The sequence below is a fragment of the Platichthys flesus genome, chromosome 2 (genome assembly GCF_949316205.1).
Source record: "Platichthys flesus chromosome 2, fPlaFle2.1, whole genome shotgun sequence".
NCBI classification, from domain to species: domain Eukaryota; kingdom Metazoa; phylum Chordata; class Actinopteri; order Pleuronectiformes; family Pleuronectidae; genus Platichthys; species Platichthys flesus.
In genome coordinates this window covers 4,232,098-4,357,134 of record NC_084946.1, presented here as the reverse complement: position 1 = coordinate 4,357,134, position 125,037 = coordinate 4,232,098, and the positions used below count along the sequence as shown (strand labels likewise).

The following is a 125,037-nucleotide window of genomic DNA, read 5'->3' as shown; positions in this document are numbered from 1 at the left end:
TGCTCGCCGTGTGTAAGTCTGCAGATGAGTCAAAAGATAATTTGCAAACATTTTAAGCAATTAGGAAGCACTTGCAATTTGAGCCCACATTCGCTATATGACATATATATATTAGAATGAATTATATTGTGATACACACTCAAACTAATTCATCATTCATAAAACATTCTCATAAATGCATTACTAAATCTTAGTTTATTTAGTATTATTTCTGTACCTAATGCGCCGTCATATTACTGAATAGACATAAAGACTAAAATATGCGGAAAGAGAGAACAATAAAGGTCCCTGTCCCTAGCTGGAGCCAAACCAGGACGTTGTGATCATATCTTAAGCTCCTTAACCACCAGGAAGCAAGCACCCCCCCCCCCCTTCGTATTTTGTAAACATTTTCATTTAATGGCCGAAGATGTATTTCTTAAAAAAAGATATTGAATTGGAAATCCCATTCAAAGACATGTAGCACTAAATCAACTATATTCAAAAAATATTTTTTCTAACATTAATAAAAAAATAATGAATGTGTAAAAGAAGAGCATTTTCACAAAATGTTTTTGTGGGTGTTAACTGTGTTTGGGATGTTGTGAGTAGAAATGTGAAATGGCTTTCTAGGTTTCCTCTAACTTCTTTATTGTTCTGTCATGAAATGAAACAGTAAAAAACTCATACTACATCTTGTTCTATTTCAACATCATTCTGCTTGTATACAGTTCAGCCCATGAAGACATGTTTTCTTCTCCAAACTTTGATTATAATGTAATCCCAGACACACGCATGTCAAAACAACAAAAAACAGATCTATACTGCAAGATCCTGCAATTTTTTTTATTGTTTTCAGTCCAGTTTGATGATTATGGGTAAAAGTGTGATTAAGTGATAGAGAAAATAATTGATATCAAATAGATAACCTATTAACTGACAAAATGATAGTGGTGAAAATGTAATTTCTCTTCTTTGCCTTGGTTTGGCAGTAGTCCGACTACAGGTCAATTACAAATATTACATGCTCACAGATGAGATAACTTTCAGTATGAATGAAGAGCTGGAAAATAAATTGTTGGAGGAACAGGTTACTGTTCACGTAAACATGCAGAGCTCCACTAACACATATACATACACACTGTGGCTGGGCTCTATATGTATATACAATGTACGAGCAGGAGCCAGGGCCGGCCATTTTGTTTTTGTTCATTGTTCATGTCTGCTATCATATTCATTCTGTGCAGAGAAACACACACAGCAAGGAATATTTCTAAATGGACGGATATACACCCCACTAACACCACTCACTCGCATTCCTACATGTGTGAATCTTTAATCCTATTTCGCATCATAACGCTAGTGTCCTTCAGACCCTGTCGAATGTGAGTGTATGTGAGTGTGTCTGTGTGTGAGTGTGTGCAGATATATGCGTAAGTGTATAATAAGGAGGGTCAGAGGTGGAGGAACAAAGAGGAAACTAGTCTTAATACGCCGACATCTCATAACATGTTTGCGTATTTTTTTTAATATGAGATGTGAGATATTGACTCTCGCAGTGAATCCTGTGAGACGTTGTAATTACTACAGAATCAGATAGCTGCTCTTTTTCTATCCAGGAAGAGGAAAAAAATGCAGGAGCTGGGATCAGTAAGAGACCAGACGAAGATAAACGCCTCCTCAGCTCAGTTTAGACACGTTTTATTTGCAGGGGCGTATTTTAGCACTGTACCAGCTGATTTAAAGCCTTTCTTTCTTTATGTAAATTTATGTTAAGAATCACAGGGAGCACTGAAGTACCAGGTGTTAACTTATTTAGATGAATTAAAATTAACCTTGTTATGATATAAAGATAGTGAAAGGACTTTAAGTACCATGCCGTTTGTAACCTGTGAAAATCATGTATCTCCACAACCTTTCATGAATTAACGAAAGCTTTTGGCTTTTTAACAGTGTATTTTTTATCCAAAAGAGTTTTTTTATTAGTTTATTTTTGTAAAATGGGAATTTCTCAGACTACAAAAGAAGTTTTCTTCACGTTAAATGAAAATAGCAAAACAGATTTCATACAATTCTTCAAAAAGCAGACATGGAAAAAAAATTGACGATGTAACACTTAATTAACCAATATGTTAGCTGGACAATTTGTAAATTTATGATGAAGATGAAATGTTCATAATGCTATTAATAAACAAGATATTTACAAAACTATTTATATACATCTATCTATATCTATACATATATACCATGAAATTATGAAATTTCATAAACGACTCTCAGCTCACGATGAAATGAGCTGAGACACGTTCGTCACAACATTTTCTGCATTTCCACAAGTTTTCGTCTGTCAGTAAAAACGAACAGTTTGGAGCCAGTTACGTGATTGACATTTTCAAGTAGAGTCTATCTTGAGTCAAAGTCAAACTAACCCAACGCTCGTAAACATGGGGACCATCTGACAGGTATTCTGAATATTACTGAATTATTACATGTGTAGTTAGTAGAATTTGATATATTATTACTTTACTGTAAAGTGTTTATGGGTCGGACCACACCTACGCTTGAACTCACCCTTTAATTTGATCTTAACCTGTTTTCTTACCGTATCACAATATCACAATGTCCACTGATACACAGACAGACACACATCTCTTAGTGTTAGTAAGTATATGTTCAGGCTGAAGTCCACACTAAGAATACACACCCTTTCACGCACAAGAACACGCAAAGTAAAATCAATGACAGCCATGCTACTGTGTGGAAGCTAAACACTGCAGTTATACTGTAAAATTACCTGCAAAATGTTTTTTTTTTATTGTAGGGTGACCCGATGGCGTAATGGATAGGGCTCACACCACACAGTCGCATTGAGTGGCAGGTCAACAGTGCGACTCCCAACCGGCCGTAGCGTTTACTGCTCATTACTCCCCTTTCACCCTGTTTCCTGTCTATCCTATTATCAAATACAGCCTAAAAAATTGTTGGGGTTGTGCTACTTACGTCTTCAATTATTAATGTGATTGTTATTATCATATTTCTATGAATTAATTGTTTTTGACCACATTAGGTCTCCATAGAGCAGTATGCTACAAAATTGAGAAACACACCGTCCTCCGCACTGATTATAAAGAACCAAGGAACATGACACACTCACCTTTGAACAGGAACCTTCTTTTTTAAGTTTAGGGATGCTATAAACTCACATCGGTAAAAACAGCACCTATTTTCTACAGAAATTATGTTTTCAAGGAAAAAATTCTGAGATAAAACACTGAGACTCTGATACTTTGTAGATTGAAAGTGACCACATTAAGGTTATTGGCATGAAATAGCGATCGTCAGAAAGATTACAAATGAGGACTTTTCTCGCCGTATTTCAAGCAGAGTCTGTGTGTGTGTGTGTGGGTGTGGGTGTTGGTGTGTGTGCGTGTGGTGAACTAAATCATTTGCCTGTATGGAGCTGGTGGTTTCCCTGAGCAGCTCCTCCTGTCTGTGGGCACCGTCTCTGCAGCAAGGAGAGAGAGCACTCCTTCTGGATGTTGTTAGTACTGAGGAACATGAAAAGATCCATGCAGAGAGCAGGACCCGCTGCTAATGAGCCAACTGTAGGTGGATGATTATTACCACATTACTCTGCTGCAGGAGGACTGACGGAACAGAGACAGACAGAGCCAGGAAACACTGAATTAGAAAACATTTTAACATGTCATTTTGAAGTTGTAGGGTCACAGAAAACAGGAAATAAATACAAGAGCCAGGCTGCTGGGAGCTGTCGTTTTTCTCCTTGTGCAAAAACAGGCAAACGCACATTTCTCTGACCGAAAAACTGAAAGAAAGAAAAACAACAAGAGAAAGAGACTTTTGGTTTTGATCAGTGCCATAGTGGGCTCAGGCGCTGCTGTTTGTATTGATCTCTCCACAGTCCACAGAGTATCTGCTGCACTTTTAGAAACATCACATGAGGAAAATGCATTAGAATTTGTCATCATTAATAACTCGGAGGGGAACGATTTCTACAACAAATAACAAGAACAAGAAAACATTGAAGTTACAGTATTTTACTAAACAGTTGCTCAAGGACACTTCGGCAGGTCAGCTGACAAGGAAAGATTATTTCCTCTGCCTGGTCTTATATTTCCTTTTATTGACTCTGGAAGCAGCTGGTTTCCTTCCTCCCCACCGCACACAGCGGCCAAACTATATCCCAAAGTCTCACGCATCAAAAATAGATCACCAGCCTCATCAATCAGTCTGTCGGTGTGTTTCCTTCACACGCAGCCTCGCTTCTTCTGTTTGCTTTGCTCAATCACTTAGAGCTGTCAGATCGCAGTCAATAATAGACAGAAGCGTGTTTGGAGATATGGGAAACGTCTGTAAGGGTGAGAGCTCTGCACTAGCTAAGCTCTGTTATAATTACTCAAGGTTTCACCTTGAATCTGTGAGACGATCTTTTAGATATTGTGTTTGTTAATTGTATAAAACAGAATGACTGAGAGCTACTTCTCTGTATCACTTTCACACTCCTAAGCAGTCATGTCCGCAATTGTTTAAATTGTATCGTCCCCTGCCTCATGACCCGTTCTCTCTTTCTGCTCAGCAGTTTCTTGTGAAGGGGAAAAGTCTGTATGTGCAGCCTTGTGGGAGCACATTCAAAAACTAGACAGGGCGCAAACCTTTCTCTTCCTCTGTCTGCTGGTTTGCCTTAACACCGGTTGCTGTCAGCTGACCAGCTGCTCCCCCTTCATCCCTAAGGCTGCGGTCTTTATTGAGACATCAGCCTTGTTAGCCAGCTGCCGACGGGAATATAGGAGCTACCTGATCAATACAGCTGCGTCTGCCAGTCCTCCTGAGCGCCGGCCAGAGGCGCACACGGCCTCACAAACCACGGGCCTCTCCTGAGTCCTTTCCACCCATTAGCAGGACCTGATGCTGGGCTGGCCAGAGATCGGCTGCCCCTGGGCCGGCTCCGCTACTCCCTGTGATTGCAGCCACATCGGTTGGTAATTTATGTGTCTATACTCTGCTAGCGTGTAGGGTAGGATGTCCCTCACCAAGAGGGCCGAGGAGAACGGAAAGAGCGGGACATGGGGAGAGAAGGTTGTAGGTGCCGCTTGACCGCTCTGTAATAGGCTGGTGTTGTGGTTATGTTAGGACATCCCTCCTGGAGAGAGATCGCTATGATGTTCCCTTCATTGGGACTGATGAATGACGGAGATCTGGGTCTGCCGCAGCAGCCTCCTCTCCTCTGTTATAGACAGATAGAGGAACACAGCATGTGTTAGAAACAAAAGAGAGGCTGTGTGATAGAGGGATAGTCGGGCAAAGAGAGAGAAAAAGGAGTGAAACAAGGAGAGTGTAAGACGGCCACGCCGAGAGAACAAAAGCGAGATGAAGAGGGGGAAAGAGGGGGAGGCTGCTGTCTCTGATGCGTCTCCTCAAGTTCCGTCGGTGGGTGTCTTTTACAACGCCGGTGCAGAGCATCTAGCTGATAATTTGCCGCTCTCAATTCCCTTCAATCCATTAAAGGATTTAAATGTTCATTAAGTTTAATAGAAGCCCAGCGTAGGTCTAATATGCTCTGATAAACGCTGGCAAACCTGCCAACCTGTTCCAATTGCTGCAGCAACAAAGCCCCGTCTAACTAATAAGGTCAAACTCAAAGTTTGTGCTCATTTCACGTTGTGAGATGTGTTTTCTCAGAGTCGCACAGCAGCTTGAGCAGCAACAAGCCGAGAGCGACGTGTGTAAATTCATTAACAACCCCTCCGAAATAAAAGACAGGTTGTCTGTCGTTAGCTGCCACAATGACTCATACGAAATGCCTCTGCTGCTACTCTTGTTCGGAGGAGCCCATTGTTTGTGTGCTCTCTTGTTCTTGTGGGTTTGGCTAATATTTGGTTGATTTAAGTACTTGGTTGAGATTCAGGAAAATAGTGGTCATGGTTAACTGAGACAAACATGTAAATTGTTAGAAGGTGGTATTTAAAAAGTTATCTTTCAGTTTCCATGCAGCGGCGTAGATCAGGACTTGTTTCGGTCGCAGACTAAAACCTTGTATTCAGTGTTTCTTATATGAACCCTGCACACTTGAGGAGGTTGAACTTTGTTGCTTTTCTGCAGTGACAATAGCATTTCTGCTTGGTGTTATCGGACATTGTTAAATTCATGAATACTGAAGTTCATCACTAGTTTTTAGGTATGTTCCCATGTAACTTTGAAGCCACATTTGTTGTTGTTTTGACTTGTGGTATGGTCAAAATTGAATATCTGTATACGCATTTCAATAGTATATACATTAAATAGAAGTAAAGTCGTTCGCAATGAAACATGTTTGATACAGTATATCCTGCTGGCTAAAGTAAATTTTAGGAAATGTAGGGATATTGAAATTCACTGTAGTCATTATTATGTAATTAGAACTAAAACTTATAGTGTCACTTAGATATCAGTGATGTTAAATTGATTATTAAAAACAAGCAGTATGGATATGAATCCGATTATTTGTAGGCGCAAGGTATAACAATGCGGCTTGTGCAAAAAAACTTTGAGCCTGACTGAGTCTAATGGTCAGAAAGCACTGGTCAGTCTAGACAGCCTCTATGAAAACAGAGTAATGTTCCGCCATGGCTACCTCGCTCATTTGAGTTGTTGCCAAACAAACTCCAACAACAAAGAGAAGAGTTTTGTGTTCTGCCCTATGAAGAGTCAGAAGAGGTTCTAAATCGAAACAGTGGCTGTTTTTGACACTTCAGAAACCAATGCCCTCATTTTTCCGGTGCGGACTGTCAAAACTTCATTCAGTCTCAGTTCAGATTCCCGCTCGGTATTCTGGATTGCTCAGTGTGATGTAGTGAGCCCCAAAGCGAGCGTGATGCGGGCTGATGGATCAGTCCCACAGCCAGTTTCCATAAGGAAATAATACGTTTTACACAAGCTAATCTGTCCATATATCACAGTCCTGATGTAATTAATATGTGGCAAAGGAGGGGTCCGGAGCAGGGGGTGCAAATAACTCATCTCTCATCTGATGAAACAACATATGCATACCAAATCCATACAGATGCACGTGTGCAAACAAGCATGTATATATGTGCTCGCTCACAAACGCACGTCACGCACACAGTCTAATATGGTGATGATATTAACGTATATGGGAAGTATGAGTCAAAAGGAGACTGAAGTGTTTATAACCTTTAAAAAGAAGAGGAGAAAATGAATATATCTGTTGAGAGTTTGGGGAAAAAGGTTTGTAAAAGTCGGTTTCAGTGTCTTGCATCAGCACACAGCCTGTGAGTTACCCCCTGCTGAAGTAACCGCAGCATTTACCGTAAAGAAAAAGCAGAACAAAAAAGCCACAGTAGTGTGGGAGATACTCTCTCTGTGTTTGGAGGACAGCACTGGTTGGGTGCTAAATGAAGCCTGAAAAGAACCTTTGCTCGTCCTCACCTCCTGACTCTTACAGCATTCTATCACCATTTCACTGCAAATTCATCATCACCTAAAGACACCTTCAGAGCACAGGCCAATACATATTTCTAGATGCTTATACAGTCTAAACACCTCAGAAAGGTTCAAGTGAAAGTTGGCGGTAATTTTTCATTTACAGCCCCAGCTCCCAGACTGCAGTCTGTGCCAGCTGCAAGTATTTTATTTTATTTATGGCTAATGGTAAAAATGTGTTTAATTGTTCCTTTACCTATTCTCTTTAAATGCCACTTGCTGTATGTTTTTTGAAGGTGTGAATGAATAATCAGGATCTTAGGTTGTGTTAAAAAAACAAAGAGCTAAATTAAAAATGGTTAATTAAAACAAAATAGTTACAGATGAAAAAACAAACTTATATGGGATGAGGTGAATATCGTCCAAACTGAGAGAGTTAAGCTCAGAAAGAGGAAGATGGCTTGGAGGTGAAGATCTTATAGGCATCTGTTCCAGTGATGTTTAATGGAACGATTCAGTGGCGGCGGCTTACCCGCTAACAGAGCCAAAGCAGGGAGTCCAAAAGCTCTTTCACTCTTCACTGTGTTCTCTCTCATCCTCTGTCTTCTGTTCATACCCAGCCCTTTTAAATGCATGAAGCTTAATTCATTCATCTACTCGCACTTGAACTAGATTTAACAACAAAGCTTGTGTCTCCCCGAGAGGCTTCTCCTCTTCGTGGTGATGATGGAAGAGAAAAAGCTTGAGTTAGCGCAACAGCATAAACTCTCCACACTGCGACGCACAAATTTGTGGGGGGGGGATAAACATGGCAGTGTGTTCGTCATGTTAAGTGTTAGAAATTATGCTTTGGCACCGAGTCCCACACCTCACGTTGTCTTGTCGATGTGTTTATCTTCGACCTATTTTAAATGTTGCTAATAACGCTGATATTCAGAGTGTGATATCAGGGTGTCACTGCACAGACATCTGCTGGCTGCGTAACGGCGCTCAGGATTTTACCCACACACATACACACACCCAGACACACATACACACACACACACACATTCATAGGAACATGTAGACAAAACAGTCCTCTGTGTTAATACTGTAAAAGGAATCTGCTGTTAATTAGAGAATGTAGTCATCGATCGCAATTATCATCTGTTATACCCTGAAGAGAGCCGGCTCTATGCTACATGCAAACGGGTTTTTATAATATATATAAATAAATGCGATAAAGGATAACCTGAGGTAAGGATCAATCTAAAGTGGCACAGAATTGGCATCCTGTTTTGTGTTATATGGGATTGACAGAAAAGATAACTCATTTAAAAGTGAGAAGAAATATGTAATATAATATAATATATGCTAATTTAATATTTTTTAAATTTATCATGGCCAAAAAGTCACTGCCTTAAGTTTGTGATCTATTGCTTTAACCAGTGTAGCAAAAGTAAGAATTCATGTGCAACTCAAGGTTTTTCCATAGAATGGATTCATGACCACATACAGAGCAGTACCCTCTGTTCTATTACATTATATATTATAGATATCATAGGGTAAAGGATTCGCACACTCCAGGGCGGAGATATTGATGTGACCATGGCGCGTTAGACTCACTGACTGACAGTAATTATCACCATTCATCATTAACCATAAGCCTGGGATGATAAGAGCTCTTTATGTAAAATGTCAGCTCACTGAAACGATGAAAATGATTAAAGGGCATCAGTGTGAAATAGAGACATAGCTGAAAGGAGCTGACAGTGCGGGCGGGGGCCCCCTGCGGGTGGAGTTGGGAAATAAAGAATATAAGTCGTTTTATTTATTAAAGAGGAAGGCCGAGTGAGAACTGGGCTGGTGTTGAAACATCCTCCCAAAAAATGTCTGGGCTGCAAGACAAGCAGTATTGATAAAATATCGCTGTCATCTCGACTAAATCATCTCTCTGCTCGCGCTCGGATCAGCTCGGCTAACCTCTGTGTGAACTCTCAAAGAAAAATCAATAGGTTGAGGCATATTCTGTTGGCTTTCACACCAGCAGGCCACGGACAGAGTCGGGAATCGCTCTGTTCAGCAGGTGCTGCGGACGACGTCAACCCACATCTCTGTAGACGCTATCGTGTGCAGGTATCACACTGTCATCCGCCTTTAGACGCCTCTGTCTCTCCTCATCTTGTTTTCAACGCCCCTCTCTCTTTCTTTCCTCACGTCTCTTTACCTGCTCTATAAATAGCCCTGCATACCTCTCCTCCACTGTCTATACCCCTCTGAATGTTGTCCCTGGGGAAGCCTGGGCAGCAGTAGCCTGCGATTCACTCCTTCTCCCGTTGGGAAATGATGAGCCTCGCTGGCCCTGAGCCTCTTCCACCCTCCATCATGCAGCAACAACACGCTGCGTTGCCGGGATGTTTGGAGGGTCCCATGCCCCAGCTCCGGAGCACCTGCTAAAATAAGATACAGGGGGGCTGCGCTCCGGCTGCAGTGGCCACTATTAACCGAGTCGCCTCGTCACCCAGGAGCCATCACTCCACTGCCCTCCCTCTCTGACCTAATCTTGGGATTTTGGAGAGGTGTAAACTGGGGAGCGTTTCTATCTATTTTTTATTTATCTGTAATATTTTTGGAGGAAAAGTGCTGTCTCCAGTGCATTTTGTGCTGATATTAGAGAAAAAGTTGCGCAGTGCACAGTTCCGTGCTTCATTACCATAAGAATTTTTGGGATGCTCTGCTGCTGATGATGATGTGTGCTGCTGTGTCTCCGGTGTAAAAATACTTGTAGGTTACAGACGCAGCAGATGGATGTTTGAATGCAATGGATTGCCCCATATTTTGGATTTGCTATTTACACCTTTCGTGAAATATCCTTTTAAATATAAATCCCTCATTGAAAAGTTTTTCATTTCAATGTAGCTGATCAGGCGATAAATTATATATGTAGATATATATATATTTATATATTTGTGTGTACCCCAAAATACTTTCCATTTGCCAAAAAGATTAGATAATTGATTAACTTTGTACATGGAAACATTTTGATATAAAATATGATGATAAATCTCTTAAGGCTGCCGCACACTAGAGAATAAAGGATTTTAAACCTGATTTGCCTCTTCAGACAATTGCAGAGGCGTTCCCGACTCTAGGTCACTAAAAAAATAATATTAATGCTACCAATTGAGTCTGAGCCTCCCCGATCTCCGACAGAAACCTGCACTAACGAGGGAGAGCGAGAGAGAGAGAGTGAGCTGACCGGGAAGCTTCACCGGATTCTGTGTAGGGTACTCGTAAAGCTGCAACTAAAAACAACAAAACATTTCGAAACTCAACTCCAGCTCGCGCAACAAAATGTATACGCCTTCTCAGCCATGACTTCACCAATAGTGGTTATTAAAAAAAAAATTGCTGTAAAACCGAACGCAGGGGGAGTCGGTCCTCTTCTATGTTTGTTTTTCTTTGGAAGTCCCGGTTAATCCTTCAAGTGCTCCGCTGTCCAGGTCAGAAGGTGGCGGTAATGCACCTAAAGGTTGTTTAACAACCACCAGAGCAAAAACGGAGAAAGAAGATAGTGTGTTTCTGCGATATTCCAAGTCTCTGGAATTGCGACCGTGAAATTGTTTCCTACAAATGGCAAGTGTGTTGTCTGATGTTCAAGCCATATCGTGAAGTTAAATATGTTATTATATCTGTGGTCTCCCACGTTTAAAAAAAACAACCATAACACTCATTACAAATCTGTGATGTGCTTGTTGTTTCCTGTAACACTGATCAGGCCAAAACCAACAAATCGAAAATGCATGAGACAGGTAATGATTTCATCAAAAAAGTATCAAGCATGTGACAGACTCCTATTGCTCAGGGATGATGATAGAAACAGTTTAGTACACCTCACATAAAAAGTCTTGAATTCCAGCTCTCAGTCCACTGCTGGCCCCCAGGGTCCCCGCTGTGCAGCATGGTCCCCTGTTATTGCCTGTGGTGTTTGTCTGTGGTCTTTTATTTTCTCGATAAATGTTAAGGTTTGATTTGTTAGACATGTTGAACTTTGTTTTTGTTTTTCCAAAGCAACTGGACAATGTAACATGTGTCATTCTATGACCAAGCAGCCGCTCAAGGATTCTCATTAGTTTATTTTGAGACTTTGCCAAGGTTAATCACAGACTTTCATTACTGAATGTGTTCTGATTGTGTGTATGGAAGTGTGCGTTCATATTTTCACATTTGCCTGGAAATGAAACAGCCAAGGTGCAAATCGTCCAGTCGTGTCCTCAATATTTGTTCCATGTCTGGTGTGAGAGCTCTTAAACAGGTGGTTCCTAACGCGGCTCTTCAGTCAGGTCAAAGATGGAGTGACTGGAGTTGAATAATGGTAGAGAACATAAGCAGAGAGCATATTTTCAGCTTTTCTCCAGGATAATTCTTTACCTTTTCAGCCTTTAAAAACTACTTATAACCATTTCACTAGTTTAGAAGGAAAACCTTTCTTAATTTATTTTTTAAAAAATGATACGAGACTCTCCCTCTACACAGTTTTTTTTTTCTCCAATTTGGGAATGTGCATTGATGTGTTAATTAAAATAGCTCTTAAGATTTTCGTGTGTGAACTTTGTTACTTTAACTCAAACCAGGCTCGCTCTTTACCCTGTTTCTCTTTTTCTTATGCTCACATCCTATTTAATGGACAGATATGAAAGTGCTTTTAACCGTCTCATCTAACTCCAGAAAGAAAATATGTAGATTTATGTAACTATTCCTTTTACAATGCTTGTGTATTTCAAACCTGCCAAAAATATTTGTTTCTATCCTGCAACTCCCAGATACGTACCTGCAGCATATGTTTACTACCTCCGCCGAGGAGATTATCTTTTGTCTGCATTTGTTTGTCTGTCTGTTAGTGAGCAGGATTACACAAAATTACTGGATGGTTTACGATGAAACTTGGTGGAATGATGCTGTAAAGGTCAGGGAGGAACCCAATAAATGTTGGTGCGGCTTCAGATCACCTGCTGGAACCAGTTATTTTTTTTTATTCACTTAAGTATTGTGAGATCGGGTGTTTTTCAAAGTTTTTATTGATTTTTCAGAGAATTATTCATGGTACTTGACTAAACAAAATTAGTCATGTTTGGGGGACTGATATTTATGAGTGTACAAATCCAAATTAAAATCAAGATCAAATTAATTAAAATGTGGTTTCATAAGGGGAACAGTGAGCCTTGGCCGAGGTATGCTCTCTGCTGAGTTTTTAAAGTACTGAAGATGTTGTTATATTTTACATATTGGTCGTGGCACAAACGTGTTGATACTAAATAAATAATTAAAATGTGAATGGAAATTTCTAGGAGACAAGGTTGTGTATTTTGAAAACTACTATTGTTATTTAGCAGGCTTATGGAAAAACTACTGGGTGGATTACGATGAAACCTGGATGTGATATTGGTCAGGAAAGAAGCCATTTAATTTTGCAGGATTAATTCAACCTATGATGGTGACATGAGCATGGGGAAAATAGTGCTGCAAATAACGCTGCACCCAATGTAGCACAGAGCAAAAAAACAGGGTTTATTTCGAGTGTAAAAAAATGTCTTTGGTTCAAAAGCCATTGCGAAGGTACCTTTTATATCTATGAAGAAATTACTGCAACAATAACTACAAGATAAATGTTTCAAATCTGAAATGGATTGAATTAGAAGATTCCAAAAAAAAAACAATAGTATGCCATTGGTTATGTTCTGCTCTTTATTTTGTTTTGGTCAAGTTTTCATATTGTTTTTTATACTGTATAGTTCTCATTCTTGTATCGACTGTTACCCTTTGACTGTTAATCGTATCATCACTGTGATTTAAAAAAAATGAATATGGGAAAACATATATACTTTGTTTTACCGTAAACGCATAAATGTGTGTATGTTAATGTGTCTCTCTGTGTGTACATGCTTCTGGCTGGTTAATGCTGTTTTCAGTTGTTGGCTCTGTTTACCACTTGAAAGCTCACAAATCTCATTCCCTGCGCTCACCATACAAACAAAGCCCAGTTCAGAAGGAGAAGATGAAAAGTGGAGAACAAAGTGCTTTTTCGGGGAAAGTGTCTGCGTCACTGTGTCATAATAAGTCTCAGCAGTCTTCTCCCTCCATCCGTCTGCGCTGCTTTTCTCTGCACCAAGGACAAAATGCTTACACCACAATGGAGGTGCGGAGAGAGAGGAAGGGCCTCTGGGGAGAAAAACTTTAGGGAGAGTTTGGAGAAAGATGAGAGGAGGAGGAGGAGGGAAGAAGGTGAGTGTAGGTGTAGTGGTAATGAGATGAAGCTTTAATGATCCCTACGGGGAAAATAGGACACTGCTGAGACAATACTTAGAGGATACCGCAAGACAAAAAGAAAGGAGGAAAGATTTTACCATACGTGTGCATCATCACTGACATGTAACCAAAATTTTAGCTTGACATTTTAAAGTGTAACGTCAATCCTATGTTATGGCTGAAAAAAAAGAGCCCCTTCCCAACTCGCACACATTCAACATAGCAATTTTTCTTGCTAAAGCTAATTTATCTTGGTTGTCTAGCGATGAGTGACAACTCCTTCCTGGCGGCCAATACCACAGTCTACCCGAGACATTTCAACTGCTGGCACAGCCACAGGTAAACCGTATCTGAAGAGCTGTGTGTGTCTGTTTTTTGTGAGACAGCAGAGGTACGTCTCTGGATGGTAGACGATGTGGTGGTTCAGGGTTTAAGTTTCAGCATAGATTTAAAAATGAGCACGACTTTCGGGATTCCCACTCATGAACGGTCGCTGGTGGCGTATATATATATATATTAGCTATGATGACAAAAGTCCCCTAATCCTATATCAAGGGCACAGACAAACTATATAATTAAAATTGACTTTTTTATAAAGCGCTTATAAGTCAAGTTCACAACGTTCACACACACATTCAGACAGTCCATTTATACACAGCCCTTTTGCTATCACAAACCCACACTATTCGTATACTGTCGCTACAACCATAAGGCAAATTTGGGGATCACTATTTTGCCTAAGGACATGCACTTTTAAGGTGATGGGGATCGAACCCTGCCCCAACCTTCTGGTTAGTGGAAGCCCCTCTCTATCTCCTGAGCCACAGCTGGCACCAACCTATTGTATTATGTCCTTTTAACTTGAAGAGGATGTTACTTGTCGCCTGTGATGGTGCAAAGATGTGCTGAAATGCAGGCTTTTAATTGGCTGTAGGTGTGAGTGTGAATGTGTTTAGCTGCTCATACGTGACACTGGTCTATCTTGCTGGACCATGAACAGCAGACTGATAAAGTTGATTAAAAAGTGTGACAGATGTATTATTCACATGAGCTATTTGTGGATAATTAATAACAGTCAGAATCATTACAAACAAGATAATTTGTTTGTGTGCATCCACCAAGTTGTACACTGATCAGCCTTTTTTAAAAACATTATTTTCGGCTGCCAGGAGACATAGACTCTTGACACTGCTGCATGTTTGTGTCTAGAAAACATGCGGTGTGGCCTAGGGGGTAGAGTGGTCGTTCTCCAACAAGAAGGTTGCTGGTTCAATACCCACTTTTCCCTGTCTACATGCCAAAGTGTCCTTGGCAAGATACGGAACCCCTAAATGGCCCCTCATTAATGTTGAGTATACCAATTGTAAGTCGCTTTGGACAAAAGCGTCAGCCAAATGACATGTAATGAAATGAAATGTAGAATGGTGCTCAGATGACTGCATACCTCTACTGAGCCCCAACAGTCCCTGTATGAAACCACCTTCAAATTAACAAGATTTGGATCAATATTTGCATCAAATTCTAAGCACTCATGTCAAACATGTCAAAAATATTCTGGATCAGACCCTGAATCAGGATACACACCAATTTTAATGGATTCTTTCCCCATCAGATTTGGGGGTAATCTGTCCAGTATTCTGTTTGTCGGTTAGTTAACAAGATGTCAGCCAAAACTAACCTTCTTGGCAGAGGTAAGAAAATACACATAGTTGATGGTGTTTTGTTGTACTGAGATCAGTGATGAGTAGAGCTGAGTAGTTTGTGAATAATTGTATCAGAGCTCTCTCTCTCTCTTTCACCAACACATACACACACTTAATGTGACTCTGAATAATAAACACTGAAGAGGAAATCTGTGACATTAGGGGAGCAGCGGGGAACCTAACTTTCCGTGTAAGAAATGTTGAACTGGGATTAAATTAGGCATAAAGAGTTTCTTTTTTAATTAACCTTGTTTACAGTAAAAGTATTTGCTATGAAGTGTAAGTAGCTGACATAGTGACATTTGTTAATACTATGTTACATATTTGGTTTGATCCCTGCTCCTAGTGTTGCTCTCATGTGTTGTGGTTTATTTACAACCCGTCCAGAAGCACACATAACTGTTCACCAGCCTGTGAAATGAAAGGGATTACTGAGTAAACTTTGCAAAAATCCATTCAGAGTCTGTTTTCACTCACGCACTGTTAATATCTTTATAAAGACAAACCAGGCTTTTAACTGTGTTTAGCTGCAATGGCAATCAAATTTCTTCTTACAAAGATATGCTGCTGGCGTTGGCTTATCTCCTCCAGGTTGGTGAATAAAAACACAGCAAAATCACGTTTGATAATTACGTACATATTAACGTTGATTTTTAAGTTCTATAATGATACACATGTATTCAAAGTTGCCGAGTGCTTTTATCCCAAATTAATCATGAAACATTTGCCAAATGTTTTCATTTTGGACAAGACTTACATTGATCTTTGCTTTCTGGCAAACTTCCTCTTCAGTGCCTTTTTGTGTGAATTGCACATCACCGCCACCAATTGTTTTGCATCGATAATAGTGGCTTCATGGCACTAGAATGGCTCACTAACCCCTCAGGGCAACACAAAGCAGAGAACATCATGTGTACCAGGATTAAAAAAACAATGATATAATTTAAAAGAAACTTAAATGAGTTGTGTCGAAACTCCCTTTGGGTCGTCAGGTTCTACTGGGGAATTTTGAATTGGATTTACCTGTTTCTAAAATCATAGCCAGAGATCTGTATATATTTTTTGAAGAGTCGGAACAAATTTATTTTCTTTCCAGAGTGATTGTATCTTCTAGAAAGGGACGTCCTTATTATCACTAAATAAAAATCATACTTTTCAAACATTGTGTCATACAGCACAGTCATGCCTGAGGAAGCGTGATCCCGCCTGTCCTACTTGATGGTTCAATCTGAAAGTGCTCGGAGAGACTTGCTTTAAGCCCCCGCCACGCTTGTGCACTTGAGTGTCCTTGTGTCCCTGCAACAACACATCCACTAACTCTGCCCCCCTTCCTCTGCTGTTTGCTCTCAGCCGCCAAATTAACAATTTGAGAATCAAAGGAGTAGTTGAACATCTTTCATTCTATTCTACTCCACCTTTCATTTCACATGCTCTAATGATTTCACCTCCCTTAAACCTGTCACTGGTCACCATCAGCATCACTGTTTAAAAGGAGAACGAGGAGTTGTGGGGGGTGTGGTGCCACTGGTGATGAAAACAATTATTTAGTCATTAGTCTGTTTCCACCTTAAATGATCATAGGCTGAGAACATTTTCCTTATTTCCTTCTCTTTTGTAAGCGGTAGTATGTGGATTTGTTCTAGTAAGTGGGGAGCGGGGAATTGGCCGTTAGAACTGTATAGCAAATGCAAAACAAAACCAGAAAGGATGGAAGATGACTGTGTGTGTGTGTGTGTGTGTGTGTGTGTGTGTGTGTGTGTGTGTGTGTGTGTGTGTGTGTGTGTCTGTGTCTGTGTCTGTGTGTGTCTGTGTGTGTGTGTGTGACAGAGAGAGTGAGAGGCTTTGGTGTTTCGGCGGAGCTCCTCTCATCTGTGTGAAGGCTTTTATTGTCTCCTCTGGTCGCAGCGCTGATGAGGAGCTTTACAGGCGGTGCAAGCGGAGGGACGAGAAGAAGAAGCTTGTTAGAGACGGGAAGTGTTGATGAGATAATTACACCACTGTCAGAGTCCCTGTCTCGCCCAAGAACTGTGCCATTAGTGTGTCTGTATGTTTGTATGCGAGTGTACAGATATGCAAGGTGCATTCGTGTCCATGAAACTTGCCTTTTCAGAAAACGCTACAATGCACATTGTGATTGCCATGACATGGGTGTATGTATGCATATAAACTATGTATGCGTGTGTTCCTGGGTGTGTGTTTAGAACCTTGGTGTAGAATAATGGCTGCACTTTGTTCCTCTCAAATGTATGGCCGTGTCTCTTCGTGTGGAAATGAGGTTTAGAGCATCTGCTCCGCTCTGCCATTTCCATATACTTCTCTCCGTCTGTGGGTGTGTTTTACTTTTTAAAAGCGATGTTGTTGTCGGCTGTATGGAGTCACTGCAGCTGCTGCAGACAAACTCCACTTCCTCCAAGACAGCCCATAATTCTTCAATGTTGACTTCCGACACATACACTCACCCACTCCCTCCGTCAGCCAGCCCAGACCACCGCTGGAGAAAGAGAGTGTGTATGTGCGCGCATCACTGATTTCCAAAAGAATTGGCTGATTTGACACATTGATGCCAGGCCGCAGGCGTTCACACACCTGCTCACCAACTGGCCAGATTGAGTCGCAGGGTGGGGGTGGGGGGGGGGGGGGGTTAGAAGTAATGGTGAAGGAAAGTTGACCACCGCCCTGGGAAATATGTAGCGAGTCTCTGAGCGAGCGAAAACAAGCCCTCAAGTTGGCGGGCAGCTTTTTCATTTGGCACACTCCGCAATGTGGAGGAGTGCGGGGCAGAGAGGGTGAGAGAGCAATTGGTGGAGGTGCTGGGGACAGGGGGAGGGCTGGTGTTGGTGGTTTGTGGTCCTGTTTTGAACAGAATGCTTTAAATCGGGAACAAACTCATTTTCAAGCCCAGTGTCCTCGAGGAGAAGCACATGGTCTCTCCACCTCCACTGCCAAATGATGACCCTTAACCTCTGCACGCTATTTTCGTTGCGTCCCTGTTGCCGCTCCCTGTCACTCCAGAGCCTTGTGTTTCAAGGTGTCCTGAAGGTCAGTAAGAACAGAGGAAAACCAGGCCTTGTTTCAGTCCATCTGTCTTGTGAGGTCAATGCAAAACACCTTTTTAGCCCTCCGTCATGACAAAACCTGAAAATGAGGCTGGAGAGGTCAGGTGCTAACACAAAGGCCTTGTCACGCAGGTGAACAGAGAGAGTGTTCCTGTATGTAAGAAGAGAAAAAGTGGAAAGTGTGAAAAGATGGTGGCTGAAGAGCTAATTACTCCCTGTCCTATGTTTTATTCACAGGTCCTGTGACAATAAAGCAGATCCCCAGGCATTCCACTATCGCTTGTATACAAGTCATAATTTAGACAACTAGAGCAAATTAGATAATTTCCACCACCTTCAGAGACAGGGGTTTCTCATTTGTGTGAAGATTAAATTAATACCGCTGGGAGTGGCTGGTGCATTGTCACATGGTTTAGGTTGGCAAGAACACACCACCTCACACGTCTTCAGATTCAGGGAGGAGATATATTTGTCCTTTTTTTCATCCTTTAATAATAACAGGATGGCAGAGCAACATTCCCTGGGTGTTTTGAAGAATTATTAAATCCACTTGCGCCAGTACACAGCTTTCATTATGTCACTTTGGTGGGCTGATGAAGAGCACTCAGAAGAGTTTAATTGGCGGCATCCATTTGTGACCTTGGCTATAGCGTGAGGGGCCACTGCATCATCAATACGAGACGGCGGGATGTCAGTGCCCTGAGGGAGGGAGAGGCAGAGAGAAGGCTGGTAGATAGGGGGAGGGATGAGAGGATGGTGGCACTACCATCTGTCTGTGTGTTCTGACCCACTGGCCTCCTCAGCGGCCCAATGCCTAAATTAGGGGAAGTTACACACCAGCTAATTGCAACACATGAGCGTTTGTGCGTGTGTGTTTGTGTGCGAAGCAACAGTCTCTGCACCGAGAAATTAGAAGATCACACGGCTCCACTTGGCAAGATTTTTATGGATAAAATACCCCTGTCTTATTAGCCTAAATCATGAAGTGGAGCTGCAGCAGAGAAGAGTACTCCATCCCCATTACAACGTTATACTAGGGCTGCTTCCTGAAAGTCGATGATTCAGATCATCAGTTGGGGCATTACTTCTGGGGACATTACAGTCCCCAAGAGTGGCTGCAGAGGGAGTACTTCCACGCTGCTCTCTGGGGTAAAATCCTTCCACTACGTCAAGTCGTCTTCTCTGTTTGTGAAAATGTCTGTGACAGGAACATGTTGCTGCAGACCTGGAGCCAGTTTGAGTCTGAGAAGGGCGGAGGCCTATTCAGACTGCAAAATACTAGCATGATCTCCTAAGAAGGAGTGAATTTAGAGTTCACAGCAACCTAATACATAGTAAGTATAGTTAGCATGCAGTTGCTTGGAGGGATACTTTGGCTTATTTAATATATTATGTGAACCTTCCTTTACCTGCTGAACAACATTCACCATCCTAGGAAATTAATAAAGCATTGCTTGATGGTCTATAAATATACAAATCTTCAGGTATTCACATTGAATGGCCGAGTCTGATGTGACTCACAACAGCCGTTAAATATACACACATCCTATTTGCATCAATGGGTTGTGTGTGTAGATACACTCCTGATCAAAATCTTAAGAACAGTTAAAAAATTGCATGAATTTGCATTTTGCACTGTTGAATCTTAGGAAGGTTCTAATTAGAGTTTCAAAATGCAAAAAAAAGAAATGGGAACAAGAGCCCAAAAGTTGTGAGCAGGCAATTTATTGAAAACACCAATTGAACTGAAGTAGGCTGTTCATCAGCTGATCAAAAGTTTAAGACCACAGCTTAAAAAAAAAAAAAAAAAATCCTAAAACAGAAATAAAAGTGTCAAAAACTGACTCAGTAATGAGTAGCTCCACCATTATTGTTGATCACTTCAAAAATTCATTTTGGCATGCTTGATGCAAGTGTTTCCAAAAGGCTAGTGCGAATATTGCGCCAAGTGGTGAGGATGGCTTCACGAAGGGCATCCACTGTCTGGAACTGAAGTCCATTTTTGTAAACTTCCCTTGCCATCCATCCCCAAATGTTCTCAATTGGATTAAGATCAGGGGAACACGCAGGAGGGTCCAAAAGAGTGATGTTATTCTCCTGGAAAAAAGTCTCGGTCAGACGGGCATTGTGAATTGGAACGTTGTCCTGCTGAAAAACCCAGTCGTTACCACACAGCTGAGGGCCCTCAGTCATGAGGGATGCCCGCTGCAACATCTCCAAATAGCCAGCTGCTGTTTGACGCCCCTGCACAACCTGGAGCTCCGTTGTTCCATTGAAGGAAAAAGCACCCCAGTTCATGATGGCGCCCCCTCCACTGTGCCGCGTAGAAAACATCTCAGGTGGCATCTCCTTGTCATGCCAGTAACGTTGGAAGCCATCAGGACCATTAAGGTTACATTTTTTCTCGTCAGAGAATAAAACTTTCTTCCACCTTTGAATGTCCCATGTTTGGTGCTCCCTTGCAAAGTCTAAACGGGCAATTTTGTGGCGTTGAAGGAGACTTTGAAGACGTTTCTTGTTTTTGAAGCTCTTCCTTCGCAGATGCCGTCTGATGGTTATTGGGCTGCAGTCAGCACCAGTAATGGACTTAATTTGGGACGAGGATCGTCCCGTGTCTTGACGGACAGCCATTCGGATCCTCCGGCTCAGCGCCGGTGAGATTTTTTGGGTCTACCACTTGATTTTTTTGTTCCATAACCCTGAGGATCTTTTAGGAAATGCAAAATGACTGTCTTACTGCGTCCAACCTCAGCAGCGATGGCACGTTGTGAGAGGCCTTGTTTAAGCAGTTCAACAATCCTACCACGTTCAAAGACGGTGAGCTTTTTTGCCTTTGCCATCAAGAGATCTTCACAGTGTGATTACTTGACAGGAAATTACATGGAATCCAAATTTTTGCACAGATTTTGGCTTTTAAAGGCTGTGGTCTTAAACTTTTGATCAGCTGATGAACAGCCTATTTGAGTTAAATTGTTGTTTTCAATAAATTGCCTGCTCACAACTTTTGGTCTCTTGTTCCCATTTCTTCTTTTTGCATTTTGAAGCTCTACTTAGAACCTTCCTAAGATCGCACAGTGCAAAATGCAAATTCTTTAACTGGTCTTACGATTTTGATCAGGAGTGTACTTCTTGACCTATAGGAAGTAAAACTTTAACAGCTAAGAGAAAAAGACAAAACAAACCAAAACAGCAGCAACCAAGCACAGTTTATTGTTGAACTAACCCAGATTAATCTTCACCCTTCTGTATGTTTCTGTGTATGTTGGTAGATACGAGCATGCTGTGTGCGGGTTATTTCACGTTACAAGAGCTCTTGCAGTTGGAGTTCATTATTTTCAGAACGTCTGACATCTGTCTCCGAAGAGATAAACTGTCTGGAATAGTTACAATGAAGTGATGTTCAAAATTAGTGAGTCAGCCCGCACAGGCATTTTTAATTACTGTGGCTAATTAGAGCTCTATGCAGGAGGACGATGGGCAGAGCTGAGCTTGTTAAAGTCGGCATTTCGAGCAGTTAAATCTATATCAATTTGAGTTTATTTCTATACATTAACATTGAATCAACATAGCAATATTTTTGGGGCGATTGGTCCAGAACTCTGCAATAACTGGCCTAATATTGAATGAATCCCTGACTTTTTATATATATCTTTATCAGGTAAAAAATTCAATATGCAGCTACAGTAAGTAGTTAACGACCAAATTGAATGGTATTCCTACTAGGCCAAGGTGTCCTTTGTAGTTTGGGCTATTATGCAATGCTACACTAATATAATTAACATGGTATGCATTAAAATTTTGCTTAGTTTACAACCAACAAGTCAATCTTAAGCAAAACTGAAAGAAATATGGTTATTACATGCAGCTCTAATTAGAGCACGCCTAAGTAAGATGTACAAGTAAAGACCGACTTGCTAATCCATCAGGGCAAACAATTTTCCACAATGATTTATAATAATAATGTATCGTTTGGTCTGTAGTTTTTCTACTCTGTGGTTGCAAAGAGGTATTACTTCAGCATTTAAGAATAACAAAGGTGTTTGCTGCCTATAGGGCACAATAACACTTAAATGAAAGGTCTGGCAGGAGTGAAAACTATTGTGGAAGAGTCCTCTGGTTGTGCAGAAACAGTTTTCATCTTCCAGATCCCAGAATTCACTTGTCAAAATGTGTGGGTGGTTCTTGTTAATGTTTGGTATTTGTTTTTTTTGAGCCGGGATAGTTATCAATAATTAAAATGATAAACTGTCATAATTTCCTTTATACCTGCGGACCAAGAAACATCTACCCAACAGTTCAGAACATCTAATGTCAACATTTCTTGAACTTCCAGTTTGCAACGTTGGCTAAGGTTCCACAGAGTGAGATTAAATCATGTCTGGGTGGTGATATGAAATCTCATCAGTATTAGTAAAATGTATCTGGGCATGAAGTTGGCCAGCTTAGAGGGAGGAGGCCAGGCTGTGCCGTTCACTTCCTGCTTCCAGGCAAAACACTGCAAACTGTTGCCTCAACATGCACAAGAAACAGGGAGATAGCAAGTGTCAGATAGAAAGATGAAGGATGAGGAGCTAAGAAGTGTGAAGTGTTTTGTTAAACTCATTCTAATGTGATGAACATCATTTGGCTGCCTGACAAGCAGCCCTGGGGCAGAGAGTATATTTAGTGTTGAAGGGAAGAGACATATTGAACACACACACACGCACACATACCTGTTTGAGTCCAGGATAGCGCCACTGCCAGTATGCAGAATTACTGGTTCTCTAAGTTTTTTCCTGATCTGTCCGTCTTTTCTTGTAATATCCTGTCACTCATTCCGACTATGTGAACTGAATGTCAGATGCCCTCATAGTTAATGGAAGGTAGCAAGTTGGTGCAGACAGATACAAAATAGCTCAAGGTGCTGTAGAAACATCTATATGAACCAAAATTGTTGCGACCTACATCGGCTCTTATCACAGATTATTACGGGTCTAAATACAAAGAGAAGTGATTACAAATGGGGGAATAGAGGAAAAATAATAAAATAACTTTAGTTTCAAGCTAAGTAGGGTTGTCTATATGTTGCTAGCTTACATCTTTGCTGTCCATATTTGAGATTTGGGTCAAATAATAACAGGACTGATTTTAGCTCACATTTACACAAAGTCTGTGTTTACCATCGACCTGGTCTGCAGTTCCTCCATGAACGGTGCTCCATCACAGTAAATGGCAGTAATGCACCTTCACATTTGTATCCATTCGCCAATAAACCAGACAAAGAAGAAGAAGAGTTTGACACTGCACATTTAACTGTAAATGTTTTTTTTCTTGTTCTATTCTGAGCCTGAGCCCTCAGCTCCGAGGGTCAAGGTGACATCACACGCTGTGACACCTAGCTCTGCGTTGCTGTGAATAAAGTCCTGCCTCAACAGTCACACCTGTCTGACTGTTGAGGCGGGACTTGTGTGTGTGTGTGTGTGTGTGTGTGTGTGTGTGTGTGTGTGTGTGTGTGTGTGTGTGTGTGTGCGCACACAGAGGATGGTGATGAGCGACTGGACGGATGGGAGTGAATGTAAAAACAATCATAACTTACCTCTGTTGTTGTTTTCTTCTTTCTCTACAGCGAATCTACTGGACACCACGACCATCACAGGAGACTGGGGGTGGCTGGCGTATCCCTCGCACGGGGTAAGGTTTCACGGCACAAACAGACAAGCAGCAAGACTGACCCATGACAGGTGCTGATCTCTGTGATGGCATCCACAGAATCACTTCCTGTTTAGCAAGTTGGTTTGAAAGTAAAAGCAGAACGTTTGTTTTGTTGCTGTAATGCTTTATATTGAGATGACTTACAGAGCTTTTATTTTGAAAAGTTATGAACTCAGGTCTGAAGATTAAGTTGGTTGCTAAGGCATGAAATAGCCGAAATGAAATGTAAGCAAAAATAAGAGCAGTTAAGTCAATAATCAACGTATATATAAACTGCACCCTTGAACGGTAATAAAGGAATTTTACAAAGTTTTATAAATTCACTCTGCACCATAGACTGTTCTTAAATGCTCTTCACGCAAACAATAAAAGTTGACCGTATATTGCAGAACTTCTTTAGGAGTATGACAAGAAATAATTCTAAAGTAACTAAAGCATTTGCACAGGCTAAGAGAAAAAGCTGTTTTGAACTAGTTGAACAAATTTAGATGTCAAATCACCACTGAATCAACGTCTAGTATGTTACCCGTCACGTCGCATCCCATCATCATCACACAGTTTCTTAAAGGAACCGTAACCACTATTTAGTAACATACAGCAAACCCATGTATCACAGTGTGACCATGTTATTAGAACATAACATAGTCAGCATCAGAGTGTTTGCCGGGTGATCCTCATTGTACCTCTGTGAAATCCCAACGGCACGAATTTCCACCACAAAGCCAAACCTGCCGCAAAGCTTCTCCTTTTTTTGTCTCATCTGAAGGAATGTGAGGCAGTGATTTTCCAGTTGAGGGGGAGCCTGTGCTTATTAAACGAGACCTGGCTCTAACACCGTCGACACAGGCTAATTACATGTTTGTCAGTTGCAGCCAAACAGCGACATGCAATGCTCGCCTAATTCCAACACGTTCTCCGACCACCACGTATTGGCAGCAAGGTGCGTCTCACAGGAGGGGGGACTTACAGCCCTCCCAGGGGGTGGGAGATGAGATGGGCGAGGGGGAGAGGAGGTGGCGAAAGATGAAAGCGGGAGAACGAGGTGACGGCGGGGGCACGGCGTCGCCACATTAACATATTGTAATGCCACATGATGATGCCTTGGGTGATGAATTAGGACTCCAGCCGTGATCTTTATAGGAGCAAGATTCCACAGCCATCTCAGACTCCCCCAGCTGTCAGTGCAGTGGTAGAAACATTTAACTCACCTCCAGCCTACACAACAGAAGGAGGCGTGATTGAACGGCGGCCAAGAGGAGCAGATGGATTGTCTTTCAAGTCCCGGGAAAAGGGGTGAAAGAATTGGATTAGAGTTTTGAGCGAAATGACTGCTTCCGCGTGAGAAGTGAATCTGCTCCATCCTGACTGTCCCGTGTTCTAACATCTAGATTACATACACTCAGCCTGTGGTGTTTCATTGAATTGGTTCAATATCCCAGAAATATTCACTACTAACTTGACAAGAGATAACAAAAATGATCTCAGAGCTGCAGCCGATTAAATGTTTGATTGGAGCTCAACTTTGTTCTTTTGTGGTTTTGCATCTTTTGCTGAATGGCAAGGGTCTGAAGAAGGTGAAACAAGCACTGTATGATATTTGTACTTGTTGTACACGTCTACAAGGAACAAATGTGAGCTACGTAGCTAGTGAAGCTGTGTCTGAAATCACTGTTTTCATCAGTGGTGTATAAAGTACTTGAAAGCCATACTTGAGTAAAAGTACAGATATCTTACTTGAAAGTGACTTCGGTAAAAGTAAAAGTCACTCGTCAGAAAATGACTTGAGTAAAAGTCTTAAATTAGCTCATATTAAATGTACTTAAGTATTAAAAGTATCTGGTGTTGAAACTTACTTAAGTATTTAAAGTAAAAGTACAAGTACCAAAATTAAAAATCTAAAGTGCTTTTTATAGTCTATACAGGCACAAAACTACCAAAAATGTTTCTCCTCAAGATTCATTGTAACTGACTGAAAAATTATAACAATATGCATATAATCTATAATTTTACAAATTTTGAAACCTAGATTCTGAGGTTCAAATAGAAATGGACCAGTGCATCTGAACTTCTAGAGACAACAAAGAATCAACACAACAGAATAAACAAGTGCCTCGTGTGTCTGCCTAAGAACATTAATAAACCACAGTATAACAACTAAAACATTCTGTAAATATCACTAAACCTGGACCTTTCATCAGTAGCAGGAGTGATACACAATGCCCCTTCTGATGACTCAGTAACCGGAAACAAGTTCTAGGCACACAAATTAAGATAGTTTCTCTTTTGTTAACAGCTGCACTTTGCTAGTACAAATAAGAAAAACTCACTGGACACAATCTTGTTTTGCTGCCAAATTTCAGACCGAATAATAAAAACTGAACTGAACCGAGCTCCTGCAGGAGAACCTGGATCATTATAAAGGGAATAAATGGATGGGGAATGTGCTGGTGTTTGTACACATCGCTACTCCCCATTGGATGGTTTAGTGAGGTCCTCGGATCGGCCCCGCCAGAGTCGGTCACGGCCCTGGCGGAGCGCCGAGAAGACGATCAAACTGGACTCTAGAGGAAGTCAAACTCGTAACAGTATTTCTGATGGTGAACCTGCGGAGGGGGGTCTTGCGCCCCCCCCTCACGCCGCCGGACCTGCACATCTCCCGAGGCAGCGGGCACGCGAGTGAGCGAGAGAGAGAGAGAGAGAGAGAGAGGTGCGCTGCGCGTACAGGCGCACGTTGCGCCAACCTCTGCTGCTGAAGTAACGAGACAGTTTTGAGAATGTAAGAAGTAGAAAGTACAGATATCTGTGTTCAAATGTAGCGAGTAAAAGTAAAAAGTCGTCAGGAAAATAAATACTCAAGTAAAGTACAGATATGTGAAAAATCTACTTAAGTACAGGAAAGAAGTATTTGTACTTCGTTACCTCCCACCACTGGTTTTCATTGCCCCCCCCCCCCCCACACCCTCAGTGCAGCCTGATTTTAGTTGTTTTAATTACCTCAGAGGACATTTCAGACTCTGTGGTGCATCAGCATTTCTTTGAACTCCATTTAAAATGACAAACCCCTCTATCGCCTACTGTGAAAGCTGCTACTTCTGTGTGCGACCGGAAAACTTAAACCAGACAATGCACTCTAGTACAATGACAAAAAGCTGTGATATCATTACAATTGTATTTATAGTTAGTGTCTTTTTGCAAATAGGGGGTTGGCTGCGGTTTGTTCAATCAAGTATTTATTAAGGTATCAATCAGCAAAGCAATGTGCATCCAACACACTGTCCTGCACTCTAGCAGCCCCGGACAGTCTCGAGTTGTATCAGAACACCTCAAACAGCCGGAGCCTGTCTATTTTATAACAGTAGGTCTTGGTTCTTCCTTCTCGAAAGTGCGTACACGTAGTCCCTCCCTCTTGGCATTTGAATCCAGGAAGTGACAAGGAGCTAAGTCTCAAAATGTTCATCTCTTGACCAGCCTTGACACAGCTGATGATATGTAGGCCAGTGGTGTTGACATTTGGAGAAAAGATTATTGTGTTCTTACTAAATCAAAAAAATGTTCTGTATGTACAGACATTCAAAAAAACTTAACCAAAACAATGAAACCAAAAATGTGATGCACATACATTCTGAATTCAAGATTAAACACTAGGAAGGAAAAGGTTATTATTAATCATTTGTATGAATTTATCTTGCCCAAACTGTTCTTTCTTTATTGTTAAGCATACAGCTATAATTTGAAATGCTTCTATCTTTATTGTTTAGAGTTCAGTCAGACACAGACTATAGCTAAAATATTGAAATCCTGACACCAAACAGTAGTGTACTGTGTATATAATCAAAAATTCACTGCACCTTGACAAAAACACATATTAAAAACATGGATAATATCTAATAATGTTATGGATTATGATTTTAATGCTATTGATAAATCAAGTACATACATTTTTTTAAATGCAGTTGCTTTTATTCAAACAACATTAACATTGCCATGGATATTTAACATATTGTACTTTTAAGTTAGGTGTAATTGGTTATCTAGATATTTACATTGTAATTACAACAATTCTAATAAATTGAAATTTAAGTTAAAATAAGAAAGATAAAAACATTTTAATTCTTTGAGTTATCCTTTAATTATATAATATCACTTAACCTATTATGAAAGAAATGGCAAAATATCCAGGAGATGTGAAAGCTTGTTCTATGGCTTAACACCACTGAATATATAATTTTAATACATTTTCCAACTTTTTGAGACAGGGGCTCTTAAAGTGGAAGGCGGCCTCCACAGGGGGATACAAACTGCTTCAGTGAATGAAAGTAAAAAAAAGTATTACTTTAGTATTTAAAAGGAGATCATGATGAAGAGCCAGGATCTGATGGCTCAAAGCTGAATTGTATGAGGGTCTATCTATGGGATCAAAGAACTTAATCATATAGGCATCTAGAAATTGAATAAAACTAAGGAAGCAAAAAAAGTCAAGTTAACAGAGTTTATTTACGTACATCAAATAAATTACATCTAAACTAAAGTGTGTCCCATGCTGCCTCTTAAAGGGAATTAACCCGAAATAATATTAATATTAATATCTCAAATTCTTAAATGATGAGCTTAGAACGTGATAGCCTGGATGCCAGACGAAGTAAGCCCCGCCCACAACATTTGAGGTCCGGAAGTTCGGTCTGGAGTCGCTCCGTTCGGGAGAAATGATGCTCGACCGGGCCAATCAGATTGTCAGGGCGGGCTTTATATGATGATGGACAGATGATCAACGGTAACGTAATCAACCACGTCATCAAAGTGCCCTTGGGTTGAATTCGAAATTTTATCTGTATCACTGCTTGTGTGGCTGTAGTGGACGGGCCGAGGGGAACATTTAATAATGTCATTGGTCAAATTAAAACTCCAGGACAACAGAAGGGGACTTCAAAGTATGGGATGCATATTTGATCATTTATATTATATAAATTATGTCATCAATATAGTTTAAAATCGTTTTTCAGTGTGTTTCCTGGTGTGATACACTCGCGTCAAGCGCAAAAAATAGACTCGACGCCGAAACGATCGCTGCACGGTGCGAGGCAGCCTTGGCGCAGCGCGGTGCTTCAGCCTCCGGTGTGACCCGCACAAGGTTTTAACATGGGAGTGGATGGGAGCCAGCTGTAATTTAAGGCTTGGCGCTGCGCTGAAGCGTCTGGTGTGAACCCGGCGTTAGTAAATAACTCACAATGCGGCGCATACTACGTTGCTCTGATTGGTTGTAGGTATATCCAATTGAGCAAAGAGGAATTTTATTTCCTGGTTCGGTTTAAACACGGCCCATAATCAAAGCCCAATGGAGCGGTCTCAGACTCACATTCTGACTAGAATTGTGAGTCTGGAAACGTCAGGCTTGGAAAGTGATGCAACGTGTTTGAATGTTTGAAGTGTTGATGTTTGAACTGTGAATAAGTTCAAGGATGTTTCAGGGGGAAATACTTAAGACATATAAGAAGTTGAACCGCACCAGACAGTTTTACGTAGGGTTTTTGTACATTAGGGCTTGAAAGAAAATACTTAATAGTGAAAGTTTGTCTGTGAATTGCCTGAGATCAGCAGCCTCCTCTGCCATGTCAAGACCAAAAAGTCACTGTATATTGTAGTATATTGTACGGTTCACTCACCAGTGCAGGGTACTGCTCACACACAGAATTAGGATTTCTTGCATTGTGGCCACTGACAGTCACAGAGTGTGTTTTGACATTCATTTGTGTGTGGTTGTGTATAGTGTGTTCGACAGAGGGAGCTTGTCCTACTTGGTGTGAGTAAGTCACAACACTGCTCTCCTCCCAGGTTTGATTTACTCACAGAACTAAGTGCCACTGTAGACTGGAAATGTTCTGCACTTGATAATGAAGCATTCATTATTCTTATTATTCTTCAGCAAAGCTATCAGAGCAGCTGCAGCAGTACTTTCCTGCTACAGGTCTGCTGCTGCTGATCCTCTCACTTCCTTTGAGCCACACTGACTAGAAACCAGAGAAGAACTGCTGAACCTAAATGTGTCCGTTAAAAACTATACAGTAAGTACATGACATAGTTGTTTACACAAAATATTTCATCGGGTTATGATGGGGATGTAACTCGGAAAAACCAACTCAGCCAAACATAATAGAAGGTTCAGTAATCTGAGTGAAACAAATTCACTCCTCTTTATAGTTCAAAGTCACTTGACAGGATTAAGTTTCCTAACTTTTTCACTTAATCGTTTAAATAGTTTTTTTTGGTCCTGATTGATACAATAGTAAATAATTGAATCATGGGATATGTTGGGCTGGGAAGGATTCTGCCAGTGGTCCGAATTGGGACAGTCTAGTCACACTGCTGTGACTAGAGAGTGTGTGTTTTCCTTAGACTTTTTTCTCATGACATTACTATTTAAAATAATCTCTCAAACTTATCACTTTATTCTGTCTTGTAAAAAATATATATTGTTGAGTGTACATTCAATTAAGGCTGACCCCTTCATTGCACTAAAAGGGGTAATGTTGAACAGTCAATGTTATCATTAACGGCTTGTGAGCATAGTATTGAGACAGACTTGTTTAATGTGAGTGTTTGTTAAGTGTGTGTGAGACATGGTCAGAAACAAAACATTGCTGGGACCTTGTGTGCTGTTTGATTAACGGACATTTTGACAGTTTCTCATTCTCTCTTTAGCTCTCACTTTACACATACCCATTCAGACACACAACACACATGCGTATAAGCTCATATTTTCTTGCGGTCCTGACAGTTTACAGTGTTTACAATGAATGTGTCATGCTAGCAGCATCAGTTTTCTAACCGCTGTCTGCTCTGGGCAGGAGCAGCTCTTTGATGGTCTTAGGATCGAGAAAATGCAACTGTTGTGGAAGATTTTTGCCAACGCATGATTATCTCACAAAAAGCCGTTATTGATGCTGAGATTGACGTCTGTGTGTGGCGTCACGTTGTGTTTGGTTCGCAAAGCGGCAGACGAGTTGATTCCACAACATCCTGCAAAATCTAGTGTTCCATAAATACTTATGTAACCTGGCTGTGCTGTTGTCCTGCACATCAGTTAATGTTATTTCCACACTGAGGTATTGTTGAGGAGGAGCCACACATGTCTATGTGAGCGAGCGAGTGAGGCAAAGGTGAGAGGGAGAGAGAGAGAAACAGATAGAGAGGTTGCCTACAGGGAATACAAGAGGAATAAGTGTCAAGTTGACGCTGGAGGAAGATGGATTAAAATTGTGAGAGTGTAGTTTCCTGAATGAGAAGTCATCTCCACACCCAAGGGACGCAGGGGTCGGGAACAGATATTTCCACCGGGGATGTGTGTCTCCATCACTGAGGCAGATACAATGCACATCACTATTCAGTGCCGACAATCTGACTTACAGATATGTTACAATGAATGTGTGATTAAACATGATACAATATGATCCTGAAGAATTCAGACAGTTTGATTTGATTTGTTTGGTTCTTCTTAAGCAGACAGCATCATCACAAGTTACCGATAACATGTGACAGTTTCACATCTCTTTCTGTAGTACTGCATCTTAGTAAACACTTCGCCTTTTCACAAACGGACCTCTCAACAAGTTCTTTGTTGTGCAAATTAAATAGTTTTTGATCAATTATAAAATGCATTCAAGCCCTGCCTTAACCCAGCCCTTTCCCCTCCTCTCTGTTTCCAGAAACACATTTACAATCTTACACGTTTATCAGTTTAACAATTTAAGTACGCTGAAGGTAACGACCGCCAATAGACGGATGTGCCCTGTCGGTGATTCAACTACCTACAGTGTGTGTCTATGTCCCTGTCTTATCTTAAAATACCCTGCATGGTGTAAAATAAAACACTTACAGTACATACAGTTATTGTTATAGTTTGTATCGCATTGAGTGTGGATGGCCCTTAAACTGTTACAGTCAGATTAAAGGGTTTCTAGGAGAATAGTTTAGGATTTTAAGCATGCATTTACTGTTGAATCAATTGAGTGTTTATGTGTTTGTGTCTGTGTGTCTGTGTGCGTGTGTGCATGTCGGTAAGGTCTTCATTACTACCATGACCTCTCCCTCTATGCAAGCCTCGTTTAGATGACATCATGACGGATCACGTCTTCGACTCGAGGGGCTTCTTTCCATCCAATTTATTCAGGCAATGGTTAGGCCGTGGGCTGTCCCAGGAGCATCTTTCTCTGTTTTTCTCTCACTTACTCTGTCTACACACACACACACACACACACACACACACACACACATATTCTCTCCTAGCTTGTCAGATGGGGAAGGAAGACTTCATTATCCACCAGTCCGATCTGTGTTGGCCATGACAGGTTCATCCACCGGCCACCCCAAAATCGATACAGCTGACAGTAAAGCGTGTGTGTGTGTATGTGTGTGATGATTAACGTTGTCCGTGGAAGCCATGATGTGGACGAGCAAGCAATGAGCTGAAGTGTCAAAAGCCCACAGTCTGTTGCCATTACTAACTATTTCTGCAACTCCTTGTTACCTTTCTCACACTCACACACAAACACACATATACGCACACACATTTTTTGGGCATACTGCTCTGTGACAGTAGCTTTCACTGCAGGTTCATAAAGATGAGTTTTATCTGACGGCTCAACATGCCACAAACTATGAGGCGGCAGCTCAAGCGTAGTAGAGCTGGATATAAAAACAATAATATTTATACTTACTACAAAGTACTGTACGGTAATATTCAAATGTTTTGACAGCTGCATCCCAGTGTATATGAACAGAAAGGCTGACCTACAGTAGCCTGAAACTTATAGAGCCAAAGTTCTGGTTTGTATCTTTGGTCCACTATCACACTTCCATCATATAATCATGACTTTAATAAACATAAATAAGTCTTCGTCCTCACCAATTATTTCACTATTCACATAAACATTAATGCCTGAAACAGCGCTAGACCCGCAGATGTAAGTAATAAAAGGATCTGAGCCGCAGGGTTGGCTACGGTGTTAATCTATGGGTGCTATCATGCTGACTTGTCACGCTCATGGCTAATTACATTATCAAATCAAACTAATTACATGTCTGAATTGGTTGACAGTATTGTGGGTTTCTGAAAATGTAAATTGAAGCAAGAAATCCAAAATAGCAGACTTCCTTTCCGGTGAAAAAAATTAAAAAGTTATATTCCAAAGAGAGGATCCCACTCAATCTCATGAATATACACGTAACACTTGAACGGACAGTAATAATGACTGAGACACATTGCTGAAGCCGAGTGTCATAACAAAGGAGAATAAAATGACACAAATCAATTTTGAAGTCCGATTTCCACATGGACATATATATTTAGTTAAAGAAAAACAGACAGCCATTGAATTAGTAAATGGATCATGGGTATTTTAATAATGATATTACAAAGCCTATCAATGTGCCTGTGCTTAATTCCATCTTGTAAAAACGTTAGCTGGCGCATCTCTGTCACATCTTGCTATCATCCATCGTTTTGTAATTATTTCTAATCATGTCTCGTTAGTTCACATGAGAAATAATCTGATCCAGACATTATCTTAGAGGGTATTTACTCTCCTTTAGCTCTGACTGTCAAAACTCTTTTCTTCTCTTTCCTAAAAAAAAACTCTCTGGTTCATGTTTTATAAGGAGGAGAAGATATATTTCAAGCTATTGGGGCGAAAGCGAAATCTTATATAATAAATTATACCACTGATTGCAAGCAGCTTATATAACCTGCAGTTTTAATTTGAAACTTTTTCACCTAAAGAGCTAATTTTAGGCTCATAGAGCTTTGAATTCTCAAGATGGCATTACATATCCAAACGTCTTTTTTTGAATGAGGCCAACAGCATTTGGTGACATGTCCTTCACCACTCTGTAGGCCTTTCTGTCGTTATCAGCAGCACCAACCCCTTCGTAACACGCCTTCAGCTCCTCTCTGAACTTCCTCAGTTGCCTTCTCCATGACTGTCCGGTGCAGTGTAATAGGCATTACAAGCTCCCACGAGACAGCGGCACGGCCGACACAGCACAGCTGCCACTTGCTGATGGTGGTGCTAATACATCTCAGCAGCTGCTCTTTGGAGGCAGCTCACTTCATAAACACGCCAGGTGAAAGGAAAGATGCTCTGCAGGTGTCTGGATAACCAGAGGGTCTCAGTGTTGCATCTGTAAGAGACATACCAGTGTGTGTGTGTGTGTGTGTGTAAAAGTGTGTTTGTGTGTGTGTGTTTGTGTGTGTGTGTGTGTGTAGAGATGGACCATCTTGATTTTGAAAGATCTGGTGCCAAATCTTCCCCGGAGGACACTGAAGCCTGCATGATCCAGGTTTCTTGATCATTGCTCGGTGAGGAAACTGCACGGGTGTTGAGAGATTTGAGGCCGACAGACCACCTCAGCCTCGCCTCTGTTTGACAGACAGCTCGATCTGCTGTCAGCTGTAACAGGCGCGGCAGGGGTGATCTGTTTGGAATGAAATGAACTGAAATAGGCATCAAGTTAGCAGCCGTCTCCCTTCTTTGTTCCTCCTCCGAGTCTTTCAGAGACCTGTGGACTGCAGGTACAGTTTGTGTATGTTGCCCTGTAATCAGATCTTTTTCCATCCTTTTTTAATGCTTTCCGCTTACAATTCAGTTTGTGGCACGAGTTTTGAGGCAAGACAAACAAACAGTGAATGCTCTGTCACAGTGAAGAGCTAATCTTGCTGCTCTGTTCAGTGTATAGATTTTCTTTCCGTTTCTTAGTAGAACTTAAACGACAGGAGGTCTGCTGCTCCTGATGTGACCGAACAAGTTACCAATCTGTCATTCATGAAAACAAGGTGGAACCTTAGCGGAACATTTCCTTGAGACTCTAAATCACTAGCTTAACATCCAGAAATGTGACGGAGGTAAGTACTGATAGTGAAGTTCTGATAGATTAGTGTAAAATGATAAGTGACCTGAAGGGGATATCAGGTATTTATCAACCTGGGCCCTATGGTGATAAATGTGGGTGTGTAAATGAAAGGTACTTCAAAGGTTTAAATGTATGATGTCACATGCAATGTTGCCAGACTGAGTCAAGACCCTGAATAACAACTTGAGTGTTTTTTTGTTGAGAAAAGCAATGTGGGTAGACCTTTCATGGACTGTCGAGTAGCCCCATGAGATTATATTGAAGCCACTGCTGCCATGTCACAGCTGCCAGTGGAGGCGATTTGTTGGACTGATTCCAAAAGGTTTTGTAAGGACAATTCATTTACACACCCTCATTTATTTACATAGGCCCCAGGTTAAAAAATATACGTTACAAGTTCACAAGTGTACAGTACTTTATGGACAGCCCCTATCTTCTCACGGAGGAGAAGAGTAGAGAGAGAAGGATGAAGCCCTTTCCTTCACTCGTCTGTACTGAGTGAGGGGGACCCCCCCCCATCCCATCCCCTACAGTGCCACAGGCACTACGAACAATTAACCTCATCTCATCTCATCGTCATCCGCTTATCCGGGGTCGGGTCGCGGGGGGAGCAGCTCAAGCAGGGGGCCCCAGACTTCCCTTTCCCGGGCCACATTGACCAGCTCTGACGGGGGGATCCCGAGGCGTTCCCAGGCCAGTGTTGAGATATAATCTCTCCACCTAGTCCTGGGTCTTCCCCGAGGTCTCCTCCCCACTGGACGTGCCTGAAAAACCTCCCAAGGGAGGCGCCCAGTGGGCATCCTTACCAGATGCCCGAACCACCTCAGCTGACTCCTTTCTAAGTAAAGGAGCAGCGGCTCTAATCCGAGTTCCTCACGGATGACTGAGCTTCTCACCCTATCCCTAAGGGAGACGCCAGCCACCCTTCTGAGAAAACTCATCTCGGCCGCTTGTACCCGCGATCTCGTCCTTTCGGTCATCACCCAGCCCTCATGACCATAGGTGAGGATAGGAACGAAGATCGACCGGTAGATCGAGAGCTTTGCCTTGTGGCTCAGCTCTCTTTTCGTTACAACGGTGCGGTAAAGCGAACGCAATACCGCCCCCGCTGCTCCGATTCTCCGGCCAATCTCACGCTCCATAGTACCCTCACTCGCGAACAAGACCCCAAGGTACTTGAACTCCTTCACTTGGGCTAAGGACTCATTTCCTACCCGGAGTAAGCAATCCATCGGTTTCCTGCTAAGAGTCATGGCCTCAGATTTAGCGGTGCTGATCCTCATCCCAGCCGCTTCACACTCGGCCACCAGCCGATCCAGTGAGTGCTGAAGCCGATGATCCAATGAGGACCACATCATCCGCAAAAAGCAGTGTCGAGATCCTCAGACCACCGAACTGCAACCCCTCCCCACCACGACTACGCCTCGATATCCTGTCCATGTATATCACAAACAGGATTGGTGACAAGGCGCAGCCCTGGCGGAGACCAGCACCCACTGAGAACGAAACTGACTGGCTGCCGAGGACCCGAACACAGCTCTTGCTTTGGGAGTACAGAGATTGGATGGCCCTGAGGAGAGACCCCCTTACCCCATACTCCCGCAGCACCTCCCACAGTTTCTCCCGGGGGACCCGGTCATACGCCTTCTCCAGATCCACAAAACACAAGTGGACCGGATGGGCATACTCCCAGGCCCCCTTCAGGATCCTTGCGAGAGTGAAGAGCTGGTCCGTAGTTCCACGTCCGGGGCGAAAACCGCATTGTTCCTCTTCAATCTGAGGTTCGACGATCGGCCGAACCCTCCTTTCCAGCACCTTGGAGTAGACTTTACCAGGGAGGCTGAGAAGTGTGATGCCCCGGTAATTGGTACACACTCTCTGGTCCCCCTTTTTGAACAGGGGAACCACCACCCCGGTTTGCCACTCCTTTGGCACTGTACCCGACTCCCACGCGATGTTGAATAGGCGTGTCAACCATGACAGCCCCTCAACACCCAGAGCCTTTAGCATTTCTGGCTGGATCTCATCAATCCCTGGGGCTTTGCCACTGCGGAGATGTTTGACTACCTCAGTGACCTCCACCAGGGAAATTGACGACGAAACACCATCAACCTCGAGCTCTGCCTCCAACATAGAGGGCGTGTTATTCGGATTCAGGAGTTCCTCAAAGTGTTCCTTCCAACGTCCGACAACCTCCTCAGTTGAGGTCAACAGAGTCCCATCCTTACTGTACACAGCTTGGATGGTTCCCCATTTCCCCCTCCTGAGGTGCCGGATAGTCTTCCAGAAACACTTTGGTGCCGACCAAAAGTCCTTCTCCATGGCCTCTCCGAACTTCTCCCATACCCGCTGCTTAGCCTCCGACACGGCAGCAGCTGCAGCCCTTCGGGCCTGTCGGTACCCTGCAACCGAGTCCGGAGTCCTCGAGGATATCATATCCCGGAAGGCCTCCTTCTTCAATCGGACGGCTTCCCTGACCACCGGTGTCCACCACGGTGTCCGAGGGTTACCGCCCCTTGAGGAGCCTAAGACCCTGAGGCCACAGCTAGCCACCGCAGCTTCAGCAATGGAGGCTTTGAACACCGCCCACTCTGGCTCAATGCCCCCAACCTCCACAGGAATGCCAGAAAAACTCCGCCGGAGGTGTGAGTTGAAGATACCTAGGACGGGGGCCTCCTCCAGACGTTCCCAGTTCACCCGCACTACTCGTTTGGGCTTACCAGGTCTATCCGGAAATTTCCCCCATTCCCTGATCCAACTCACAACCAGATGGTGGTCGGTTGACAGTTCCGCCCCTCTCTTTACCCGAGTGTCCAAAACATGCGGCCTCAGATCAGATGACACAATCACAAAATCGATCATTGATCTGAGGCCTAGGGTACTCTGGTACCAGGTACACTTATGATCACCCTTATGTTCGAACATGGTGTTTGTTATGGATAATCCATGACTAGCACAGAAGTCCAATAACAAACGACCGCTCGGGTTTAGATCAGGGAGGCCGTTCCTCCCCACCACGCCTCTCCAGGTGTCTCCATCGTTGCCCACGTGGGCGTTGAAGTCAACGTGGGCGTTGAAGTTCTGCTGGGTGAAGTCACCCAGCAGAACTACAGAGTCCCCTACTGGAGCCCCATACAGGACTCCATTCAGGGTCTCCAAGAAGGCCGAGTACTCTGAGCCAACGGGTCTTCCCACAGGTGGTGGGCCCATGGGATGAAGAGAGGGGGGGTGCCACGTAGTTTGTTCGGGCTATGCCCGACCGGGCTCCGTGGCAAACCCGGCCACCAGGCGCTCGCCATCGAGCCCTCCGTCTGGGCCTAGCTCCAGACGGGGGCCCCGGGCTTCCTCCGGGCTGGGTCACATCTCCTCTCCTTCCGTTATTCATTGAGGTTTTTTTGAACCATTCTTAGTCTGGCCCCTCACCTGAGACCACTCTGCCATGAGAGACCCTACCAGGAGCACAAGGCTCCAGACAACACAGCCCTCAGGTTCATAGGGACACGCAAACCTCTCCACCACGATAAGGTGACGGTTCCAGGAGAGACAATTAACCTGCACAGAGAAAAACCTGCTTATTTGCAGTCCTCTTTTTTTCTATTTCTGGCTTTGTGATCCTTACAGGGAGCATTACTAACACACATCAACGACCAATGGTGAAATGACCGGCCCTGAAAGCAGAATACCATAGTGACCGAATTAAATAGATAATAAGTCAAGAATAAACCTAGCTTTTGAAGTGAGTTATTTATCTACATTTTTTCTGAATTATTCTAAAGTAGTGTTTTTGCTCAGTGCCTTACTCTGAGTGAACAAACTATTTTTTTTTTAGTAAGGCTAAACACAGAAGAGTGAAATTAACCTTTCACGTCACAACTGGAATCATCCCTTGATTGTGAGCATAAACTGCCACTGAGCTGCCATCAAAGTGGCAAGTTTAGTGTAAAATGAACTGGTTACATTATAGCTAATGTCCACATTACATCCCAACATCCTATCAAGCTCTTAAATGCTCACATGCTCAGCTCGTGCAACAGTCTGCTGATGTTGGAGAGGTTATTGCAAACTCTGTTCTTTTAATGGGACCAGATACATTTACAGATATCATCTCCTACTGAACCAGGTGGATAATGTGAAAAAAAGAAACTTTGAAAGCAAAGTCAAACAGGACGTTCCCCAAATGTTTTGGGCTCACGGTGCTGGAGGCCTGGAGAGGTGGACAGAGGCCAGTAACACTCACTGGCTCTCTGTTGTTAACACAATTAACTCAGTGGACGTTTGGCATAACACACACATGAAGTCCACTTTTTTAGATTTACTGAAATGTCAGAAGAGAAAAAAACATTTCATTATACTCCTCCTCGTTAGGATGTTTTCATCTCTCTTAACACAATGATGCCACGCTTACACACAGACACACACACACACACACACACACACACTGTCCGGTAAAAATTGCATCTCAGAATAGATAGCAATTACATCGACTCTCTCACTGATACCAGACCAGTGCAATTAACACTTTCATTCTAGAAAGGTTATCGCTGTCAAAGAGCCAACAAATAAACACGGACACACAACCAAACACACACACGCACACACTTACACACACACAGAGGAGCCAAGTTATTAAGTCTGCTCTGGTAGTCTGGCTGATAGTACGAGAGGCAGAAAGGTGTTGTGGGCAGAGCCTGATATTTTCACTGAGTTAATGTGCAGAACATGGAACCAAGAATTAAGCCTAGAAATGCCACCAGTCAACACACACACCCACACACACTCTTTCTCTGTCGTGGTCATCCTCTTCCTTACCCCGCCCTCTGTCTGAGATCTAAAGAAGCCTCCATCAAACGCTCTGATCTTTCAAAGAGGACACCATTGTCTTGTGTTGACAGCTCTCCTGCTATCATGTGCTGCCTGCAGCTTTTACACACTTTCAGAGGAGGAGTTAAAATCTGATCATTATGTACTCACGTTTGCCAGGTAGGGGAAGTATTGAACAGATTACACAGAAATGTATGAGGAGGAAAACACAAGAAGTTATCAAATGTATGTAAATATTCGTATTAGGATCCTAGCAAATCAAAAGTTATCCAGGAGCTGTAACTCAATGTGAATTTGCTAGGCTTTACTGGAAGTTTCAAGAAACTTCTTGTCCATGCTGGTTTGAAAGTATAATGTTGACCTCAGAAAAAAGGACAGAAGATCCACTTTGTAACTTGTTCCGGTCATACGCTCATTAGCTTTGTATTTGTATCAGCTAATATGAAATTTTTGATACACTGACATGTTGTTGCTCTTCCTCGTAAAAGTGGTTTCCAACATCCTGTCAAGTCCTCAGTAATGCTTTTATTGGCTGTTTACAGTAATTAGTGAGGGACGGCAGCATGCCTTAAACGTGACATTTTTATTTACTTTTATTTCCTGCTACACAACTGCACTTGTGTCATGTAAAATAAAAAAGGAGGAATTATAATTGTTAATATTACCCAAATAATTATTAGTGAGATGTTTATTAGTTCAGAATTTTTGAAAGATACAGATTTGTCTGAAAACCTTGTAATCATGGCTTCATGACATAAAACCTAGGAAAAACATTGAAAATGTGCCTCATAAATGTGTGTGTGGGTGTGTGTGTGTGAACAAACAATTCAACTGTCACCAGATTTTATTTTGATTTAAAGTTATGGCCCAACTGATTCCCAGAATATATAGTGTACATGATCTGTAGCCAACAGAGCTCTGCCTACATCAAACCAGAAGCTCAATGACAACAAACACACAAACAAACAAATACCCAAATATCTCATATGAAAGAGTCAACGCTGTGTTTCAAAGAAACACACTGCTCATTATTGGGTTGACAAAATAAGTTTGCAGGGTCTTTTACAATCAAACCCAAAATGAAGTTTAGCAGCTCAGAGGCAGTGAGTCAGAAGTTGTGTTGGATGATTAGATGTGATTTTCCAGTGTTGACAAAGTGTTTTTGTTTTAAGTTTAATCAGAGGACAAATCCAGGACAGTAAACACTGTGTGGCTTGTGGGTCATTTGTGCCCCATGGTTCTTTTTAACTTTTCACTCTGCCCTGTCTTCTTAAAGTCACATGTTTATATGTACTGTATATACTACCCACATGCAAGTGTGGCAAAAGTTTGCCGATTTTATGTTTTTTTAGAAAAAAAAAGAATAGACAATGTTCAGAAATTCTTCGAGGCAAACAGGAATTAGTTATAAGCCAAATTATTTAGTAGGTTCTCCGACAATGAGGAAACCATAAGCTGTTCTCCCACATGAATCCTACAGACTTTACACACAATGGGGTCTGGCCTTTTAAACATGGACAACGCATCAGGAGGTTCTCACCTCAGACACCTTCCAAACAACACAGAGAGTTCAGGTGAGGGCTGGTGAAGCAGGCTCAGACAGCATGTAACTTCTTAGCTCTGCTGCAGAGCTTATGTGTCTTTCTTGACAGTACAAGGTCATCTCGACTTTCCAAGTTGACATCTTTGTTGGCGTCTTACACGTGTACGGCTTCTTATTTTCATCATCAGGTGTATTTGCATTCTATTCTGTTTTGTGTCGTTGCACGTTACGCCATTAACACACCCACGTTCTTGATCCTCAGAGAATCTCGTGCTGTCTACTCACAAGTTTTGTACATTATCCATATCCAAGGGTTGACCAGGGGCAGCTCTCTCTCTCTTTCTATCTCTCTCTCTTTCTCTCTCTCTCTCTTTCTCTCTTTCTCTATTTCTCTCTCAGAGCAATACGATCACAATGGTGTCTGACCTCAAGTAATTTGAAGCTCTATAACAGTTAAAAAATATGGAGGTGTCACACCTGTCATGTTGACACATTTACATTTAAGCAGACTACATTTAGTGCGCTGTATTTCATGGTTGAATCTATTACATAAATCACTTAAAGCTCATGTAAGGCAGAAGGTCTATCATATCAGGTCTATATCATTTATTTATGAATCAGAATGTTTGATTACATTAAAAACACCAGTTTCATACACAAACACTTGATCTTATATGTGATAATATAGTAAGATTTCTATAATATACAAGATGATTTCTAAGTACATACATGTTTTACTACTCGTAAAATGGCTGCCATGGTTATTATGAAGAAGACATAATTCATAAGAAATACATAATTACAAACAGTATTTTCAGTGTCTGGTAATTATCATACAGTTCTAGACTTTAACACATTGACGGCAAAGTATTAGAGATCTGCTTCTTTGATGAAACTCATAAATGTACAGATATAGGCTTTTTTTTCTGCCTGTTTCAAGAATTGCATTTGACACATGAAATGTCCGTCACTTGGGTTTGCAGGAGAAACCCATTTAAGATTCACCAACTTATTGTAAAAATACATGTATAATATTGATAATGATTTTGACGGAAAAACAAACATCATTACCAGCTGCCACATTGTGTGTGTGTGCACAGGCAGTTTGAAAGGTCGCATTAGTTATTCCAGTGTTTCCAGCTGTGGATCTGCTTTTTGTGCCAAAGAATATTCCGTAGCATGAGACAAAAATAGAACAAATATGAACATCCATTCCTAATTCAGACATAATAATGAGGAACCTTAGAGTATTCTAGGTAATTGTTGTCCCACTGTTTATTTTTAATTTTCCCATTAATAAGTTATTAAATCCATCTTTTCCTATGGTTAAATCTTATGACAAAAATGCAAAGTTGAGCAGGAAATCATTCCCATTAGCACACCACTGTCCCTGCATGAATGTGTGTGTTTATAGCTGCAGCTGCCTTCAGCTTCCGCTGAAACATCGATGATGAATGGAGCCTTAAACAGGCAACTCCCTTTATATTGTTCCTCACGCCAGCGGCACATAATTATCTCTTTTCAGGCAGTTTTCTCTCTGTATTTGTTAATCAATCTTTTATTCCCTCTTTCATCTTTTTTTGGCATCCACTCTCTTCCATATCACACATTATGAAAAGACCGATATTGATTTCATGCTACAGGGCGTCAGACTCGTTATATGAGAATGGGCCCCAAGATTTAGACGCCAGCTTCAGAGGCGACTGCTCTTTTATTCATCTTAACATCGGTTTGTCTGATCTTTAGGCAACTCAGACGGCAACTTCTTTGTCTGTGCGGTAAAGTTAAGTGGGCTGATGAAAACATGGGACACTGAAGACGGAGAATAAGAGAAAATGAGGAATGTGGATTGGAAGAGCCTCGGGGAGTCGGAGGAGGAGGCTGAGCTGTTTGGATGTGTGAGCCCAGAAGGTCCAGAGAGGAAACACAATTATCAATGACTGAGAGAAGAAATGCGATTTCAAAGCTTCTGTTTATGTTTTCTGTATTGAAGAGTGATGATATTAGTCATGACCTCAGTTCACTTAGGGCGGCCAAAGGGATTGGTGGACAGAGGCACAGGCATTTCAGGTTCAGCACACCGAGCTTGTCATCCACTGGTTTATGACATGTCTGTCCTGTCTGTGTCCTCTGTTCACTGTACTGCCTTTGAATACAGTGCCAAGAAGTGACCTACAGGTATCTAATGGACATATTGTAAGTAAAAGACAATAGTTATAGAAATAAATAGGTCAAATCGATTATAGAAGTACAACATTTAAACACATCATTCAATAAGGAAACAGAGGATCTTGCAGCTAGAAGTAAAGGCCCCTAACATAACTGGTAAAGTGAATCTGCTGTCCTGAGCTTTTAACCTTAATACTTGTACCTCAGGTCATAACTGACCATGTGACAATACGCCCTGTCTAATTTATTCATATCTCACAGGGTCAGTATGAGCAGTATTCCTTAACCACTGCAGTCAGCATTATTATCATAATTTTTTGTTTAACCGTGACCACAGTGGACATTGTTATGATACGTGTAAGTTTCTTACATTCAGTAAAAGCCTTTTCAGTTTTGCCAAAGTTAAGATTCAAATATTGTGTACTCTCTTTGAATTACCTAAAATTCATACAAAACATTGATTTGGTATCAGGTTCGTCTTGATGTTAAAAGGTTCCACTTTTGTTGACAAAAAAAATATATTTAACATTCATCTGCATCTGTGTATATTTGCATTGTGTGCACGTTATTGTGCATGTTAACGGTTGTGCTCTCCTTCTGCCACATTTGATTTCTTCTGATGAGAGATCTCATGAATTGACAGGCAGGAAACAGATGTGCAATTTACAGCCAATTAATCTCTAACTCACTCTCATTCTCTCCCTCTCTATGTGACACAGACATACACACACACACACACACACACACACGTTACAAGCACCACGTTTCTTTTGTCCTCATGATAGAAACTCACTTATCGTGCTCTCTGAAGATAAACGTGCCCCGCTGCATCTTTCTGACTACATTTCTTCTCTTTCCCCCGCCTGTATGCCGTGAACGAGCAGAAATATTTATCTTATTCTCACATGCAGACAACAACCAATCTGATCCAATCTCATCCCCTCCCCCTGTGTGCTGTAGAGCTACAAACCTCAGCTAAAATCTAAGATTTCCCAAGAAATGCCAAAAAAAGAAAAAGAAATCGAGGTTGGGAGTGCAGTGACGACAAGATGGGAATAACGAGAGAGAGAGAGAGGTTATACACCCCACTAATTAGCCGAGGTCTTCACAAGTTCAAGGACAGTTTCAATTTAGCTGGTGAAGATGAGAGGATGAGGAAGGGAGGGAAGGGTGAGACTTCCTACATCTCAATTATCCCAGTGGTTTTTGGCTGGTGGTGTCTTGAGTGGATTGTGTGTGTGTCGGTGGGGAGAGCGTGGGGGGAGTTGGGGTTGAGGAGACGAGTTGGAGGGCTTCCACAGAAAGCCCAGTCGTCTTATCCAGGGCTGAGTTCAGCTGGGCCCGGCACAAAGCTTCCCGGGGTCGACACTTTCCCTTTCAATTACTCCGCCACTTGCGCAAGGATCCTCAGCCCAGGAGGATCATGGGTAACACCAGGGTTAAACACGCAGGCATACAAATTGACTCTGACCGTTCTGGTTATACTTGCAAAATAATCATTTCTGTATATTGTTGAAGGTTGAAATGTATTGTGACCATGATTCAAGAGAGCACACGATGAATACCAATTTTCAATACCCAGCCGTAATCCTCGCTACAGCTGAGATGTGTCTTGGTCATTATTGCTTTTATTTTTAAATATAGGAAATGAACACCATACACTTTTCTTGTGACAGAATGCTTTAAAATTATCTCAAAGGGCACACACCCAAACACTTTAAGGGGACCCTCATTTGGTTTCTTGAAGTGTTACTCTATGAAACTTTGCTTCTTACTGAAGTACAAACAAAAACAATGGTAGTGAGTTGTGAGAACTATAGGCTCACAGCCTGTATAACCAGACAGTGTGTTCATCCAGATTAGAAGTAAAACAATGATATTTTTTATTCAGGCTAGGTATTTTTATCATGGCTGTTTTTATTTTCAAACAAGACAAATAAGTGTTCAGGTAAGTACCAAAATGCACATGACACACAGCAAGGTACAATTAGTGGAGCTGTCATAAAAAAGGCACTCAAACAAATCCAGGAAAGAAAATCTGGAGGGATGTTAACAAATCTGAAGGACAAGGAAAATCCTCACGTGTATACGGAGGAACTGACACTGCACAAAGGGCAACACAGAGACAGAATACAAACAAAACTAAATTGAAAACACAAATTAGCACTTGTTAAGTGAGTAATTAACAAACAAGGGAAAACAGTCAAAGACAGGAAGTAAAGCAAGAAACATTTAACCCAAACAAAAACAACAACTTAAAAACTAAGTTCAAACACACTGAGATTCTGAGTCCATGACATAAATTAAAAGTCCAAAAAGTCTAAAGATTGAGTACAGTCAGATATGACAGGTCTGATGATGACTCAACTGTTTTAAACAACATTCTGCCTCATCGTATTTGTAAAGTTGTCTATGATTTTTACAAGATTTCTTCTGAAATTAGTTTGTCTGTTTCCCATTTGAAGAGAAGCCAGACTAGTCAGGTTATATGTGTTAGGCAAATCATAAATTCTACTATTAATTTATATTGTGTCAGCTTCACATTATTAAAAAGGAGTATGGGAGGGATACAGGAGGGTATAATGGGTAACAGGTCATTCGGACCTCGTAAAATGTGTGTAGTAAATAATAGATAAGCCTGTTCAGGATTGTTTTCTGAGATATAAGAGAAGCTCCTCCAGAGCCACAGAGGTCAGGATGCTTATTAACAACCTGCATGATGTCATCAGGTAATGTGTAAAAGTGTCCCCTTAATATGATGTCATTTCTGTTGAAATTATCAGGGGTGGCTCTTGCAGTGAGGGATGAGGCCAACCTGCTTACTAATAGAATATTAGCTACGAGGAGGAAAGCTGTATGATTTGATTAGAAGGGGAGAGGGGTGGGATTAATAAAAAGAACTGTGGCAGCTTTACTGGTTTGAATTTTATGTTTGTGTCCTCGATTGCAGGATGAGGTCACCATTAAAGACCTAGTCAAACAGAAAATAAATGTCCCATGTTTTAATCCTGTGTCTCTGTGTTAATTCTCTTGGTGTATGCCAAAGATAAGTGAAGCTCCAAAACACAGTTTGAGTATTACACTATCAGAATCCTTCTCTTTCTGTCTGCAAAACATAAAATTATTTTGAATTCTCATACTTCACTTTTATGCATCTACATAAAATCATCAAATCATGTGATTATGGTTGACCCTGGCGTCGCACCATTGGGCCCATACAAAAAGTATTTCCACTAAAGCATCGTAGTAATTCAGTCAGACAACTCACGTTGAAATGTTTATTGCAACAGCAGAACAGGTTAGTGTTTGGAGTCTAGGCTCCGACCTTATCACTCTCCCAAATATGATTACATTGATATGATGGGACTGATGACCACGTCACACCTTGGTCATCAACGTGACACCAACGTTCGCACTCTCTCCCACGACACAGAGGTGTGCTACGTCACATACATTGGCTCACATGATCAAAAGATACAGGCTTGTAACAGGTGGTTGCTAGTGGGTGGAGGGGCTGAAACTGAAGGGTTGGTGTTTATTATAGATGATTGTGGAGAGTGAGGTATGTAACATGATGTATGTCACATGATTGGAGCAGCTCAGCTTGAGATGGCTGCCTGAACTACCTCGCAAGCGCCGCTCCATTTATCTCTGTTTTGACTTTTCTTAACTAAATCTTGGGTATATTTTGTGTATTATTCATGGTTTGTCTTTTGAATGACATCTGTGAGCTTTTGGTCACATGCAAAATTATCATTTCAACAGGAGAAAGGAGGGAAGATGGGTGCTTTCAAAATCTCATTCCCTTGCACTTTAGGTTAAGCTGTTTGCATGCAGTTTTTTGCTGCCCTGTAATTGAGTCGACATGTCACCATGAATAAACCAGTTGACAGAACATCCATTTCCTCTATGGCTGTGCTGTGGTGGGCTATTTCTAATACAGGAGCATGAAACAGGATCCTGACTTCAAAATCTACCCCGTAAGTGTGGATTTGCTCTTACAAAGAAAACCATGAGTAGGAAGTCAGAGTACAGCATTAAGTGTGCAAAGCAAAGTCTACACAGTGGGTTTGTATTTCTCCATTAGAGGTCATGATGACATTTTACGAACCAACTCTGTTTTAGAGATTCAGGAAACATGGAGCGTGTTTGAACGATGCTGATTGGTTCAGGGAAACAATCATCCAGCCATACTTGTAGAACTGTGTGGCTTTGGGTGCAGCCTTGCTTTGAGCTGAATGCTAACATCTGCACCCTAACATAATCACAATGACAATGTTTAGTTTTGCAGGAATTAATTTATAAAGTACGGGACAAATTAAAAATTGTGATTTATTTGGAAAGAAGGAGGAAAGTAGGAGAATCGCCAAAGTATTAATTTACCCTCTGGGGACCATGAATGTCTCTACAATCTCTCATGCATTGGTTGTTGGAACGTTTAAGTCAAGAACCAAGTGGTCGACCAACAAACAGATTTTGCCCTTGACCTTACACCTTGACCTTGTTATTTAGCTGTCATGAAGGGCGACTCAGGTTGTGTAGGTGGAGCGACAAGGCCACGTTGATAGTGGAAGGTGAGAAAAGTGATTTTTTAAATCTGGATGACAGTAATAGTGTTGCACTCGATTGATCATATGAACAGTGGGAGCTGTGTCAAAAAGCAATAGAAAGAGAAGTTTACCACAGTTTACAACAAGTGAATGTGTGGAGTGGGAATTGTTGGATGTGAAAAGCCTGGTCACACACCCCCTCATCTGAAGTCAAGAAGGTGTTTGTGGTTCAGACATTTTTACTTGACCTTTGCCATGTCATGCATTTACTCTAAACTAAGCTTTAGAGCTCAGTTTAGCATGGAAGCACTTTGCATTTATCCAGTTTGTGTTGATTTGATTTTTGACAGATGTCTGAACTTTTGATTGACAGATTTGACTTTTTATTTACCGACAGTCAAGTGACAGCTAAGTACACAGTTGCGTATCTTTCCAAAATGAAATGCTAATGCCTTAATGCTAATTCCTAGTTTGCATTTGCTGGTGAACACTGGAGACAAAAATAGACTGACTGTTGTGTGTGAGGTTGGGATCTGTCCATGGAAAATAGATTATTTCCAATCATCTTACACTGAAAAAGTGCTCCTGTGTACATACCCAGTGATGCATTAAAATATAACAGAATTTTAAGTTTAATCCTCTGGACATTTTCTAGGCATCTGTAGATAGAGGTTTGCAGCAGTGCAGCTTATATATCTCCTCACAATACAGAGTGGAACAGACAGTTTCCTGGGATTTATCCTGGTGCACGAAGGTGTAACGCACATTAACACATTTAGAAATACCCCCACATTTCACCCACTGTTCCTCTTCATAATTCTATTATTGGTCGCCAGTGGCATTCAGGAAACAATGTAAATCTAATCAGGCATCACATTAAAGGGAAATAAGTCCCATTGGAATTACATTAAGTGAATTCCATAATGCTGAAATGTAGAACACATGATTGCATGTGTTAACTCCTGCTCACCATAATGCCGGAGTGGAATACATCAGCATATTTAACGCCAGCAATAATCCCGGTTTAACAGTCATTATGGAGACTTTAAAAATGTATAGATCTTTTCGATAAAGATAAAAAACACTAGAAACTGAATGGGAAGCTATATATTTACCTCGTTCAAAAAAAGCACAAACGATCTCTACTTTTTCCCCACAAAGTCATGTAGATAATGACGTTCTAAATCAGCACCAATTATCAGGAAACCACAGTGTTTGCCTTCTGAGCGATTGAAATATAGCATAGCATTCACCTGTCACACTAACGTGACCGCCGCCTGTGTGACAGGAGTCGTCTCAAGTTTCATTTGAAGTCAAAGCTAATAAACTTCCAGCGTGGTTAGGGAGACGCACAGGTGCAGCCCATCATGTGGGAAATATAGCCAGCAGCTGAACGATTTGCTGCATATGAATCTGTAAAATGTGTCAAAGTGTGCATATGTGACTTAACCCAGAACGTTTCCCTCTCTCTCTCTCTCCCTATTTCTCTGCACAGTGGGATTCCATTAATGAGATGGACGAGTACTTCAGTCCCATCCACACGTACCAGGTGTGTAATGCTTTCAGTGTGGGGTTGAATGTTTTATTAAAATTGATTATTGTATCGACTTAAGTGAAATATAATGTAGGACTTTGGTCCCAGGGAAACTATGGTAACAGCATGATTAATCAGTTCACTGTTTAATTATAGCACTTATAATAGAGCTTAACTGAAAAGTTGATTCAGTCATCTGTTGACTTAACAAATTCACTCCTGCAGTCCAAGTTGTAAGCAGAAAGGTGTCTCAAGTTTTCATATTTGCCGGATTTGATAGTTGTATAGAATTTTACTTGACTCTTTGACTAGTAAAAGGTTATCAACCTAATGTTGAAAATAATCTGAGTGAGTTATAATGGAAAAACAATGACTGTGGTTGTATCTAAATTAATTTCAAAGCTTTCTCCAATCACGCTGATTGGGACAACACAAAATTAATTATGATCAATTATATAAAATTATGGTTTAATTTTAATGACTTGACTCACACGCATACATAAATAAATATAATTTGACTGTGAAAACCTGACAAAAAAGACGGAAGAAGTGACCATATTTAAACTCAACTAAGACCCAGACACTTGCCTAAGTGAACACAATGCCATTCAAATAAATGAACTGCTCATTAGAATGAGGCATACAGTAAGTCGCAGCTTTGAAATAGAAACCAGAAAAGTTGTTTTTGTGAAAAGGTATCCACTTTTCCACATGTAGCATCTTTAATGCTTCCGTTGTTTTGTGCTTGTTTTTATTGATGTTGTTGCTGCAGCTTCTGATTATAACAGTTTCACCGAATCAGGTCTGTAACGTGATGAGTCCGAGCCAGAACAACTGGCTGAGGACGGTCTGGATCCCCCGGGAGGGAGCCAGGAGGATCTACATTGAGGTCAAGTTCACTCTGAGAGACTGCAACAGCATGCCTGGAGTCCTGGGCACCTGCAAGGTGACGCTCACACACTCAGGGAAGGGAGGGGCTCAAAATGACCTTTAAACATAATTAACCAAGTGCAATTTTTGCTTAATAGACATTTGTAACTTTTAGGGAGTTTTATATACTGTGCTCATTTTATCTCAAAAGTCACAAATGTTGAGCCTATAGCTAAAAGGCTGTTTGACTTAATATAGACCTGATGGGCACACAGGAAATGTTTTCTGAATCAGACAATATTAGCAGAATTGTGAGTGGATTTATGTTTCACTTCACTTGGCATATTTCTTTGTGTTGTGGTAAATGCACATCTTTAAATTTGGCTTACATTGTAAGGCACAACATCCTGTCACAGGACAAATCTGCAGATTGCAAGCTGGGATAGTTAAAGCTATATGCATTGCAACATTACAGAGTGTGTCTCTCTCTGCACTGTGATCCATTATGAGCATCTTTCCAGATTAGTAAAACTTTTGTGACTTTCTCTGACAAGAAACTAAACTTTACACTGAGGCCAGGATAAATTAAAAAAAGAATTTTAACATCCTTATCCATTTCAAATGAGGTCCCTCCGGATGGGATTTAAATTACTGGAAGAACAAAATCACCTCATCTCCCCCTGAGAAATAAACCCAGTCCAAATGAGGCCTCCTGTAATGAACACATTTGCGTTCTCAAACGAGCCCTCCTTGTTCCACAGGAAACCTTCAACATGTACTACTACGAGTCGGACAGGGCGGTGGGCTCGGCCATACGGGAGAACCAGTTCGTAAAGATCGACACCATCGCTGCTGATGAGAGCTTCACAGGCGTGGACCTGGGAGTCCGTAGGCTAAAACTCAACACTGAGGTATGTACTACAACGAAAAAAAAAAAAAAAACATGGCAAGAAACGCTGACTGATACAACAAGAAAATGTCAGTACAGTCTCTTTGAAGCAATATCTGACTTAGGATACAAGGTATATTCCAAGTCGTAGCACGTCTACATCCACAGGAGTTCAAAACATCCACAGCCCTGGAGATCCTCTACCAGTGTTGTCACTAAAACAGTTTTGTGCTCAGTTCTGCAGATTTGTAAAAGAAAACAAACAGCAGGGCTCACGTCAGCATCATGGGAGATGATCTGATTTTGAGAACAGCTTTTCATTTAATAAATATGAATTATGGCATGTTTCTACATATTTACAGAATTACCAACAAATCTCTCTTAAATAACGCAAACCAATGATAAAAAGATAACACTAAGTGTCGTGTCTGTGTCCAAAACCTGATCTTATTCCCCTGCAGCACAGAGTTTCGTCATCGTCCTACAAGTTATTCAAAGTCATGAATGAGCATCACTGTTGCTCCAGCTGACATGAACATACTGTGGTTTATTTTCAATTCATCCGACACACACACACACCCTGCTGCCAGTGTGCAAGTGTCAAACACTGACACATCCTCAACAGCAAAAGTCTCCAGCAGGACCATAGCATCTTGTTTTTAGCAACACAGACTACAGAGCTACATTTTCTGTAACAGCTGTTTTAGGAATTGATGAGGCCTTTGTTGATAAAAAATAATGATTGATTAGCTTGAGGTCAAGATTTAACAGAAATTAATTATTAGTGCAGATGTTCAAATGCAGCATTCCAAGTGTATCTAGTAACTTAATGACTAAACCTGATCTTCCTTTGTTGTTCTGTGCCTGGAGTGACCAGCTCCGCCACATGGTTCAGGGGCAGATTCTCTGGCCCAATCATATTTGGTTAAACAATGGTCATCTCTCTGTGACTTGCAGCTCAACTTTTAAAATACAGTTTGAGTTGTAATGTTCCTTGTATTGTTAATAGTTTTTGTCTGCAGTAGTAGAGAAAAGACTAGTTGATAAAGAATATCTCAGCCTAACTTGAAACCAAACAGAAAGTTGTTTTAAATTAATTAATGATATGAACTGTATATATATACATATGAATGTATAAACTGTATATGTGCATTTATGTATGAATCAATCCATTTCTATCTCTGTATCTGTTTTGTCTTTTCTTCATGATTAACAAATCATCATAACATAACAGTTTGAACATAGTTAGGTCCCCAAAACATGAGTAATACCCAGAGCCCCCCTCCACTCCCACTACACACATATATGTACATCTTTATATCTTATCTATATTCCTTTAAATACTAAAGATAATTCACCTGTTCTCCTGTACCCAGTTACAGACAAACAATCATATTCTGTTAACTTTTCATATATCCACCACTGTGTTCTTTAAGAACAATGAGCTGAAAACATTGTGTGTTTCTCTGTTGCCGGTAAATGTTAGCACAGAAATAAAAATCCTGAGACACTTTAAATGGTAACTGTTGACTCTGATTACACAGCATATGTTTAATTCCTGCCAATTACCTGAAATAGCAACAAAACACTATTATAGTCTGTAGCTGTTTAATTAGCACATTGTTGAAAATCTATTCAATCCATCATCCCACATTGTAAACAAAGCTGCTAATTAGGATGTAGTAATGATGTCTCAGCACTGCTTCTTTAAATAAAATAGATCTTCCTGCACATCAGTAAACAGAAGAGATAAAAATTCCATCCTGTGAAGATGAAACAGTGTCATGTCCAGGAAATCCTCAGCTGAGCTCAGTCTGTCCCGTCCTCTGCCACTGATGTCATCTCACACAGTGTTAACACAAACTGAATCAATCCAACGCAAATGAATCACTGCAATATAACTACAGAGGGAGAAGATCATGGGCTTGGAACCACTTAAGACTCAGTTAAACCAGTATTTAAAGAAGCACTGGATTTTTTTTCCCTATCTTAAAATAGCAGCTTCAAAATGTGTTTACTGGTTCGCTGACTTGGAATAAGGAGAATGTTTCCTCTTTCAGCATTCCTCACCCTGAATGTCTTTTATGTCTGCTGTAATCTGCTAAAAGAAGTTTGAAACTGACTGAAGCTACATCCACACTACAACCCTAATCCTAAAAAAAAATGGCATTTTCAGACTAAAACAATCTCCATCCACACGTTTCAGCCCTGTATCCCTTTTATTTACATTCCATACTAAGACGCCTGTAAACGCTCATCACACGAGCACTAACCTGCAGTAGGCATGCACGAGCAAGTGTACAGAAATTGCTTGTGAAATTGCTCAAATAATATCTCATCTCCTATACATGTAAGCAGTTGTATCATTGTAAAATACAGAATCTCGCTAATCCCTAGCGTGCCGGCGCTTGGCTGTTCACACCGGACGCGGTAGCGACGCCGAAGCGCCGGGCAGCGCTAATAATATCACATACTTATGCTGTCCACAGCCTGCAGTTAAAACGGCATTTAATCATTTTTGTCAAGCACTTGTTGCTCCAACATTATCTGCAACAGCGTCCCAACATTTGTCTTTTTAGTGTTGTCTTTATACAGCATGTTCCGAGGATCATACAACTCACTGTACTTCTCCACTTCAATTATTCATTTAATGTCATCCATGTTGAAGAACTTCTCCGCTGTTTGCTCCGTTCAATGTCGAGTGTCGGGGGTAAATTACTTAGTCTCCACTCAAACCTAAGTGGAGAGTACGTAGCCCCCCCCCCCCCCCCCCCCCCCCCCCTCTCTCTTTTTATCTTTATTACCTGCTTGTGTGGCTGTAGTGGATGGGAAGAGGGGGACATTTAATAATGTGATTGGTAAAATTAAAACTCCAGGACAACAGAAGGGGAATACAAACTATGGGATGCATATTTGATCATTTATGTCATATAAAATATGTCATCAATATCGTTTAAAATCATTTTTCAGTGTGTTTTCTGGCGCGATATGCTCGCGGCGAGCGAAACTAATAGAAACGACGCAGAAATGAGTCTATTCGAGTTAAAATAGCCAGTAGGTTGCAACGTTACATTTTGAATTTGACAAGTCACAGGTTTCTTGGAGGAACAGAAGTACAGTGTTTTATAACAGGGCCTTTCTGCATGGAGTTACAATTAGAGTTCCTGATTAGATTAGATGAACAATACTGTGTAGATTTATGAACAGACTTCATCTGCCTGACAATAATCAATCAAGACATACCTTCCTGTCTTAATTGCAGGTTGCCTCAGAGTCAATTAGAAACGACAACACCACTTCCTACTCCCAGCTGTCACCCAATCGGATGTTTTTTAGCCTTGATGCCAAAAATAGATTTCTTTATATTTGCAGATGCTTCCACAACAAAATAACAAAATGAGATGTTGAATTAGTTCCTGGGTGTGAACAAGACAGTCAAGTGTGATATGATATTTTACCAAATAAAAACAAGCACACAAAAAATGTGATAACATCCATGTTCCTAGGTTGTTGTTTGCAGCGGAGCACTTGATTAATGACTGCTGCCAAGGCACAACACAACACCAGTCCAGAGATTACATTATGGCTGTGTTCATACTGTTCTACCTATTTGGTTTAGCACCTGTGTTTGAGCTTTTAGGAGGAAGAAGTGATAGAGCTCTCTGAACTTCTGTAAGTTGTCTTGTTAAACCTAAAGGGAGGCTTCTTAAATCCATGTGACCTGTGTATTATTTACTGTGTACAGAAGTGACAGTATGTACAGAGTGTACACTTTTTAATTCACCACAGGAGCTAAACATAAAAAAAGGCAGAAAAGAACAATAACTTTTCTTCTTAAAGTGAAATGTAATAACAAATATTGTCAGATACAGCCTTGTGTCCCCTTGAGAGTAGTGTCGTGCGTTGTGAGCTGTTCCACATGCCAGTTGTGTAACATTTAAATGTATCAAGTATTTTAAAAGAAATACTTTAAGGTAGGGGTGAGTAATCATGTGAAGTCTGCAGCCGTTTTCTGACATGAACTCCAGAGGATGTTCCGCAATTAGGTGCAGCATTTCTACAGAGGTTTCTCCTTTACACATGAACAACACAGCACGAGATTCCCTGCTCAGACTCGTTCAAAACAACACTAAATCTACGGAGGAGATGGGTGGAGCAGCAGGCAGGGGCTGTCCTAGGATTCTCTGTAGTACAGTTCATGTCTAAAGGCAACTTAAAGGGATAGTGTGCCCAAACTTTAAATTCACTTACTATCTACTTACCACTATGCCAATGGAGGGGTGCGTGAAGCTTTGAAGTCCACAAAACACTTTTGGAGTCTCAGGGGTAAACAGTGTTGCAGCCATATCCAATACAACTGAAGTCAATGGTGACCGATTCTTCACACGTAATAAAATCAACATAAAAAAAAGATAACAGGCCTCAATTCTGTTCCTCATGTTGTCATCCAAGTTTCCAGAAGCCCAAAATAAAATTTGACTAAAAACTGCATAATTTACACTGTGTTTTTAGCAAGAACTAGCGATAGCTGCAGTTACAGCAGCAGTAAGCAGGATAAGGATCCCAGGATATTAAGGTTTCAAAAGGAAACATCAGGGGACCCTCTTGAAGTGGACTTTCAAAACGTCTGTAGCCTGCCCCTCATCTTTGTTTGAATGTAGCAAACTCTATTAGCCACTGTTAGTACACCCCTACGCATTCTAATCTCTTGTGGACTATCAGCATTATAGGTAATATGAGCACCAGGTTTTCAATAGGAGCAGTGAATGAATAGCGAAAAGAAGACAATGGTCTCCAGTTTCATTAGGCTCATCAAAGGTCCAGCAGTGTTACACCAATGTACTAAGAATCACTGCATAATGACTCTGTTTTCCTTCAATTGGGTTTCAGTGTAATTTCATTCCAAAACAAGTCCCAAAATCACACGGCATCATTTAAACAGCATAAAGGGAGGCACAGCTATTCCATTGAAGCCGCCTCACTGCAGACAGGTTCTAGCGAAGCCACAAAAAACAGAGTCTATCACACAATGACATTTGACTTTGTACTACTGCTGGCTTTGTGGCAGCACATGAATGGAGACTTTAATGTTTTCCTTCATTCTTATTATAGCCTTGACATTGCTCCTTGCTCACTTGCTCGCAGCTTCACGCTGTAAAATAGTGTATACCCTCAAAACAAGAAGAGACGTGAACACACGCACGATACTGTATCTAATATTGTGTATTATTGTCTAAAAGAACTGAACACTCCCATGACAACGTGAAATGAGTGAGATGAAGTGACCTCTGCTCTTCTCTCCTCACAGGTGCGAGGGGTGGGCCCACTGAACAGACGAGGCTTCTACCTGGCCTTCCAGGACATCGGCGCCTGTATCGCCCTCACCTCGGTGCGGGTGTACTACAAGCGCTGCGTGGGTGTGAGCCGCAACCTTGCCGTGTTCACCGACGTGGTGACGGGTGCCGACTCGTCCTCCCTGGTGGAGGTCAGGGGTCAGTGTGTGGACCATGCAGAGGAGAGGGACACCCCCAAGATGTACTGCAGCGCTGAAGGGGAATGGCTGGTGCCCATCGGGAGGTGTGTGTGCTCCGCTGGATTCGAAGAGCATAGAGACTCGTGTGTGGGTGAGTTAACGTCCCCCGGTGCCTTTGTGCTGTTTCAGCTGGTTTTCTTTGTGGTTGTGCAAAAGCTGTAATATGAACTTTGGTACAAAGCAAACAGTCTCACGGGGAAATGGTTGTGCAGTTTGTGGTGTAAAGGCAAAGGGGGTTGACCTCAGGATTTCAAATTCACTCAAATCACATGCTGAGTGTGGGAACCGTCAAGGAAATGATGGAATGGGTGATCAATATAGATGATCTTTATAGTTATGCCAGATGATTTAGAAACCATGATTTGTGTAAGTAATAAAGAAGGTAGAGGCGTTTTCTGCTCGTGTCCTGCTTCACGTATTTGGCAGTTTCTCACAGACAATGAGGTCCACAGTCGAGGTCCACTGTTGCAGTTTCGACTATAGGCTGGGGACAGACCTCAAAGCTCGTTGAACACAAATTATCTCATGTTCTTTTATGATAAAAAAAATGGACATCAATTAAGCCTGTGTAATTTCTCCTGTGGAAAGGAGAGTGAGTGGATTTTACAGTAGATGGAGAGCAGCACAAAGTGTAAACTCTCTGGAGAGGGCGAAGAGGTGAACTTGAGCTGAGCTGTGGCTCGGCTCTGAAACCTGAATAATAACAGAGTTAGAGTCAGACTTGATGGTTGCTGTAGCCTACAGTATGTAATAGAATTTTTCATCTAGCCACCCAGGTCTTTGCAAGTCTATTAATCACCAAATGTTTCAGCTCTCGAATGTCATCCTTTCTGTTTGAATAGAAGGCAGGTTGACCTTACTGGAGTCTCACTGTCCTACCAACTCGTTTCTTCTCAGTGGTAGACATTGGGCAGATTATACTCCTTCCCACAATACGGCACACACCAGTACAACACCACCACACCTAGTTTAAACAGTGTTATCAGCGTAGACTATCTTTAAGGTATTTCTCATTCTATAAAACATTTTAAATAAGATAGACATATGAAGTTAATTAGCATGTACATGATAGGATTCATAATCATAAGAAGAAGAAGAAACAAAAACTGTCATTATACAAAATAGGTAGTTTACAATTAAGCCACAACATAGTCATGACTAAATAAACTACAGAGAATGCAGAATATTTGATTTAATGAATACAAATTCTGGCTGCAGTAACCTTCCTTTCCGAACAACTGTTACAGCCTCGCAGAGCCATTCAGGAGCTGTCGAAGGCAGCAGCAAGTGGACACAGATAAATCAGGTCCTATCTGATTGAACAGACAGTGACTGACAGACAGGCTACATGACAGATGAGGGAGACACTCCAGTAGTGTTGGGGTCACATGACATAGAGAGACAAATCCCACTGCTTTAGCATCAGGTGAGGAAGAGCTTTGGCCCTAAGAGCTCAATTCAATGAACTCCATAATCTGTGCCCAGTGTTGTAAAGTGGTCCGATAAATGTCATTAGAGTTTCCCTGCCCTGTGCTGCATGGCTCATTTCCAATAAGTCTAAATATACTAAAAAAATAGAAGTGGGTTTATTATTCAATTTGGGCCAGTCATTTAGGGGCCCTTTGGAAGATGGGGCCAGTTTCATGGAAACTAGTGAAACTTTTACTATATGTCTGAGTGTGAGGATAGGGTCTACACACCACCTCTTATGTTGTTAGAGGATGTTAACAGACGGTGGTATTGGTTGCTGCACAGTAATTGTCCCTTCTGTCCACACTGGCCACAAACAAATCCCTCCTGAATCCAATTTTGAAAGCGATGATGGACAAAATTCGCAGCCCTCTGTCTGGGAGCAAAAAAAAAGCACAGAAGTTCAGTCGAAGATAATGCGAGGATTCAACGGTCTGAGTTAGACAAATCATGTAGATATGTTCCGCTTGCACTTCTTATCTCTGGTCTCATCTCTCTGCTGAGCCAGGCAGAGGAAAGCAGGACAACAACAGCTCAGCAAATGGAAGGACGTTTTTTTTCAGAGATTTGTTTTGACGTGTTGAAGCTCCTGAGTAGCTCAACATCCACAAACTGCACCAGACATGATTTTCAATTTCAATAAAAAAAAAAAAAGTAAATTATTAGAACAAAGATAGAAAAGATATTTTTAATAGTTTGCTAAAGCTGTTTATAAGATCTCCTCAACCGTATATTTTTTTTCAGTCAAAATAATGTTTTATCTCACGTTGCAATAGGTTATTTTAGAATAAAGTCATAATATTACGAGAATAAAATCACAATTTCAGGCCGTGTGTCATTTTAAAAAGGAGAATATACTTCAGTTTTACAAATAACATAATTCTTAATCTTATGACTCATCTGCACAGCAATATTGTAATGATCAGGACTTTGTAAAGACTGTGAAAAAAGCTATGTCCATTCAGATGAAGAACCAACAGACACTTTTTTAAATGATATAAAATGTAGTTTCATAATGAGAAGGGTTCAAGAATTTGGATCCCGACGGAGTGAAACTTAGACGAGCATGATTACCCCCCACTGCTTATTTCCTTTGATATTTCCTCTCAATTATAATTTTAGGCTCTTAATATTAAAAATTCATTCTCAAAATATTTTTGAAATAACTTTCTGTATTGCATTTCTGGGCCTAAACAAGAATAACAAAAACAACAACTGCATTAACACATTAACCAAGTTAATAATACTTTCAGAGGCAATATAGTTTTTGAATGAATGAAGAGCTTCATTTATTAACAGCAGGAGGTGGTTGGTGTGGAGAGCATTTCACATCCACTGTCCCGCCTGTGGTTGAGACAACAGAGACAGTCCGGTCAAGGTCAGTGAAAGAGGGTTTGTTAAATGTTTCTGTATTTAAACCATAGACTGTATTTAAACAGACAGGACCTATCCCTGACCAAGAGACTGAATAGAACCATAAAACAAGTTAATAATGCTGCAGTCGGTGGATATTGTACTACAAGTTCATTCAAACAAGTTTTTGTGAACATGTTATTTATGTTAGAAGGGATTAATTTGCTACTCTCTAAACACCTAAACTAACAACATATTTTCACAACAGATATTCCGTCAAAAAAACATGTTAAATAGCAAACTGTAGCGACGTTGCTTGTGCTGTTTGGTTCACGGCTACAGAAACAGTTAAAGGAAACCATGTCTGATGTTTGCCTAATTTGATAAAAGCAGCATAAACTGGCTCCTCTCAGTTCGGCATGTTGGGAACTTCTGGTACACAGTGGTAGATGTTTTATCTAATCTGTCATCCTTTTTTCCTCGACAGCAAAAAGGATCTTGTACGCATCAGAGTTTCTCATTTATTTAACTATTTGGAAGTTTTCGTCTGAGCCCCAGAATCAGCAGAAATGACAGGAGCCTTCGATAAAATGCTTGAATTTGTAAAAGTTCTAACCTTTCTACTCAATCAAAAAGTCAGTTTGAAGCTCTGCGGCTCTGGCTCATGATAGAAAAAGATATTAAATGAAGTGAAGAAGTTCAAGGTCCGGTCAAAAGCTCTAATATTTCTCTTTAGTTGGTAAATACTGAGAAAATAGCCGTGTGTCTATCTAAGCTCTTCTCTCGTTCCGCTACAATGAATAATGAGTAAGACGTTTGAAATGCAAAAATTCTTGATCCTCTCTCTCTCTCTCTTTTAAACACTATGTGTTTGTTTTTGCCTCTTTTGATTTTTTTCACAGGGTTTTGAAGGGCTGACCTCATTCAGAGAACTGTAATTAAAACCTATTAATCACGGAGCAATGGATAATTAAACTCTAAAAGCAGTTTGTCAGCTAAACGAGCCGAAGGAGACACGCAACACCGGTTTGCCTGCACCCCCCACCCCCTTTCCTCGTCCTCCAAACACCTACACTCACACAAATACACACTCATACACACTTACACTCAAAAATCGCTTCTTGTGTCTTATGAATCTGAGGCCATTGGCGAACACCCTCTTGCTTCAAATGTGAGAGCTCCTCGGCAAAATGTGTGTAAAAGTGTACGAAGTGAAGGGTGTGTGTGTGTGTGTGTGTCTCTCTGTGTGTGTGTTTGTATGTGTGTGAGAGTGTCCGGTTCAAAGGGGCTACTCACTGCCTGTCTATAATTAGCAGCAGGCAATTAGTATCAGCAGAGAAATGCAAAACAGAGCCTGTAAAGAAGGCGGAGAAAAGAAAAATCACCTTGAGTCATATTTTGTTTGTGGAGATGCTTTCATCCACACTTTAAGTCAGATTTAAGTATAACACTCTAATATAAGTTATATGAGGTTATCGAGATAGGGTCTTTTATGGGGGAAAAACATAAAAGCATGCGAAAAACAGAATTAATTTGCTTTATGATGATTCTCACCAGGAGGTGATGTTTTTGCCATGTACTTTATTTACTATTACATCACCACAGTCTGAGCAGAAAGGGAATTTGCAGTGGAAGGAAAATAAAACTCTTCAATATATCCTCCGCTGACGTCTTGTCTCTTCTGGCACCGAACTGGGTCGCCGTGCTAATTCACCCTTGCCAAAGCCAGCCACAGTCACGCACACACGAGACCAGACGAGACGCAGAGAGGTGGGGCGGGCACGAGATGGTGAAAGGAAGACGGCTTAAGTGGTGAAGACTTGTGTGTGCAGAGGAGAAAAAAAAAAAAGTCAGACATGAATGTGAATATGTGTGTGAATATGAGCGTGCCTAAGTGGTTCTCCCCTGACAAAGGTGCGGATCTTTGGCTGGGAGCACGACATGGCGCATGAGTGTGTGTGTGCGCACACGCATGTGTGTGAGCACAGGGTTGCGTGACATGCCGTTAAAAGTGTCACAGGGAGGGAAGCGATGGAAGACGGGGGGGAGATAGAAGGGGGAAAAGTCTGGTGGAGTGGCTGACTGGACCCCTCGTCCACTTGAGTTTACATCAAAACACTGAATCTGTGTGTGTGTGTGTGTGTGTGCAGCTGCGCATACATGTGTGCAGCTGTGTATTGTGTGTGTGTGTCTGTGTCGGTGCCCCCCGGTGCCACTGAAGAATGGGCTCAAGTGCCCCATACAGTGAGAGCGATCGAGGACACACTGATATGAGACACACACACTTAGGCTGGTCACATCTACTCAGCTCATCCAGCCAATCCAAGCCTGACACACACACAAGTGCATGTGGGTTAGTCCTTTGCTCAGTCAGTGGACCACAACCGGGCCTCCTCCTCCTCCTCCTCCTCCTCCTCCTCCTGCTCCTCTGTGAACTGCACTGTATGAAAGAGAAACAAAATCCAGTTACTAGAACTGAACTTCAGACACTCATTGAAATTAACTAGACAAAAAACATTAAGATAAAGTTTTACCCTGGATTTAAGTTGCTTTAACTCATCATCTCAATCATATATATATATTCAGTTTCAGCTTTTGTACTTAAATTTAAAAACCCTGTTAAACTCTAAGTTATTTTCTCTGCATTATAAAGTGACAAACTACTCAAAAACCAACTTTTAATGTGAGTAATAAATATCCTTTAATAAATCCAAGCAAACCTGCTTCATCTGGGCTGTGGTTTGATCAGATTTGACTGACAAAGGCCGAACAACATAAGTAATCATCCCCCCCACAACCATCATCCTATTTTAATTTTAGCATTGCTGAATCCTGATTAGTGCACAGAAATACATGACAATGCAGTTTTGCAGTGGAGACACACCCACAAATAGAAACAGTGAGAAAAGACCAAAGAAAACAGAGAAAGTGGTTTTATGAGCTTTTACTAAGAAGATGACAAAATATAAGTATGTCTGCACAGCACATGTTTGTCTTGCTGACCTGAGGAGTAAAACTGACTTTCAAAAAAGGGATATCTACAAAATACACATTTTCATGTTTTTTTTGCGTAAATATGTGTCCAACACGTCTCCAAAGACTCCCCAAAAATGACAAAAACACACACTCTCTCTCTTTTGCCTGCTCCACCTTTCTGAAAAAGTGAGCTCAAACAATCCAGTCACATTTGGAGCCCCATGTGATGTCATATGGGGTTTGTTCCACCCACTGGTTCCTAGAAAATCTACGTATAGCTGAACCCTAAGTTTCCTTTTCTCACTGAACTGCTGCAGTTAGAAATCAACCATATATTCTCAAATTGAAATTGTTTGAATGTTGAAAAAATTGCTTCCAATGAATACAGACTGACGAGAAAATAAGAAACTGTTTGATTTGTTATTTTAATTTTAAATCTAATACATTGACCTGGATGTATTAAGCTTTTAACTATTTTGCTTCTAGAGCACAATATCTTTAGATTTTAGGTTTTTACAGACTGTTAAAGTATAAACGTATCAGGTAAACCTAAGTGAAGAATTGATCATGGATTAAAAATATGGAGATGATGTTTGTTTTTTTTTATAAATCTCTGAACTAGTTTATTTAAACCTGCCAGTACAACCTTTGTTTTTCTCTGTGTTAATCTTCTTATAAAAGCCTATTCGGCTGCACCATATGTTTATCATCATGGTTTGTTGTAGCCTTCAGATATGTTTGATCCCTTTGAAAAGATAAAATCTTGACCAGACCAAATAGTGGGAATCAGGAAATTGCTGTGTCAGTCACAGTCAACTGTACAAAGGAAGATTATGTGCAGTGTCTGATATAATTTGTATCTGCAGTCTAGAGTATTATTTATATAAAAAAAAAAAATCCACGGCTTTGGTATTTTGTTGGATATCATTGTTTTGGGTCACTAGAAGATTGTAACTAAGTACAGTTATACAGTTGAGGTAATTATACTTTTAATTTCACTTTATAATCGTACACCACAATGAGTTTACAGATTTAAATTATTTTTCCCTATTTTCATCAGCTGGAGGTAATTTACAGTAAAATTTAATTTACAAATTAGGAATAAATCAAAATGATGCATTGTTGTACTCTTTCACTTTCCACTTTATGGAATTAGAGATTAGATGATTACACAAGTGTTCCTTAATTAAAACTATTTGATAAGTTATTAATCACTGAATCATCTTTATCCTAAATGAATGTAAACTGAATCATTTTGATGTTCGATGACTGATCAAAGAAAATATAATTTGGATGCTAAAATTGTTGCAGTGTATATGTGCAGACACATAAATGCATAATTATGTAACTTCCAAACACAGATTCCTCTAATTCTTGATACTTGAATTCAGTTTTTCCTAATGATGCTCACACACTTCTCCTTCAACAGTGAGACTTGTATTTGTAATTAAATATTCTATTTTTTATTTCTTTGTAATATTTTACAGTATGCTATGATGGAACATTAGGGCAAATTGAAAGGATTATAATTTGAGATTAAAGTCATAATTTAACTTCAATACAGTTGTAAGTATATTATCATTCTCATTAAATTACAACTTTATTCTTGCAATATTATGACCTTTTTCCAAACAAGTTCTAAACGACAATTTGTATTTTTGCTCATTAAGTAATGTTAATGTTCTTGTATTATATTGACTTTATAAAAGACTCATTATTACTATTTCTATAATATTTTTTACTTTTATCTCATAAAATCACATCTTTATTATTGTAGCTTCCTTCAATATAATATTCTTGTAGTTTGGTACTATTACTTTTACCTGAGAAAAGTTCTTCTTTGCAAATGGACCGGGCAATAAAGATATTGAAATATACTGGATATACAATGTATCAAAAGGTAACAAGGAGAGGCATAAACGTAAATGAATGAGCTAATTCTCAATTATTACACCAGGATAACTATACAGCCTATTCTGTAACAATGCATTTTGCAATTTCATTAGTCATTTCCTTGGCCCGGTTATTATGAGAATTATAGATTGATAATGTCATTCTTAAATCCTAGTGTAAAACGGGGTGTGTGTAGGTCTTGTAATTCGCCACCTCTCCTTACACAAGTAACAGTTTTCGGCTTCTTCAGTCACAGAGGAATTGTGGGAGTGTTCGGCGTGTCAGTCAGAGGGGATGAGTGAGGCTTAAGCAGTGCAGGAATAGAGTGGGAGAGTGAGTGAGAGAGAGAGAGAAAGCCAACAGTATGAAACGAAGGAAGGGGAAGAGAAATAACAAGCAAAATAAAAGAGACAATAAGCACAGTGACAATGGTTATGAAAAAATGTGGGAAGGTGTGACACTCAGCGTCATAATGTGATCTTTATCTGTCAATTTGACACCGTAGAGAAATATCAGAGGAAGACAGCAGCAGGAGACAAGGAGGATTTAATATTCCACTATTATATATTTATTTTTTCGTACACACACACACACACACACATTTCAAACAGAGGGGAAAGGAGAGAGAGAGGCCTGTCAGCTCCTCCCTCCTCTCCGCTGTCACTCCTCTTCACTTTTAGTATTTTGCACTTCGAACATGTGATGCACATATGCAGAGGTGGACACACACACACACACACAAACACACAGGTCATTAAAACTCTTGAGAAGGAGCTGTCCGTGGCGCTGTCTGACAGGGTGCAGCAGCCTTATTGGCCTGGGATCCCTGTGGTCCAGACAGGTGAAAATAGCTGACACTCTACAGCTGTGGAAACAATGTGTGATGACCTCCTTATATGCTGTATTACTTATAAATAACTGACCACTGGTATTACTATTAAATATTGGATATAAGTAGTGGATTCTGGCCTTGAAAGTAGGCTTAATCCTAAAAACTTTTGAAATATGATGGAAATTTACTGCATATTTTATTCAATCTCTTATTTATTGTGTTAGGTTGTTTGTAAATTAGAATATATATAATATTTGTTGTTGAATTATCTACAGCTCAACGGCTGCTGAAAATCATTGACACTTAATAGACGAGTTAATCACAATTCATTTCTGTGAATGTTTTTGTGAAAATAACCTCTGTATTAGCTGCTTTTCTCAGTTTTATATGACAGGAAATATTTAAAAGAGACAGTTGTTGCTGAGGTTTATAGAAAAATAGAGTATTTTCCAAAATTCTTAGTAATCTAAAGTTTAAAAACTGTAAACACAAAACCGATAATGTAAATTGCAGCTCAGATTGTTTGTGTGTGTGTATGTGTGACCATGATTTTTCCCTAAACATAACTATCTAAACATAACATGTAATAATTATAATTACCCGCTTGGTTGTTGGTTGTTAATTAATAATGGCTTGAAGTGTGCTGAGAGCTCTGGAGTGGTCACTCTGTCTCTAAAGAGTAAAAGTAGTTGCAGTTGAAGAGGTGTTAGCAGGTCAACAGTCGGCTAAAATTTGGGTCAGTGTCTGAGCCATTATAGCAGATACTGAACTGACATTCATTATGTCAGTTAATGAATAAGTAGGAAATGTGTTTCAAACTGTCATTTAAAATGTAAGAACTGTCATTTAAAGAGAAAGAGATTTCATGAAATGGATATTAAAAATAATCATTGTGAGCTGAGAGTAAAATTCGCTGTTTTTGAGGTGACAGCTCTGACAAGACAAATGCCGTGACTTGTGTCAGCTCTACAATAAACATATCATGCAATTAGTTCAGGTAGAAAATGCCTACTATCAAATATTTAGATTTTCTTGTTTTTCCTTCTATAGAATCCTCTTAAAAGATGTAGTGGAGTATAAAGACAATAAAAAAGTTTGATTTCGAACTCTACGGATAGCTGTATATATAAATCTTGTGACTTAGCGTTTGTTATAGAGCTCAAGGTGGAATTGAGATTGTAAATCTCATTCTTTGGCTTGGGCCGACCACCATGTAGCTGCTATTTCTTACAGGCAAGACCCAGATTTGAGTTTATGATTTTACTAATGAAGTTGCAGCTAAGTGATTCAGGGAACAGATGATTTGGTGAGAACTTCATTATTCTCCGGCTCACGACCACTTGAGTGGAACACAATGTTCATAATTGCTGTCAGAATCAACTTGTGGCGGTTTGCTATCGAGATCTTACAAGGAGCTCAAATTGAAGCAGTCTCCAGAGAGAGAGAGAGAGTCGGGGGGGAATGGAGAGTGATCAAATTAGTTCCATCCTCCTGGCGGTCTGTAAACAACTGCTGATCAACAACATTGTTTCTGTTTGAAAGCTAATGACACAGAGGCTGCAGGAACACTCCCACACTCGCAGCCTCGGGGAGGGAAAGCCGCCCGCTGCTAGCGCGCACACATTCACACAAGTGTTTGACTCCCCGAAGTGTGATGCATACACAAACACACACTCACATTTGAATCCTTTAACACCATGTCAACAGGGATATATCTCAACTTTGTTTGAACTATGAAGGAGGTAATCTCTGTTGTTCTCTCTTAATGTAAGTGTACTGCAAGGTGGATAAAGGTGGACAAGGACTGAGAACATTCCTGGTGAAAATCATTAAGTGGTCTCTCCCTGGAAATTCAAAACATGCCTTGAGAGCACAGTGCTAGAGGTTGAGTTTAGTTTTAGAATAGATTTGAATATCAGCTTTCCCAATGCCCACCCTGACCAGTAACTGGTGGCGAGGGGCCAGCCCACCTTGATATGTGTATATACATATACACATATACACATATGTGTATATACATATACACATATCATGGGGGTGGCGGTATACATATATATATATATATATAAATGTCATGAGGTAGAGGAATCCCAAACAGTGGACTCTAAGTAAGCATTAGCCCTGAAAAGCCAAGACAGTTTAAAATTCTGTTTATGAGCTACATTAAACCCATTAATATGTATTTGCTTTATAAATGTGCTAATAAATGTGATACAAACTGATTTATGAATTTAATAAAGCAACAGTCATATAATTTAGTTACAGCTCAAAAAACACATTTAAGATTGTAGGATCACTTTAAAATGTTGAAATATTACAAATCCTGTCCCTTCAATAAAATTGTATCCATGTTTGTTGAGACATAAACGAATACATTTGAAACTATTGAAATAATAATGGAAGGTTCTTATCTAATATTGCATCCTATTAGGTTTTTTTATATTTTCTATGCCTATGTGTTACGATACGAGACGGGTGGACCCCAGAGCGGAGGCAAAACACAGAGCACTGAGGTGGTGCGTTCAATTACGTTTATTTAACGTCGGACAAGGTGGATAGACGGGGTGCTGATGGCTCCGGGAGTTCTTCAGCGCAGGGGAGAGGCAGGAGGACAGGTCGAGGGAGTGCTGATGGCTCCGGGAGTTCTTCAGCAGGAATGGAGAAGCAGGTGAGCAGGATGACGGGGTAGCTGATGGCTCCGGGAGTTCGTCAGCGGGAAGGAGAATCAGGCGAGCAGGATGACGGGGTAACTGGAGGACAGGAGAACAGACACGAGGATTAACTGGGAGAATAATCACAAGAGGATATGACTATGGGCCGAGAACGAGAAACTACCACTGTAGTGACGAGGACGAACTGGCGCTGACTCCGTGCTCAGCCAGGGCAGATATAGGGAGCAGTTGATGAGTGCAGGTGCGCCTGGTGAGCCGGGTCATCTAGTGAGACGAGCAGCACCTACGGGAAAAAGGAGAGGAGAGGAGAGGAGAGAGGACGAGGGGCACAGAGAACTGTGACACCTATGTGTATTATGTTGATCCTCTTGGGTGCAGATGATACCAGGCTTGCAGATGGTAAATAGTCTGTTTCTAGTCCTGATGACTACTCAAAGTACTTCGTAGTAGAGTTTTGCATTCACCCATTCATAATCACATTCATACAGTGCCACGGCTGTGGGGTTCAGAATCTTGCCCAAGGACACTTCGAACTACGGAATAGACCACTGTGGCTCGTTGATCTGTGGGGAGATGTTCTGCCTTTCTTCACACATTACAAAAATCAAATGAAATTAGTTCCTCCACCCTTATTTAAAATGCCCTTGAGTCTGGTCATAATTGACTCCTCACATTGATCTTACCAAACTTTGTGAGTTTTTCTTTTTTTTTTTTAGATCATTGCCATTTTGGAAAATTCCTTTCTTGCCAAGAGACTGGCAGTCATCTTTTCATTCTGTGTTTGGGTAAACAAACTTGAATTCTTAGTTTTCTTTCTGACTTCATGTAATGTCCTTCTCACAGTCTGGTCAGTCACTGAAAAGTTAATTTACCCCGACAATGTTTTTTCTAATTCAGATGAAGTTACGCGACTCTTTCATTATAAAATGTTGCATACATAGTAAATAGAAAGTGGCTCTTCCTGTACCAAAAAAACTAAAATGGTTATTGATGTGGTTTCCAGGTGAATAGGATGGTTGAGATGTGATCACTCGACTTTTAAAGTGACACAATTTAATTGTTAACATTATGCAGTTCCAGGTGTCCAGAGGGCACGAAGGGCAATTCTCCCTATATATGTTTAGGTAAAACCATAATGATGATGGTTATTGTAATTAATAAAAACTACTAAGTGTTACTTTAAATGATTAAAAAAGGGTGTGTTCTCCTTCTATTGTATACTCTAGGTCATTTATTCCATCTTCATAGGAGCTTACCAGTGGCAGGTCTGTCACAGCTTCTGTCTTCATCCATCCTTCCATCATTTATTGATATCACTTGTTCTTTGAGGGTTGCAGGGGAGCTGGAGCCAATCACAGCAGACTTGGGCTACCCTGACCCTCGGAGTACAGCCCAGACAGTTTCTTCACGCATCGCAGGACCAACATCCAGATGCACCATATGCGATCACATTCAGGCTTACGGTTCCACCTAGCCTAAGCTGTATGTCTTTGGACTGTTGTAGGAAGCTGGAAAACCTGAAGAAAATCACACAGACAGAAAACAAAACAAAGTTACTTGAGAGTCAGCACCTAATCGAGCCTCTCACCCATTGTTGTCACCATGCTCAGAGGTGCCAGCTGTCATTTTGGTAAATACATCGTTATTATAATGGTTAAGAATGAAAATAGAAAAACTATATCCCAGGTTATAATAACCTGCAATTATAAGAAAGACAAATACAGCATAGAGAATAGCAGGATATTACAAGTGGCTAATTAAAAAGTGTCTATATGCTATATTGAGATATTCAACTTCATGTCCAAACCGAGCACACACAAACACACACCTAACCACAGAGCAACATGGACCATAGTGATGTGGCCAAACGAGAACTTTACAAAAGCACAAACAACAGCTATCACAGCTGCTGTGGCCGACATGCTGTGCATTGGGAAACAAGGCGGTGTGAACATGTGTGTGTCAGAGTGTGAAGGGATTTGTTGTTACTGTGCCAGGACTAATTAGGTTTTGTGTGTATGTGTCTGGTTGGTCCTCGTTAGTGGTTGGGTGAGGATTTTGATTGGTCAGTCAGGAGTGGACGACATAAGAGAGAGGAGAGGAGAAGTAGAGGTGAAAAGGAAAGACAAGGAAAGGAAGCAAAGACAAACAATTTGGGGGAGGAAAGGAGGGGATAGGAGGGAAGAGGTAAGAGAAAGTATGAACGGAAAAGAGGAGTGAAGGTAGAGGGGGGGGGGGACCAAGAGCGGGAAGAGAAAAGAGAAGATGATAGGAAATGAGAGCAGTGTAGGGAAAAAGGAGACAGAAAAAAAACAGTGGACGAGGAGAGATGATATTAAATATTTTGATGCTGTTAAGCCATCATGACTCTGAGCTTGTGTGCAGGCGCTTGCATGCGTGTGTGTGTGTGTGTGTGTTAGAGAGAGAGAGCGATAACACAATGAATCATATCTCAGCCAGACACAGCTCTGTTATGTCACTCAAACTTCCCTCCAATCTTTGTTGCGTTTGGCCAAAGCCCTATCTCCTCAGCAGGTGCAGAGGGCCACACATCAGTACACAAAGCAACTTTGCTGACACAGACACACACATACACACACACACACACTTGCATACCCATCTTACCAGTTACACGAAGATGCATTCTCTCAAACAAATCCTCTTATGTGCAGCCCATATGAATGCTTAATTCAGGACAGAAAACGCACACACAAAGGGCTGCGAGCTGCTGGGTAAATTATTGATTGAGTGTGTGCCACCCTTGGCCTATGCCACCCATGTCCCAGTCCAGTGTCTAAGACCTATTAGTGCTGACAGTAAAGAGACAGGCAACATGATAGCAGATCACTGAGAAGCTGGCAGCATCCGTCTGAGGGACTGCGGGACTTCTTCAAATGATTTTCTGCCCTGACTTCTTGTTGAGTTAAACTGATGTGCACACAGGGCGCTGTCATTTACGTCTCCCTCTTTCCAGGCCTTGGCCGAAAGGAGTAGCTTGTATGCATGTGGATGGTGGAATGGGCTGTGTGTGTGTGTGTGTGTGTGTGTGTATGTCATGGATTGTAATAATGTTGACATCTCAAACAGGAGTAATCCATGAGTGACACTGTTGTTAGAGACTTCGGTCAAGGTCAGTTGACTGCTTGCATAAATAAAACTGAGACTACATTTTGACATTTTGTCATGTTTTTGCCATTCGCTTTGGTACATTCTAGCAAAGGTCATTTCTAAGCAGAGAAGTCAAATGAATTATGTTAGAAATGTAACTTTGGGTGTTTTCGCTCTTATAAATTTGCCAAAGTCGTAGAATCGACTTCTCTGGGGCCAGGGACACCCCTGTTCATGCTCTCTCTGTGATATGGGTAGGCATGCTGTTATCTTAAAGGGATACAGGCTGTCTAGATATTGTATTTTGTTGATGTCAACAAATCACCAAGAAAAGACCAAGAAAAGACCACAGAGTCAATATTTCAATGTTCAGACTCCTTCTGCCCTGTTTGTGGTCCTAAGCTCCAAGCACAATCATTTCTATGATCGGCAGTGAGCATTTGTTAGGGGACTATTTGCTTTAGTGAGTGTTTCCAACAGGTGTGTGTGTGTGTGTGTGTGTGTGTGTGTGTGTGTGTGTGTGTGTGTGTGTGTGTGTGTCATGGATTGCAATAATGGCCATTGGTGGATTGTTAGTAGTTCTAGGACAACAATGGAGCTGTGTGGCTCTTAGAGGAATAGCAGGCATCAGGTTTTGTATACGCAGACACTTGTTTGTTAAATCACATTGCTGTTTCAGGTGTTATTGCAGTTTGTTGACATTAATGAGGATACAGAACTGATCCTTTAAGTAGCAGGTGAATAGTACACAGTGGAGTACTCAGCATTAGGAATTAGGAATGCCTGTGGACCCTCGCTTAACATTATCTGAAACAACAGAGGGTGCACACATTTTCAAGATGTGGTACACCACTGTAAAGCCTTTAAACTAATAAAGGCTTTACAGTGGTGTATTGTTCCATTTATACAATACCCAACAAATCTGCTGTCTATCAAATTACCATAAATTTAAAAGATGCCAAAATGTCTTGGACGCCTGGGAAATGTTAGAAAAACATGGATTGTATGAATTCAGAAATGTGTCGTGAGCTCACATTCAAGGCTTTCTGAAAATCCCTGTGAAGTTCGTAGTGTTTCATTTTTTTGAAATTTGAAATCCTCATCCAAAGGTTAGAACGTAGTAAAAATATAAGAATATCCAGCAAATGTTTAACATAATATATAACCAATATATATCACTGCATTATGTACAATAATATCATTGTATTCCAAGGACTTCTAAACATCCACAGCAGTACTGATGGTAGGACATGGTGTTAGGTTAACATTTTGAACCAGCATCATTCAATCAAGTCATAGGTTGTAGCCTTCTGATTGAACCCTGTTTGTGACCAGGAAAACAATCCCATTCAAGGCAGGTGAGATGAGATATTTATCTTTCTAAAGCCGACGGAATAGTGCTGTATAAAAGCAAGAACCCAACACTCATGTGCCCTATTGCCCTCAACAAACAAGAGACACGCAGCAGTGAAAACTCATGAACTCCGTCAGAATTGCAGGTATCAAAGGTTAATCAGCGAATTCAAGGTTTTGTCGGCACAGTTTTGCTTCTATATCTGAAGCCCTGTTCAGATCAGGTTATGTTGTCTTTGACATGTACATCAATCATCCCTTTGAGGAACATTTACCATCCAGCAAGCAATTATTATTTATCCAAACCTCTGCTCAAAGTTCCTAAATTGATGTGTCTGTGTTTCGTCCCCAGACGTACAATCTGGGTGCTGTTGGCTATGAGCTGCTTGATGAATCAGAGGGGACAGGCACCTTGTTGTGAATGTTAAGTGCTTGAACTTTTCCTTTTCTTTCAGTTTTTTCTTTTAATCCCTCTTAGATGGATATGTTATGACTGGCGCTTCCTGGTGCACCAACTGTGACCTTATTAACACTAGGTGACTCCTGCCTCTGTTCAGTGCTCTCCTCAGGAAAATTTGTCCTTTCAAATATATTAATAATCAAAAGCACTTGATTAATTTCCCCTCTGATGCAACGCAGCGATTGCTAATGTCAGGAGAAAAAAAAGTGAAAAGTGTAGCCGGCCTCCCTCCCCCCCTCCGCCTCGCTCCTTCCCTCCTTCCCACCCTCACTTCTCCCCATGCCTTTCCTCTCTCGCTTGCTTTACCGACACACGCGCTTCACACTCTCTGATCCTGGCAGTCTGCCGCTAATATGCCTTTCAGAAATTCAATTTTTTTTTTTTTGGAGTTACCCTTCCCCTTCCCGACCCTCTCCCCTGCTCTTCCACCCTCCGACGCTCCTCCGCCTACTCCTTCTATCAGGCACAGTTTAATGGTGACAGCCATTCAATCGGATAATTAACATCCGTTTAACGCTCATTAACCGGGATGTATTTGTCTCGTTTGATTTGTAATTACCAGGCCCTTTTTTCGCAGCAAAACACTGCGATAATGTTTCCTTTGTGATGGCTTCATTGATGGAATTGATTTGAAGCCAGCAGGGAGGCCAGCAGAGACGCGCGGAGAGGCGGGGATGTATGTGGACGGACAGGTTCTTCAGGCAGACACAAATGCTGTCTACCACCCCAATCAAATGTGCCATGAAATACAGCACATCTCTCCCCAGGGTGGTCAGGATCTATGAAATACAAACAGACACATACACATTTATAGGAGAAAGTGTTCTCGTTCATATGAATTTGCATGCTATCTGAGCACAGAAATAAGGAAGCCTTGGGTTTTACTTATTCTCTGTGTTTTTTGGATTTTGTTTATAATGCTGCATTTTTATGGTAGTAGGAGAGAACGCTTCTCTGAGGGGGAAACAAATCTGCCTGAGAAAGCGTAAAAAGTGCATGAGCGGATCTGTGTGTAACACTGTAACAGCCAATTTGGGTTATTTGGGTCTCCTGCAATACATTATCCTGCATTTTTGTTGTATTGAACCAGAGCGAGCGGTGCACTCACAGGCTGATGAACTCATGGAGATCCTGTCTTGTAAAGCGCTGGTGTTTCATATGAACTGCTTGTCATGTTTGACAAACAAACCTATTTTAGAGCTGTGGAAACCAGGCACTGCATGGTCGATGTTGAGTAGAATAAACTACGGGTGTGGAAGAACCCTACAATTCCTGTGTCTTTCCACTCCATGAGCTAGCTAGCTATTCAGAGTTCAAGCTAAGTAGAGTAGCCACAAGTTGCTCGCTCTCTGCTCGCACCAAAGACACGTTACAATACGTAGGGTGTATGATGTGTTTATAACCAAACGCAAAGCAAATCTTTATCGGGGAGAGATTACATTCAAAGATGTGAATAGAAAGAAACTCACTGTAGACAGGAGCTGGCACCAACCTGAAATAACAGCTCATCAAACTGGCCACTGTTCAGGTAGCACTGGATAAGACAGTGAAGTTCCTGAGCTGTGTAAAACTCTGGATCATCTTGTGGAACCACACAAGATGGTGCCGGTTTCTCTGGTGTCTCCACAACAGCTACACCACAACAACTGCTGTCACTTCAACCAGTTGTCCTCCTCTGTTCTTTTCCGGGAGGAGAACAGGCAACTATTTACTGGTTGTGTTAGTTCATGTTACTCGCTCCAGGAACTCTGTTTCTCATGTGAACGCATCATTAGAGAGTGTGGAGAGAGCAGCCACGGATTAACAGCCAGAAAGTGTCGGCACAGTGGTAGAGAGACACAAACTTCAAGCTGTCATTCTTATTAGCAAGAATGGACACATCTATGTTGCATTGTTTTCTGTGAAGAGGAAACCACACAAACATCCACTGAGATATAAGAGTGCAGCGATAATTAGCTGCTGGCACACTCAAAATCGTATCTACAAATATCATCATGGACATTTTTAATACCTTATTAACATTCTTAATTTACATTTTTGAAAAACAATTACTTTAAGTGCAGAAATGTTAATACATTGATATCGTTTTTTCTTTCTGTTTTCACAGATCCTCTCAATAAGGTCAGCTAATTGTGTGATAGATGGCTTTTAGCCAGAGGAATTCCAGCAACACCAAACAAATACTTTTTCACTTGGACAGTTTAAATTTGCCATTTGCCTCCAGGTGATGTTTTTATTTCTCAGTGGGGACTGTGAGGTAAACAGCTGTGGTTTTTATCACTTTGTTTTATCACATGTCTAATGTTTAACAACAAGGAAATAATCTTATATCTATCCTTAATGTTTTTTCCCTCATTTTATAGACTGTTTTCTATTCAGTCGTAAATCATTTCTACAGCCATTAGCACACTTTTTAACCCACCCCAATAATTTTTCTACAACAAAGGTATCTTGTTGTATTGAAGTGCCTGAACTGTACAGTACAGACAACAATTTTATGGAAACTACAAAGAAGAATATTTTTAAATGTGTTTATTAACACAGAAATGCCATGGCTATGATATTTCAAACTATATGGTATTATGGTCCTGACCACAGCCTAAGATTAGTCCCAAAATCAAGTCTTTTATAAGGAATATATAGAGATAATTTTTCCTCCTGTCCTGTGAGCCCAACACAAACATGTTAAGCCACACAGCTGACCTTCTCTAAGGAGCCGTAACCAGCCTCATCCATTACAGCCCCAAGGTCAACTATCTCCACCACCGAGCAAATCAGGCTCACCCTAAATTGTAAGGAGACCTTTCGTTTAGCAGGGTGCAGCAGAGCGACAATCCGGATGTTATTATCCAGACTAGCGATGTAAGAGGAGGGACAGTGGATGGTGAGTGTCCCATTTCCACAGCTGATCTCACCGACACGTTCATCCATCACTCAGACAGCTTCAGCGGCTCGTTAGTGGCTTCATGCATGTTCTCCCAGGGGAACCAGCTCAGGAGCCGTTGGCTAACTTTGTCACTAGATGCTGGCGTGCACTCACTTCCCTTACAAGGTCGACGCTACTCCAGGTCGAGGACATCAGAAGTGGATATGTTGGAGGAGAGCATGTAGAACTTTTAAATCTGCTCATGTCAACTGATTAAGTCCATTTTAAAGTAGAATTTTATCAATAAATATGTGATTTTCTATTCTATAGTTACTGATTAATTAATTATTCGAGAATAATTGTGCTGGGACTTGTATCCATTTAATGAAATGTTATACATTTACTAAAAACACTGGGTTTAGTGTGTGTTTCAAAAAAACTGTGCCACACAGGGAATGCCTCCATTAACACTTTTCAAGGTGGATTTTGCCATAACTGACAGTATAAAAGTGCTCTGTGACTGATACTACTAATAATATATATAGTTTTTATTAAAAAATAAATAAATAATCATCATAATGTTTTACAAGGCCTTCACACAATGGAACAAATGCATGAAGCAGCCATAACACAGATCAGTATAAATAACCAAAGGCACTCTCAACAGCAAAAATGCAGTCAATGTAAAATCATTCAAATCCAAATAATTTGAATAAACCAATCATGAAGACCATGAGGAGCTTTAAATCCATTAGTTAGATTTGAAAAGAATTCCAAAAGGATGAAACAAACTCTTTTGAAGCTTGTTCAAAGTCTTCCAGCTAAGTTCTATAAAGTGTGTATTTCATTAATGGATTTACAAGAAGAGGCTGTTGAAATATTCAGCATGAGGAGATGTTTTCTTGGATATTCAAAAGACTCAGGTTTTGTCATATTTTTATCTCAAATTCACTGTCAAATCACATGGAGAGGTTCTAAACAACAGGCTTGATGTGGGAACCAGCAGAGGACGTTTTTCTTTGGTTGTTTGTACTGGGAATGTATTGCACCAGCCTCTGTTTAGCCCATGAGGATTGTGTGGCTCTAACATGTCCTCAGCATAGCCATGAAAGGAAAACACATGAAAAAGGAACAGACCAAATTATATAAGGTCCCAGAACTAAATCCTCTGGATGCAATAGATGACCCTTGAGCATCATTGGAGACACAGCATCTCCTGTTGGCAGATATGAGGAGAGCCATTTTAAAATGATTTGTATATCAATTTGGATCATTCGATCAAAGAACAGCAGATTTTATGACTTTAAGAAAATTAAACTGTACCTCAACTGGCCTGAACGACACATTGATACAATATACTATTTCTAAAAGCTCAAACCTGGGAGAGAAGTGATATAAGGTGCTCTGATGTGAGTCACAAGCAACACAGTGTGTGCTATGTGGTATAATAGATGATCTGATGAACTCAACCCTGACTCTGTAGTGGCCTAAAAACTTTTCACAGGTATGGTCACATTCAGTTCAGCATTTTCAATTATTTTGCTTCTCATTACAGACCTGCAAATTAAAAAATGTCTTGTGTACATTTTTTTTTAATTTATATAAAGTCTAATCATACAAATAAATAAATAAAAATACAGTACATGTACATATATTTAACAACACAAATTTTAATTGTGAGATGAACTTTAATTTTACTTACGTATTGTGTATTTTAGTTACTTTGCCAAAACCAAAACTTAATGATATGTCGTTCCACACTTTTGCTCCTTTTTGCATATATGGCAGAATGATGCACTAACTGTAAAAACTTCAACAAGAAGAAGAAAAACCTAGTAAAATAGTAATGTTACAATACTGACACAGCAGGGCTGCCAGTACAGACACTGCTTGTTTTATATGATGGGTTGTATAAAGACATTTGCAATAACAATTATTGCAAATTATGGAAGTTTGAGGAAAATTCATGTTGCTTGACTGATCACTTACTACCATCTGAATCCTCAACTGTAAACAACAATAGGACAGGAGTCTCTTGAATGTACAGATTTCATACTATTTACAAAAATATCAAATTTCAAAATCAAATTTCAAATCTAGACTGAGAGAAAACTTTTTTTAAATTTTTTATCTCCGATAAGTAAAAACCAAATCAAAGAAATCAGAGGCTTGAAGCTGGATTCCCATTAAAAAATAACTAGTCGAGTCAAAAGAGCAGAGCACTGTTTATGGACGGTTGGTATACAACCATCAGGAGAAGCTAATGCATTTCAGCAACTTTTATTTTGTCAGTTGTGATGGTTCTGTTTTTCTCAGTGCCATAAGTATACTTCACTGGCTTCTATGGTTTTAGCTGAATTTTAACAACCGGAATGTTTCTTTACACAGTTTGATATTCCTCACGGAAAAGAAGCAGATAATAAATGTACTGTTTTCATTTTATTGTGGTATTCTAGATTCACCAAAATGTACCCTTGTAGCAGAGTGGGCTCACTGCCAGCATTGAGCGCTGAACGTGAGCTCTCACAGGCCGACCTGGAGTGCACTTAAGACCTCCCCGCCGCTCCGCTCCCTGTTCCTCCCTCACTCTCCTCACGCGTGGGACGATGATGTGCTCTCTCCGGCTCCCCCGTCTTTCCCAATGTGTTTATTTACCCATTTATACAGGGAATAAATCAAGGTCAGCACACACTGCCGTACGCAGCTATTAAGATTCTTGTAGCATGTGCACTGCACTGACAGGTACTGACACGCCAGGCAACCGCACGTGAGCACACACACACATCACTAAAGTACACGTTCTGTAAACACCTAAAGTATGTGTCTCTTCAAACTGAACCTCTCCTTTTATTTCCATCACTTTTCTGTTCATTTTCCACATTTCAAACCTACAGTCCACAACATAATTATCTTGACAGTAACACATGTATTGTTCTTCAGGCTCTGTGCTACAGCACTATCGACTTTGAAGCATTCTGGACTTGCTGTGCAGATCCAGAGGTTTTTTTCTTTACCATGCAAATGTGTTTTCTGTCACCCACAAAATGCACTCGGCATCTTTCACCATTTCCTGTTTTTTCCTAGGACATGCCTTCTTTCTTTTTTTTTTGGTTACCCTATTGTTGATTTTGACAAACTACCTTTAAAATCGCTCCCCTGGATTTCTGAGCCTAATTATTACCTGCCTCACTTGCATGGTCACCGCTTTATTGACAGACCTCTGTCGACATGGCAACTCTCAACTCTCAGGTCAGTCTTAGCCTCGTGTGAGCTTTTGCTGCACATGAACACACAGCTGCCTTTGTTGCCAAGTGTCCTTTTATTTTAAAACCTTTATTCTAAAACCAAATGTTTTAATATGATTATGATGATTATTATTAATATATAAAAATAAATATTTACAGTAGTAATAATAATCCTAATATTAATTTACCATGTATACTTTTATCAGACAGTTTACAGTATTGGAGCAGACTCGGGCAAATAATAATCACCAGTATGTCCACTTTTACTTCTGTTATCCATTGATGAATTAATCCTTGTGCTGTCGTTATATACTCAATAACCCAGCAGTTCTCCTGAGTTGTAACGTTACCCGGTGCTGTGCCTTCATTAATATGTTACTCAGCAGAATCTGATGATACTGACTTATAACATTTAATTTTAATTTAATTTAACATTTAGCTATTGTATACTCCATATGTACAGCTATGCATTGTAATTATGGTGAATTTATATTTTGACATGTCCTTTTAGCTGACGCTTTTGTCCAAAGCGACTTACTATTAGAACGATCAGCATTTATGAGGGGCCATTTAGGGGTTCAGTAACGTGCCAAGGACACTTCGGCATGCAGATGGGGAAGAGTACGGGGATTGAACCGGCAACCTTCTTGTTGGAGAACGACCACTCTGCCCACTAGGCCACACCGCCCCATATAATATATATTGGGTGCACCAGAAGCTTTCTTAGAGGGATATATAAGCAATTCAGGGATTTTCTTGTACAAAAGAGACTCAAGATTATTGATTAAATTTAGAATGATATATGTGATATATGTTTCATAATATTCTGTTATGAGAATGTAATGAGTTGATCTATTACTGTACTATTTTGTAGATTGTACCACAGTATTTTGTACTGTCTTTGGGGAGAGATGGGAAACAAGAAGTTTTCATCAGCTTCTCTTCATCAACACAATGAACAGTAGTTTGGTTTCAATGTAATTCCAAGCAACAGCAGCCTCTTTAAACGTGGTACACCTGCAGCATGTCACCCCGCTGATGCTACGTCACTGCTCGCATTACTCCCTTTTCTTTCCACTTACTGACTGTAAGTGAAGATAGTACACTATAGATTACCTCACTAGAGTTCACCCCCCCTCTAAAGAAATGTGACATCCCAAACTGTGACCAGAAAGCGTATCAGCTTTTGGTTTGTTGCAGAGGAGCTGCCATCGCCTCCTGCTCTGAGCTGCAGAGACGGCTTGATCGTAAAAAAATTGAAGATGTCCAAGAGGGTCTGCTAAGGTTGCTGATCTTTTCATCAGTGAATCAATCTTCTCTCACATGTTGCTATGATTTACTAATGCTAAAATATTACAAATATCCTTTTAAGGAAATTATCATAAAGCAAGTTTTTTTTTCAATGTCACTACAGTTTTGAAGTAACTCAAAGTTCAGTATGTGTGATTTTTTTTTTCTTTGATCACATTCTGCCTCATCTACATTTTCCAAAACTTTTCCTTTTTCACCAGACCATCAACTGGGCATCATGTCAGGAGTGAAGTGAGAGGTTATCACAACTGGTCCTGACATCACCCCTCCTCTTGTTGTTGTTGTATATTCACCTGTGTGGTGATGAATTAATTGTGTGTGTGGTTACTGTGGCTGCATCCGACACCCCAATGTGTGTCCAACATTACCATAGCCTTTGTTTGTGTTTCTGAGTGTGTGTGTGTGTGTGTGTATGTGTGCATGTGCAGGACTCTTGGTGAATCTGTCAGATACTTCAAAGCACTAGCTGCCTCTCTCCTTGATGAACGAGCTGTTGCGATGTTTATCGTGACCCGCTTCTCAACTCAAGGGCTTCACAAAAAAAAACATCAAGGGATGGAGGGATTAACAGTATATAAAAAAAGGAGGAAGATAAAATGGTCTGGGATAAATATTGCAAATAGGAATAGCTTCTAGCTCGGGGGGGGGGGCTGACAGTGAAAGAGAGGAGCACTATAGTCGCCAGTCTGTTTCTCTATAGTGTCTGTGTGTGTGTGTATGTGTGTGTGTGTGTGTGTGCGTGTGTGCATGTGTTTGCGTCTGTGTGAGGACATAAGCTCACCATTTAAGCCATGGAGTGTTAACCCCTGAAGATGTAAAGTAAATCAATTGAAGTCTCAATTTCCAAAATGTTATGCCACTCACAGATTAAGACATTTCTAGTGATTACCACTAAATTGGTAATAGCAGACACTAAAGGATGTGCATGTTGTACTCTAGATAAAATCTGAATAGGAATAAAATCTAACAGTATTTAAAAACCACAAAAGGATAGTTAAATAGATGAATCGAAAAATGTTGGTCATGCAAAAAAACAATCTGCACTAAAGTCAAAAAGGAGGTAAAATAATAATTAAATAGAAGAATAACTGCCAGAAGACACTGTAACTATAGATAGATACCATTGTAGGCTGGTGTAACTTTATATTGAGTACTGTTATGTGGTATTGCTGCGTAGTTGAACACCTTGAATGACTAAAGATAGGATAGAATTGGCCTTTCAGCTATGCTTTGCCAGGTTTAAAAGTGGACATTTTATAATGTCATACACCATCTCATATGTGTTTTTTTACAACATCCTAAAAAGCAGTGAGGGGCTGTTTGACCACAGGAAGTCAAGAGAAGTGTAAAACAACAAGGTTTCAAAATATTTGAGGTGTTTTATAAAGTCTTTAATAATGCAGCTGATGCTCAGATATTCAGGTGGCCTAGACTCCTTCTCTTAGATGCACTTGTCCATGTCAAACTGTGAAGAGGAGTCAAATGCTGACCTGCCTTCATGCATAAGGAAAGCTAAATCAGTCATTATGCATTAACTCTATTTATTTTAATATTTCATGTCACATTTCTTCCACAATTCACTTTTACCAGATTTTACTTTTGGTTTCTATTTCAAATCTGGTTTGTTGTTCTGTTTACATTAACTTATTTTTAAACATTTTTTTCCCCCAAGAGTATGTAATAAAATAGAGGCCTGCTAAACCTTGGAAATAATCTTCTTTTATTTATTTCTGTATTTATTAGGAAACAAAAATATCCTTTCTTCTCTATTTTCATTTCCATTTCAATTGTATATGCCTATTCAAACTTATTTATGCAATATGTGTAATAACTTCTAATTGTCATAGAAACCAGGCCGTGCATGGCCGACTCCTGGCAGACTGGAGGGAAACCAGTGAGGGATCATGGGGAGAGTGTGGCCTAGGGGATAGAGCGGGTGTTCTGCAACAAGAAGGTTGCCGGTTCGAATCCCACTCTTTCCCATCTGCATGCCTAAGTGTCCTTGGCAAGATACTGAACCCCTAAAATGGCCCCTCATGAATGCTGAGTGTTCTAAAAAAATGTAAGTCTCTTTGGACAAAAGCGTCAGCGAAATGACATGTAATGTAGCAATGCCGCCATTCACTCTCCATTCAGTGGCGAGTGAACATTTGCCAACTTTGCGTTTCAGATACTAATATTTCAATGTTATTGCTCTCGGTTCCCGTCTTGCCCACAGATAAATTAAACTTCATTGGAAGGTCCCTTCACCAGCAATTGAGTTCTTCAATTTAGAAAAAAAAATCTGATTGGCCATGCATGGATCAGCCGAATGTCATTCTACCTTGCTGCCCCTCTTGTTTTAGTTTGACCCACCAACTACTTCCCTATGATCAAGACCACTTGTACAACTTAACTTGCATTTTCAACGGGATTCAGTCTGTGTTGACTCACATATGGAAAAAGCTTGCAGGATGCAATTGGCCCAAATGCATGATACCCTACTTTAAGACTCAACTGTCAATAACAGTGAATGTTGAGTTTTTCTTTCTTTCTTCCTTTTTTCTTTCTTTCTTTCCTTCTTTCTTTCTTGTCTCCTTTTCTCCTCTTGCCAGTGTAAATATATATATATATATAAAATAGAAAAAGTAAAACAAACTCATGTTTTAAGAGTGAAAACAAGCGGCTTCAAAACTATCATTATGTAGGATCTCCTAATATATACTCTAATGTTTGACCCTCCTTTACATGTGTGTCTGTGCATTTTTTTTGTGCAGCCATGATGAACATAGCATGTGTTCTTATTATGGTACAAAGATGGGAACATGTTACCCCTTTTCTTATGCATCTAAAAATGTCTCAGCAGTAATCCTTTTTAACCATTTGCTTTGTTAACATTTCACTTGTGTTGGTTATCCAATATCATGGTTCTTTTCAACACCTTTGAAGTGTAAGCACCAAAAAACGGTCCCCTGTAAACCTAACAAGCAAAGGTTAGGAAAACACTGCATCTGTAAATTAATACACTGAATTCTGGGTAGAAGCGCACATAAATTACTCGGTGAGAAAGAGCAAACATAAGCGTGTCTGTGTCTGCTGTGGCTGCTTTCAGAGTCTATGCAAGGTTTACCCCTGCCCCATTTACCATAGCCGAAGCCTATTAACCGCCTGGAAAGAGAATATATTTATCAGAGCTCCCTCCATTATTAATCAGTGCGGAGTTAAAAGTGAATATGTATCAGAGGAGCTGAATAAGGTTGAAACACGGTCTGGATTCTGATGGTCTCACTGGGAGTATCAACAGTGCAAAGCCTTTTCAGCCCAAATCTGAGCAGAAAGAAGTGACTTTCATCTCCCCTGCTCTGCGGCCTCTACGGTTACAGGGCCTGTAATTATACATAGATTTGGAAGAGAGGGAGGGGAGGGGGCCCATCCCAAAATGAAGGCATTGGAGGAGATGACAGAGTTTTGAAAAAGTTCCAGCAGTGTTGATATGCACAGCTTGCTATAGGGCTGTGATTCATGCCTTTCAGGCCACGGCCTCTCTCTCTTTTCTCATGGTCTGAGTGAATATGGGAGTGCGTAGCCCTTCCCTGCAAGCTCCCTATTTACTCTATTTATTCTCCCTTTCTCTCTCTCTGCAGCCTGTGAGGTGGGTTTCTATAAGCCGGTGGCAGGCGATGGCCTGTGTGGTAAATGTCCCCAGCACAGCCACTCAGAGACCAGGGCCGCGCTGTCCTGCCCCTGCGACTCCAATTACTACCGAGCCGCAGATGACCCACCTGCAGCGCCATGCTCCCGTAAGCACAAACACACTGTACACAAGATCACCTAATCCCACAGGTGAGACCAGCTCAAAGCAGTTCAAAGAAATATGTAAACACATTCGCTCAAGCCATGGCAGCTGTGGAATGATGTCAAAAACGTATTTATGCCTGGAAAATTCAATTTACTTTTTTGCACAGTAATCAAACCTGTGACTGAACTCAAACTTCTGTCTTTCTTGTCTCCAGGCCCTCCATCTGCTCCAGTAAGCGTCATTTCCTCAGTCAATGGGACATCTGTGAACTTAGAATGGGATCGCCCTCTTGATACCGGAGGTCGCAGTGACCTGCAGTATAGCGTGTTGTGTAAGAAATGCACTGGGGAAGGAGGGCCCTGCGAGGACTGCACATCCTCTCCAGGCGGCACGGGTGGAGGGAAAGCAGGCGGAGGAGCGAGTATTGGGGCAGGGGGGGGAGCTATGGTAGAGCGTTCGGGCACTGCAGTGGTTCGATTCGTCCCCCGGCAGAGTGGGTTGACGGAGCCGTGGGTGACAGTGCTCAACATGGCGGCCCACACCAACTACTCCTTCCGCATCCTGGCCATGAATGCAGTGACCCACCTGAGCAACGAGCCATCACTGTATGCCCTGGTCAACATCACAACAAACCAGGCAGGTAGGGTTCAAAACAATCATGCTCAGTTTCTCATCATGCAGGCTTTGTCACCTGTCACATGTAGGCCTTCTTCACAACAACATCCCATAAATGAATGTGGATACACATTAGGTTCAACTTTGTGTTTGTTTCCACTCTTCCTGGAAATAAATAAAAATCTAAAATGTGTTTGCTGAGGCAACGTGTCGTGAATCGATGAAGCGTCCATGTGCGAAGTTAAACACTGCAAAAAAGTGTGGTTTAACCTCAAAGCTAGGGATGGGTATCGTTTGGTTTTTATACGATATTGGTGCTTAACCGATACTTTTAAAACGATACCGGTGCCTCAACGGTGCCTAAACCGATACTTTAAAAAAAAAAGTGCACAAAACGACGCTTGACGAAATTTAAGAAAGGCTTTTTTTAATGCCAAATATATGAACTGTTTAAAGAAAATACTTTTTAACTTATAACTATGAATAATATATGAACTGTTAACAAAAGTTTCCACTATATTTAAATAAATTAAAATAAATACAAAACACACACACTCTGACTCGTGACTCTGACTTCAGTGCCAGAGCCAATTGACGACTGAGGGTTGCTTCCATCACACGGAGACCCCTGTGTCTCCGCGGCTGGGGCGTTTTTCCCAACCCTACTCATAGCCTTCCATTACTTTGACCATACTAATATGTACATTTCCCAGGCCCCTCAACGGACACCAGGATGATCCACAACTTTCGGGGAGAAAAATGGCCTCAGATTTGAACGTTCTGACTCTAGTCCTAGTTACTAGGCTGCAAACTGCCCCTGTACGTTTTGAGCATCACAGTTCAATGGAGCAAACAGAACCACATCATCTTCAAAAAGCAGAGCCACAGTCATGTGGTTCAATCAGTATAACAAAACACTCCAACAACAGAAACAAACTTTGCAAAGTAAGAACCTAGCCAAAAAGGCTCATGGGCTCTCTTAAGCTCCAGGTTATGGCTCACTGATTCCTATAGGGGAACAATGCTCAAAGACTTAAGGGCACAAGGCAGGACAAAGGATGAATAGTTCAGGATGTGTTAAAGCTGCTGAGAATCCATGGCTCTGATGATGAACAATGTGTAGTGACTGTTATGCCCTGGTTTCAAAGCAGACCATGAATCACTTGCTGTAAATTATCCAAATGAAGTTAAATGTCACAAAAATAATCCTTGAAAAGCAGAACATGTGGCACATCACGCCCTTGGCCATGTTGACGTCTCACTTGCAGCCCCATCAGTTTATATGTGAATCTAGCCTTGGCCCATGATCACACATTTCTCTCCTCTCCTCGCTGTTTCTCTCTGCTGTCAGATTTACAACAAAAAAAAAATCTTTAAAGGAAATGTGCTGTCTCAACGACATTTTGTGCTGATAATGAAAAACTGGTTGTGGCACATACAGGACTTGATGGGTAAGCAGCCACTGTCAGCAAATACTGTTCTTAATACTTGTTCAACTCTGGCAGTTATATGCTCCATAGTTTCTTTATACCACCAAACTTATCTACATTCTGAATAGTGTCGCAGTAATCACTTGTATGAAACCTGACTTTTATTATTTGACACACAAGTAAGTGTAACCTGCACTCAGATTGAACTTTTATCAACTTTATAGACTAGAAAAGGTTGTTTTTCTAGTGCAGCTTATTTCTGCCCCATTTTGACAAAGCCAAGATGCCAGCAGAATTAATACACTGACACTGTGTGAACACAACCAATTAATCAATAGCTTTTGGGGTTGATTCAGCAGTTATGGGGTTGGAAAACTAACTTATGTTGATTTTATTGGTTACACACACCTAATGTAGCATGCATCAGAGGATGGACCACCCGCTGTGATTGACGCTCACTGGGTTTCAAAGGGATGTTAGGGTGGAGTAGAAAAGATGAGAGATCATTAAGAAAGGAAAGAGATCTATATTATCATCATGAACTACAGCAGATCACTGCATCAAGTCTGAAACAGCACATCAAAACTCTGTGACCCTAGAACCTAATACATTTATCCATGATCTGTCATGTTCTCTAAGCAAACTATATGGGAAAAGTCAGGATTTCTGACCTGTTCTTCTACTTTATTTATGATTTTGAAATCCTCTCACTGTTTGTCCTCTCACTGTTTGTCTCTCTGGATTAAAACTGCCCCACTTTTCTTTGCTCACCTTCCTTTAAAACGTATGTATATTTATATGCGTGTATAAATACAAGCATACACCAGTCCGTCAAACTCCTGAAGTTCGCGTATGACACCACACTCATTGGGCTCATCTCTGATGGGGACGAGTCCGCCTACAGGTGGGAGATTGACCATCTGGTGACCTGGTGTGACCAGAACAACCTGGAGGTCAACGCGCTGAAAACAGTGGAGATGGTTGTGGACTTCAGAAGGAACCCAGCCCCATCACCCTGAGAGACGCCCAAGTTGTCACGGCAGAGTCCTTCCGCTTCCTGGGCACGATCATCTCCCAGGACCTCAAATGGGAGCTGAACATCAGCTCCATCACCAAAAGAGGTCATCAGAGGATGTGCTTCCTGCGGCAGCTGATGAAATTCAACCTGCCAAAGTCAATGATGGTGCACTTCTACACCTGCATCATCGAGTCCATCCTCACCTCCTCCATCACCATCTGGTTCGCTGCTGCCACCGCTAACTACAAAAGGAGGCTGCAGCGTATCATCCGTTCTGCTGAGAAGGTAATCGGCTGCAATCTGCCATCTCGACAGGACCTGTTTTCCTCTAGGTCCCTGAGGCGTGCAGGCAAGATTGTGGCTGATCCGTCCCACCCGGTTCACAAACTCTTTGAGGTTCTTCCCTCGGGCAGGAGGCTGCGGTCCATCAGGACCAAAACCGCCCGCCACAAGACCAGCTTCTTCCCAGCTGCCGTTGGCCTCATCAACAAGGCCCGGGACCCCCACCTGACTCAGACTTTTATTCCACCCCCACACCTCAAGGAAATTAATAAATTAACACATTATCTCATATTATATTATACTGTATTACATTGCATATTGCAATCGGACACTTTTTACTGTTTTGCATTTTGCATTTCACTTTTTACTTTTTATATCTTTTATCTTTCATATATTTTTATTCAGAAATGTTTATGTCAAAATAAATGCTACTTTTTATAAATATTGGAAAAAAGTGAGTAAATAAGAAGTAAACAGTGAGTAAATATATACTGGTTTTCTATTTTTTATTGCTTTTCCTATGTATGTTGTATTTATTGCGTTTTATGTTTCTATGTTCATTGTAAGCACCAGTCATTGTAAGTTCAGTCTCAAGTTCAAGCTGTTGAATTCAGGTCAGTGAAAAACTAGCCTCTACAAACCCTATATCTAAGGTTAAAATGTCTTCCGCCTTTTGTGTCTGACAAAATGATCACCATATGATTGTTTCTGTAGGATAAAGGGATAATTCACCAAAAATGTTAATTCACTCATCATTTACTCACCATTATGCTGATATGATGGGGTGGGCAAAGGGTTTGATTCCACAAAACACTTTCAGGGGTAAACAGCGTTGCATCCGAATCAAGTACAATTGAGGTCAATTGCAACATCTTATTCAGACGTAATAAAACAACAGAAAAAACATAATATGCCTCCATACTGCTCCTGACGTGTCATCCAGGTATCTGTAAGCCCTGACATTCATATGCAACTCGATATAACATAATTTACACCATGTTTTAAGCCTAAATGTCCTCTGTTCTTCACTGCAGGATAATCTCACTACTTCAAAGAATTGATATCAAAGAGGAACCACATCTTGAACTTACGAAGCAGTTATCTCTCCTGTTTCCTTTGCAGCCCCCTCTGAAGTATTAGCCATCCGCCAGGAGAACACCAGTCAGAACAGCGTGATTCTGCTGTGGCATGAGCCCGACCAGCCCAATGGAGTAATCCTGGAGTACGACATCAAATATTATGAGAAGGTATACTCAACTAATTGCTGCATCTGTGCCACACAAAAAGTGCTCTTAAAGAAACCAAAAACTGAACACTGTAGTCATCGTTTTTATGGTTTCATCATTATCTTTTGTTTTTCAAAAAACACTTGACATGAAACTATTGAGGCAATCCCCAAGATACCTAGAGAACTTGAGCTCATTGTCATCAAAAGGCTCTGACTAAGCTGAGCCAACACACTTTGAATGCAGAGGAGTGGCGGCTGGATAACTTAATCCAAGAAAAAGATCCCACTGGCAGCTCAGCTAATTGAAAGGAAATAGGGGTCGAGAGAGGGAGAGAAAGACAGAGGATGAGACAGTGTAGATTCCAACTTAGTGAAAGTGACAGTGACAGCAAGCGGCTGCGAGCGCAGAAGCCCTGTGACAAGCTAATTGCGGTAAAAGTGTGTGTGTGTGTGTGTGTGCGTGTGTGAGATGATAGAAATCAGCTAATTGCAAAGGGGGCAGTCAGGGAGCGAGCAGTCCCATAGCCGTACAAGCAGGATGGTGGGGAGAGCTGAAGGATTAGCTCGTCTCTTGCGCTGGTATCTTAATCTGGCCTCGCTCAGGGGGCGAGACGCCCGTGGGGGATTTCAAGTGGACAAGTCAGCAATCTGCTTTCTTACAGTTTCTATAGTTCTGTGCTAAACAAGAATGAGTCACAGCAAGGAAGGAGGCGGCCGCTGCAGCAGCACTCTAGCTGAGGACGATAATATGGACCCAAAAAAAGGCTTTTATTTCTTTACCTAGCACTTCTTCATAATTAGGCTCTTATCCTTTCCAAGGATACACAAATGATTCACTCGTTGTGTTGTTTGGATGCACTTTGCACCCCCTATTATTGTTGAACTTATTTTACTTCCAAACCTGTAAAGTATCTTTGAATTAAAAGATGCTGAAGCGGGGAGATGAAAACAAGGTGAGGGGAGCAGTGATGATGATGAACTTTACTGTTAATCAAGACTTCCAAAAAAAGAAGACATTCCTTTCAAAACAATACATGCAACCCGCCCCCCCTCTTAATAAATATTTGCTAAAAAACTGAACTTTGAATAGTGAGTAGGGATAACAAGCTTGATCATTTGCATTTGGAAAAACGATGACTCATAAATGAAAGGATGATTTGAAAGGGAACATGAAAATAAGACAAACACTTTTCAAAGCACCTGTCACTTTCCTGGCTGATAGACGCAGATCAAAAGATGTGTGAGGTAATTGGCTACCAATTATATTTGACTGGCAGATAAGGTTGTTTTCATTTATGACAACAATACCCAACGCAGGGTTCAACAAATCTACCAGATGCATATACAGACACTAAGAAAAGATTATTTGTATTTAATTTAGTGTGATTTGCCTTTCTCTGCCTCACGGCCGGTGTTTACCTGACTGTCAACAAATCCTGCGAAAACAAGTTATGTGGGAAGACTCAGAATAAAATGTCCATGGTGATTGAAGTGATTAAAACAGTGCGGCCAGATCTGTGCACCAAAACTAAAAACACAATTTTTAAGGCACTTCAAAGAGTAGTTCCCACAATAAGTGAGCACTTGTGATGGTGAAGAAAAATGTCATTCCTGTTGCCATGTTTCGTTATATGTACATTAAACGTGTCTTGTTCATGTAATCTGATGTGACTTATTTGACTGACATCTTTACACAAACATCTTTCTTACAGAGATGAATAAAGAAATTATCTGCTGCTGAAATACCAGGCTGGACAGCCATTTCTTTATTTGTCCTGGGAAATGTTAAACCTGGGGAAACATTATAATATCTAATCATACACTAGTACAGTAAAGTGCATTAATGCATACTTTCTAAACTTATTTGCCATCATCAATGAACTTAGCCCACATAGTTCATGTTTGTAGTTGTGAAATATATTCTCTGTTCTAAACCACTAATTTTACGCATTCAGATTGAACAGTATAGCTCTTATGTACTGGAGTTGACCAGCAGACCAATTTCCCTAAAGCTAAGCTTTAAATGTGTTGTGTGTCCGTTACAGGATAATGAAGAGCAGAGCTACTCCACACTGAAGTCTAGAAATACCAGCTCCCGAGTGTCAGGGCTGAAGCCGGGCACCAAATACATCTTCCAGGTCCGAGCTAGAACGTCAGCAGGCTGCGGACGTTTCAGCCAGAATGTGGAGATTCAGACGGGGAAAGCAGGTTTGTGTGTGTGCCACATGATAGAGCTGTTACGTACTGTATCACTGAATTGTTGCTCAAAACATCCTTTCTGCCCTCAGCAGCCGTGTGTTGCTTAACACAGTGTGTGTGTGTGTGTGTGGGGGGGGGGGTAAAGAATAAGGAAACAGTTCTGTTAAAAGAAATCTTTTGAAAGGCTGCACAGCATGAGCCATGGTTAAAGGGGCTTGGGTGTCACTGCGCCTGATAACCACCTCGCTCCATCCCTCTGTTGCACTGATCTGTACTTTGTTAGAGCGTCACCCTTGTCGTCAGAACTGCAGCATATCCCTGCTTTAAAAGGCTGTACACAGTGCAGGGCTGGGGGGAGAAGTCTTCAGGAGTCTTTCCACCTGAGGCAAGAGCAACACAGAAAGTTAGGCGTCAATAAAAAGAAAAAAAGGGAAAAGTTGTATTAGAATATTTTTCTTTTCTAATAGGGAGTTTGGCAGATAACGTGCAGAGCAAATTCAAGGTCTGCAAAGTACAACCTCCTGCCTGGTTGGAGTCCCAGTGCTGTTTCATTGACTAATAGTCTCACTTCATTCTGCTGCTGCACTCGACCCCGACTCTCCTGCTCCTGATACTGATTCATGTTCGGACTGTAAAAACAAGAGGGCTACACACACCCCAGCAGCCGACATGCTGAGTCGTGTCCGTTATCCCTCCGCAAACAGCACTGCAGCCACTCTGTGCCGAGCTGTGCCCACAGATAGAGTTAACCTAATGTTGATATGAGACTAATGCCATTTAATTTTCAATAATCGGTCACAGAAGAACATGTTGTGTTGAGGAGCTTGGGAGGGTGAGTGGTTTCTCTGTTTACCCTGGTGTATCTGTGCTGTCAGCATCCTTTTTTCAGCTGTGTCATTGTGTTTGCTGGGGTTTCTGGCTCTGTCACCGGAAAAGGGTACTTTTGGTATTTGGCTCCAATTCTATAAAGAAAATTGGCCATGTACATAAAACTGCAGGCATAAACATATATGGAGAGTTAGGCCCCTATGGTCTGTTACCACTGTGGCAACTTGAGATAAACCTCTGATAAACTTTGAATTTGCTGTCTAGCTCAAACATGGTTAAAAATATATTAATAATTTCATCACACATAGTCAGGTTCAGCTCATACATCAAACATTGTGTTCTCAATGTTTAAATGCTGTTTTTATTATTGAGTTTAATGCTTTTATTAGGTTTAAAACAGACTGTTTTTAAATTCTTGGGCTAAGAAAAGTTAATAACTTTCTCCTGAATTACACATGAGTTGCAAGTATAAGGAAACAAATGTTGTAATAACTGAATAAATTAATAACTTAGTAAGAAAATATGTGAATATGTATTCTGTATTAAGGTGAATCCAATGGGAAATATGTGTTTTTACATTGTCAACATGATCATATGACACAAGAGTAAAACAAGCAGTCCTGTCTCTTTCCTCCTGCAATGAACCAATGATAGTTTCAAATAATAAATTAGATCCATCAGTAAGGGTTTCACTTATGGTGCACAGAGCAAACATTAAATACTATTTTAGGCACTCTCACTTACAGTCGCCCCTGTTTCTGGTTCCAGCATGTCTGGTTGACTTACTTCTACAACAGTGCTGATCATTGTTTGTTCAAATTTACCACAAATTTTCACATAGACTCACCGATTATTTAGTTTGATTTGGGTGGTCGAAATTCAACTGTCAAGGTCACAAGTGTTTTTGCCTCTTGAACATAATATCTCAATTCTGCCTTTAGGGAATTCCTTAAAAGCATGACTAGTTGTCCCTTGGTCAAAGGTCACAGTGACCTCATGTGGGTCTGTAAACAAAACACTAGTTCCCGTTTGTGTGCAGTCCGCAAAGAAATGGTGTTCCCTTAAGGTGGACACGTAATCACTTCAACCTCTGAATACTAATGACAGTTTGGGGTTGAATATTTCCTACCCATAATGCCGCAGACACACTTTTCAAAATACAAACAGGAGGTAATTAGAAAAGGCGCAGCTCCTATAATAGAGGTCCAAATTCTTGTTTATCTTGTTTGACCAGGACCACTGTACCTGCCGCTTGCATTTGCCAGTGTGTGTCTACAGGGTAAACTGGAAACACTCAGCTGACTGTGTGTGTGTGTGTGTGTGTGTGTGTGTGTGTGTGTGTGTGTGTGTGTGTGTGTGTGTGTGTTTGCAGCTCCTCTGCGCCACAACACCATGACCATCGTATGGATCTGCATGGCCCTGGTGTCCAGCCTGGTGACGTTTCTGGCCATCATCATCTGCAGGAAACGGCAAGGCTACACTTTACCACACTACCCATCGCTGCTGTGTGTGGAACACTTTCTTACACTTCTCTACTGTGCCTCTCTTTGTGTAATGTTGCTGTGTGTTTCCCTGCTTGTTGTATTTGCTGCAAGTAAAAAGAAAGATTTCCAATGCCCTCCAAACATGGGAACAGATAATATTCGAGACTGTGTTTGAGATGCTAAACTGCCTTTAGTCCTACTTATCATGTTCAACTGTTCAAACTGTTGAAGTGCACTAATAATGTGCATGCTGTTCTATCAGTAACAAGGTCGAGGACTGGAGATGAGCTCTTAAAACGAATGCTTCAGCTGCTCTACACCCACCAACCCTCCCTGTCTTCTCACTGACTTACACAGCTAATTTTCCAAGTCATAATTTCCACCTCATCTTGGATTTAATTATGTTGATTCATATCCAGTAGCTTTCAAGCCAAACATTCCCATTTATCCCATCAGCTCCTCCTTCCCTCCCTTTTGATGTCTTCAACTTAGATATCTGTAGTGTAGTGCAGCAAAGAATTAATTAATTCATATTTCAATCCATATTAAGTTTTCTTCATTTCCATTCTCTTTGAGGAGAAAAACACAATAAGTTGGAGGATTTAATGATGTGATCCAGGCAAAGCCAGGTTACCTTGACATCGAAGTTCACTATATTTAATGACACTAAGATGAAGGATGGAAAAAGAACATCCTCACTGATGGTGGAGTGTAGAAGTCAAATTTTCCATATAATAAAAGAATATGAGGACACTAAAACTTAGTGAGTTGGGCCACTTGCCAGCCTCATATGAAAGTGCTAAAAAAATACCAAAAAGGCCCTGGGACAGAAAGGAAGTAAACTTGAATGATGAGCGGAAAAGAATAGTACAGCGCAGATGAATCAGTGGCTACTGACTAAATGAGATTTTAATCTATGAATATAAAAATCAGATAGTAAAACACAGCACCCTTGCTAATGCTGGTGCCCTGCGATCATCTAAGATACATGCAGTGTGTGCCAGCAGCCTGGAGAATTATGGATGATTAAGTGACTTCATCCCATCAGTTAATGGAATAACTTTGTCAAATTATTTTCGGTAAATTTACTTTTAGCAGATCTTCTGTCACCTTCAGCATTTAGCCTGTGCTGATTAGCGTCCATGATACAAGCAGTAATAAGTGGGATGAGACAGTTACTTGAGTAGATGACTGTCAGTGTGGATGTCTCAGCAGCCCTGTCAGATTTTAAAGTATCTATACTGACAGACAAAACCTTCACATTTCAATTCAAGCTGGACAAATAATTATTTTACTTAAAGGAGGTTAAATGCATTGACAAAAGTTAACACAACAGAAAGTTAACTCTCTCGTAACAGAGGGCATTTATACTAGCCTGCTGCTGGGGGCCCTCTCTCTGCAGCGGAGTGGGAAGTGATGCCAGGTCCCTTTCACAATGAAGGCTTCGTTATAAAACCACCAGCTTTCATACTGAAGTTAAAAACTAACAGGAAACAAACTGCCATATAAAGAATCAGTGTAGTGACAGCATCAGAAAATACAATATTTACATTGTTTGAGTTGAGTAAATTAGTTGCTTAATTTTCAACACGTTCTGAATCCTCCTGCCCTTTCCCTCCTTTCTCTCCTGGGATGTGTTTATTGTGGCTTTTTAACTTATGTATACTCATGCCTTGTCATGTCAATTTACTATCATGAATAATTGGAATCTCATGATCAAATGAATTTGATTGTTAATGTCATAAAGTGTTACAAAAATATGTTTTCTCTGTTACCTTTAGTGGTATGAACATTTATTTTATAATCATCTCCCCTCTAGTTGAGATGTAGACAATCAATGTACGTTCCAAATCCTGCACAAATAAAAGCCAGATGCACTGTTTGACTTAATACCACTAAGAGTACATGAGATAATATGTATTTTTGGATGATGTGATGTTTTATTTAACTTTGGGGAGTAAGGGTAACCTCTGACCTTCTCCCTCTGGCTGCCAGTGCAAAAAGAAGGAGTAGAAGGTCAACTAGTTATTTCTTTACAGATAAATATGCAGCAATCAGTTATACAAATGTAAAAAAAATCATTATGAACAATGATTCATTAATGAATTATGAGCTGTGGTAGGAGTTTGATGATCACTCTTGTCCTGTACTCACCCCGCTGTATGTTTATGTGTGTGCATGTGTCTGTATTTGGATGACTGGCTGCGTGTGTGTGTATGTTTGTGTGTGTATGTGTGGTTTGTATAGACACTGTGGCTACAGTAAAGCCTTCCAGGACTCTGATGAGGAGAAGATGCATTACCAGAACGGCCACGGTATGTTTGACCCATTCCCCGATTATTACCAATAATAGATTAGATCTCATTAGAGTTCCTCCTCGGAGCAAACAATCTTCATCACGTGCTGAGTGATTACCGGAGCACACAGGCCTTGTTCCCTGTATGCTGCTCATTCTCTCTCTCCCTCTGTGTGCTCCTTTCTCCAAGCCATTCCTTCCCTTTCATCAGCTTTCCCTCCACACGCCGGTGGCAGGGGCTCAGATGTGATGTTGCTCTCATTCTCCGATATGTGACCAAATGGTAATGTTGTTTATCTTAGTGTCATTCCCAGACGCGAGGTTCTATATCGACCCACACACATACGAGGACCCCTGCCAGGCGGTCCACGAGTTTGCCCGAGAAATTGAAGCTTCCAGGATCAAAATAGAGAAAATCATTGGTTCAGGTAAAACCATGAACTTGTGCACGCAAACACACACACACACACACACATGCGTGCGCAGAGTGGGAATCATTGGCTGAGCTAAGTTAAAATCATTGGCTGGTGTAAAGGCTGTGGTGTGCAGCAGAGAGGAGGACGGCAGAGCGGAATCAGAGCATTGCGTGGGGCTGTCAATCAAAGCTCCTCAGACAGGCAGGGAATACTAACACTGTGTCAGGCCCACAATGCACTATCACAGTATAGGAAGCACAATTACAGTTCTTCTGAGCGAAAGATAAGCACTCAAGATAAGCACTCATGAGAAATGAGGGATGGATTATTAGCTTAGTTTGGGGTGTGCACATGTATGTGGCCAGACAGCCAATAAGTGGATCTGTTTCTCTTATCTAACCCAGCAAATTAACTCATTTGCAGCCATGTCTTAAGAGGGAGTGCGAGTGCAACCAAATACAGTGCATGTCCAGTACAGTTAACACAAATATTAAGGCTGAATGTGAAGGAACTGTCTTGTTGTTGTGTTAAGGGGAATTCGGGGAGGTGTGTTACGGTCGTATGAGGCTCCCGGGGAAAAGAGACATCCCAGTGGCCCTGAAGACCCTGAAGGCAGGATACACAGACAAGCAGAAGAGAGACTTCCTGGCCGAGGCGTCTATCATGGCCCAGTTCGACCACCCCAACGTCATCCGCCTGGAGGGAGTAGTAACTCAGAGTACGCCACCACTCATACATGTATTTATGTATATATGTTTATAATGTATTTTTACAGGAGATATTGAGCGTGAACATAATAATTAACAGTGAAAATACATTTGATTACATTGGATTCTATAATTCCTCTATTGCTCCATTACTAAACACTAACTCTTGATCCTCTCTGAATTATAACCCTACATTTCATTTAGGCCCATAAATAAGAGTCCTGCACAGATCTTTTTTTTTTCAAACCCACACCCGCAAATCTCCACAGCAGACCCATTACCAGCAATGATCTCCTTGTCAAATCCAGACCTGCCGGAACCGTTAACCTGCACCATGTCCCGTTGCCCATGATTAAACACACATGCTACATTCACAGCTACTTACATCAAATGTGTTATGGTGCCTGAGTTGTGTTCTTGGAAAAGTATCTGTGAAGTAGTTCTGTCATAAGCCTTCACATAAAATGTACCCGACCCGGTGCAGGACTGTATAATAAATATTCTGAGATGCTCTTGGGCTAAAGATTTAAAAAGGGAATGTATCAATTATAGTGACTTCATGCTTATGAAATGCAATGAAAGGGATATATTTTAGTAATATTTGCCAGTGTGCTTAAATCAAAGGGGGAATGTGTGTCATGTGTAGTTATCTTTAGTGGGAAGGTAAAAGAATCATCTAAAGTTTCTGAATGAGATGTTTATATTTGACCTGCGTCTTAAAACACTGCTCCAAAGGATTTTGCTTAATTGTATCAAATCCATATAAAATCACACAAATTATTTTCGTCGCGTTTCCACTTTCTTGTCTTTCTTCTTTTTAACCAGATTCTGACTTTTACATGGATATCAGTTAAACAGAATAAAGATGAATGACTTCTGTAATCTATGACAGTTCGACAGACTGTGCAGATAGTCAGAGTCTTTACTCTGGTGTCTCCTCACAGCTGTCTGAAGGAAGCAGGTATCTGATTCATCTGCCATCTTTAACAGAAGCCAAGGAAATTCACTGGTGACATTTTGTACAACAAGCTACAGACTGTTGTTAAAAAACCACAGAAATACCAATGCTTTTTGACATCATTCATTATTCTACAGGTTATACTGCGAATCACAGGTACACCTCCATGCTCTCTATATCAAGTCTGACCAATGTAACATCTGAAGATCAGCGAATTTAAATCACTGTGGGGGTAGATATGTCTCTGTGATAGCCAACACAATATGATAGAATACTGTCTCAAATACTGACCTAATTCATTCAAAGTACATATTAAATTCCCATGCAACTTTAATTTAGTTTAATGCCTGAAAAAAAGTTCCATATACATAAAACCTATGTATTTAATGTATAAGTTTAACTTTATTTAATGAAATCATTCTCAAGATATTTGATTTATTCCCACAAAGTTAACATGGTAGAAAACATTTCTTTAAATCAGACCCTTTTTATTAATCTTAAAGTAACTAAATTAGTTAAGTAAATTGAATATGTAATGTTTTGAATTATTTTTTGGAGTGTGTTCTTTCTGATCTCCCTCTGTCTCTTCAAGTGTACAAAGTGGACCTGGCCATGAGCAGACTCAGTCAAACTAAAGTTTACATTTTTCTGGGGATTGATTCAAATAGATCACTCAAAACTACAAATGTCAATCTTGTGATGTTGCTAACTAAATAAACAAGCTCAAGAGGATCTCAAACCAAAAAATAATTGTTAAGACATTTCAGTTTAGGGTAAAATGGTGGACAGAAAAACCTTAACGTTTGTTGATCGAGGCTAACAGCATGGCTGAAAACTCAACAGCAACAACTCTCTGGTTACTCAGGGTTATTAACAGAGAAGAACCATGTTACTACTGCCATTCTTGCAACATGTTCAACACAGCGTCAATTAGAGTTCAATGTCGCTATAGGCTGAATAAATTGTTAACATGCTGTTGATATGTAGTGCAGCACAGAAATTATCTCTCTTGTTTTTGTCTGTTTCTCCAGGCAAACCGGTGATGATCATCACAGAGTACATGGAGAATGGCTCTCTGGACTCCTTCCTCAGGGTTGGTATTCATACTTTTGGTTGAGGAGCATTAAGAGAGTCCGGTTTAGTTTTTTTGTTCCGTATCAGTTTTTGGTGTAATTTGACTATTTACTGTATTTTCTCAAAGTACAGTTTGTCCATTTAACTGTCAGAACAGTGTGTGTCTGTTTTCCTTGGGACAGGACATCACTGCCCATTCAAAAATATATCACCAAGATGTGGGCATCTCAGAACATATAAAGGAAGCTTTGATTTAGACTGACAACACCCGTCCCAAAAATGCAGTACTTTCTCAAAACATGAAACAGAGAGGGATTATTCTATTCATGTGATATTAAAATCTAGAAATCATACAATCAACACTTCCAGTGTTCACATCATGTATCAGACGACTGTTGTCAGGCACCAGCATCACATGCCAATGTTTTCTTCCGTGAGGTACTCTATAGGTTAACTTAACATTGTAATAAACATTGTATCAAAGTCAAACAGATCCAATATTTGCTTATATGAAAATACTGCAGATTATAACTTATAAGCAAATCCCTGTCATGTTTTACTCTCTTATCTTTACTCTTTTCTCTATCTTGATTAAAATCTTGTCTATTATCACTCACCTTACATTTTCTTTTCTTTTTTTGATTTGCTGTTAAAGCTTCTCTCTCGCCGCCTCCTCCTCCCTGATCTTGTCTGTTCTTTCCTGCGTTCCTGCAGAGACACGATGGCCAGTTCACCATCATCCAGCTGGTGGGGTTGCTGCGCGGCATCGCGGCTGGTATGACCTACCTGTCTGACCTGGGCTACATCCACAGAGACCTGGCTGCCCGAAACATCCTGGTCAACAGCAACCTTGTGTGTAAGGTGTCTGACTTCGGCCTATCCCGAGTACTGGAGGACGACCCTGACGCTGCATACACCACCAGTGTGAGTTTTCACATTGAGGCAAGCATTAATGCAGCGACTCACACATTCAGACACATGTACTGTGCCTCAAATGAGATTGTCTTTATCATACAAACCTGTAATATAAGTGTAAGATATGCACAAACCTTAAACAATGTAGGTATATATACACCTCCAATAATTAGACACTCATGTTGACTTACACTATATTAATGAGTTGCACAGAGTGAGGAGATTTTAAAGGGATATTAAAGGAATTTACCAGAGTCCTTACATGAGTTTGGGGTCTCCTCAAGAAATCTGAAGCCACAGAGGCAAAGATTTATACACTTCTAACTTTGAGTAAAGTCTGAAACCCTGGAGCCGACATCTGTGAATCCCTATTCCTCTTATGTATTGGCCAATCCAGAGTAGCTGTCTATTGTGCCTTCTTTCCTATATTTAGAGAGAAACTCTGTCATTTTATACATGATAATGACTTTTCCAAAATAAACTGATGATGTCATCAAGGTTAGCTCTGTTTGGGCCTGAGACTTGGAACAAATTGAAGTTGAGGGTTGAAATAAATTTACTGTAAAACAATATAATCAATATATAATACATTGATTAAGAGTCAGTAAATCTGTCTCTTTGCTGTATTCTGTGAGTTCTCTAATTTTATGGCATTGCATTAATAAATCAATGGGGTACTCCTTTTATTATATTGTTCGAATCATTTAATTAGATTCCTTTGTTACAAGGTATCAACCTTACTTAGATTTTAGCACATTCTTCCTCTGTGCTTGGACAAAACCAAACAGATAACAATAAATAGATACTGCTCACTTAAATATGTTCTTTGAGATTAAAATTGAATGACATGAAACATGAGTCTAGTTTAGAACCTGTGATCAAATGTGGGCAGGTTAATGATCAAATTGGGTAAATTATGTTTAAAGACAAACTGTGGACTCCAATAGCGTAGTTTTCTAGACATCCCCCCATCCTCTCTTGTACTTGCTTTGCCTTGGATCCAAGAGCTTCAGCTTCAGGTGTTACTGGGGCTGGAGCCAACAACCTCGCACCACCAAGGGCCCTCCACTCTAATGCCCACTTCAGGGGATTCTGGAGGGGAAAAGTCCTCTGTGTCGCTCTCCCTTTTTGTATGGCCTGAGGACGTCACTGACACTTTCTTATCCAGTTCTCTCTACCTACAACCTAGGACTAGTTCACAACAGACGTGTGAAAGACCTGTTTATAAATGCTCGCTAACGGCCCTCCAACGCGTCCCAGGCACAGATCATATTTCCAGCCTGTGAAATATATTCCAGCCTGTGAAATATATTCCAGCCTGTGAAATATATTCGGAAGTCGGCAAATAATTACTGCAAACTCCGGCTAATCAGAGCACAAGACAAGGTGAAGGTGTGAACGGTGCATATAGTGATGAGGTGTCCCCTGATAATTTTTTACTTTGGACATGCCTGAAATTGGGGGAAATCAAGCAGTAACAATCTGTGTGAGGGACAGAATAACACAATAACACATTGAAATTGCACCAGTTTCGGATAATTTTCTTTCAAAAAAGTGAGGCCCGAGCTGCTCTCCATTTTTTATAACTGTGATGTCCAATGAAGTGTTTCACCTCCTTTAGTTCGATGTGTCATTCTGTGAGCACGATGTGATCAAACGTGTGGCCAACCGTTTAGTGTGATCTGCCCAGCGATCCGACAGAAAGTCATGTAGATTGACCATAGACTTTAGGCAGCACTAGGAAGTAAGTAGTGTCCTTGAGAAGTAAGTATTTAGAATTTTGAATTTTGTAAAAAAAAAGACCCTGAGATCATTCCTACAAATTGCACATCAGAATTCACTTGTCTAGTGACTTAATGTGATCATTTTGTTTGGTGGAAAAAAAGATCAGAATCTTAATATCTTGTGAACTGAGCTGACAAGCTGAAATGCATTTTGTATTCATTTAAGGCTTTAACTTGGCAGCTCCACTGAGAGCTATAGCCAAGAGAATAACATAAAGGCAAACATGAAAGTCAGTGACAGATACAACTGAACCACAGTGATGTAGAAAAATAATACAATCATAATCCCGTAAATGTGGGAGCAAAGTAAAAATCTGTGCTGCAGTTGAGAGCAGCCTGATATTAAACCTGCAGCCTGATGGGAGCAGATATACTAAGTCTTAACTAAAAAGTGCAAAACAAGCTCCTTCCAAAGTCTGATGCTATCAGCCTGCAGCACACGGAAATCAGCATTTGACACATTTGTGTGTTACAGTCTGTTAAAGCACAGAATTCAGATTACAGACAGCAAGGTGATTACACGCAGCACCGCTCAGACACTCTGGAGGGGATGAGGACTGTAGATTGTGATGTTACAGACACCACGGTGTCATTACAGCGCATCTTGAATTAATGATGGATAATGGCTGGAGATTAATACAGTTCACATAAATGCCTGGACATTTTAAGTAAAGCGAATAAAGCTGCTTTTTGCACAGAATCAAAGTGGTAGCAAAGTCACTTTGAAGAACATGTCGAGTATTACGACAGTCAATAAAGGTTAGTGAATTCCTTTGCCTCGAGTTGCTGGATTTACTGTTTAGCAGGACAGCAGGTATGTGCAGCGGCCTACGCTCTGAGCGTAACCTTCAGATGTTTAAAACAACCCGTGGGGAGCGCCCTGTTTGTTTAACAAGTGATGTATGCATTTGTAAACCTAATTAAGTGTCAGCTCCACGTCAAAATAATGTTAGTGGCCCACATACATGCTCACATTTGAAAGTCTATTCTTGTCCTGACCATGTCCACACCGGTTCCCTCTAGTCTTTAATGTGTCATTTAACTTCCCATTTTTCTGGATAATCCCTTCCGAAGATCATAGTAACTAAGTACATTTATTACGGATTTTAGAAAAACTTACATTTTTTAGATGTCAATCACTTTTATTATCTGCATCTTTATTATTATTATTTGTGCTCTGATCGTGAAATGTGTATTGTTTGTTGTAAAGAACTTTGTTACTTGTGTTGAAAAGTGCTTTGTAAAGTTATTATTATTATTAAGTATTTCCATTTTATGCTACTTTTGATTCTATTAATCATATGTCAAGGGAATTTTGATATTTCAAACTTCTTAATTCTTACACAAGTAAAACTCTCCGTAGAAAACAATTGAATTGTTTCAGAATACATTACTCAACATTTAATATGCCGTTTTCAATTTAAAAGAAAACAAAAATCTCCAATGGAAAAAACAAAGTGAGTTTGTAGAAGAAAAGTGGAATTAATAAATCACTTCCTGCCTCTTGCCTGCTGCACCTGGCTACAGCACACATGAACGTGTCTGTGTAGAGAATCTCCCGCGTCATTGTTCATGTGTAAAAAGTAAACTCCAGGTAAAGTCCGGACCCAGTTGAACTCCTTTTTGTGTCTGGCAGGGCGGAAAGATCCCGATCCGCTGGACAGCGCCGGAGGCCATCACCTACAGGAAGTTCTCCTCCTCCAGTGACGTCTGGAGCTACGGCGTGGTCATGTGGGAGGTGACGTCTTACGGGGAGCGACCTTACTGGAACCTCACCAACAGAGACGTGAGCCCTGTTTTTTTTTATTATCATAGCTTATATTCACTCAGTGTATTTTCCTGCTTGATAGTGTGCTCTCATCCATATTTTCTTGACGTTGAGCAGGTGATCAAATCTGTGGAGGAGGGCTACAGGCTGCCTGCTCCCATGGGCTGCCCTGCTGCTCTGCACACACTCATGCTGGACTGCTGGCAGAAGGAACGCAACGAGAGGCCGCGCTTTTGCCAGATAGTCACCATTCTCGACAAGCTAATCCGCAACCCGGAGAACCTGAAGTCCATGGACATGCTCTGCAGGTGGGCAAGCCGCTGAATAGAGCCACATTTGCAGCGAAGCTACATGGGCGCATTGTCTCACATGCTAAAGAGTCTTTTGATTTAATTTGGCCAGACAGTTCACCAAAATGTAGTCAAATATTGGTTCTTGTGATGAGGGGATTAAGCTGCAGATCAAAACAAGACTCCGCCTGTGAGGGGCTGAGAAGATAATATCATGGACAATATATGGAGACAGACTGTTAGGATACTTAGTAACTGTCCTAGCATGGGAGACGGAGTAAATCCAATCTCTTCCCGCTGCTATCAAACATGAGCGCGGTGTGATAAAGTTGCAGTGTGAATTTTCCCTCAAAGTTCTCCATCAGATGAAGCAATGGGTCATGTTCATTTTCCAATAAGCCCCTTCTGATAGAAGCGCAGTGCGTTAAGTAAAAGCCTCGATGTGATATTGTCATTGATCTGTGGTGAACGTGGGAGCAGGTCTGAGATGACACCAGGGCCGAGGCTGGACTAGTGTCAATTGCTCAGTTCAGATCCCAGGTCGCACAGAGTCAGTGTTGCGTGGCATAGTGCTTCCCTGTACGTCTGTGTGTGAGAGTGAGGGGAGAATGTAGTTAGAGGACGAGGCGGAGGAGAAGCAGGAGTGTTAAGGATTTAATCTTTCATTACGCTACCCAAAACAGCCATCTTGCAACCTCAGCCACCACCTTTTCTCTATCATATTAACAGCTATCGATTTTCTGCCCTGGTTACTGGTGCATTTCAAAGCCCCCTCTCACCCAGTTGACTCTTTTCTTGTGTTCTGACTCCCTCTAACTTGTCTTTTTGTCTTCCTGTTTGCCTTCCCCTCTCTGTCTATTCACGGCCATCTCTCTCTGCCGCAGTTTAAGCAGTCCTCCGCTGATGGAGAGAGCTATTCCTGACTTCAGTAGCTGTAACTCAGTAGACGAGTGGCTGGACACCATAAAGATGGGCCGCTACAAGGAGCGCTTTGCAACAGGGGGGTACCACACTCTGGGACACGTCATAAGCTTGAACCAAGGGTGAGCAATGTCTGCGATGAGGGTGATAACAACTCAGAGGTGATGGCGAACTGTTAAGCAGCTGAGTGTAACGCTGGGCACCACAAGCTGATGGCTTCAAGGCCCCTGCAGGGCGAGAGATCATTAGGGCTTTAACAGTTTGACCGACACGTTGAAGTGGGTTCTGGCTTCTCCACACTTGTAATAGTGCTCCCAGTGAATCTCAAATGATTTAATCTGTGTCAAGCTACTGTCAGTGAAGTTCCTTCATCCATGTTTATATGTAGACCCATTAGGAAAGGGGGGGGGGGGGGGTTTTCCCGTCTTGTTGACGATTATGGATCTAATGATCTAAAATACAGAAACAGGACAAGGGCGGCTGTTGCAGCCCAAACAAATCATGTTTATTTCTGTATTGCTCTGCAGTAAAATAACAATAGAATAAGACAAGATAAAAATAAAATGTATTGATAGTTAAAGCCAACAATTAATTGTTTATCTGGAGCAGGACATGCCAAATAATTAGACAAAGACCTGGATTTGACTGATACATAAGGTGTCTATGAGAAAAAAAGAGGAAATAATAAATCCAACAGAGGCCATTCGAGGGGAAGCTCTTCTGGCCGCTCTAAGGCTTTTAATTTGAAATATATCGAGGGTGGGGCAGATTCAGACTTAGGGCTCCCATGCTACATCCACATTACTAAGTTCTCAGTGTTTTAGAGCTGCTGAAACAAAGAACTTTGGAAAAGCTACTGATTCCATTTTAATTTTGTTCAGATACTAACAGCTACCTGCTCATTGGGTCTTTTCGGTCACAAAATGTTAAAGAAAGTAAAAATAAAATCCTGGGGCAGCTACATTCGTACAGTAGTTTTTGTATAATTCTGCAACAGTTAACCTTTATTGCTGCTGTGAAAATAACACAACATTTAAACACGGAAGGAGTGTTAAGTTTGCATTAAAACTAAATAATAATTAAAGGTCACATATCAAGTTAATAATGTTCAATTTTACTTAGAATCAGGTTCAATGAATAAAATAGCGTGTGCGTATTGAAGTCTGTTTCAAATAGTCAAATAAAGATGACAAATTACAATCTGTTGTGGCGAACTCAGTGTTTTAACGATGCTAATTAGAATCTGTGTATGTTTCTTGGACATTGACAGAGAGTTGTATGTGTTTTTATCTGCGTGCTGTCCAGAGACATCCAGAGGCTCGGGGTGACGCTGATGGGCCACCAGAAGAAGATCATGACAAGTGTCCAGCTGATGAGGGTGCAGGTCCTCAACAAGAGTGTGCCTTCGGTGCACGTATAACTGCCACCTCTGCGGTTTTCTTCCTGCTGAAGTCTACAAACCCAGGCTTCTATAAGGTCCAGAGGGACTCCATGGGGAACCAGATGAAAGATAGATAAAAGGGAGAGGAAGATGTTTGGGAACTTTACAGACTTTTTTTTCCTCGAGAGACTGAAGAACGAAACTTGAAAAGGATTTTAACCATGGAGCAAGTAAACATGACTTCTTAAGGACATTTCCGACCTTTTCATTTTTTTTTTCTTATCCGATCACATTTTCTGAGTTTATTGTCTTATTTGTAAATGGAAAGTCTGCCTTAATTACCACATTTTTTCATTTTGTTGCCTACAAAGAGAAGATAATTTATCAATCATGAATTTACGAGAGTCAAATGATTTACCGAACCGGGCAATAGCAAGAGTAAATGGCGCGAGGTGGCGAAAGGGGTGGGATGGGGAAGGAGGTGGGGGGTAGGGTGGGTGTGCTCAAATGTTCTGATCGCACTCGCCACCTCTCCTGCAGTAAACAGCTTGCGAATGGAGAACAGTGACATAGCGCTCAGCCGAGTTGCCAGATCGTCTCCGCATTGGAGAAGACCTATATCACCCCAGGCTATTAATACCATCAACAGGCACATTTCTCCACGGTCCAGCCTTGATGAATGACCCCAAGAGAGCCCTGGAGCCCTCTGCCCAGTTTGACGCTGCACAGCGCACAACTACAGTACTAGGAAAGATGTGTGTGATTCAGTTACAGTGCACTTTATTCTACAATCTCTGTGTTGGAGAGGCTTTGCAGTCCTGTCACAAGCGTCCCTGCAGCAACAGCTGGAGCCACGATGTTGGTCTGTTAAAGAATTAGCTGTTTAAAAATGTTACATAAATAACTATATAACATAAAACCCCAAAAGATGATATATCTACAATATATAGTGTTATTAGCTCATTTATCTCGTTTGTGTCCAAATTTCTTTCACTGTAAAAGTGAACCAAATGGAACATTTATTTCAATAAAAAAATTATACGTATTATAATATTATAATATATATATGTATATATATATATTTAAAAAAATTATAATAATTTTGGCCAATGTTATAAATAATGCATATGATGCATTTTTCGTAGGCTTATGTTTGACGATTTCTCCTTTAATTTCTTATGCTGTCTTTTCTCAAACGTATTGCAAATGCACTGCTATTTAAAATGTGTCTTGAATCAGGTTTCAAAGTAAACACTGTATATTTTATGCATTTCAAATATTGCAAACCTGTTTCAGCTATGACTGTTGAATATGTATTCATGACCTTGGAAAGAGCAGCTCTACACTACAGGATCACTTCTTAGCACTACTGTTTACTAGTGAAGAACATGAGATTGGGCTGAAAGTCCTGGAAAATAGTAAAACTATTTTATCTATTTGACTATTATTGTTTTTCTAGATCAAATATATTTGAAACTGCTAAAATAAATATAATAATAAATTTATAATAATATATTGTTCTCACATAATTTTAGTTCACATGCTTTTCCTTGATTACTTTCAGGAACAGAGAGACATTTTAACACATTCTTGAAATGTATCAAATATATTGGAAATGTATGATGGCCAACATTTTCATCAATCAATCTCAACATTAATCTCTATTTTTGTTTTGTTTGCTAACTACATAGATAGCAGCAGGATAATTACAGAATAGCAACTGGGGTTAATATTACAACTAGACGCTAACTCAAACTTCTGTCACACTGTTATAACAATTGTACAACAGGAGGCTTTTAATTAGAAAGGCATACATTGATTTGTTAGTAGGTCTTTGCTTAATATATTGAAGTAAATAGGAAACACTCACGTGTTTGTGAAATATATTCAGGAAAAGCAGCACAAAAATGTGTCTGCTGAATGACACAAGACCTGTTTACAGTGATCGTCAAGGCCTCCAACATGGCTGCCATTGTCCCACATGGTGTTGGCGAGCCTCTGTTGTCATCATTAGAATAAAACATATACGAATTGGAAAGTAGCTCATTAAACACCTTTATATCACAATTTTTCCTAAAGCATCCCATGGCTGCCACACCTGGAGAAGTTTTGAACATTTTGATATTTTATAACCCTTGAAATTCCTTGATAAGTAATCCAATATTAATATGTTAATATATGCTGTACGTCTTTTTAGTTTCCCCCAAATTAGTCATATACAGTTGTGGAGCGTCCAATATGGCCAAGATGGTCTTTCAGCATCTGTATAATATTTTGCTGGGAGGGTTGTGTTACACCTGAGCATCCTCTTATCCTCTGGGCATTTATGAACATAATGCTACAGACGCTTGTTTATTATTTGGAGCTTACTTGTGGGATCAGCGTCGGCAACGATGCCATTCGGTGCAATAATCCTCCGCCCCATTTTTTATTGTGAATGCTGAGAATATAGTACACATAAGCTACGCAGACTGTAAAATAAAGTGTAACTTCTGATTAAATGTGACGACACTGTTTGCCTGAGTGTTGATGAAAGCGGTGACCATGTAAGTGGAATGTTTATATCTAAAGGCTCTGAACAGAACATTATCAGCCCTGGTTTCTACCCTGCTCGGTGCCATCAAGAGAAGGTATTTTCTTTTGCGACTCGGTAGGTTTTCCTCTAGATGGTTGATGTCAGTTTTTATTAGAGAAGAACCTCATGAAATTTCTTGACTATGTATTATAATGACATTTCACGACTGCTTTCGGAAGATTGCTGGTTTTCCTTAGGGTGCATTTGAAGACACTGGACTTGGACCTGAAACCCCATGTTTTATAAAGTTAGGATATGTTTTTGCTAGATGAATTGATTTATAATGTATACAGCAGGTTCAGTCACTGGAAGGAAGAAGAAAAAAAAACTACAACACCCGGATTATAGTCACTCTGCATTATTTATTTATTCATGTTCATTTGTTTTTTCAAATAATACAACTCTGAGAGGTTTGATTACAGTCGATGCATCATCCATGTTGCTAATGATAAATCATAAATGTGCAAACTGTCCATAAATACACAATAAAGGAACGTTTGTCTGTGTGTGACTGCAACAGGGATTTTCTGCCTTTTCATTGTACAACAGTCGACATATCCTGTCTCACTTCTGAAAACCAGTTGTCAACGGTTTTTATCCTCCAAACCATATGGGAAACACATTTAGTCACATAGTGCAATTATGGCAATCATCATTTTATGATGGTTTAAAGCTGCAGGAAGGCATATTTGTTATATTTAAAATGAAATATATGACTGCGTGGGATGCTGACAGATTTCAGCATCCCACAGGCAAAGCTCCTAGACTAATTTAGCAAAGAGGCATTAGCCTCTTTTAGCACATTGTTTTGGGTTTCTGGTCCACACCCTAACCCTGACCTGCCCATAGCAGCCTTTCCAAACGCTGCCAACATGGCTGCTGAGCTACATATAGCTGCTGAGCTACATAGAGCTGCAACACAAACTTAATCTGAAGTTGGTGGAGACCAAAACAGAAGTAAAAGGATCATAAATATTGAATTGTCCAAAGACAGAACTCGAATGCTAATAAATTCTAATGTTGCTTGATGATCGCTGCAGAAGGAAGTGGGGATATGTCGGCTTTCAATTTTGTGCGGTAGAAATAAAATGGCAACTAACCAAAGAGAAAGACCTTATGCATTTAACCTACCAGCATAGGATTTGCCTTGTGAACATTCCAACATGAAATACAGGCACATGATTCTGTGTGTCATTAGGCCTCGGAGAGATTTACAGAGGGAACAGTGCAAAATGTAAGCAAGTGCCTCAGGTAAGATTTGTCCAGGACTGACAAAGCAAACCATCATTACTCACTATGGCTGGTCACATACAAGAAGCATATTTATATTCACACAGAGGTGTTCAATCAGGAGTTCATCTGAACCTTGCAGCGCTATTATGCTCACTTTGCAACACTCAAGTTGAAAACAATTGACTTTGACTTCCTTAATGCTCATTGCCGAGTTTTTGAGCAAATTGCTTTACGCGTGTGTATATGTGCGTGTGTGTGGGGGGGAGGGGGAATGAGGCCTGACCCACCTCTGAAACATCATTTCAGGCTCAGGCTGAATAGGGAATGAGCCTGATGAATCTGTGTCTGAGTAATTGTCCTTTCCTTCACCTTAGGAATGCTGTTAGGAGATAATCCTCTCCTTGGTGAAACAAGACCTAACACAACATCATTAATCTCATTACCAAGGCCATGTTGCTTTGTTGCCATCAAGTCCCACGCCCAATTATCAGCTGCAGCCTTGTCCCCATGACGACACTGAGTCCCCCCATCGCTAATGACCATCTACACTGTCCCCTGACTGACTTCTGTGAGAGTGGTGGTGATAGCTCTTTGTATCTGTGATCGGGAACCCTCAGAGCCTCGGCTGTGTCCGCGTACTCGTGTCCCCCGAACGTCCCGTGGTTGACCGAGAACCGAGCACAAAGCCAGTCATGGCAGTGCAAGGTTTTGCCGTCTCTTATCGCCTCACTGCAGGTCCCCATCGTGAGGGAGTGCCAGACAATAACGATGGATTTAAACACTCTACATTGTCTGGATTTAAACACTCAAGCAGTTATTGTCACGTTTGCTTCTATCAAGCAATAATACAAATTCATTAACAACACTGCAAATCTGTGTAAATCTCCGCGAAGTCACAATAAAGTCTTTGTGAACAACCTTGGAACAATGCATGTGTGCAGCTCGCGGTGTTGTAATTCCACCAGTATATTTCATCAAGTAAACAATCGGTGAGAGCTGAGCGAGATGAAGTCGCTGGGGATTGTGCTGTCAGATCACTCTTCCAGACACTTCATAGGTAGTTGTAGTTCTGTTCTTTATTATATTTACACTGCTGTGTGTGGAATGTTCCTTAACAAAACACAAAATATCTGTAGGGAAAAAAACCTTTGCAAAGTGATCACCGGCTGTATTTTATTGGATTGACCTTCAAACCAAATGTGATAAATAAGCCAGGAGAACAAAATTGTTGAATAAGCCTAAACTTCTCAGTTCAGAGTGAGGCCACCCTGCCTTTACTAAACAAGAGACAATGATACGAAGGTAAGGAAATGAATGACCTCTGGGAATGTGCCAGAGAGACAGAGGACTTTCGAGCCAAACAGCACCAATCAGTGTGTTTAGACACTGTTAGATTACCGTCGGCTGAGTTCTTCAGTGTCCTGTTGACAAGGAATGTGAAGAACCGGATTTCTACCGCTGCATTTCTTGATCATGTGCGTGCAGCGTTTCAATTAGTTTTTGGTAAGGAGAAAGACTGTGTATGATTTCTACAGCATTTGACGTTTTACTAAAATTAAGACATGCTCCTGCTGTGAAGGAAAGCCGTGCTCACCTTGTACTGTCAAGCTTTGCATCTCTGACAAATACACACACACTCTGAAAAACAGGAAACAACCTTTTGTGTCAATTAAATGCACTTAAAGTAAGTAATTACTTTAAGTGATTACACAATTTTATTTGAATTTACATTAATCTGTTTAATAGGTGTTTAACAATAACCAGGTACTTGTGTTCATTTGACACATTCTACGTGAGAGTCTGATTAACTGAATTAAGCTGGTATTTTATTTATTATTTCTGTGGTTGGATTCAGTCTGTTTGTCTCTTTCAGCAGCCAACACATATTCACTGCTCAGCAACACAGCAGCACAACACAGAGGATGCAGCCGCACGCACACACCCACGCTGGTCTTCTCAGTTACATATGAGCCACGACATGGATGAGAGAAGACCAGACTTTGTTCATTCTAAAAAAAACATTGGAGTCTATGCTTACAATACATTATAAAATAAGAAAAGCAGCTTTGTTTTAAGATTCTTGTTAGTTTATTTGTTCTTGTGTAATACATAGAGGGATTTGCATTGACCCCACAATGTGGTATACTCTATCAGATTATTTATAATCTTAAAAATCAAAACACAGGGTTCACATTCCGGTTTAGAATTTTATATAAACATAGTACATTGACATAGAATATAACAGTATAAAATAAATTCAACAGTACAGTATAAATATATACATTAGTATACAATGGAAAACTAAAATATTATAGTATATAATTGTATGTTCACAATAGAAAAATATATAGTATAACAATAAGAAGTGATAATAAATAATTATCAATAAAATAATAACAAGCAGTGACTGTCAAAGCAGACAGTATAAAACAGAATCGGTTTTCTATGCACCATATTGTGCAAACTCTATCATATTATGCATATATTCATGACTTAATGGTGCAGCTCTGTAAACAGGCCATATATAATTAATGAGGTACACACTGACAAAAGAAATATAAATATATGAATTTAAAAGAAAAACAGATGGGTAAGCTCAATTTAGTGCTGAGGATTCTGTTACTGTGTCACACGGCTGCCGACATGGTGGGGTCATGCTGTTGTTTCAACACGGAAAAAGATGAACTGAGAGAAGTCTGTTGAATCGGTTGTTCACAGCTACCACAGCGTTTCATCCCACTAAAGACCAGCTTGGTACAAGCCCTCCAAGTGTGCACATAAGTGTTTACCAAATAACGTATGTATGCAGATGAGCGAATAATAATCATTGGGTAAATGTTTGCCACATGGTAACAGATTTAAAGACACGCCAAGTCCAATCATGCATATGTTTGCGCAGAATGAATCGCACTAAGTCATTATATTGACACAAAGATTTGAATCACACTCCGCTGTTGGACAGTATTTCTCACGGCCAATAAACATCTTGTTTGCCAGGCAGCTTCAGGCTGAAATGCAAGTTCAATTAACGGACACCTTTGAGAAGTGAATCATTAAGTCGTTTGATTGACGTCAAGATCGTCATTAAACGTGTCAGACGAGTGTGTGCATAAATAACACGTTTGATTTAAAAAGGCCTTTATTAAAGCAATTTTCTCTAAAAGTACCTGACCGTCCAGGAAAGTTTAATCACTCAATGACATTTGGCTATTTATATATTTATATCATACTCTTCTGACACGAAAAATATCGTCAAGAATTATAAATTCAAGTTTCTATCTATCTATTTTTATATTGGCATCAATGGTGACGGCCTGGCATTGAGCTTTGATATAAACCCTTCAATGTAGATAATCAATAAAACAGAAGAAACAGAATATATAACGCAGAGTATAAACTCTTGATAGTCCCAGAGATACTAGCCTTATTTCTAAATTAGTTGGGGGAAAAATGGCCTGCTGAGTTGTTTTGGTTGCATTTATGTCATGTAGTAGTAAGAAGAAGTAAGAAGAAGAAGAAGATCTGAGCCCATCAAAAGATCTTTAGTGAACTTCAGAAGGGCAGTTTCAGCCCTGTGATTTTCATAAAACAGAAGCTATGCTGATTGAATAATTAAAAGCTACAGGAACTTATTTTTTATACTAACAATGGATCAAAAGATTGTGTAATGTGAAAGGACAAGTCACTCAGTGATTTGATCAGTTAGGCTGTGTCTCTCTATGGAGCTGAATAGTGTCTTTCATCGAGATGTTTTGGTTTGGATCCAAACAGCAGACCAGGTTAACCTTGTAAACCTAATGCAGATTTACCTGGTGAAAACAGAGGAGCATTTACAGCGTAACAAAACTGGTGTATGTTAGACAATAGTACAATAGTAAGGTGGCCATAAACACTATACCATGGAAATGTAAATGTCCCTCTATGTCTGTTGAATTTCCTGGTAGCTGTTTAGCTGCTGATTTGAAATATAGAAGAAAAAAATAGAGTTTGCAGACTGGTAAGTAACAAAAAGTAACTGCTTTGTTTTCATCCACTTGTCAGCTCATCAGTTTTTGCTCCCTTGTTTATTTTAAGGTGGCAGCAGACTAATCAGCGTAGCACAGACACCTCCCCAGTCAAGGCCTCCAGCTCTTCCTGGGGAACCCTGAGGCGTTTTTGGGTCAGCTGGAATCTTTAGTCTGATCCCTCCAGCTTGTTCTCCTCCAAGTCAGTCAGGAATACCTCCACATGGAGACATCTGGGTGACGTCTCATTCAGACGCCGAACCACCTCACCTGGAGCTCAACTCATCCATCTTGTTAAAGTCTATTCTACGGCTGTATCTGCTGTGGGTCTTTCATTTACTATCTAAAGCTTACAGTTGCATAGCAGCAATGTCACGCAATGTTAAATGTTTGGGATATTGAATAGGTGATAATAATTACAATTATTGAATATGTAGGTACAACCATGATAGCTTTACAGAACAATGAAGGAGAGGCACTGCTGCCATGAGTTGTCTGAACAGGCTGAAATACTGTATGAATATAAAATGAAAATAAATATAAACCATAAATATAAATCACCCAACAGTCTTCACTGTATTTTTCTGAGTTTGTTCATAATGTTTTATTTATTTAAAGCAGGGTATTTGAATACACAGAATATATATGGAAGAGGGAAAACAAATATATATAGTAGAAAGAATCCAACACTAATAGGAAACAAAAGTGGGAAATAGTTAAATAAAAATAAATACATCCACGAAAGGTTTAGCTGCATTTTTAAGTTTAAGTTGAATCCTCCAACACTTTGCCCTCACACTTGTCGGAAGTTTATTAGCTCGCTAAACAGTAATGTTAGTTCAATCACGTTACCATTATTCGGCACAGAGATTTACTTTCCTGCAGCGCCACTCTGTGGTTTTGCAGCTTCATTCCCTTAATAATAATTATTTAGGATCAGGGACGAAATCTCAGAGAGCTAAAATATCATGTTTAAGAAATTTTGAATTTGAATCAAATTAGTCACTGACTATATAAGAGACATAGCTAATTTATTCATAAAATCACACATATGCTACATAATTTTTCAAAGTATGTGGAATTGGTGGTATCCCCTGTTGTTCTTGTAACAGTGAGGGTCTTGTATAAATACATGTATTTTCATGTTTTCTATACTTTTAACATAACTTTGGTTATATTAATTGAGTAAAGTTTTATGGAAGCAAGAAATTTGTAAATTATAAATGGCAATGTTAGACATGTATGGCTGATTTGCACTTACTTCCGGTTTAGGAAACTCCCACTCCGACCCTTTACTTTGCATTGCACCATATACACCTAGCAAATAATTACTGTTGATCAGTACATAAGGTTTAAATGCTTTACCCACCCACAACCCTGACCTCCAAACCCTTTCCTTTGGAAACTCTTCTAAAAGTGTCTGCAAACTACAGGCTGTATCCCAAAGAAAGCTGAACTGTGGCAGAGTCCAACAGCCACTGAGCTTTAGGTAATGCGGAGGATTCAGGCACAGCTGTCTCCTCAGTTCTGCAAAGACCAAACAGCTCACAGAGACTGTACTTGTACAGCGTATTTGTGCAGGACTCCTCTGAGGACGCCGCAGGATGTTGGTTATGAGCTTTACCCAAGACCACAAAACACAGGTAGACTGGGTCAGAAAGTCCCATGACACTTCCTGAGTTGGGCCACAGCTCCTGGACCAGGACACATTTTCTAAATTCAAGGTGAACTGTTGCATTTATTTACCAGTCTGTAAGATGTTTGGATATGAATTCATCATGTCTCTTTGTGTCCAGGAGTTATTTGGAGCTATTCTAAATCCCTCCAAAATTAACACATAGGTCTAGTTCACATTAACTCTAAATGTATGAAGCTTCAGAGCATTATGTTTAGGACGCCATGTTCACTGGCTTAAATTCTTTCGGTAGAAATAATGAGTCACGAGGATAAAAAACACACGTTTGAAAGATATTAACCTCTATCTGCTCAATACATTTGTTCTGTGACATCTAAGAGATGTAGGCAGATATTCACAGTGAATTATTCAGATGATAATGAGCAGCGCTCTGTGGCCACTCACTGAGCAAATCAAATTACACAACGAATGGTGAAGAAATAAATTTGATTCGAGTTTTTTGGTCGCCCTGACGTGTTTTGTTTGTCACGCTGGTGTGCAGATAAAGGAGCAGCGATGGCTCCAGTCACAGACGATAGTACACCCGTTAGCTGCTCAAAAGCTACGCTCATTCCATATAAACCCGATTCATCTCGCTTTGGTGTATGATTGTTTGAGCGTCAATTTTCATGACCCAGTTCCCATGCAGCGTTTTCAGAAGCAGAATCAAATGAAGCTGTTCACAGGGTAATCGTTTGGTGTTAGCAGAAACATCAATGATTCACCTCAATGTGCTCCACATCAAACACATCATTCATATCAGCACTAACACGGACAATGGCAGGAAATCAATTGTGTATGTGTTATTTTGTTGTGCGTGTGTACAGTTTGTGAGTTTTGGAGCAAAATCAATGCCTGGGAAAAAAAAAAAAAAATTCACAGACTGTACTGTTTTCTAACCCTGTCTGTCCTCTTCCCTGCAGCCAGGACAGCTCATCACTTCATTACACCACCGGCTGTTTCTGCACAATAACAAGAACGCTATTAACATATATGGAAATACTGTGTGAAAACAAGAAGCTACCCCATCCCACATGCCCGCTGTATGCACCCGAGTCTGTGTGTGTATGTGCATGCCTGAGTGTGTGTTTTTTGCATGCATGCCCGCTGCGTGCACTCAGATTTTGTGTTCAGAGGGAATTGCTCGCTTTGATGTTCTCCGATGCAGGCAACTGCTGATACCCCTATTAGCTTGCATAGAGCTGATGCAAGCTACGCTAGCTGGTCCCCCAAAAAACTGTTAATTTCGATGCTAAGTGGAGCAGGATGGAAATAAGCTACAATTCCATTCCAGCCTGGGGATGTCAGCACAAAGAGACAAAACCACACACTTTATTTAGGAAGATAAGGCTTCGGAATTAACATGGTGATAATGATGATGATAAACCCCACTTTCCTGCGACACAGCCAAAGGGCCAGCGCTGAATCATAGAGAGGGAAGGACACAAACATGGTTAGAAGTGAGGAGATAGGAACCAAAATTCACAGAGAAAGGAACAAAGCAAAGGATGGGAAAAGTTCAGGGGCGATAAAAGGAAGTGGATGGAAAACAGAGGGGAAGATGGGAGCTGGGGACGGAGTGATGGTGACAAGCTGAAGATAGAGGGAGTTGTGGAGGATGGTTTGTAACAAGCTCACTGTTGGGTAAAATAACAAACCAAACCTCTGAATCATAGTTTTGAGCACCGTGTCTGCACTGGTACTGCACGTATTTGCTTTGAGAAATTCCATGACCTTGTCGAACACCGATTAAAGCTCCAACCTTTACTTCAACCCTGTTATCGTCCCCTGCCCCCTCATGGTCTACAAGGTGCATGACAAGCAGACACTGTAAGTATTACAACCCCATTTGGACTGGATGTGTTTGCGATGAGATGATTCCCACATTACATGCACCAGTCAGTGATTCTAATCTTGTACTTTCACCGCAGTAAGATTACAGCCACGGTTACCTACTGTTTGCTTGTGAACTTGCTGATCCTCCTCTAATTTAAAACTCTTCTGAAGCTCCGTCCTTGTATTTTCAAGTGAGTCTCCGTGTTTTGTTTTCCTTGGGAAATGCTGCCTGTCCTACTTCTTTCTGTCTATATTCTTTTGTGGTTATTTTCCAGCTCAGTGTGTAAGTGCTTCTTTTAATATGCTCTCAGGAAAGTAAAACCCCAGAAAAGCAAACCAGACGGGTAGTTGTGCCAGCGACAGAAGAGTATGTGTGGTCGGTTTTTAGCTCTACTTTCAGCTGTATTTGTTTTACATTGTGTCAAATTGGTGCCATTAGAAGTGTGCTGTACTCTCTGTTTAGCCCCTGCTTGCACTTTACCAATGGATGTACTGATACATAGTCAATAAAAAATTTGACAATTCTCATTGAAGTTCTATTATTTCTTAACAGGTGTATGGATATTTAGTACCAATTTGCAGTTGAGATAGTGATATAGGCCACATGGAGAGGCAGTGTTGTTCGACTGAATTTATATAATACTGTTCCAGTCTATTGGGCCACTCAAAGTGCTCTACAGTTCAAGTCACATTCACCCATTCACACAGAACTTGTATGGGCAGTGCTTTTTCCATCAAATACCATTCATACACGTCGTTAAAGCCTTCAGGGGCAATTTGGAGTTCAGCGACTTGTCAAGGACACTTCACAGTACAGACTGTAAGAAGGCGGGGATTGAACTACTTTGCTCCTGACTGAAATATCTAAACAACATTTATACCACATTTATTGTGCCCAGAGGATGAGCCCAGGTGATTTCGTGGATTTGACATCATCCATGATAATAACATTTTATATCCATATTAAACTTTTCACAGTTAGAAGCACCCCATTAAAAAATTGTTAAACCATCCAAGGCAAAAAGCAAAGTAAAAATAACAAAAAGGATAATTAAACCCATGTCAAATATATTAAAAGTAGGCAGAGAAATTTAAAGTTTGGTGGCTCAATAGAAAACATCTGGTCATAAGTTTTGACCTGGAAGTAACCAGCAGCTCCATCTGTGGAGGAATCACTAAATGCGAGAGCTATTTAGGAGTGAAGCCATGAAAGGCCTTAAAAGTAAGTGAGCAATAACATTTAAAAATCAATACGAAATTGATTTAAAATAAGCAAGCAAGCACACGGGTGATCTGCTAATGCCTTATGGTCTCGATAATAAGACGAGCAGCAGGGTTTTGAACCAACTGGAGACGAAGGAGGGAAACCTGGCTAATACCTGAGTGAAGCGTCGTTTAACCACTGCAGCTCTAAATCTGTGATCTCATGACCAGAACATATCACTGTAAAAGAGCAATGCACACCGACATCACATTAGTGATCTTTACTTATTTTTCTTTTTTAACCAGCTGATTCAACTCATCTAATGTGAGTAATGTTTTTTCCTTCAAATTGTTTAAAATTACTTAATTGGACTTACTGGACTTGTAATCGTGGAGAGATTACGAGATAATGCTGACATGGACAACATAGAAGGTGGTATTCAAACATATTTGTCTCATATATATAAAATTTTTGCTTAAAATGTCAATATATCAAAATAAAAAATTTGTCCGGTGAATAAAAATGTTAACATAGTTGTGCTTACTTAATTTATCCAAAGCATCCCTTTGCTAAACTGTACTGAGTTAACACAACTCAATTAATTCAGACTAACTTGTTTTATAAAGTCATAATACTTGATCTCACTTGCAATTTCAAAACTGGTTCGGTTAAGTAAAATTTACATCTAGATGTTAAGTAAATGTTACTTAAAAAAACAATTATATTTACTCACCTTTTTTAAGGCAATTTGTTTCCTACATATTTGTAATCATCAACTTGCCATACTTTATACTGGATCATGAGTAACCTTGAATCTTTCATTCACACTGCAATGTGAGCACCAGCTGTAGAATTTGCATTATTTTATTATTGAAAATGAGACTAACATTCACTTGCTTTATTTAAGTTATTTCTTCACCATGTTAGAGAGCTGCACGTCACTGCGAGTAGAAGCAGTAAGGATGATGACAAGTAGACGTTGACTTGAGTCGTTCATGCAGTATTCATTACACAATCTGTACTAGCTTCAGAAACAGTAGGAAAAAGGCAAGCGGTCGACTTCAGTTCCTGCGGCCCTGATTTGTTGTCTCCTTAGCCGCCATAGCCTCAACATAAAGCTACATACAATGCCGCTTTGAGTATAACCACCGGGCGCATATAAAGCCTGATGAATTCAGAAGCTTCTGTCTACTCTCAGATTTAAGTGGAATTTCACAAATGACGCCACCTTTCTCTGTGTTGTTGTTCAGTTGATTGAATAACAAAAGCGCAGAGCCCAAACATATTGACCATGTAGTCAGGGTAAAACTGTGATTTTACACACATAAACACAAACAGGAATGAATGGTTGTGTCTCTGTCTTGCGTAAAACTCCAAAATTTTGAAAGTTCCAAGACATACTAGCACTAATTAAAAGTGCCTTGAGGCCCAAAAGTTGACAAGATGCCCTTAATTTTGCTAAACAACTGGTCCCTAGTTGTGTTGTGGCTTCTACTTCCTGCTTTGTCTCGCTCCTCCCCATTATGAAATCCCCCTATTAAGGCAGAGGCGGGAGCTGACCTCCCAGTCACCCCACTCTTTCCCCATTGCCATTCTATGGATGATGCCATATGTGTTTCTTTAAGCTGCAGCAGAAAAACTTTGGACTCAGGAGAAATAATCAGGGGGCGAAACGGCCTGCAGAAAATAAATAGATAAACTTTGAACTTGCAACTCAGCAAGGTTTATTTGTCAGAGGTAAGCACCAGAGTACATTTCCTGTGATACAAAATACCCACAGGTTAAACTTCATGGGCTAATTCAACTTGACGGGGCGCTTAGTGTGATGAGAAGTTAGGATGCCAAAAGGCAGCAGAAGGAAAACAAGAGAGCAAAATAAAGAGGTGACTTTCAAAGTTGTCTTCGCTATATGAGCAGGAAAAATGTCTTAAAGTGCAGGGGGGAGTGCATTAACGCACAGAGAGCTGCACTGGTGTAACCTTTCTTTTGCATTTTGGGAAAAGGTTACCGGGGATTGCTTTGGGGATTGTAGAAGGCACATAAGGAGTGGGGAGCACCTTCAAAAACGTGAGGAGTTGGCACAACCTGGTAGAAAGATTAAGCTGCAGCAAATCGATGCAATAGACCAGGAAAATCATATTGCAATGAAAAGCTGGGAGATGGACTGAGAAGACCGCTTGCTCCTCTGTGTCGCAGCACAATGTGTCATCAGCGACTGCCAGAGCTCACAGTCATTCTAACTGGGCAGAGATTGAAACGGCTGGCCGGCAGGAGCTGATAACAGTGTTTATAGGTTCAAACTGCTCAAGGGTGAAAACTTAAATGTGAACATCAACATCTCATTGGTGAGAAGAGCTACTCAGTCTAAACCTAGATACATTATGTGGATCCAGCATCATTACATCAACAGTTATTGTGAGATCAATATAGGATGTGTGCACTGTATCCTGTTATTCAAGAGATCCACTTTAGAAGATCCACTAACAGACACAGACATAAAAAAAACAACATTTCGTTTCATGTAATAAAATTCAATTCTAGTAAAAATGTAGTTCATGCTTGACAAGAGTCAGACAAATCTGTTGAAATGAAGCTCAAAGGCTACTGGCGTTAAACTGGTTCTCTCTGACAAGAACCCTCAAAATACAAAGTCCACCACTCACACACACACACACATACACATACACACTGCCCGCAGATTCAACTTTCCAGGACTTAATGGAAAACCTGATTGTTAAGCAGCGCCAAAGGCATGTCGCCCTGACTAAACTAACTCTTTCCAGTGAGGATGAGGAGGGGGAGCAGACTGGAAGGGTGAGTGGAGGATAGAGAGAGAGTTTGGTAGAGGAAATAGGAGGAGCAAGAAAACGCAATGCTAATTATTATGACAACATTAAGTCTGGGGATTTCTGGGTCAGAATTCAAATGACTTATTATTTAGTACAAGAGTAGATTTGTAGTGTTGTGTACCGGTGTCACATATCATTTGCTGGGTTCCTGCTTTTGCCTCAAGACAAATGTGTGAAATGCAGAGGAGCTTAAATTAAAACAGAAAGTTGTGTTTTTAAGAATATTTCGACCACTCAAAGGAAAATTGAAACCTGGGATAAAAAAACTAAAACTAAATTGTAATATATAATAATAGAGAATTGAGTGGTTGGAGAATACAGTTGTAATTTTAGGCCATGTGTCATTTTGAACATGTTCAACTTCAGTATAGGTTTCACAAATAACTAAATCTTCTTTTGGCTCATCAGCACAACACTTTTCTAAATATCAGGACTTGTAGAACTTGTCTAAGGGAATGAGTCTATTCTGAGACTTGGAGGAAGTTGCCTCTTTAGTGAAGGAGGAAATGTTTGATGGTGGGGGACCAGCGTGATATTCATTGGGCTTTATCATTTTGGAATTAGATTGGTTCAAGTCTTTGGATCCAGGGGAACTCCAGCAAGCATTGGGTTCTCCTTGCTGCCTGTATCCAATTTTTTTTTTATTATTCTTTTATTATATTATAACTTTTAAAACTAAACTTATAAAATTTTACTCATTATATAGACACTTAACCCTTGTATGGTGTTCGTGTTTTGGTCACTCAGCCAATGTTCGCGGGTCTGGTGGACCCACTGCATTATTCGGTCTTTCAATCAATACAGCTACAACAATTTACGTAAAAATACTTAACAGATGTTTACTTTATCCCAATTACTAGCAATATAAACAGCATATATGGTTAATATTTGTTATTTACCCCTGTTAAATCACATTTATGAAAAAGAGTGCTTTTCGTTTTTTGTGAAAAAATGCAATAAAACAAAGAAACATCAATTACAATCAAGATATGATTGGAAAAAACGTTTGACCTGGATTTGGGCCTGACTGCAGATGGTTTTTTTTCATAGCTGGCTGATGGTCAATCTCATCCTCTTTTTCAAGCTCACTGTCAGAATCTGAATCTACAGAAACCTGATCTTCATATTCTGAAAACTCTTCCCCTTCATTATCTACCAAGGATGTTCTCTCTTCAAAAATCATTTCTAAGGCCCTCTGAGCAGAGAACCTTTTGCAATCTTCAAGGATTGTGATAAGGAGCCCGATTGTCAAAGCTATTTATTTGTTGTATCCCGGCCCCAATTTGCATATCGGGGGCGGGATTTCCTGCAAGATCCTCTGTCTTGCATGAAACATATATATTTTATATACAACAAGGGCGGGATACAACAAGCCTTAGAAATTATTTTTGAAGAGAGAAAATCTTTGTCAATGAAGGGAAGAGTAGAGAATATGAAGATCATGTTTCTGTCAATTCAGAGTCTGACAGTGAGTTTGAAGAAGAGGATGAGATTGACCATCAGCCAGCTGGGTAAAAAGTGAATCTGTAGACAGTCCCAAATCCACGCCAGGCCATCAGCAGCCAACATATGGATGTCAAAAAATTATGAAATTGAATGGTCTTTTTGCCCTTTAGCCACCCCGCATGGCTACCAATGTAATAAGGATGCAACCAGGGCAGACACGGATAGCAGTGACTCGTGCAGGACATCACGCCTTCTTACGATCATTTTTCTTTTAGCAAACATTGAAAACGGGTCCCACAGACCCCAACACCATACAAGGGTTTAGTCCTGTAAGATAATACATTTTTTCTTGTGATGCTTCAATTTTATTTTTGTGATATAACAACTTATATCAACAACTATAACCAGATTTTCTTTTTTTCTTCAACATGGTCCTATTAAAAAACAACACATGATTCACCACCAACTTGCAATGTTGTAGTCTGGATGTCAGGATGTCAGTACAAGGGGAAAATAACTCCGCTGCAGATGCTCTTTAATTTTTCGCACCTCCTCTGGTGGCAGCGCTATTGTCTTTATTTGATTGCACAGGTTGTTTTGATTCTAGCCAAATGTCCTTGGATAAGAGTTGTTTTTTAATTAAGAGTACACGTCATGTTAGGTTAGGTTTCCCTGGGTCATGTTTTGGTGAACATCTCTACATGGAGGCAGAGAAATGCCACAAGGACTCAAACCTTACACGCCTCTGAAGTCTTAATTGTGACATATAATCTTCCCTGAATACTGAGCTTATGTTAGAGTCACTCAATTAAGAGCTTTGAAATATATTATTTTAAAAACAAATAATCTCAATTCATGTGGTTTTTGAAAGACATGTCCAGAATTTAATTTTAGAGACTGAAAGTTTTGAAAAAAAAATTATGATTTTAGATAACAAAAAATACAGTCAAAATATTAAACAATAATCTGGGATTGGTGAAATTATTTTTCACCAATCTTTCTCGCTATAAAAAACTTGAAAGTTTATTATAGCCAGAATTAGAATAAAAACCAAGATAATTAGATAATTTAGGCTTACATAGCTTGTTTGGTCTGGTCGAGTCCTTCAGTGCGAGGTACTGTTGCAGATTTTGTTTAACTGAAAAAGAGAACTTTCAAACAGAATTCTCTGATGATTCTTCCAAAATAGTGTTGCGCACAAAAGGAAAAAAAATACACTGCTCACTGTCAAGAAATGGCTGATAATCCATCTCTTCCTTATGTTTTTGGTGTGAAAAGGTAATGTTCATCGAATTCATTGTCATATTTTCACACAACTGAGAACTTCTCAGTTGATGCATGCATGACATTTTGGAAGGGGTGGCCCAGTACGAATTGAAGCTCTTGTTTTTGTAATTTAAAGAACAACATGTAACACAGGAGGAGCTGAATTTGAGAATACAAAGTTTTGATTATGGATTCATGGAAAGAAACGATAGGCCTGTATCTGTGAATTTATGTGGGGAGTCTAATGATCTGGGACTGAATGCAATTCAGTCATGGTGCTTGACAAGGAATGCACAACTCCTCTTTTGAGATTTAGTAACCTCTACTTATCAACATTGGGGCCTTCTTCTTTTATTACTACAAATAATGAACATTGTATATTTCTCCCATGTTATCTCAAGGTCTGTGTGTATATTTAAAACACTTGATTGTGGAACACCACAAACTGTTCAAGATGTTGTATCCCCAGAAAAAACTTTTACTAAAGCACCATTTTCTTATCCATTATCTTCGCATAATCCAGAAAACAGGACCTGTACTTCATAGTTGGTGCATGCGGTATGAAGGCAAGCACAATTTTTTCAAGAAACAGCTCAAGTCATTGAAAAATATCACCAAAACGCTGGCCAAAAAACACCAGCATCATATGGCGTATCTTTGGCGATCTTACACATCTTTTAGTCTGTTAGACATTGGTCCGGGAAAATGGTGTCTTTGGAAATGGTAAAAGGAGTTTCTGAAATTGTCAAGGCAGTGCAAGTGCCTTCCAGTTTTCAAGTTATGAAAGTGAATTGGGCTAAACACAATGGTTTTGTTTACCGCCCACACCTGGTTATTTGTGGCAAAGTTGAATCTGAAATGCCTGTCTTTTACCAGATTGAGTCAGTGCTGATAATGCATGACAAATTGTTGCTGCTCACTTTGCCTACCTTTACAGTCACTTTTAAAGAACATAACCATGCATATGAGGTGACCAGGACAAAAAACAATTTTGTGGTCTGTCATGCTGACAGCCTGCATTATCCAAGGCCTTTTGACATACAAATGTCATATGGAGGGAATGACACAGCTCT

The 125,037-nt window shown here is 40.5% G+C and overlaps 1 protein-coding gene across 1 annotated transcript; it reads left to right on the top strand.

Annotated features, from left to right (window-relative positions):
- The first annotated feature begins 49,639 nt into the window (after window positions 1–49,639).
- On the top strand, window positions 49,640–106,323 carry epha8 (eph receptor A8). The gene is made up of 18 exons (XM_062394639.1): window positions 49,640–49,688; window positions 50,476–50,619; window positions 51,305–51,454; window positions 56,741–57,056; window positions 84,128–84,283; window positions 84,497–84,922; window positions 88,750–88,874; window positions 90,901–91,063; window positions 93,255–93,387; window positions 95,614–95,681; window positions 95,965–96,090; window positions 96,611–96,796; window positions 98,775–98,836; window positions 99,532–99,741; window positions 103,153–103,302; window positions 103,402–103,592; window positions 104,459–104,617; window positions 105,801–106,323. The coding sequence occupies exons 1-18, from the start codon at window positions 49,653–49,655 to the stop codon at window positions 105,913–105,915; spliced, it is 2,916 nt and encodes a 971-aa protein (XP_062250623.1). The 5' UTR covers window positions 49,640–49,652; the 3' UTR covers window positions 105,916–106,323.
- The last annotated feature ends 18,714 nt before the right edge of the window (window positions 106,324–125,037 follow it).

Bases quoted from the DNA above. Each gene is read 5' to 3' on its own strand.
- epha8 (XM_062394639.1), top strand. From the start codon at position 49,653: ATGGACGAGTACTTCAGTCCCATCCACACGTACCAG. The intron at 98,837-99,531 runs GTTGGTATTCAT...GCGTTCCTGCAG, and splicing joins CTCTGGACTCCTTCCTCAGG to AGACACGATGGCCAGTTCAC. The intron at 103,303-103,401 runs GTGAGCCCTGTT...GACGTTGAGCAG, and splicing joins GGAACCTCACCAACAGAGAC to GTGATCAAATCTGTGGAGGA.